We start from the raw sequence: 144,179 nt of genomic DNA on the forward strand, positions 1-144,179 counted from the left end.
CTGTGTTGAATATAACGGGGCCCTTGCATCCCATGCAGGACGTGGCCTCCTTTGTGCTCCCCACTATCCAGTGCCAGTCATCATCAGAAACGTTCCAGCAGATCATCACACCCACTTTGCCCTAATGGGGGCCAGGCCTTCTAGTGATACAAAGCGAAAAAGCGTAGTATAAAGAGTGAAAATTATCTTATGGCAGTCCACCCCACTTATAATAGCAAACCTAAACTAAATGGATGTGTCAGAAGCAAGCAGCTCCATTCTAGTTAGAGCCCTATTAATTATGTGACATCATAAGGTAACTGGTAACATTTGTGCTGTGCCTTTTTTCTGTAACTAATTTACGCAAAAATCATGATAAATGACCTGGATATATAGCATTCCTTTTCTTCCCACTTGGTGGCTTTGAATGTGGAAATTACATTTCCAGATATTTGGAAGCATTTAATGAAAACCACTTTTCTACTTGATATTTTAAATTGTAAGTATAGTATACAAACAGTTTTTCCTAATGTTTCCTAATGTTTGTAGATGTAGTCTTTTTGAGACGCTGCACAGGTTTGGGGCCCCAGGGGACTTCATTAAGCTCATAACTCGTCTTTATCATAACCCGGCAACTCAAGTCAAGTAATAGGGAATGGCTTTCTCTCTTCCCCATTTCTTATTCAGAGGGGCACTTGCCAGGGATGTCCTTTATCTCCATTGCTTTTTGCTCTGGCTTTAGAACACCTGGTGATTGCCCTTCGTGATTCCCCCCTTTATACAGGTATTTCAGTAGGTAAATTGGAGGTAAAATTGGCGGTTTTAGACGATGACATTATTTAGGTCTAATCCTCATTCTTTCATCCCAGTTATAGTATCAGTAATTGAAGCCTTTAGTATTTTTGCAGGATATAAAAGTTAATATCTGTAAATCGGAGTTGCTCCCTCTCTCTGGCGACACGTTTCAGTTCTGTCAGCATCCTACATTGTGTCCCGAAGGTTAATAACACCGAGGTCTTGCTAAAATACATACAATTAGCATTTAAATATCTTCACTCGGCAATCTTACAGGAAGTTCATCTTAGGGTGTTGCACAGGGCATATGTTTCTAAAGCTCAGAGATCGCATATGGTACCTGAGAAATTAGGCTGCTGTTCCATATGTAATCTGCAAGGTGCAACCTTTTTTCAGAATTTTTGGACCTGTGGGAAAATAACAACCTTATGCCAGAAGTTAGCTAATTTTATCAATCAGACATTCTCTCTACGTTTAATTAAGCACCCCTTGTCTTTTATTAAATTTTTCAGAATGGAATTTTGGCTCTAGGAAAGAAGAAATTATTCCAATTTTAATCCTTACTGTAACCCAGAAGGTGATTTTGAGGCACTTGGATAAAGTAGGTGAATTTTCCCAAAATGTAACCGACTCTCTACCGTGCCTCCAGCATGTGTTCACCCACTTGATGAAAAACCAGTGGATTGAAATAACATTTTTGTTTAGAGGCATCTGGACATTACCACCAAGCTGAACATGTTTGGCTGGCTACACTATAACAATCACCCCCACAGAGTGGGGTCTCCTTGTCATAATGCGATCCATGGGAGATATACTCTTTATTGGAGATGGTGCACACAGAGGGGTGTAACTGAACATAGACAAGCAGACTTCATGCTGTAGGGGTTTATTTATAGAGCATAAACCAATATACATATGAAGAAAATAATATATACACAACATAACATTCATAGAAGAAAGTCAGTGTTAATTGTAAAGAATGATAATGACACTGCTCACTTATTAGCTTCTATGTATTATTTGGATAATCTTTTCCACCAGCCAGCATAAGGGACTTGTAGTTATCACTCAAATGCCGACTGGAACATTTGTTGTCCTATTTTGATGTACGCCTCTCTCTCCTCATCATTCATAAAGGACACAAGCCCGGGGTTCTGGCTGACTTCACTGTAGACGTGGGCTTGGCCGCCAACCATGACCTCTGGATCCACAGCCTCTACTTCCTCCACCTGCTCTGCGCTAGTTAGAAGTTTCACCTGCGCTGGCTTAATGCGCCTCTTCTCCTCATCCGACTCGCTAGTATCACTATCTGAATCACTTTTGGCAACTTGAGTAGCCGCAGGACCAGACCCAGATTTCATTTCATGGATTAACAGTGTTCTGAACACTTCATTGTCAGCACTACTGTCCTTCTCATTGGCGTTTTCATCAACAGTTGCTGCATCATCAGGAGCTGTGGATAAAATAGGGACCAGTAAAGAATTATATATATTTTTTTTAATTAATTTTTTCAAACAATTCAGACCTTCTCAAAAAAAGAATTCCGCAGCTATGTTGCTAGGTCATAATAAATTCATAGATTCACTATTGGATCTCTCCACTGTGTAGGTGAAAGGTACACTGTAGATTCATGTACAGGTCAAGAATTGTAGGTAGAGTGTGCACAAAAATTCAACTGTTTACGTAATGGGGGAGCCTTGTCCCATATTTGCTTGCATTTGTGGATTGGTCTCTTATTTATAGACCATTAGATCCCCTAAATATTGATCCAAGATTAACAGAATTATTCTCTCAATAAAGTAAAAATAAGTGCACTAATGTTACAAAACATTCCAAGAAAGTTTGCTGCGATTCTTTAAAGGCTGGCACAGATGGGCACATTTGCTAATCTACACAAAAACGAAGATTCCACACCATTGATTACATCATATACCTGTAATATAAATGGATCACGGAATTCTGAAATTGTTTCATCATTTTCTTTTTTTTTTTTTTTTTTTTTTTCCTCCTTCCTACCACTTCAACATTCTAGAAATATCTACTTTGGTTTCTGTTCTACTGAAGTTATTTTGATCATTTTATGTTTGAATCATGATACTCACGGAAATGGTCAGCCACGTCTTCTTGTTGGGCTTCATATACCGTACTAGCCTTCATCCAGACAGGCTGCTCCTTCCCTTTCTTTTCTTTTATCTTTTTCAGTTCCAATTCATGGACATTAATGGTGACATTTTGCACATACATATTGCCCCCGGATGAGTTTTTGTTAGCCCACTTTCCGAAGTTTCCTAGATGATCCACAACGGACGAGCCTGCCTGCTGTTCACAGCTAAAGTAAATAGTCTTGAATTATGATAGAGACAGGGTTTAGCATTCAGGAATGAGATATTATTTATAACAGAGGGACTGATTCAGAGGTGGACAGTAATGCCGCAGCTGGTGGCATTCGTACAGAGAAGCCCACCAGCTGCAAATCAAATCTGCCACTTGGCATAATGAGTGGCACCATTGGACGAACATCGGTCACACCATCGGACATTATAGCTGCCCTATGGTTGTTCAGAATGTCTGTCGGAACATGGCCCCTGGAGACAGTGCAACTGCGAAAAAAGAAGCGCCATGCCCGAGTCTGACTAGCCACCCCCGTTACCATCCAGAACACCCACTAAAATGGTCTATCTGCATCCAAATTTGTTTAGTGTCCCCCAGCGGTAACCATCGGGACACATGCAGACTGAAACATATGCCACTTGTGACTGAAATCAACACTGCTCCACCTCTGAATGAAGCCTAATATTAATAGAGATATCCATAAAATATATTATTATCTTGCAAGGTAACTTCTAAAAGATAGTTGAGCAATACTTGTGCACTCATGTACAGCTGGGCTCGAAGATAATTATCGCCTTTTGTCCCCAACGGTGCAAAGTTCTTACGCATCCTTTGCCACGCCACCTGAGATGCCTTCTGCGCTTACAACCACATGCACTTAGGGAGGGGGAACAAAGGAAGTGTAAGCGCTGGCAGAGTACAGTAAGGGCACGTTTGCTCAAAATGTGTCTGACAAAGATGCATGTGCGGCAGTCAGGAAGCGAATCACTTGCGGATGGTGAACCCCTTGTTGTAAAATGTGAACTGATCAGGGAATGCTCCCGAATCCCTCCCACTTATTTATCAACAGTTTCTTATATAGCACAGCAAATTCCATTGCGCTTTATGTTATGTGTCTGCTGAGATCTAATCACAATATTATAGTGATATTGGCAGCTATTCCACATCAAGCATATCCCCATTTCAACTTTTCTTTTTTTTGTTTTGCACTTACAACAACTTTGACACAAATTATGTGGAACTCACAGGAGCCTCATTCACCTGCAGAATACAAATGTAGCTGTGACCTCCAACTACTACATGGGTCTAGTGTTGCGTTTTTTGTTTTTTTTGTGCCTACTGAAAACACTTTTGCATTCATAGGAGACTTTCTACATGTTGGGCCTAGAATGCCTCGGATTTGTACTAGGCAGGCCATATTGGGATTTCAGCAGTCATAGTACAGGAGCACATGAAACAGAACTAGACATTCCGGACAAGTATGAAGAAGGGTATACAATCGGGAAGCCGGCTGTCATTATACCGACAGCCGGCTTCCCGACCATCACATCCCGGCGAGGGTGAAATGACCGGCATCTAGATGTAGATGCCACTCATTTCACCAATGAAGGGATGCCGGGCGCCGCGAGTGGACAGCCATTCGGAGGGTTAGGTTTAGGGCTCCCGGGGGGGCTTAGGGTTAGGCATCCCCCAGGAGGTTAGGGTTAGTAGACCCCCCCCCCTGGTGACTTAGGTTTAGGCAGTGGGGAGGGGGGATTAGGGTTAGGCACCCCTAAGGGAGTGTTAGGGTTAGGGGGGTAGGTTAGGTTAGTTCATACTTACCTGGGGACGATCGGGATTTCCAGTGCTGTCGGCCTGACGCTGCCGGGAATCGAACTGCCGGCCATGCGGCCAGCAGTATTACATACCGATTCCTGAAGAAGACTTACATAGCCTCATACTATGTCATGTCTGGTACATGTTTTGATATGTTAAACGGTTTTACACCATGGGAGCACAGCTTCCACTATTTTCTTCTCGGTTACATAACCAGCAAAGCTAAAGGACGTTCTGTTTTATCTATATCTATTGAATAGGAGAGTCTTAAGGTATCAGGGGTAGTTCAGTGCTGATTACATTATACCTCAAACAGTGCATACTAGTCAGAGCATGTCAAGAACATAAAACATTAGCTATTATATCACCATTTTCAGCACAAATATTTTTCCCGGCTGCTCTTCTCAAAGCAGTGTCATTTGTACTGAATGTTTGATTATGAGAGGTTTCTACTTACTTTTATTTCTGGACCCAGACACTTTACATCTCTCCTGTATTGCCCAGGCACTAATTACACTTCAACTGCACTACTTAAATTACTAAATGGGCTCACCCACCTCATGTTACCCACAGTGGGACCCCTTCCTCTGTACTGTTGAGTTTGCCAGCTGAATTTGTAGTAACTAAGTGGAATATGCTCCTACTGCCTGCTCAGATTTATACCACCAACTTATTACACAGCAATGTGATGTGCAAGAATACTGTGGGCGAGATGTACTAAGCCTAGGAGAGTGATAAAGTGCATGGAGATAAAGTACCAACCAATCAGCTCCTGATTGATTTTTCAAACACAGGGTCTATTTACTAAGCCTTGGATGGAGATAAAGTGAACGGAGATAAAGTACCAGCCAATCAGCTCCTAACTTGCATGCCACAGGCTGTGTTTGAAAAAATGACAGTTAGGAGCTGATTGGTTGGTAGTTTCTCGCTCTCTGCACTTTATCACTCCCCAAAGCTTAGTACATCTCCTGCTTTATTCATATTAGTTTTTCACTGGAGCTTAAAATCTAATTTACCTGCCCCACACACATACTGTACAATGAGTTTTGGACCAAGGAAGAAAACCAAGCGTACAGGGAGAATATACACACTCCATGCAAATAGCTCCCTGGGCAGACTGAAACACAAGGTCCCAGAACTGTGAGGAAGCAATGCTAACCACTATGATGAGAAAAGAGGCTCCAGCAGATGTACCCTACCAATGAGTACTGGAGGTGAGACAAGCCCATTTTTATAAAATGCTTCCTTAATAATGGAAATGTAGGGTAGGTTTCCTCGGTACTTACCTGCCTGCGAGCTCTGGAATATCTGTTGGCTGCGGCTCCAGCAGCTCGCTGGGAAGAACAATATCTTCTGTTTCTTGGAGCAGCATAAAAATCGGTTCGATCTGCTCATTGAATTTAGCAAGTAATGTCCTGGCATCTCTTTTGGGTAGTGATGCAAAGTCCTCCTCTACTTCCACATTGCAGTAGGTACAGCGGAAGAGTTCTGCCAAGGGGGCATGAAATACCAGATTAACCATTTCACTGACATTTTTATCTTTCAAAAACAAGTTGAAATTTTTTGATTTAATTAGGTCAAGAACATCTTTTAAAAAAAGTTGTATATATATTTTAGTGAAAAAAAAAACAACAATATGCATAGCGAGTGTCTAGCCCCCCCCCTATTGTTTATAAGTCCACAATGTAACTCTCCCTAGAGCCATAATTATGCCCATTAGAAAAGTGTCTACACATTGGAAGACCATTATACTACTGAGCAGCTGTCTTGTATGATATGGCCTCTAATATATGTAGTGTTGCAAATGTTATTAGTATACTTTTAGTATGTATCCCTCAAAAGCCACTAAACCTAAAACTACAAACTGCCTTATATTAACATTTATAAAGCTATAGATGTAAAAAATTCTCATACTTTGACAACCTAGAAATATTTGAAAGTCAATTTACATTTAAGGGTAAATTTACTAAAGTGAGAGTGGAGATGTTACCCATAGCAACCAGATTGTAGCTATTATCTTCTAGAACAGTGGTTCTCAAACTCGGTCCTCAGGACCCCACACAGTTCACTTTTTGCAGGTCACCCAGCAGGTGCACAGGTGTATTCATTACTCACTGACACATTTTAAAATATCTACAGGAACAGCTAACTATTTCAGTAGTAATTATGTGAGGAGACCTGCAAAACATGCACTGTTTGGGGTCCTGAGGACAGAGTTGAGAACCTGTGTTCTAGAAGGTACAACTTAAATGGTAAGTAGAATCTTATAGGTTGCTATGGGCAACATCTCCACTTCTAAAAACTCTCACTTTAGTAAATTTACCCCTTACTGTTCAGACGAGTGCAAATTATCGGTTTCCAATATGAAGAGTTAAAAAAAAAAAAATGAAGTGCCGAAATCTATCAGAAGTGTGGACGCACTAATCATATCAACAGGACAAAATAATAAGGGGCCTATGTATCAAGCTGGTTTTTACATAACATTATGCAGAAACTGCAGTTGTTGCATATTGTGCTGTAGCTACCGTATGTACTAATGGCACAATGCAGTTGATTTCTCAGAAAGTGCTAATTAGGACAAACAAATTGGAGCGCTCAGTCTAAAACAGCTGATGAGCCAAAACGTTTTATTTTATATCAATTAAAAAAAAAAAACCATATCTGCACCTATACTGCATCAAATTGCACTTAATTTACAATATGTGAAAATATCCCAATATGCAAAAAAAAAACCAACAACAATAGAATAATCATATTCCAGTCCATTAATATAATGTTAGTATCTTGAAGCATGGATTATGGATGTAAAAGCCATAATATATACAGTAGCCCATGCAGATTTTATAAAAATAAATCCAACTATAATTCCACTGTTCGGATATACAATATAATTCATGGTGAGGTTTAGACAATGTAACTAAACAACAGTCTAATGTATCCAAATAATCCACAAGGTAAATGTTGATATTAAGTGCTTACAGGAGATACTTTTGTATCATCTCTTACCGCATGTTGCCCATACTAGATAGGGAAGAGATAGATCCCCTTCCGTAGATGTACGATGACATCATCTGCCAGTGTCCAACGTCATTCCCTACCATCCAAGTGGGCATAGAGGGGGAATATCAGGGCCGTAACTAGGGTAGTGCAACCTGTGCCAGTGGCACAGGGCACGGGGCGTTGTTTGGGAATGTACATTTTTTGTTTATTATCATTCTCACTTGTAGATTCCTCTTAGTTTATCCCCAGCATCTCCTGGCCTCTCCTATCTCTTCCCTGGCCCTCCCCCATGAGGCCGTGACCCTTTTTTCGGGTATGTTATCTCCCTATTTAAAAAATAGGGAGGCAACAATGCTCTTTCTGGCACAAGGCACCAAAAAGTTTAGTTACAGCTCTGGGGAATATATTCATGTGGCGAGCGAAGCGAGCCAACGTGTCTGCAGCGTGGCGAGCGAAGCGTGCCCGCAAGGGGCCAACTTTCTTTTTTTCGTGGAAAGTGTGGGCAGAAACCTCCACTTCCGCCCTCACTCACGTCACTTCCAAGTACGCCTACTGAAGGGGTTTTATGCTCTTTCATATTAGATATAGGAGAGGAAAAAGCCGAATTGCAGTTCAGTGTAAAGCATAAATTCACTGATAGATGGGACCAGAGCCGTAACTAGACTTTTGGTGCCCTGCGCCAGAAAGAGCATTGGTGTCCCCCTCATTTTTCAAAGGGACATAATGCACTAAAAAAAGGGCCATGGCTTCATGGGGAAGGGCCAGGGAAGAGATAGGAAAGACCAGGAGATGCTGGGGATGAAATCAGAGGAAGCTACAAGTGAGAATGATAATAAACAGAAATTTGACAGGCCCAAACAGCGCCCCCTGACCTGTGGTGCCCTGTGCGATGGCACCGGCCGCACTACCCTAGCTACGGCCCTGGATGGGACTACCAGTATAACAGGCTATTCCATAGATCATGTATGACTGCAGCTCCAGGGAAATGGAAGCACTTCGTGGGGGAAAGGTGGATTAACGGCGTCCTGACCGCTGCATATGCAGCCTCCCCATTAACTGTAGTGCTCCTGCTTCCTATGCAGACCATAGGCCATCGGTCATCCCCTTTCAAAGTGCTAATCAGCACTGCAGATCACAGTCCCCATTATTATCAATGGCGACTAAGATCTGACCCCATGTACCAAACTCCAAAAAGCAAAGTTTTTCGGAGTTTGGCCGCGGTAGTTTATACCATCTTCAGATGGTGTAAACTGCGTTAAGCCTATGGAGGCTTAGGAGCAGGAGAAAGAACTTTAGATCTCTCTCTCACATGCGCAGTGTCAGCTTCCACAAGAGAAGTCTGTCACTTCTGTGAAAGACTTCTACAATTTGCCAGGGGTATATAACTCGCAGTGACAGCTGTTACCGCAACCACTGTCCCTGTGAGTTCCCCTCCTAAAAGTGAAAATATTCCCTGTGATACGGATACATAATAATCGCGGCAGTTCTGTTATTATTAGTACATAGACCCCCTAAGAGGCACAAATAAAAACTGAACACTGAAACGTAGATACTCTTCTGCCATTAATGAGAGTATACAGTATATCCTATACGTCCACATGTTGCTACTACAATAGAATACACATCTCAGAGTCTTTACAAAATGCAAACCTATAAATATGGGACATACCTGTAAAAGGGTCATATAGCTGATTCACCTCCAGGTCCGAGTAAGTGCTGAGACACCCAGGGCACTTAAATGAAGCTCTTATGGTGGACTCTCGCTCATCTGACTCGATCTTGCGGCGAACGTGATCCAGCTTATATTTGACTACATCTACAAGTACTTTATAGTTGATATAATAATAATTGTGTTTGGTGCTCTTCCCATTCAACCCAGTTTCAACACGCATGCGGCACTTAATGAATTTATCCGCCTTTAGGGTGTTGAGTATTGTTCTAAGCTGCCTCTTTTCATACTTGAGGAGCTGGGCAATGTCCTCCTCCTTCACACAAGGGTATCTAATGAGCACATCGAGGGCGAGCGAATGCTCCAGGCCATAGAAACCACGCACCATGTACTTGGCAAGTCGCTTCAGGGCAGCAGGCACTTCAGTCATCATGTCCTGATCACCCATTGTTGCAGGACGAAGACATCTACTGTCTACCGGCACAAAACAGAAGACACAAAGTCATGGTGCCGGTTTACAATGCGCACATAGGATCACCACAGAAAAATAGCCTTAGGCAAAAAAAAAAACAATGCAAAACACATTTCTTTACACGAGCTGTGACTTTTCAGATCCTAAATCTCAGCAATAAAACAGTATAAGGTCTGCTGTAAATCATTCCACAATTCCCTGCAGATTATTTTGTCAAAAGCCATGTTGTAAGCATCTGTAATAAACTCCAGAGTCTCAGCAGCATGTATGAGGATTTCAGGCCTTTGCATCATTCAGCTGAGAATGCCCTGTGTCATTGTGTCATCTAGTCAGCAATGCTAACTGGTGAGGTTCACACTTATTTGTACTGAGAGAAAACAAATTGGATTACCACTGGTGACCTAAGAAAATGATGGCAAATTATTCTGAAGAGTTATACAATTAGCAATAAGGTCATTTTCATTACACTGAACTCCATCGTAGTTGACATTATATCACACTCTCAAGTTAACATTCACTGCTTGTTAGATGTACAGTTATTTATATTTACAATATTTTACATGATAACCCCTGGACAGGTAGAATATTAATCTTCATCAGCGAATCCAGACTTCTTTTTACAGGATGACTGCACTGCAGTGTGCATGCGTGTGATCCGTGCATGTGCGCAAAACAGTGAGTGATGTGCGGTCAGGTGAGGCAGAGCCTTTCCTGACATACTTAGGTATAATCCACAGTTTTTACTATAAAAAAATTCTAAGAAAAAATGTAAGAAAACATTACAAATATCTTCTTTGTATTATTCGAATCATTTTCATAGTCAAAACTCTGGAGTAAAAACTGCAAGGCAGGTGAGGCGCTGCCTCCCCTGTCTACCGTTTCCGCACATCCATGATCAAAACACACCAAATTTCCAGCACTATATACTGCTGCATCTTTGTATAATGCCCACATGAACCCTCAGGTTTATATTTGTATGTGTAAATCAGGCTCTGATACTAGCCAGTGCCTCCCCAGCCATTTACCCCACCGCACGTCACTGGTGCAAAATAAAATCGGCTTCTAGGGACTGCATCAGCTGCAGCCCCTAGTAGCCAAATACGGCTGTCGTGCTAGCAGCAGAGATGCTTCACATTGAAAGCGCGCTCTGCTAATGGCAGTCCAGGCTGTGTCCATTCAACATGGACACCTTCACATGTAGGGGCATATTTATTAAACAGATCTTGGGGGAAATCCTCTGAAAACAGATGTTTTTTGGGGATACCTGCAAAATGTAAGTATCCCCTGGTTGTATTACAGGGGTTCCGCAGCATATGTTGGAGACATCTACTGATGTTACCATTTCAGAACGCAATCACAGCTGCCATAGGTTTCTATGGGGCTGCTATATTGTGAGGTTTACTAAGTTCCAAATGCGAAGCATTCCAGAGATTGGTCCCATTAGCAAACACCATTGTAAGATGGAATAAAGGCCCCCATACATCAGCAATTGATTGTGGCAATTCTGCAATTTGCAGATGATTGTATATAAAAATCTGCAATGTATGGGCTTCACAGATTGCAGATTTCAACTAAAAAGTGATTGGAATTGGTAAATCAGGTTGTAAAACATGTTGGATGTCACAGATGGATTGGGGCTGTATATTGCTAGTGTATGGACATGATCAGCAGATTTGCAGACCGTTACTAGTAAAATGATGGCCTTTCAGTATAGGCAGATCTGTGTTTGCTGAAAATGATCTGCAAATCACTGAAAAGATCTGTAATGTATGGGCGCAGATTGCTAGATTGGGAAATCCTAAAATCGGTCAACAAATCTTCAAATTGTTCAATTGTGGTTTTCAGATTGCTGATGTATGGGGGCCTTTAGCCATTGTAGCCTATATGCTACATATCCAGGGGCGGATTGGGCCACCGGGCATGTTCCCGCTGGGCCGGTCCCATATTCCTCTCTGCCGGGCCGGCTTACACTGCCAGTCTGGCCGGCTCACATCAGCCGGCTGTGCGCTGTCTTGCATTATTTGTGTTCCGCTATGGAACGCAAAGTGGAAGCTGTCGGCTCTCCGGACAGTAAGCACTTCCGGGTGCAAGAAAGAGGCGGCGGGGACAGCTATAGTGGTGGCCATGCGGCTGCGACACTAGCAGTAGTCGGAGTGGTGACTGACAGTGACTGCTAGATCCACCTGTCCGGAATAACCTCACCCCAGCGCCGGTAACTTTGTCTCTCTCTGGGAGGGGGAGTGATTGCAGCTGATAACACTAGTGGTGACACCTCCCACCTCAGTGCCTCACACCTCACCCCGGCACCTATTAATGCACCCACACTGCCTTTACCTGATTATATATATAGAGGTATAATATATATATTATGTATAAATGTATGTATAAATATGGAAATATATATATATATATGTGTGTGTGTGTGTGTGTGTGTGTGTCAATTGAAACCCATAAAGAAACTAAAAGGCTTCTCTGCACTTTTCTTCATAGTAATTACAGTGAAACATCACCTCTGCCTGTATGGCCCTGTCTCACTACTGTTCCATCTCTTCTCCCTGCAAATCACCTTGACACTCTCTTTTCCCACCTGCCCCCTCTTCTTCTTCCTCCACTCACTCTCCTCTACATCCACCTGTCAATGTCCCTCCTTTTCCTGTCTCCTCTATGGAATCGGTATGTTATACCACCGGACGTCAGCCTGGCAGATGAAATACCAACGCCGGAAGGCCGGCAGATGGATATCCCGACAGGATATGTATAAAGGCTATCCCTAACCCTCCCTTAAGGGTGCCTAACCCTAACCTCCCTCCCTAGTGCATGACCCTAACCCTCCCTCCCAGCACCCTAAACCTAACCCTCCGGGGGGAGTGCCTGACACTAACCCCCCCTTCCCCTAGCCTATCTCTCCCGGGGGTCACTTAACCACAAGTCCCCCCGGGAGACCCCAAACCTAACCCTCCCAGGCAATCCACTCCCGACGCCTGACTTACCTACGATCGGTATGCCGGGCGTCGGTATTTAGATGCCTATCATTAGTCCCATGCAGGGATTTTACTTTTGGGAAGCCGACAGTCGGCATTTCGACCGAAGGTTTCCTGACTACATACCTCCTCTATTATCCTCATCTTACCTCCCCCTTTCCCATCAATCCTATCTCTTCCCTGCCACATCTATTCCCCGTTTACATATCCGCCCTCCTCCCTTACACATTTTCTCCCCCCTACAAATCCCCTTCCTCCACCCCACACATGCTCCCTCCTCCCCACTACAAATCCACCCTCTTCCCCCCTACACATCCTCTCCCATACACATCTACCCTTCTCCCCCTACACATTCACCCTCCTCCCCCAATACATCTATCCACATCCCCGATACACATCTATCCTACACATCTACCCTCCTACACATCCAACCCCTTACAAATCTACCATCCCACACATCTACCCACCTCCCCCATACACATCTATCGTGCTTCCCCCTAAACTTTCTTGAGCTACTGGTGGCACTCCCTAGTCTGGAGGCTGGTCTCCAGAGGTTCCGCAAGTATCTGTTACAGCCCAGCAGGTGAGGTTACTCAGTCTTCTGTAGGGGACTGGGGGGAATCAATATTTGTTTGTAGGAGCAACCATTGAATCAATGTGTCTAATTTTTTCCTGTGCAATCCAATGTGTATGCGTTTTCCTGTGTAATGCAATGTGTATGCTTTTTGCCTGTGAGGGTTATTGTGTGTTTTTTTCCCTGTGGGGGCTATTGAGTGTTTTTTCCCTGTGGGGGCTATTGTGTTTTTTTTTTTCCTGTGCGGGCTACTGTGTGTGTATTTTTTTCCTGTGGGGGCCAATGTTTATTTTCCTGTCGGGGGGCCAATGTTTATTTTCCTGTCGGGGGGCCAATGTGTCTTATTTATTTTTTGTGGGGGCCATTATGTTTGTTTATTTTCCATTTAAGGCTAGTGTGTCTGTCTTTGTTTCTGTGAGGGTCAAAGTTTTTCTTCTTTCTGGTGCAATGTTTTTCGTCTTCGCGTGAGACTGAGTTGCACCATGTATGTATCCCTATGGTGTTTATACAGAGTTGTAGTACAGATTCAGAAGTGTAGTGTGTTAGAAATGTGTTGGGCATTCCTAGGTGGTTACAGAAGGTTGGCTAATTAGACGCAGCTGTAATGTAGTACATGGAGTAAAGGCCGCCATACATCAGAGATTGATTGTAGCAATTGTGCAATTTACAATCGATTGTGTATAAAAAGCTTTCCCTTTTTCAATCGATTGCAGATTGCAAAATTGCCACAGTCGATTGAAAAAGGGAAAGATTTTTATACACAATCGATTGCAAATTGCACGATTGCTGCAATCAATCTCTAATGTATGGGGGCCTTAACACAGACATTTTGCGGAAAGAGGTTGTGTACAGAGACGCTGACTCACTCGCATGGGAGGATAAACTCAGATGGATGATGTGCACCTAGCATAGCGCTGGTGAAAGTTTCGATGGTGGCGTTTAAAGACGCACAAAGCACAATTGCAGCATCTGCAGACACTGACAGTGGGCATCTCAGTCCTTGCATATTAGGACGAATGTATGAACAAGGGCGTTGTAGTGGCATTAGCATAAAGTCGCAGAAGCAATTGCAGCAAAAAAAGTTAGGAATCGCAACTGCGCCCAACTCGGCCCTATTAAGAGGGATCCCTCCCCGTCCTTGACAGACCCAACCCCCTTTAGGGCTGCTTCCATAAACTTCCCGGGCTGGTTTTCCATCCCAATCCGCCCCTGTACATATCGTAAATTTACTGGACCTGCACATGCGAAGAAGACTGCCCGAGGTCACACGTACACCCGGAAAGCACAAAATTTATTTTTGCCATAAGTAGTGGAGATAAGAAATTCTAAAATCCAAAAATGTGCCCCTGAGGAAGTAATCACCCCGATGACGGTGTACAGTATTTGAGCTGTGAAAGCTTGAATTGATTTGTTATATAGGTAAATATGAAAAGCACCAGATTTACAGGTTTGTTTTTGTTACTTACTTACAGTGTAGGGCTACTTATTTATTTAGTAATGCAAGAAATTTCCTTGGCTGCGATTACAAAGTCTGCTATTTATATCAAAGATAAAATGCACAAAGTATATCTAAAGAAACTGCCTGCAATTCCATGTTATTTCATGTACATTTAGTTCAGACTGGCTGATAATATTTATATACACACATACAGTATACTAGTATTTTGGACCCCTATTACTGCAGGTCGCTGGTTATCATGGCTGGCGTTGCAGGTTTTTCCCCCTCATCTCTGTCCATCGTTATCATCTCTATGCTGATGATACTCAAATCTACCTTTCCTCCCCTGATCTCTCCCCCTCTCTTCTGACTCGTATCTCCAACTGTCTCTCTGCTGTCTCTTCCTGGATGTCCCAGCGATTTCTTAAACTTAATATGTCTAAGACAGAGCTGATCATCTTCCCACCCTCCCACATCACCTCACTTCCCACTATTTCTTTATCAATTGATGGAATAACTATCTCATCTAGTCCCAAGGTGCGCTGTCTTGGAGTTATCCTGGACTCATGCCTCTCCTTCAAACCACATATCCAGAACCTTTCACAGTCCTGTCGTTTCCATCTCAAAAATATTTCTAAGATCAGACCCTATCTCACCCAGGATGCTACTAAAACCCTCAAACACTCACTGGTCATCTCCAGATTGGACTATTGTAACCTCCTCCTATCTGGCCTCCCCAAATCCCATCTCTCTCCTCTCCAGTCTATCCTTAATGCTGCTGCACAGCTTATCTTCCTCTCCAAGCGCTCTACATCTGCCTTCCCTCTCCTACAAGCTCTCCACTGGCTCCCCTTCCCTTTTAGAACCCAATTTAAGGTTCTCACGCTCGCTCACAAAGCTCTCACCCAATCTTCTCCCATATACATCTCTGATCTCATCTCCCTTCATGCTCCTCTCCGCCCTCTTCGCTCAACTAATGCACGCCGCCTTTCATGCCAGCTGATTACTTCCTCCCACTCCCGCCTCCAAGATTTTGCCCGCACTGCTCCCCACCTCTGGAACTCTCTCCCACTCCCCATCAGACTCTCCACCTGTTTTCAATCCTTCAAACGGGCTCTCAAGACCCACTACTTCATCAAAGCCTTCCAGCTATCATTCTAACTCCTTGCTACATGCTCCTTCGTCCCCATCTGTGTCAACCCAGTTTGTCTACCCCCACCTTTTTAGAATGTAAGCTCTCACGAGCAGGGCCATCTACCCTCTTGTGCTTCTCCTTACTATAGTGTCATCTACTTCTTACTCACCACTAGGGCACCTAACACTTGGCTGCTTATGCTCTGTTGCTTATCTGGGTGATATGGTCGCTAATGTAGCAATATATATTATCCATGTCCTGTATTGTATTGTTCTGTAAGTAACTTGTATACAATTTGTTTTTGTACTTTGTAAGGCGCTGCGGAACACTTGTGGCGCCATATAATAATAATAATAATCATCGCATCTTCCGCTCTCATTTTTAATTTCTGTCCCCCTCATCCCCATGTCTCCCTATATCTCATATCAATCTCTCTTATCTCCCCATCACTTCTGTCCCACTCTGACCCCCCCATCGCCATCTCTAATCTGCCCCCTCACCTACTCATCTTGTCATCTTTCATCTCTGTCCTCCTCACCCCCAACTCCGTTTTTCATCTCTATTCACAGCCCCCATCTGTCATTTCTATCCCCATCACCCCTTAACTGTTCCCCTCACCTCCTCATCTTGTCTCTCATCCCTGTCCCCCTCACCCCATCTGCCATCTCTGTCCAAATCATCCCCTACTATTGCTGTCTCCCTCACCCCCATCTCCCTGTCTTTTATCTCTGTCCCCCTCACCACCCATTTCTCTGACTCTCACCTCTGTCCCCCTCTCCTCCTAATCTCATCATCTTTCATCTCATCTCTGTCCTTCCTCACTTCCATCTCCATCTTTCATCTCTTTCCCCATCTCCCGAACTCTCATTTCTGTCCCCCTGTATCTCATCTCTATGCCCATCAGCACCAAATCTTTTGCCTTCACCTCCTCGTCTCATTGTCTCTCCTCTCTGTCCCACTCACGCCCATCTACCTGTCTTTCATCGCTGTCCCCTTACTTTCTCATCTTGTTTCTCATCTCTGTCCAATTTACTCCCCATCTCCCTGTCTTTCATCTATGTATCCCTTACTCCCAATCTCCATGTCTTTCAGCTCTGTCCCCTGGTGGTTTCTCATCTCTGTCTCCCTCACCCTTGCTCTCATCTCTGTATCTCCCAAATTCCCTCTCAATCCTACTCCCTCACACTCGCTGGGCAGTCCCAGAGAGGCCGCCATGTCTATATGTTTCCAACAAATACAATTATTCATATTATATCAACCATCTTACTCCAGTTTGATTATGTAGGTTTGGAGGGAGAGATTCTGTCTGTCCCGAATGCTCTGCCCTAGAGGGTATATTCTGGCATCTCCTCTGGTTCGATCAACAGGTTTCTGATTACTGGGATAGAGTAACAAAGGGATGTCTCTTCCACTTATGGATCCCATGATGTGTATTTGTGGTGTCTTAGATGACCATCAACTTCATAAGTCTCTCAAATGATATGTGCTTAATGCCCTGGCTTTGGCAAAGGTATGCATCACACCAACTTGGATGGCCCCTCGGGGTCCTGTCTTTAATGACTGAGTTATACTGGTAAATAGTCACACATGAGAAATATATATGTACCAGCCACAATATCCCATTAAATTTTGAGGCATCTGGGGCTCTTGGTTGGACTCCCCAAATAGTTTTGTTGTGCCTCCATATAGTTCATTTGCAAGCCCCCGTCCACCGCTGGTCCTCTAATACTGTTACCTAATAAGGCCCATTGGATATTCTGGTTCCTTAAAATACTCCTGTTTATATTTCTCGCTGAGCACCTTAATGGCCATTTCTTTATCTGCTGCCCATGTTTTCTCTCTGTTCACTTAATTACAACCGTTGCTTTTTCTCTTTGTCCTGTTCACACTGGGTTGGGTATGAGATCCCGGCTGTCGCTGTTCAGAATACCACCAGCGGCATCCTGACAACCAGAATCCCAACACCCATAAGAACGGCTGGTAAGTATTTTCCCTACCCCTACCCTAACCCTTCCTAGTGCCTAAACCTAAACTCCCCCCCTAGTGCTTTAACCTAACATCCCCATCCCCGCACCCTAATCCTAACCCTCCCTCCCCGGTGCCTAACACTAACCTCCTCCTGATACTTACCTTCGGGATGCTGATGGTCGGGATACTGGTCCCGGGATGCGACCTGTTGGGATTTCAGCACAGATATTTATACCGTCAGCATCCCACATGCCAGGATGCCGACTACATCCCGTTCACACTATTCAGTGCCCTCTCAGTGCCTTGCAACAGTAATTTGTTCATTGTTTCTTACTTTTTTTTTTAACGTATATATTCTCCGTTTATCTTTTTTAAAGCAAACTTCATTAAACACATTTATTTAAAAAAAAAAAAATTATATATATATGTATATATATATATATCCGCCGCAAAACGTATACTGAGTAATCTTCTTTGCAGTTCTGCGACTCTTAATACATAGGCCCCTATAGAATAGATATTGCTATGTTGTCAGTTAAAATCAGTGCTGTGGTAAATCCAGGCTACAGCCAAATCCTAACTGGTTTTGACAGCATATGGGTTTGTTCAAATAATACCCCTTTTCCACCTAAATTCCGGGTCTGACCCAGAGTTGGAACAAAGTTCCTATCCGGATCAGACCCGGAATTTTGCCGGCGCCGACTAGGGATATTCCCGAGTCAGAGTAGCTCACACCGCAGTCGGATCTGCATAGACCCGGCTTTTATGGAGTGAAAGTGGTCGCTTGGAGATGACATCATCTCCAAGCGCCACTGAAGCCGGACCAATTGGCCGGCTAGCAGCGCACTCCAGGTCATCGTGACCCGGAGTGCGCTGTTCTCACAGCAGGGTTTCACGGGCTACGCCCGTGTTAAACCCTGCTAGTTACCTGGGTTGGATTGCCGGGTCACTCGACCCGGCGATCCAACGCTCTCCCCTTTTACACCAGGGAGCTGCCCGGGTTAACCCTTCAAAAACCTGGGTTTTAGCTCCAGTGTAAAAGGGGTATAATTAGGAATTGGCCTTCCTGCACAAGTATCCTGATATTCTGTTATTGTGTACAGAACTAATCTCTTTCAGGAGCAATTATTAAAATGTAGATCTAGGCCGCTCCTTCTGTGTAATATGTAAGTTAGGGTCAGGGTGCAGTGCAGTTTAACAACAGAATCTTATGTGAAAAAGATTGAATGGATTCTATAGATTGTACTGTAAACTTGTGAGCAGGGTCCTCTCACCTTATCTATTATTAGTATTACCCAGTCTGTATTGTTCCCATTTTGTAAAGCACAGAATATACTGGCACTATATAAGTAAATGTTAATAAATAATCCCTAATAAAAGTAATGTAACACTCTAGTTCAGTCATTCTTGGATAGAACAGTTCCCCTGGCTGGGACTGACTTCTTATTTATGGCTATGCCTTGTGCACTATAAAATAATGATGTTCCTGTTAACCTAGGAGACTGCTTGTAATCAGCCCCACTCAGTAGTTCATGCTGAGTGGGGCTCACCTTGGTCTATTCATTGTTGGCAAGGAAGGGAGCAGTATGGGGTCAGCAAACCAAGGAGACAGTATAACCCAATATGCAATTCAACTTAGAAACTGACAGTTCCACTACTAACATACAAATATTGCACTTAATTAATATCATTCCTTTTTCAGATATTAACATTTCCAAAGCTAATGACAGGTTCTCTTTGAATATTTAAGTGTTTAACAATATAATTTCAGGTTTCAAAAGACATATAAAATCCACCTGCTGCAGGAATCAGATGGTAAGAGTTCAGATACAGGATATATTGTATATCTAACATCTGCAGTTATGCTTTTGTATGAAATACAGAAAAGTTACACAGCCTGTATTTTTATAATATATATCTAGAATGTATTTAGTGAGCTGGTACTGGCAATCTTAGCAAAGAGAGCATCATCTAATACATGCAAACACACTGACAAGTCATATAAACTTGCAGACAAAATATTGGCATATTCATTAATAATTGTCTACTAACCTATAGCATAAGCTGCTGCATTATTACCAAAACCCTATTATAAATGTTACTTACCTTATCCAATGCTTAGGCTGTGCACTATATGTTAGGAAGCTATAATAGGTTAGCCCCATCAATCACAATCACCACAGCACAGCCTGGCTGAATCTAATTAATGACACCACAAAAAGATCATTAAAAAGCCATAGATCACCTGTGATCTGTGTGTATCACATATTTAAGGGAAAGCTAGCATTTTGTTATAATGTTGTATAATATGAATACAATTGCATTTCTTTATTTACTGTTTTATAATGATGCTCCTCTATTATAGAATAAAATAATTTGTTTAGATCAGCTAAAATACTTCTTCTATTTTAAACTAAAATTACCAATTTCATATTTAACCAATACATTTTACTACAGGACATAGCTATACATAGCAGGGCTTTGCTGCTAGGTGCCTTCATCGCTAGATTGAAAACTGACAATCGCAATGATGATAGATTACACATTACAGTTCTAGTCCAGCCATGGCCAGATCCCTATAGGTGGGAACTTTTACCCTGAAGTAATTACTTGCACACAGTCTCAGGGGGAGGGTAACTTTACAACAATTCAATTACCTGTTGCAGTAAGACCATATTCACACTGCGTGCTGGCAGTATGGAGCAGACGTTCCCACCTACAGATGTGGCATGCTTCAGGCAACGAGTCACCAAGCCAAAAATCTTTCCACATTCACAGACTATGCGGAATGGCCTACAGAGTATTTTTTTCCAGGCTAACTTGCGCATTGCACTGTTTGTCTGAAGAGAACTTGCTGCATCTGTATTATTCTGCCTTGTACAATCGTGGCATACCTATACCTGTGTGATGTGTTTTCCTTTCCTCTGTTTAGCAAGTGAAATAAACTGCTGATATTTCTAGGTCGGAGAGTCTTATGGCCTGATTCAGAGTTGGGAATAACTATGTACCTGGACAAACCATGTTGCATTACAAGGGGTGCAAATACATAAAATTAATGTTTTCATGTATAGTAAATACTGGCTGCTTTTGCATGTAGCCCACAAATACTGAATAGCTTTATTTTTACACTGCAATTTAGATGTCAGTTTGGACACCTCCCTCCCAAATATAACTCTATGCGCATGTTACATCTGCCCCCCCTGCAGTGCAGCATGGTGTTACCAAGATGCACAGTTACTTGCTCTTTCTTACTCTATTCCCAAAGCTGAATCAGGCCCTTACTTACGTATAACGGCTTATTTGACACAAATGGGAGATCAGGCCCATTTCCTCCATACCATACGTGTTTCATTGCATGGTTTATCTGGAATAAACATGGCTTGTACAGCTATGACATGCAAATTAGAAAAAAATCTTGTATAACTTTGTTCATGGTCCCAATGGATGCACCAGAGATTGAGTACATGGGATGTAGGCATACTGGCGCTAGAATGTTCCCCCATTTCTTCCTGAGTGATACACATGTGGAGCCATTCTCTTATTTAGCAGTATTACACTTTTGCATTTTCTCTTGTTATTTTGTTTACATGATTGATACCATTGAAAATTAGTGGAAACAGTAATAACGCCACACGATAATTATATACGTTGTTGGGACAATCTAGAGCGCAAGTGAGAGAGTTTCTTTTTTTTAATTTATTTTACCATAGTCTCTCACAGCGACTACTCACAGTGTGATTGGGTCAGGGAGCATTTGTGGGAGGTAATGGGGAATGGCGGCATAGAACGTTGGGTGTGTCACAACCATTTCCGGGGCATGTCACAGCTAGCGTCTGTGATCCCATACGCAGTGACAGTGGCTCTGGCGTCTCAGTACATGCGGCTATTCTGCGCGACCTTAGGGCTACTCAGAAGTCTGATTATTGAAGGCTCTGCCACCGATGCTGCGTCTTTGTACTCAGATGCTTGGATTTGCAAAGCCGCAGGTGGGCGTCTCACTACATTCCTCAGTGTCTGCATCATTTGCATATTTTCACATGCTGCGTACAGGATTGCAGATTGCTCAGTGCTATAGTGTACATGGTTCATGGTGCTGGGAATTTGTTACTGAAACTGTCAAAAGAAAACCTTAAATGTTCTGACTGAGAAAACACTGGCTCTTTTACAATAAAGGGCCTGATTTGGAGATGTACACGATGCCAATATTTACGCAGATTGAGCGATCTTTAGTCATTGCGCATATGTGAAAGACGTACTGCGCACGCACAGCAATTGTTTTGCGATTACGCTCGTACAGAGGATTTACTCGCAAAGCAAGTGACAGGTAGTCAGAGTTTGGGAGAGGTAACAGGGGTGTGGCAAACGTGTCTCATCATTTCCCTGCCATTTCATGGGTATGCATAAATTAGCCACTGCTATCTCCTTCGCAGCATGAGAGGTTTCAGTGTCAGGAGAGCCGCAGTGTTTAAGGCAAGTCAGACGTGACTCAGAAGCTGCATGACTGCCCGATCTGCATTGATGTTACCGATGTTTACACTGTTGCATGTTGTTGGATGGATATGAGAAGGCAGCAATGGGCATCCCTATGCTCAGGGAAGCTTTAGAAGCAGGGATGTTTTAAGAGAGGAGGGGGCCCCGCATGCAGCCTCTGTTTGGGCTCCCTCCTCTCTGTCAGCACACTGAGCGCGGTAGATTCTGGCTTTATTGCATAATGCCAGAATCTACTGCGCAAGCTTGGGTCTCCGGGAAAATGGCACCCGTGCCTATTTTCCCGGGGACATCTTTTCTGTGCATATGCAGATCACCAAGAAAATGGGCGCCGCCATTTTCCCAGTGATTTTTTGCTGCTCTGCAGTGCTGATTCAGTGCTGCGGAGCAGCACATCGGATTCTGCGGAGAGGTAAGTATTGTTAACTATGTGTGCAGGGTGTGCGGTGTGGGCCCCACTGGACCCAGAGGCCTGTGTGCACCGCACACCTTGCACCCATTATAAAGACGCCTATGTTTGGAAGACATTAGCATCTTTCGCTATTGTGATCACCGAGATCGCAGTTGCGATCACATTAGCGTAAATCTCTGAATCAGGCCCAAAGAGCATTAATATAGGATATGTGGTTAAGATGTACCTGTGGTGTATTAGGCGCAACGGTATAGCTTTTCTATTTCCTTCGGAAAGACGGATGATTCTTACTACAAGTGTTCGTATTAAGCTACATTGTTACAGCATCTAGACATTGTCAATCTAGCAGAGATACAGGTTACTATTATATTGGACATGTCATTCGCAGGTTGCTAGTTATTGTGCAGGTTTTTATCTCTCTTTCTCTCTTACAACGCCTTCCCATCTCCCTCCCCACCACCCCCTATTCATAGAAACATAGAATTTGAAGGCAGATAAGAACCACTTGGCCCATCTAGTCTGCCCCATTTTTAAACATATTGTTACCTCAATCCTTCTTCTGAAGGATATCCTTATGTCTATCCCATGCATGTTCAAATTGCTCTACTGTCTTAGCCTCTACCACCTCTGATGTGAGGCTATTCCACTACCCTTTCTGTGAAGTAATTTTTTCTCAAATTTCCCATGGACTTACCACCCTCCAGCTTCAGAACATGTCCTCTTGTTCTAATACTTCTCTTTCTTTGAAAAATGTCTCCTTCCTTTACCTTGTTCAAACCCTTTATATATTTGAACAGTTCTATCATGTCTCCCCTTTCCCTCTCTTCCTATTCTGCACTGGATTTTCTCTCTCTCCTGGGACGCCTTCTCTCTGCCCTGGCACCTTGCCTCCTTTTGCTCTCCTTTTTGCCACGCCACCTTGTCCCCTCTCTCTCCTGGGACTGCTCCTGTCTCCTAGGACCCCTTCACTCTGCCCTTCATCTGTCCCTAGCAGCCATTGAGAGTACCTTTTCCTCGCTCTCCCCCTCCTTTGTGTCCTGGCACCTTCTCTTCTCTCTCAAGTGACCCCTCCTCTCTCCTGGGACCCCTAATCTCTGCCTTGGTATCTTGTCCATTCTCCATTCTAGAACCCCTCCTCTTTATCATGCCACCTAATGCCCTCATCTTTCACCTGGGACCCCCTCCTCTGCCCTGGCACATTCTTCTCTCTGCCCTGGAACCTTCTCCTCTCTCTCTCTCCTGGGACAGCTCATCTCTGCCCTCCTCCTATCCCTAGCAGCTACTGAGAGCAGCGAGAGGGGAGCTTCCACTCAGCTCTAGTCTGCAATTAAGATTATATTACAGATTAAATTTGATACTTCTGATTACATTGGAAGAAAGATCAGCCGATTAACATTCTGTATTTGAACAAATCTGCCATTCTAAAGCCACATACACACTACAATGCAGCATGGCATCGCTCATGATAACCCCCATATAGCCGACTGGGGTTATAGTAAACAACCAGCGGGAGCGCACATCGCTGGTCGTTTTTCAGATACTCACTAGCCAATATTTTGAATGGTTAAACTATTTAGTTACCTTTCAAACTATCGGCTAGTGTGTATGCGGCTTTAGATATCTGAATTAGCTCATGTGAGATCGTTTTACTGTATGTGAATTTGCAACATTATACCAATCTTTATAATTGATGCAGAATTTTGTTTTTGTGCTGCTCGTATTAATATTAGAACTGGACAGAAATCAGACATACAGTACTGACCAAGTATAGAAAGGCTTCAAATAAATCAAGACACAGTTTTAGATAAGTGCTGTGGGAAAAATATAACTGGTAAAACTAAATAAAGGTCTTGTATATTTTTTTTCACGTTGCTAGAGGGAGGGACATGACCATCTTATACATGCTATCACACTGCATAGTTATTACCGATATGATATAGAAAAAACAACGATATTCCGTAAATCTGTAAATGGGGCACTTAGGAGTCTCTTACAGGTTTAACACAAATGAGAGACAAGAATCAAGAAACTGAAAAGTTCTGGCCTTGTGCTGGTGCACAAATTATAAAATGTTATTAAGTTGGTTTAAATAGAATTTTACCATTGAACATCCTGAATACTAAGTGAAATACTGATAAAAGTGAAGTGATTGTGCCCAGAAAAACGTGAACTAAAGTGAATACAAAATTTAAAACAGGTTATTGGTCTCTTATGTAGTATATAAAATAGGTTCTCTATAGTAGAACGAAACGCGTTGATGCTCCTTACTCCCCTACATTCATTCTCACATGTGGATTTTCCAGAACAGTTGTCACCATTTACAGCCGCAGACTTCATTTCTTTACTATTGCTGAATTGTTTATTTTTCAACGGAAGGGAAGGGAGTACTCGGCTATTAAGAAATACCTGCCTCCCACAGCTGTGACCAGACCAGCTACTACAGGATTTCCCCAGCACTGTGATTACTCTGGGAGCAGCTGCTGGCGCTGCCCTGTTGAGCTTCACCTACTGAGCAGTAATACACAAAGCACATCCTCTGCCACTGCCTTAAGTCCCCAGACGTAGGGCATAGCGGTGAGTTACATCTAGCACTCAGATGTTTCAAGCTGGGAATATATTAATAAGTGACAAATATTCTTTTTAAACAGAACTATTATGCATCTTATTGAATGCTGAGACTTTCAAGTTGGGATTATCCCACGGATTTAATTTAGCATTTTCTAACATCTTATACTTTCTATTGAAAGGACTTATTTTTCTTGTGATCTATGTACTAAGAAAGTGGGAATTGCAGTTTTTTTAACATGCTTTTGATATAAATATATTTGATATTATACCTGCTGTAATAAATGCATTATTTTCTTGAGAGAAGCCATTTGTGTTTATTTGATAACAGGTATATTTTGGATTTCATACACTAAGCGCAGTCACATCAGTTTTGTTGTATAAAATAGGTTTTACTTTTCTTTCCTGCCACATATAAGTGTTAATATACGGATTCAGTATGATTTAGCGCTGGCCGCATGGCCGTCAGTTCAAATCCCGACAGCGGCATCCCGGCAGCAGTGAAAATCCCGATAGTCGAAAGGTAAGTATTGACTGACCTATTCTACCCTCTAACCCTCCCTTAGGGGTGCCTAACCCAAACCTCCCCCCACCCCCAAGTGCCTAAACCTAACCTCCCTTCCCCGCCGTCAGAACTATAGGTATAAGGAATATAGGGACAAGATAGAGGTGAATGAAGTACCAGAGGAAGCTGTACTGTGCTAGAGGGAGGGACATTACGGTACAATGCTGACTTCATCTTTCATACAGTAGCAAAATTACTTTTACTGCAGAACAAAATACATGGCCGCACATGTAATACAAATGCTGTTTTTTTTTTTCAATAATGAATTAAAAAAAGAAAATATCACCATTACAAATTTGGCCCAATACGGTTTATGTTCCCACAGTGAGTGAATGAGAAAAATATGCATATATTCACCTGTGTGCAGTGCAGTATGCACCTTGTGGTACACCCGCCAGAGATTCGTATCCCTGCATTCTTAATGCACAATTGCACAAACCCGTCACTAGGTGGAAGAGATATACCTGGAAACAGGAGTATTTACACTAATGTCCAACTATGTACACAGTGACTCGACCTCACTGACCTTTGCCTATGTGAGTACCCGTTAAACCTATTCAGCCATAAGTGTAGATGAAATGCCTGTACTTGGCGAGAACAGTTCCACAGAATGCGCAAGATACACATTGCAAACAGGCGCTAGATCAACTCAGCAGGTCCTAAGTGTTTTAAGTCTCTAGTGATGGCTTGGTAAACTTGCCCTTTCATCTGCTAGGAAAGCATGGTCTCCATGACTACCAGAGGCAGTAACACAAAGATGGATGCAGAGGCGCACACCTACCTTTGTAGCTCCTCAATATAATTACAGACTCAAATTAAGTGTTGCTCTAGTTTTCAGTCGATAAGCTTCTAGGGTACACTGCTTATTTGAAATAAATAATAATAAATAAATAATTTAGTGTAACAGTGACTAGGAAACATTTTCACCAGAACATACATACTTTATTTCATATCTATACCCTGGTTAGAACAAGATTAATCGCTCTGTATTTCTTGAAAAAACTCAAAAAATTCTGTATTATTTTTGTACATTAATATTTTTACACTCAGTTTTCTGCATTCAGATTGTACAAAATAACATTATTTAAAAAAATAAAGTTTTAGTAGGGGGACAATTATTAGAGAGAAACCCCCAAAGCTTCCATTAGTTAATTTTGATTAGAACAGAATCACAAGAGTAGCCTCCATCCAACACAAGCACTCCCACCAATGGGATTTCCTGTACTTCTGTGGGCTCTGGGATGTGGCCCGCTGCCTTCACACACATCCTCCTCACCAGGGTATGCAGGGATCTGGGCACTCCCGGAGGTAGGTCTCAAACTTGCCGCCAGAAACTGACATCATTGTTGTATATGTAGTAAGCTGTAGGTAATGCAACAAAGATAGAACGTTAGAGAACCTTATTTACTTTGTCTTTGGTGGAGATCTATGTATGTGTAGAATAGTATTACAGATATGAAGGCTCAGATACGAGTGCTTTCATATTACTTTGACCGGAACATTATTGCAGTAAGTCTTCTTACTGCACATAGAGTATACAGGTAATATTAATAAAGATCTCTATACACCATTAATTCTGACATCTTCACTAGTGTTCATTAGGAAGACTTATTATAAAGGATTAAATGCACCCACATTCTAAAGGTATTATAGATATTATAATTCCCTGAGAGATCTATAACCTGTATAAAATGTCCTCTGTGACTTATAAGTAGTAGGTGCATTATCCCAGATCATCTTGGAATGTGACATGTAACAATCCCCATATACTTTTAGGTGAGATCTATATAAAATTAATTAGTTTTACCTTATTAAGGACAGGTTTAGTTGAAAGTACATCATAGATTGTTGCAAATGAAATATTCTGTAAAGACAAGCGTATAATGGTACGTTATACATCAGAGAATGTTGCAAATGATATATTCTGTAAAGACAAGTGTATAATGGTACGTTATACATCAGAGAATGTTGCAAATGATATATTCTGTAAAGACAAGTGTATAATGGTACGTTATACATCAGAGAATGTTGCAAATGATATATTCTGTAAAGACAAGCGTATGATATGCTATAACCAGTATAAAGAAATTGTGAATGCTTATGTGTGTTTTAGCCATTATGTAACAATAGGGAGTATGTAACTTATAGTGTACTTTTCTCATTGCTGCAGAACTGTGCAATGGTACACAACACCATCTATGGTCGCCTCAGCAGATTAAACTCATCCAGATAACAAAGTATAAACATGGCAGGACTGGCTGTGTAAGAATATACAAAGCAGCAGAGTAAGAATGGGGACAATTTTATTGTCTTGGTTATTAAATAATATTTGTATCCACCCACTGCCAGGGGAAGCATTATCAATAGATACAAAGAGCGATCTGGTGCACTGTAGCATGGGGGCTATGTGCCAGTGATGCTGCCCCCTTACACACATGGATCTCTGGCCAATATGGGGGGAGCTTGGAGACTGCATTATCTTAAAGACGCATAAATTACCTTTTGGCTAATTCTGTTCATGCACTTCTTGGCTGGCGCTCTTCTGTTATCAATGGGCAGAGGCGGCTTCCAGTGGTCATAATTTGTTTCTAGGACATACCACTCACCCTTCTGAATGTCAAGCCTTAAATGCAAAAACAGATGTCAGTCTGTATATCGTATGCTACACATGTGGTTCTGAGGTAAGTAAATACTCACTCCCATGTATCGACACAGGACTTCCTGGCGCGTGTAATTACACAGGCCTCTCCGGACTTATTACCTCCCAGTATGAAATACGCTGGGGCAAGCATTTCTGTTTTTGATAGAAGATTTTTAGCTTCTTCATAACTGTGTGACACAAAAACACAAAACATGTCTCAGAAGCATCTCCTGACAGATCTGGGGTACACCAATGAGTAGTTTGGTTTGTTGGACCATCTGACCACAGAGTAACAAGGAAAGGCCCATCCAACCAGTATATCACAGCGTGGCATCGACAGAAGCAATACAGAAAGTGCCAAAAACAAGCTCAGTATGTAGGGAATGGGTATGGTCATCTGCCGGTTCATATCACGACAGATGAAGATGCCGACATGGGTGGTAAGTATACTAACCCTACCCCTCTTCCCCCTTTAACCCTCCCTTAGTGGTGTCTAACCCTAACCTCCCCCCAGTGGTGCCTAACCCCTATCCCCCCTTCCCGTACCCTAAACCTAACCCTCCCCAGGGGTGCCTAACCCTAACCTCCCCCCAGTGGTGCCTAACCCCTATCCCCCCTTCCCATACCCTAAACCTAACCCTTCCTTAGTGGTGTCTAACCCTAACCTCCCCCCAGTGGTGCCTAACCCACGACACTTGCATGTACAGCAGCTTCTTAAAGATACTCAAAGCAGAATCATTTCAAAGTGTAGCACTTAGGGTCTGATTCAGCAAGAAACGCACAGGAGAAAATGCACGCACTCGGCCGATGTTTTAGCTCTGCGTATACATTGCAGTGCGAGAACTAGCTATTGCGATGGGTACTGTGTGTGCAGAGGCAACGCAAACCCAGAGAAAAGGGATTGACAGGAAGTGCCATTTTGTGGGGGTGGATGGGCAAACGCAGGCGTGCCTGTGTGTTTGGACGGCGTTTTAGGGGCGTGCATAATTAAGCCATTGCGGTGAAAGACACAGCCTGAGGTCTAGTTGCACGCAGGAAGTGGCACACATCCTGCGTGGAGTCAGGTCAACCACTAATATGCTAATGTGTTTGATGGTTCTCGATGTTTCCGCTGTCTTGCGTGGTATAACAGAACACACGTTGAGGGAAGTGGGAAGGATTGAGTTTTGCTAGGAGTCTGCTTATTCTGCATGCGTATGCATTTATTAGCATATAATCGCAGGGAACAGGTGCGTGCATCTGCATCCGTGCTTTCCTTGCTGAATCCGGCCCTTAGTACAATGAACCAATGAGGAGTCCTAGGAGGAACTCAGGAGATGATATTCTAGATTAGGACATCAGTTTATATCTCATTGGAAAGGTGCCTGTTCAGTTAGAGAAGAAGTAGATTTATGCAACAACCTGCACTTAGTGAAGACATAACAGCTACATGCTTGGCTGAGGCAGATCCATATGTGCCCAGAAGTGGTTAGAATTAGCCAAGAGATATATTGGGTGCTATGAATGGGTTTATAAATTGATACAGAAAAATAAATGGGAGGACTTACCTGGTTGCATTCTCAAGTACACTTCTTGTGAGAAAGCTCATCCAAGCCCCATGTCTTCTTCCAATGATCCACTCAAATACCCCTGTAAATACAGACAGGGGAACATGTGCTAAAGTATTGTACAGTTACAGAGCGAGTAAGGAGTAAACCTATTATAGATTACTTAAATAGTGTCAACATATTCCACTGTACTTTATGTAGATGGGAGGAAAGAAAAGGAGACTGACTGAGACAATAAGGTATAGGGAATCCTTTCCAATCTACAGGAAGAAGGGACATAGGAGAAGCTTAGATATGAACAATAATTGTTTATAAGAGACAGTGTGTAAATGTAGCGTCTAAGCAATGACTCTGATGAAGATATGGAATAAGATTAGCTGTAGTAGTGTCGGTGATGAGGCTGCTGGGTGCCATCTCCTGTAGGTGGAGAACCATGCTTATAGGTAGGAGATGCTATTACACATGATTGGTGGATAGGATGATATGAGAAAGTGGCATCATCTTAAACAAAAAACTCTCCACAAACGGCTGATGTATACTGTAGGTGCAGGCTAAGGAGTATTGTCATAAACATCTGAATAGATAGGTTGTGGTAGCCGGCAGACTGATCTGGTCAGTTCTCCTGTGACGTGGTTATGAGATGATGGATGAGGTTGTGTGTACGACGAATATCTCACCGATATACCCGCCATCAAGGCTGAAACGCTCATTCATGGTCAGAGTCAGGACCCCCTAGAAAGAAAAGCAGAGATATATTTAGTATTGTATAAAACTAGTGATTCCCTCCCTACTCAGCGCAGTTTATATGCTTTGCCAGTATGGTTTGTTCAGCAGAACAGCAGCAGTGTTCAAGGTGGTGAATAATATCCAAACTGTCCAACTATAACAAAGTGAACCCTGAAGGAAACTGTACATAAATGACAACATATTGTTATATAGTCACATTTAAAATGTCAGATGTAAAGTCATACATGGTAACTGTTATTGGGAATGCTCTGTATCCGGACCATTCCGAGTGGTGGTGTGAGTACTAGGTGAGGGTCTCCCCACTGGATTGTGGAGATTGGAAATATACTGTACTACATGTTATATGAGGGCGACACCTCACGTTCATTAGACTCTAATAATCATTACAATGCAGTACCACAGGTAGTGACCGGTCTTGCCGATGTCACTTATAAGTCCAATTAAATATACACTACTAGTTAGCAGCTCGTGAAACTGACGAAACATTGTGCATCTGCGAAAAAGTTCAGGTTGAACGCTCAAACGGGACAATTTTCAGTCATTTCTGCTCAGGGGGGCTGCGAGTAGCAATGTCAGCAGCAGCGGCTGTGCGCGCCTTAACGGAGCAAGAATTGAACAGCACCTTCGGGCGCCATCTAGTGGCCGCCAGCGCGCAAAACTCTTGAATTCCTCCCATAGAGGTGAGGAGCAGTATAATATATATATATATACATATATACACACTAGGGATGTGCAGGCTCGTATAGGTTTGAGTTTGCACGTGGAGTTCGGATTTTTCCCTCCAAAAAAACGGAACTCAGAAAGAGGCAAAACGTCATCTTCAACGGACGAACATCATCATTCCTGGACAAAAGTCCAGGAATGATGATGTTCGTCCGTTGAAGATGACGTTTTGCCTCTTTCTGAGTTCCGTTTTTTTGGAGGGAAAAATCCGAACTCCACGTGCAAACTCGAACCTATCCGAGCCTGCACATCCCTAATACACACACATATTATATACACACACATATTATATACACACACATATTATACACACACACATACACACACACATACACATACACATACACATACACACACACACACACTGTATTTAGAAAGGGTTTTCATATAGTCATCCCACTGAGAAATATTTTGAATAGAACACCACTTCTCACCTCCTGGCTGGAAGAATCATGTTGCACATAGAAGAGGTATGGACCATGGAAAAGTACATACAGTATTGTGTTACATATGAATATAGAAACACAAAAAACTTACAGGTTTCATTCCTGTTAATATCCCAATGTATCCAGCAAAGCTCGTAGACATGAAAACAGTTTCATTATTTTTCTGGAATTTCACATTGACAACAAGTGGCCGGAGCAGCTCAGTGACCATCCAGGAATTGTTCTTCACATCCCAGCTGAGTTACAAGACAGGACAGAAGACAAAACAGAGTCTAACATGAAACACATATGGAGACCATGTTGTCATTTGGTTTACATGCCCTCCTTGTTTCCTGGTGACTTATACTGTACATGCAGCAAATGGGTGGTTGTGATCTTCTGTAACCACTGACCCAACGGTCTATGACAGCCAGGGCATCCAGTGCTGGGACTAGGGACCATATAGTGTGTATATCATTACAATCATTCCAATTCAACAACATGGAGCGGATTCAATAAGCCATGAGGAACTCATGTGCTACTAGAGGTTACCCAGGGCTAGATGACATGGCTCCTTATAGCTTACACCCCATAATGGTAAAAGCAGAAAAGAGCAAGATTTTCTCTCCTGTAAGTCCCATCATGGGTTACGTGAGCTAAAGCTATCCTGTGATTATTCATGTGATGAGGATTTATATGCATGGCCTTGGTAAATGCATGGGAGACCTGAATAATATACTCATCATGTTGCTCCTGTCCCTATAACTACTAAAACCTTTAGGATTTAGGTGACTGTGAGAACACAATGTGCAATGTTACTAGGAGTAGAATTCAGTAAGGGTATTTTTTTGTGATTTTGTCCAATTTTTCCTTATCAATAGACCATACAATTCACAGAACTATAACCCAATATAAATGAAAAGTTTATGCACATAGAAAAAAGCTAAATTGTTCCTGCCTTTAAAATGTGAACCATCTCCAATCGTGAAGGAGTTCAGCAACAAACGGAAAAAAAACATGCAATTTACTGAGCTCATCTATGCTAAAGTATAGTTACATGGGTAATTCAAACAGGATGGGTACGGGATGCCAGGGCTCGGAATTCTGACGCCGACATCCCGTCAGTGTTAGGATAACGACACCTGTCGGTCAGTATCCTAAACCTCCCCCGATCCCTACCCTAACCTCCCCCTCCCTGCACCCTAAACCTAACCTTCCCTCCCCCTTAGTGCCTAACCCTAACCCTCCCTCCAACCCCACTACTTACCTTCAGGATGCCAGCGCCAGGAATCTGGCATGTGTCGGGATTCCGGGACTGGTATTCTAAGCGCCGGGCATCCACTGTGAACGCATCCCATTCAAACTAGGTGCTATTGTGCATAAAAGCACACTGCACTGACATCAGCTGTTATGCAGATAGTCGCCAATTATTATTACAAGATAGCTCCAATTAATGCACTGAAAGAAGCAGATCCATGAAATGTCGACTAAATGTAGATGCCGACAGCGGGAAGCTCAGGGATTGCTTTTTTTATAGGTTTATACGGCCGTGATATGCAGTTTATGGCTTTCAATACAATAGTAGTACCCCTGACCTTCTCATATGTAAGATGGACATTAAAGAGAACACAGACTGTTCACCAAGGAGAACTTTGACAAATAGGCCTTTGCAAACTATACATTAAGCCTATTATGCAGTGTGTTCACTCTTCTATCAAGTGTTTATCAGCCGGTAAGGCAGCAGCAGGGACCGAAGCCACTTAGTTCTCAGCTGAACACACTATGTAAAGTGTGATAAAGCCCTTCAGCTGATTAGCCAGCCCCACATGGTTCTGTGTCTGTTGAAGGATTAAAAGCGATCAGTTATCCCAAACGAGAAATGTGTTCACTCACCCAAGGAATAATCCAAAATCCAGGTTTCTGGCATGCAGTAGTGCCCCTGTAAATATTAGAATACACGAATGATAAATACATAACTATTCAACACTCATTTGACCTTAGCTGCAAAACAAGCAAGTAAATATTACCGGCTGTATCCTCTGCCACGACCGATGTGCAGACAGTGAAAATCTCATAGAAAATGTTAAACAACATTACCTCCCCTGGAATAAAATGCAAATATAACCATTAGTAACAAACACTATTTTAACATCTGAAATGCTGAATTGTTTAATCTGCGTTTCCCACTCACGGATAAGTGCCATACGGGAGGATCAGAATGTCAAAGTCCTGGCTATAACTATTAGCTTTAGTGAAATTAGGAGCTACAAGTGTACAGCCATGGCCAAAAGCTTTGAGAATGACTCAAGTATTGGTTTTCACAAAGTTTGCTGCTTCAGTGTTTTTAGGCCTTTTTGTCAGACGTTACTATGGTATACTGAAGTACAATTACAAGCATTTCATAAGTGTCAAAGGCTTTTATTGACAATGACAAAGTTTATGCAAAGAGTCAACATTTGCAGTGTTGACCCTTCTTTTTTTTTTTTTTTTAAGACCTCTGCAATTTGCTCTGGCCTGCCATGAATCAACTTCTGGGCCACATACTGACTGATGGCCGCACATTCTTGCCTAATCAATGCTTGGAGTTTGTCAGAATTTGTGGGTTTTTGTTTGTTCACCCGTCTCTTGAGGATTTACCACAAGTTCTCGATGGGATTAAGGTCTGGGGAGTTTTCTGGCCATGGCCCCAAAATTTCGATGTTTTGTTCCCCGAGCCACTTAGTTATCACTTTTGCCTTATGGCAAGGTGCTCCATCATGCTGGAAAAGGCATGGTCACCAAACTGTTCTTGGATGGTTGGGAGAAGTTGCTCTTGGAGGATGTTTTGGTCTCATTCTTTATTCACGGCTGTGTTCTTAGGCACAATTGTGAGTGAGCCCCTCCCTTGGCTGAGAAGCAACCCCACACATGAATGGTCTCAGTATGCTTTACTGTTGGCATGAGGTCTTGAAAAAAAAAAAAAAAAAAGGGTCAACACTGCAAACATTGACTCTTTGCATAAATGTAATGTAATTGTCCATAAAAGCCTTTGACACTTATAAAATGCTTGTAATTGTACTTCAGTATACCATAGTAACATTTGACAAAAAGGCCTAAAAACACTGAAGCAGCAAACTTTGTAAAAACCAATACTTGTGTCCTTCTCAAAACTTTTGGCCATGGCTGTATTTCATAATATTGAAAATAAAAAGATTTAACATTGCTTTGTTTAAAGAATGGTTATCATAGTAGTCATGAACAGTGCCTAGCAAAAGTATTCACCCCCCTTGGTTTTTTACCCTTTTTGTTACTTTACAACATATAATTTATTTTTTTAATCTAAATTTTATGTGATGGATCTGCACAAAATCGTCTAATTTGGTGAAGTGAAATGAGAAAAATATATATAAAAAAGAATCTTTATAAATAAAATTCTGAGAATTGGCATGTGCATATGTAATCACCCCCATTGCTATGAAGCCCCTCAAAAGTTCTGGTGCAACCGATTACCTTCAGAAGTCACATAATTAGTGAAATGAAGTCCACCTGTGTGAAATATAAGTGTCACATGATCTGTCAGTATAAACACACCTTTTCTGAAAGGCCCCACAGGCTGCAACACCACTAAGCAAGAGGCATCACACCATGAAGACCAAGGAGCTCTCCAACAAGTCAGGGACAAAGTTGTTGAGAAGTACAATTCTGGGTTGGGTTATAAAAAAAATATCCAAATCTTTGATGATCCCCCGGAGCACCATCAAATCTATCATCATCAAATGGAAAGAACATGGTACCACAACAAACCTGCCAAGAGAGGGCCGCCCACCAAAACTCACAGACTGGGCAAGGAGGGCATTAATCAGAGAGGCATCACAGAGACCAAAGGTAACCCTGAAGGAGCCGTAGAGTTCCACAGCAGAGACTGGTGTATTTGTGCATGAGACCACAATAAGCCGTACATTCCATAGAGCTGGACTTTATGGAAGAGTGGCCAGAAAAAAGCCATTACTTAGTGCTAAAAATAAGAGGACACTATTTGAGTTTGCCAAAAGGCATGTGGGTGAATCCCCAAATGTATGAAGGAAGGTGCTCTGGTCAGATGAGACTAAAATTGAACTTTTCAGCCACCAAGGAAAACGTTGTGTCTAGCGCAAGCCCAACACATCCCATCACCCAAAGAACTCCATCCCCACAGTGAAACATGGTCTTGGCAGAATCATGCTGTGGGGATGTTTTTCAGCAGCAGGGACTGGGAAACTGATTCGAGTCGAGGGAAAGTTGGATGGTGCTAAATACAGGGATATTCTTGAGCAAAACCTGTTTCAGTCTGCCTGTGATTTGAGACTGGGACAGAGGTTCACCTTCCAGCAGGACAATGAACCGAAGCAATCTGCTAAAGCAACACTGGAGTGGTTTACAGGGAAACATTTAAATGTGTTGGAATGGCCTAGTCAAAGCCCAGATCTCAATCCAATTGAGAATCTGTGGTCAGACTTGAAGATTGCTGTTCACAAACGGAAACCATACAACATGAAGGAGCTGGAGCAGTTTTGCCTTGAGGAATGGGCAAAAATCCCAGGGGCAAGATGTGGCAAGCACATAGAGACTTATCCAAAGCGACTTGCAGCTGTAATTGCCGCAAAAGGTGGCTCGACAAAGTACTGACTTTAGGGGGGTGAATAGTTATGCACGCTGAAGTTTTTGGTTATGTTGTCCTAAATGTTGTTTGATTCACAATATAAAAAAAAAAAAAACACAACAACTTCACAGTTGTAGGCATGTTCTGTGAATGAAATGATGCACACCTTCAAACAATCCATTTTAATTCCAGGTTGTGAGGCAACAAAACATGAAAAATGCAAAGGGTGTGAATACTTTTGCAAGGCACTGTATATGTGATACAGTATTGGTCAAGTAACATTTACCTCTCAGAATGTACCATTTATGAGCACCGTAGTGCTGGCTAGCTGCATGTTATATGTATTTTACCAGAGCTGCACCATAGTGAACAGACCCAGGGTAATCAGACTTAAATTTCTCACAAAGATAATTTTGGCAGCACCATATCCATAAACGCATAGTTGATACAAAAACTGTTTTGTGCATATTATAATATATATTGTATAATACATTTATACATGCATTATATTGTGGGGAGTGTGTCACAGTGACAAGCCTCAGTCACTCGTACATATGACACACACCTTTTGCACATGCACAGATGCCCCACAAAAACAAACCTAAGAACGGTTCCTCTTCCACAGGCCAGCTATGTCACCCCAGCACCTGCATAGAGGCTGCACTGTAGCTCACTCACACAATACACAGCCTCACCTATGTCAGTGGTTCACAGGTTACACAGCCTCCCCCTGCCTATCGAGTTTCCTGCACTCCATGCTTAACAACCATTTAATATTTCACTCTGCAGTAATAATATATAAACATAATTAATATGAAATGTTCCCCATATATAGAGATCTGTATACAGTATATATTTGTCTACAGTTATTAATACCTGGCACAATGTTAATTTATGCAGGTACATCTGCCATTGTTAGTCAAAATATTACAGCCTTGCAAAAAGGTATCTAATTTGGGCGATATTATCAATACGATTGAGGCCTATGTAATGTATGTGCCTGATAGGGGTGACAATTATACCTAGTGGAATTCCAGATGCATCTGCGACTCCTTTCATTTCTTCACCAAATGGGGATGGAAGCTTTCCAATGAGGAAAGGCTGCAAAACAAACATATAGAAGCATGAGATGATCCCAGAGACTGAGCAGGGAAGACTGTCAGTATGATAGTCACTAGTGTGTCTATGTGATAATACATGCACTTTCCTTTCATTTACTATAAATTACAAATGATGGACTGCAGGTACTTTGGGGTATAGTTACTAAAGTGAGAATTTTTAGAAGTGGGGATGTTGCCCATAGCAACCAGATTCTATTTATCATTTGTCTAGTAGCTTCTAGAAGATAATAGCTGGAATCTGATTGGTTGCTATGGACAACATCTTCACTTCTAAAAACCTGCACCTTAGTAAATATACCCCTTTGTGTTTACTTTAGTCTTGGTAACTCAGTACTTCCGTTTTTCCCGCTTGCAGCATTGATATAGAATCAGTGCTTGTGTGGCAGCAACTGAAACTCTTAGCTTACTGCAATAAGCAAGTAGTAATCACAGCACAGAAGTCCTGAACTCCCCAGACGAAAAATAAAACTGAGAAACAAAGCGCTCATAAGACATTAGGTTACGACTTTCATTTTAAACAAGTATCAATTTAGCGAGAACATTGCTTAAGTACATAAACGAAGGTCACCTGATTTCTAGATAATGAATGTAATCTAATTACATTACTGTCATTAATACAGCATGGTTTTATAGGAGAAGCAAGTCATCCCGATGCCTCAAAACTCAGACGCAGCAGCAACAACTCTGTCATGTTAAACACTACTGAAATGTTATTATATCAAAAACAGTATGTACAATATTAATCTAGCTTAGATGTGCTTGTAGTTTATTAGCGGCTTCCAAAAGAAAACAAGAATGTTTATTTTCAGGTCAACATTACACATAGGATAATTGAAAAACAGAAGTATACAATTAGTAATTCTATACAGAATCCTCTACAGCAGCAAATTCGTGTAATTAAGAGTTATTACTTCCTAAGCCAAGGTGAGAATGGTATAAGCACCACCTGCAGATCTAATTTATAGGATGACAGAGAGTTACTAAACCTGCATATTGTATAAATAGTAACTCCCACTATAAAGGTTTTCATCCATACTGCACGGTCTGCATATAACACAGGTATATTTTACAAAAGTTGTCAGGATGTCCTATTGTTCCCCACAGTCATTAACAAAAGCAATTATAGTGTCCTCTCAATACCAAAATTGGCCACTTTGTTTGGTACACCTCTCTAGTACTGGGTAGGACCAACTCTTGCCCCCAGAACAGCCTAATTTATTCATGGTATGGATAGAACTAGTGCTGGATACATTGCTTAGAGATTCTGGTCTACATATCACGTAGCTGCTGCAGATTTATTCATGCTGCAAATCTCCCATTCCTCCACATCCCATAGGTGCTCTACTAGCTTGCGACCTGGTGACGGTGGAGGGCTCTGCAGTATGCTGAGCACATTGTTTAGTGTGTGGAACCAGTCTGAGATAAGGTGCGCTTTGGTGACATTGTGCATTATCTTGCTGGAATTATAATACCCAGGTAGGAATGTGGCATTTAAATGATGCTGAATTGGTAGTAAGGGTTCTAATGTGTGCCAAGAAAACCTTCCCCTCACTATTACACCACCTGCATCACCAGCCTGATCTACTGATACAGGGCAGGGTGGGTTTATGGGTTCAGGTTGTTCATGCTAATTTCTGTACTTACAGATGTGTCCACATACATTTATCCTCCGCTCGCACTGGCTAGTTTGCGCATGCGCAGTGTGAAAACAGCGGCCAGGTGCATGCATTCTCTCACTTGCGTTCCTTGCTGAATTAGGCCCTTTGTTATTTAATCCCTCACTCACATCTCAACAAGTGGACTACAAGCGGTATATCCATAATCATATGATATGCTTTTTCCCAATACTGTTGTCCCCTTCACTCAACTCCAAACGACCTATGGTCTCCCTTCTACTGACTACTATAAGTATATTCCAATTGCTTATTGGCTGTGAGATATATATGTTGCCTAATGCTATCAACCCAGCATTGTGTTTCAGCAAACCAGCCTCCTGCAAGGGGGAAATTACCTTTTAGTACTGATATATGCGACCTGTGATTTCTGCTTAATCTATTATCCAATTATCTTGGGAATCTGTTTACATTGTATTTTCCCCTCTCTACAATGATAACGTATTTAAACTAGGGATGTGCAGGCTCGGATAGGTTCGAGTTTGCACGTGGAGTTCGGATTTTTCCCTCCAAAAAAACGGAACTCAGAACGAGGCAAAACGTCATCTTACATGGACGAACATCATCATTCCTGGTCTTTTGTCCAGGAATGATGATGTTCGTCCATGTAAGATGACGTTTTGCCTCGTTCTGAGTTCCGTTTTTTTGGAGGGAAAAATCCGAACTCCACGTGCAAACTCGAACCTATCCGAGCCTGCACATCCCTAATTTAAACTCATTTCGGATTTCTAAAAGTACTAACCACGGTGAGATGTATGTCAGGTTGCTTCACAATTTGTACCTTACTCCGATTAAATTACATAAAATGCGCTCATCTTGCTCTAAATATTGCTGGAATCAATACTCTAAAGTAGACACTTTCGTATTTAGGCACTGCGCCGTTATTCATCCTTATTGGATTGAGGTTTTTTTTACTTATTGTCTAATGTTACCAATACTAGCATAACTCCAGATCTCGCTGTTACATTGGTACCCAGTTTCTATCCCTAAACACGACCATTATCTCAATTATGGAAATCCCCTAAGCCCTCCTACTTTATCTAAGGTCATTTCTGATATTCAGCTTCATTTTGAAATGGAAACATTTGAAGTCCCTAATTCACCTTTACCTTCCTCCCCTGTTATGAAATGATTCTAATGGCACCTTTATGTTACTGAGGGGGATGGAGTTAGTGCCCCACAAGAACATTTGTGCCTCTACTGTATCAGATCCATGGCCTTCTGAACCGCCATTGTAAGCGACCTGATCCGGGTCCTCCGATGCATTTATTTCCCTTTGCATTTTTTCATTTGTGTACCTGATGGTCTGTACTTTATCATGTATCCTATAGATTTGCACCTGTCCACCTGTCTTGTATTTACGAGTATTTATAGGTCTCTGAATGTCTGCTTCTTTTGTAATCCTCACCCTACTTTCACTTAAAAAGCTTTAATAAAAATATTGAAGAAAAAAAAAAAAAAGACATTTTTGCTCAAGAACTGCTGCTCAATGGATGTTTTGTTTTCTGCACCATTCTCTGTACATTCAAGGGACTGTTGTGCATGAAAATTATAGGCGATAAGCAGTTTCTATGAAAATCAAACTCCCTTATATCACATTTCTTCCACATTCTGGCATCTGGTTTGAACAACTGAACCTCTTTGCCCATGTCTGCATGCTTTTATGCACTTTATACATTCAGCTAGTGGTAAGCGTGATGGTTTGGGGTTTGTTATAGACAGGGATCACTGAGCTCTATGAGCAGATCCCCATGCCTAGAGGAGTTCTGCTTATACAGGTTAACTTGTATTTTCTAACACAAATTTAGTGAAGTCAAATACATGTACCATCCGTTTGGTAAATACACAGACACTAGGACAGGTGTGTCTAGCCTTTGGTAAAACACATAACTAATGCAATGTTTACCAAGTTTATGCTTTATTAATATAGGCATACTTCCCAACTGTCCTCCTTTTAAACTAAAAATCCCTAGTCCGGATTCTCTTCGTAATCAGATATAAATATCCGTATAGGTGATTGCATTCATTGGCTTCCATGAGGGTTAGCAAGTCTTATTCATTTTAAATAAAGATTAAACAAGCATTGTTGAACTTTCTGCAATGCACTATGGTGCACATTTCACAGCTAGGGCCGAATCCAATTAGACGTGAAAACGTTAAGTTTTCGCATGTGTAGACTTTTGCACCTTTCGCCCGAATGTGTCACTTCTCGCACAATCCTATTGCAAACGACGCGAATCGGCATTCTCCTGATATTCTGGTGTTAAGTGCGAAATGTGCAGATGAAAATGGGGAAAATTGCCTGTACCCCAAAAACAGACAAACACGGTAACAGTACAGAAGTCTGTTAGGGGACATAAGCAATAGGATTAGGTTTCTATATTTGTGTCAAATGGCTGTTATAGGTGTTTTTGTTTAACAGAGAATAAATTATAGAAAGCAATATTTTGTTTGGAAAAATAAATGGTTGTAGTTAAACTGGGGGGTACATAAAATGGGTGTAAATATATTTGTCATAAAAGTGCATTTTTTTAAAAATGTTAAATATACACTTGTCACTTACAGCCCCCAAAATACCTATCCCACTACTTAAAACCCCCAAAATGACATGTCATTATTGGCCAAATTAAGCCAATTAAAAAATTATTTTGGCCTGATAAGACATTAGGTGGTTGGGGGTGTCCAAGGGGTTCTGAACCAAGTCCCAACATTTTTTAGCCAAAAATAAGGGGATTTTGCTAAACTATTCACCTGCTCGGAGATGGTGTAAACTTTTCATGGCCTTTGCCTATGGGGAATTCACACCGGCAAAAAGTTGCGATTAACAAGATGGCACGACACGCATTTTTGGCGAAAGGTCCACAGAAGTGGAAACTTTTCACCCGTTTGCGGCTTTTCGCATCTAATTGGACACAGCCCGTAAGTGGGGGGCGTCGTATAACAGTGGTCATCATTGTTGCATCACAGCACTGTAATTATGGGTCAGATTCTGACCAGGGCCATTTTGGTGTAGAGTTTGGATGTTCTTACCATATTTGTGCGATTTCTTTCTACATTCTATACTGGTAAGTTAATTGCTTTTAACAAAATAAACCTAACTAGTGTGTGTGACTAAATAGTCTCTGTAAATCGCAGTGTAATATGCTCTCGAATAAAAAAAATAAAGACACCAACAACTTTAATTAATATAATCTCTGTTTCTTTCATTGAAAAAACAGGAACAATTGACTGGATTGCAATAGAGACAGGTTCACATATAATAGCATCTACTACACTTTCAATTGTTTCAGATTTAGGATTCATCAAAATTTATGTCCGGCTGTCCACACAAATGAAATAAAAGGCAGAAAACTATTGACGGGCCCTACAAGGGCCCGGCGATGTTACTCTGGTCTCCCAGCCTCCCACTAACAATAGAGGCAGCCTCTTTTGAGCACAGGCAATAGAGGTCAGACTGGGATATTGAAACACCTGCACCAAACTGCCGTATGCTTAGAAGAGACCACCGCTCTTTTGAACACAAGCATACATGCATTTGCTAACACAAATCTAAGGCCATTCGGACTGTTGGGAAGTTTAATATTTATTTACATTTAATTATGTAGCATCAGCATATTCAGCTGGAAGTTTATTAGGAGATAAGGAGGTGTTTTGGGCCTTGATTAAGAACAGTGTGCATGGAAGATTTATACAAAGGATAAGTGGAAATACAGGTGGTCTCCTCATATCCTTAGCACCCTGCAATGATTAATTTACACTTGCTCATAATACATTTATATATTAATGCTACTATGTGTTATAAACCGTAAACTTACCAGTTTTGTATCCACGATGTCAATAAGTTTTGGAAAAAAAGAAGTTGCCAGATCCTTAATTTGCTGAATAAGAAACATTAGCTATAAATTGGGGGAGAAATAAAAAAATCACATTACTGGACTATGAAGCATATCACACAATGGCTACTAATGTAATAATACAAGTTATAATGATGTGTTCAGATGTAAACCTGCTCTCAACCTGTAGACAATCACAGCCTTCAAATTCTTATTGTAGTCTCCATCTTCTGTGGTCACTGCTACTGTCACAAATGAGTTCACATGAGTGATGTCAGGCATACATAGCATGGTGGGGGATAGGGCGTCATTCATTAGCCCCCCGAGAATTAAGGATCAGCAGTAAGAGGTACTGACTAAATACACTGTGCTGGAGAGGGTGTATGTAGCCAGTCACTAGGGATAGGACAGGTTATACAATAAACCATTTTATTCTAGTTCTAGTTTGGACATAGAACAAGAGAAATAAAAACATAAAATTGGTCTAAAAGCTTTAATTTCTTTAAAATAAATCTACACTCACCGGTTCTTTCTTATCGCTTATTAACTTTTGCCACCTCTCACTGGGTGGTTGGTCCAGATCTACCATATACCATGGCACATTTCCTTTGAATCTATAAAAAAAGAATAATTATATTTGAAAGAAAATTATTTATATTTGTATATATATATATTTATATATATATATATATATATATATATATATATATATATATATAAAGTTTGTGAACGGCTCATATTTTTCTATATTTCTACCGAAAACTGAAATTACCGCATTCTAATTTCACCTTTAAAATATCGGCTAAGCCTAAAGGTTCACATACTTTAATGACTCACAGAAGTGCGATATTGGATCATTGCATGCACCAACTGGAGGTCCGACTGGGATTTCAACCCCCTAGTATGTCTTCAGGGATCCAAAAGGTACCACTCTGAAGTTTTCATCCAAATTATCTGATGTTGTTCAAATCCATCCAGTGGAAGGCCCAGAACAGGCTCCCTGGGTCAAAGTTCTGCCCAGCGCACTTTGCCATGAGGTCCACCCAGACCCCAACCAGTCCATTAGGCATCCCAGACCAAATGCCACCCCTCTGAAGTTTTCATCTAAAGGAAGGCCCAGAATCGTCTCTAAGTTCTGTCCAGAGTGCACCGACCCGGACCTTAACCCCCTAGTATGTCTTCTGGGATCCAATTTTCCACTCTGAAGTTTCATTCAAATCCATCCAGTGGAAGGCTCAAAAGAGGCTCCCAGGTCAAAGTGCATGCAGCCCATTACAACTATCCAGGAATCTGATCTATGTCCAGCAGGGTACATTACGGAAACCCCTGCTCATTTACCTAAGGTGACACTCACATTTTCAGACTGATGCTACTTGCTTCTTATGAAGCCTGTCCGCTATAGCTGCTTGGCCAATCATGATCCGAGAAAATTTTCTTCACCTATACTTCTCATTGGACACATATAGGGACTTATTTATGAATCTTTTTTTACTAAAATAATATGAAAACTGGTGTTTTCACATTATTTTAGGATCACTTAAATGTATCGGAGGGCTTTTGGGGCAGTTTTCTTAAAAATGCTCCAAACCCTTAAATTTGCATTATTTCAGTAGGCAGATCGCATTCCCATACCTGTAATGGGAAATGCAATCTATTTCAGATTTACCAAAATAAAGTGTAAAACAATACCGGGAGGGAGCCCTGTGATAACGCTATCTGGAGATGGCGTTAAGCAGGGTTTCCTCCAGTTTCACCTACTGTAGCTCAGCTTTCCTTGCCTGCTGACAGGGAGAGCAGAGCCCAGAGTAAGTTCTGTAATCAGACATGTGTGTCTGATAGACCACAGGTTGATCACAGTAAAAAAACAACACGCTTAGCTTCGTTCAGGTGATCTGTGAACCAGTCATCTGATCCGTAAACTGAGATGCTGTGAATACTTGGCAGCATTCTCAGGTTACTGCAGGGATCAGGTGACCAGATAACCGGATCACAGAGGAGCTCACCAATCACCTAAACAGAGGTAAGTGTAAGCTAAGCGGGGGGAGGGGGCAGGATAAGCACACACATGGGTTGTTGTCTTGCAAAAAATACCGTGAGGAGAGGAAGCGCATGGACACATCGATGCGAATTTGGCTGAATTTATCACACCCCATCCGCACCCGATATGCGGTTTGTGTTAAGTATGCCAGGGGCAGAATTAGCGGCGGTGCAGCCGATGCATTGCACCGGGGCCCGCTGTGGTGCAGGGGCCCATAGCCACTCCTGCACCGCCGCCAGACCCCCGGGCCCCACAAGTGTAGGGCAGACCCCAGTGACAGCGGTCTGCCCTACACAGTTTACAAACACACAGCTGCCAGCGGCGGCTGTGTGTTTGTAATAGCAGCTGATGAGAGTCAGACAGACTCTCATTGGCTGCTGCGTCGTCCACGGAGGGAGCCGGCTGGAGCTCACTCATGAGCTCCGTCTTCCGGCTCCCTCTGCAGCGGGTGATGGGAGAGACGTCGCGTCATGACGTCTCTCATATCCCATGGTGCAGAGCGAGAGCAGGCCGGGAGAAGCGTCCGGACAGCGGCGGTCGTCGGCAGGAGCGGGGATCAGGTAAGTTGTGTTTTTTTTGTTTGTTTGTGTAAGGGGGCACTTGCACAGCATAAGGGGAGGGGGTGCTACTATGGGGGCACTGGCACAGCATATAAGCTACTGGGGGCACTTTATAGAGTGGGGGGCGCGCTACTATGGCCAATGTATAGGGGGGGGCTGGCCACTACTTGGGGCACTGCATAGGGGGCACTGCACAGGGGGGATTACAACTGGGGGGACTACTACTGGGGACACTGCATAGGGTGGACCACTTCTGGGGGCACTGCATAGGGGGGGACCACTTCTGGGGGCACTGCATAGGGGGGGACCACATCATAGTCTTGCACCTGGGCCCACCAATGAAATATGCCCAATAAAGAGGTCAAGAACTGCACGTGACCTGAGAGTGACAGGTTGTACATGTTATCTCTAGAGTACCAGGAAATGTATTTATATAGTACACACATGTTCCATAGTGATTTACAGAGAATATTTGGCCCCAGTGGAGCTTGCTAATAATAACAATCACTTGCTTACTTCCTGAATAATGTTGTGACTTACGTAGGTCCAGAGGGAGGGTAAGAGCCACTTCTGCAATCCTCCGTATACTGAAACAAGACGACATTGCTGTTAGCATATCTCTGTCCCTATATTACTTTGTTTTCCTGGATTTCCTGACTGATAGTTCTATCTTAACAGCTCTGTTAACACTGGACACATTGTAACCTGGTTTTCATCCCTGACAAACTATAGTGTAAGAACTATTATTATTATTCCAAATGTGTTTCAATCTCACATATACTGCTGTAATACACTTCTCAGTCACCCTGGGCATAACATTATATAATAAATCAGTGTGTAATAGGAGGGGAGCTGTCACTGAGCAAAGGCCTGTAAGTTAGAGATTACACAAACACACAAAGCAGTGACAGCTATAGAACACAGTAGACTTTAGAGTACTGTACTCTATGTAATAGTCATTATGTCCGCCTGTCTCTAGGAGGCTGGAGCAACCTGTAACTTCTCAGCTACTATTCTCAGCACTCTTAAAGAGCATGCTGTGACTTGTAGTCCCGCCACAGCTGGAGATGTGCGGAAACGGGATCACAGTGACATTAGGGCACTAACCCCATACACTCACCGGGGGCACATCCTGTGCCAGGCTCAGCCCACACCCCGACAGTAGGAGAGCCCACACCACCAGCACCGGGAGCTGCATCACTCCCAACCCGTACTGACAGCAGCACCGGTACCGCACACACTATATATACACAGCTGTCACATGACCGCTCCTGGAGCGTACCACTACAGCTGCCGGAGGGGAGACCAGTAGCTGCTAACACTAATGGTCCTTAGTATCACATGCATATATCATTCCAGCAAACACCCCTAACATGCAATGGCGTTCACTGTGTGGTCTGACTGTCTGTCAGTGAGTGAGTGAGAGTGCATCACTGTGTCACAGGACACTGACTATGCACATCACGCTGTCTCAGATGAATGATCGAACATGTTTTGCAGAGAAAGCAGATTAAAGGGGAATTCCCTGATTTTAAAGAGGGAACACAGGATTTTCCTAAAAATCTTAAACTGGGCATACACTCTACAATTATATGTCAGATATCTGTCCAGTCTGGCTGGTTGGAATGGAAACCTGGTAATATATGGGAGCAAATGACAATCGTCCATATGGCCTTAAACACTGAAAAATGGACAAAAATGATTGTTAAAATTGGTTCAATTCATGTGATTTAACAAATTTGTCTGAATGGCCATTTTTGTCTGTTTTTCAGTGTTTGTGAGCAAATGGACGATCGTCATTTGCTCCCATACATTACCAGATTTTCATTGCAACCAGCCAGATTGGACAGGTCTGACAGATAATTGTATAGTGTATGCCCAGCTATGTCAGATATCTGACCAATCTGGCTGGTTGGGATGAAAACCTGGTAATGCATGGAAGCAAATGACAGTCGATCATATGGTCTTTATCACTGGAAAACGGACAAAAAAAACAATTGTTCAAATTGATTAAATTTGTGTGTTTTAACCAATTTGTCTGAACGACCATTTTTGTCTGTTTTCCAGTGTTTGTGAGCAAATGGTCAATTGTCATTGGCTCCCATACATTACCAGGTTTTCATTCCAGCCAGCCAGATTGGATAGATATCTGACAGATAATTGTATAGTGTATGCCCAGCATTAGTAATGATAGTGAGGTGAGGGGATATTGGGCTGTGCTTAAAAAGAATCTTTTGGTTAATATGAAATGAAAGTACCATTATCCTTAGTTACCCATAGTGCCTAGAACTCTCCAACCCTTCTGGCAGAAGTAATTGCCACCAGGACAACACTAGTTCAGTGTCTGTCATATCAGCAATAATTCCTGTATTGGTTCAAACAGAGCATTAAGCACTAGACTGAGAGGCCATGGGGTCACAATGGATCTAAAAGAGGGGAGAATTGTCATCACCTGCTATATGATGTATGATTGAATCTTGTGAAGTGAATTTAGGGCCTGATTCAGACCCACTCGCGAGCGGCTGTCCGCTCGCAAGTGGGTCGATGTTCTGGACTGAGCATGCGCACGACGGAGGGAGCTCCGTCGTGCGCATGCGCCAGACGCGACGAGCGAAGGAAAGTCCTTCGCTCGTTGTGTCCGATCAAAGGGGGCGTGCTGTCAATGTTGATTGACAGCACGCCCCCTTTGGTAGGCGTGCCGGGGGCGTGCCTCCCTGACGGGGGCGTTCCCACGGGAACGCCTCCCGTCAAAAGCCGGCCCACTGACATCACTAGTGATGTCAGTGGGAGTGATTTTGGCTCTGATAGAGCCAAAATCACTCCGGAGCTTGCGGTTGAAAACCTCAACCGCAGGCTCCGGCTCGCAGTTTCGATGGTCGCGATGGTCAAGACCATCGCGGCCATCAAACTGCACGCTCGTATAGCCTGTGGGTGGTCACCCACAGCTATACGAGCGTCCAGGAGGACGCTCCTTTTTCATGGAGGCCGGCCCTCATTCAGAGCGTGCGCTCTGCTCAGAGCGTACGGCTCTGAATGAGGGCCTTAGTCTCCAAGAAAACCATTCTGATTCAGAATTGCACACAATGTGTATGCAATTACACTTGTTTTGTGTCCATGGACCTAAATGCAGATATTACCTCTATGCCGAACTGCACCCATCTATGCCCCTTTCCAACCGCTTTGGAAGTAGCCATCATCATTGTCAGTGCGCACTTACACCAGCTCTATACCTGGCACAAGAGAGCTGTCCAGAAATGTACAGATCTCTGTGTACGCACAATTACATAGCCCACAATTCCGTCCACAAGACCACTACACTCCCTCACTCCACTTAGCCTAAGTGTGAATGCCCCGTCATTGCCAGCCAGTTACGCCTCTCTAACTGCAAATGGAGATGCAACGTAATATTCTGAAATAATTGCCTGTTGTTGCTCATAGTTGCGTATGCTCGGATGCAGTCTGTGCTAGAAATCACTAGAATCATCCACAAAATGGATTTCCGTGCAACTCTGTATCAGACCCGGAGTGTGGATAAGGGAAGACTTGTTACTGAGGGGATGTAGTCACCATCCTGACGCAGGCAATGCTTGGCTCCAGAATACTGATGACTGCAATCCTGACGGAAAGTATTAGGGTTAGTAAGTAGGGGGAGGATTATGCTGCGGGTGGGGAGGGTAAGGGTTAGGCTGCGGGAAAGGTGGGTTATGGGTAGAATATGTATGCATCAGGATTTCCACCATCGGGATTACACTGCCGGGATTCTGACCCAGACATTATTAGTGCCGGGATTGTGGGATTACGTCCATCTCGAAAAAATTAAGCATTTTTGGAATGTCAGCTTTAACTGATTAACACTATGCAATAAACTCTGAAGAACACCATAGAAGAGTTCCTTTTCCTTGCTTGTACGCATTGGGATTTCCACCATTGGGATTTCGACCACTGGCATTATCAGCGCTGGGATAGCGTACCCAACCCGTTACTGAGTCCATCTAGGAAAAATTAAGGATATTTGGAATGGCAGCCTATATTTTAGATCATGCAGTCCTCCAGCTGCTGTGGAACTACATATCCCAGCATGCCCTGCCACAGTTTCAGCATGCCCCAATAGCAATACTATGGCAGTGCATGCTGTGTAGTTCCGCTGCAGGCGGAGGGCCGCATGTTAGACACCCCTACCCCTGTTCTAGGTTGACACCATTGAATAAACTGTGAAAAACACCATAGAAGAGTTTCTCTTCTTAGCTTGCAAGAGTGTATTGGTTACTGACTCTGATGGTAGTTTATATCTGAACAGTTCCCGCTCAATGTCTGTGCCAATAAACTTAGTTGCTGAAAGGTTCACCCTACTGCAACAGATTTGATACTCCAGGAGAATTTCCCAAGCCACTGGGAACCATAGACACCATGGCTAAAATAGAAGAATTACTATAATATCTACTTTCTCTATATTAAACTTTTCAGCAGACGAGAGATGAGAGGAAATGGAAAGAGACAGAGACTAGTTCAAACTTCCATGGAATTGTCAGTGCATCCAATTCTTCTGTCCCTAGAATTTAAATTTGAATCTTGATATTTTAGCAATCCTTTTTATCAGCAACTGGAAGACTTTGTAATGTAGAGACCTTTCTCCTGTAACAAATTGACTGCCTAAATAATGATGCATTCACTTTCTTTCAGCCCCAGGTAAAAGTTTTGATATCTCCGACATCATACTGTAGCTGTGCTTCCAGACAGTGCTATGTATGTGTGTAAACTGTATGTGTGCTATGTATATGTATGTGCAGTGCCAGGTATGTGTGTACAATGTGTGTGTGTGCTGTGTATATGTATGTGCAGTGCTAGGTATGTGTGCACTGTGTGTGTGTGTGGTGTGCCATGTACAGTATGTGTGCTATGTATATGTATGTGCAGTGCTAGGTACAGTATATCTATATCTGTTTACTAACTGACAAAGGGGAGGGAGCCAGTCCCTTACTTGCCAGGGGCGCTCGGACCCCTAGATACACCCCTTCTTCCAGTACTCTGAGATATTTCCCTAGTACTTATTGAAACTGATGGACTTCTTGTATATTGCACTATACATGTCAGGAGATAAGCTCTCTTGCCTGTAGCACTGAAATATGTCATCACTATTAGCCCTTCTAGACTTTTTGGTAGTTCCAGATAGACTGATGTTGTACACTTGCCAATATTCTCTGTGCACTGGCTACAGAAAGATGTCTGAGGCGGAATTTCGGCAGCTCTTCCCATGTCATTGCAGAACATCCAGCTGTACAGTCCCCTTCTCTGCTAGTACTCAGCCCCAGGTGGATAGCACGGGCATTGGTGTGTCACAAATGTTGACCCCTCTATCACCAGGATGTCATCCAAGTATGGCTATATCTTGATCTCCTGTTTTCTTAATTCAACCACGGTCATCAGTACTTTTGAAAAGGTTCATGGAGACGTTTCATGGTTGAAATGCAGATAGGGGAATTGGAAGTGTTTTCCCATGATCCACACAAAGAAAAACTTCCTGTGCTAAACTGAAACTGGAAGATGTAAGGTAGCGTCTTAAACATCTGCTGTATGGATGATTGTCCCTTGTGCTAATGGCCTTAAAGGAAATTACTAATTATATACAAACTATCTGGAGTTGTCAGTCACCTCATGCCCAGGAAAGTCTGAAATTGACGCCTTATCCCTTCCAATGTGAAGTAATTGGAGAAATTGTTATTGTGTGACTAAAGCTTGTTGACTGTTCTGCGTAAATTCTAGCGCTGCTGAGTCTGACGAAGTCCTGAACTGCACAAAGATAGTTACTTTTGAGTATTGATGGAGCTCTATCTTGTATCCATTTTATATGATGTCTAAAACCTTTGGTCTTTGACAGAATGTAACCATTTGTCTGCATACTGCTCAATTCTGCTCCAGCTGATGCAAGTGAGGACTGACCCAGGCAATGATCAGTGTGGGGTCCTTTGGTTTTGCCCTTCACTCTTTGGGGAAGATGTATCAAGCCTTTGAGAGACATAATGTAGAGAAGTATCAAACTTAAAGAGGACAGGTGGAGACATACCTCTAGCAACCAATCAGCTTCTGTTATTTTATAGACTGTGCTAAATAAATGATAGAAGCTGATTGGGTACTATGGGAAACCTCCACATTATATCTCTCAAAGGTTTGATACATCTCCCGCTTAATCTTGACAGCTCAAAAAGGTTGTCTAGAGGTAGAAGGAACATTCTACCTATTGTATTTCCTTCCTGGTTTTTGGTTATTACATCTCTGAATGCTAACATTTGAAGTTGGGAATACTTAAAATGTGGTACATCTGCCCCTAATTACATTCTATGAAATAAATAAAAGCTGATTGTTCGCTATGGGTAATATCTCCTTCTACTCTCTCTAGGTTTGATACATATCCCCCTTGGTTGGACCTTTACTCCTGTGACAGTCTGATAGACTACCTTAGAGGATTTCACTATCATAGAATCTAGTTTCTCTCCAAATCAGAAAGTCCTTTCAAATGGAATGTTAGCAAATCTCTTTTCAGACTGCTACCCAATAACAGCTCTTCTGGCCATGATTGTTGATGTAATAGATATTTCTGAAGAAACAATGGTCTCTAAAGAATCATCACACAGAAATGCAATTCCTGTTTGTATAATATCCATACTTCTTAACAGGTATTGCCTGATTACCGTCTCCTCTATGTCCGTGTGGAGTATCTCTTTTAGATTTCTAGGCACTGAGTCGCTGATGATACCGGATTTAAATGTGGTTCCTCAAGAACTATGAAGTTTTGGGAAAGCACTTTGCATTTAGGGTCTATAAGAGGATCATCATCTGCAAGAATTGTAGTTCTAGCATATAGGCTGACCATGGCTTCATCTACTTAAGAAACACAATTCCATTCAGTCTCTTTTCATCATATAATTTCGCATTAGCCTGATGTTTGTCTAGCTGTTTTCATGCATAATGGAGTAAAGGGCAGATGTTTCAAGCTTTCTAAAGAGTGGTCATGTTATAGAATTTACTTGATAAATGCTGATTGGTTGCCATGGTAACCTCTACTTGTACACTGTCCACTCTTTAGGGGGTGGATTCATGTCCTCTAAATCCTTTACCACCTCATGTCATGGGAACATTCTGGTCTTGCAGCTGTGCTCTTCAAAAAAAAGATCTTTGTACTGATATGGATTTTGTTGTTTTAGTCATTCTCATGGCCTTATATATGTTTTTTTTTAGCAAAGATTCCACATTATCCAAATTACATTTTCTGTGTGTTCCTTCAATTTCTCCAGATTCATCACTAAGGGAGTCTTCCAATACCTGCAGTAATCCAGTACTGAATGAGAATATCCATCCTCTACATTTATACTTTAAAAAGATCTGTTCTTGTAATGGGACCCATACAGCTACGTTGGATTGCTCCAATTCCACATTCTGCCGCCTCAGGTCAGGGAAATCCAACATTGCTGGTGAGTCACGATTTTTAAACATGGTTTCTTCCCTAATCTGCCGACGGTTCGGTAGAACAGGGATTTGGGCCGTAGATGTATGGCTCGCACAACTTCATGTCTAACACATATCTTCCTTAGTAACATTTAATTCTGTTTCGCAAAAATATGTGGGTGGTTCAATAAGTAAAGTAACCAGACCTCTCGTTTGTAATGTTCTCTATTTCATTCTAATTTCCCACCAGGCCAGAGCAGGTAGACCACCGCTTCCCCTCGCAGCCATTAGACTGCGCCTCTTATCAGTCATACTGTCCCAACTTCAGTTGTAAGATGGCAGGGCAGATGGAACATGTTTAAACATTAAGTAGCATGATCAGATTTCTGCATCTAAAGGGCACACATCAGCAGAAGAAATTCATCGCCGGAAATAGGTTTGATGCTCTGCCTTTGATAACGGCAAGACAGACGTTCAAGATGATCAGCAATCCAGCCCGCTAAACACGTCCACCACAGATGTCGATTTGTGTTGCATTGAAGGTCTGATTCAGGAGGACAGGCGCTTTCATGTTATTGAAGAAACACCTGGGTGGAAGGCAATTCGCAACCGATGGTGAAGCTCAGCATGCCGTCATTCCCTTGGCTTCAGGCACTTGGCACGGATTTCCTCTATTAGGGATAGATGCCTTGGTGTACCATTGAAACAAATGGTTAGATAAGAATGGGGGCTATATGGAAAAAATAATCTGTACCAAGGCCATACTATTGATATGTAGATCTACTAGTTGAATAAATTTACGCATTGAGAGGTCCTTATTTATTGAATCACCCTCGTATATACTTGTTTAAATGTCTAAAACGATTATACATGGCTGTTTTTGTCTCTGTACAAAAAAAAAAAAAAAAGAAAGCATTTTCGAGTACAAAGTTTATTAAAATCTTTATAATACAGGGATGTCTATAAGTGTGGAAACACCCTGATAAAAAGGAAATGAGTAAGGAAATATTAATCCAGTGTCTACACATATGATATAGGAGTGGGGGAAAACTTTTGTCCTTGTCCTGCATTGTTTTGTATTACTATTAACTGTCTTTCTTGTGTGCTCATTTATGTACTGTGTAAGGCGCTGCGGAACCTTTGTGGCGCCATATTAAAAAAGGATAATAATAATAATAATACACACATCTACCTAATGAACAATAAATGATGACATACACAGTAATTATGTACAGGAGTTTATACAGATATTAACAACACTAAAATCAACACTTAATTTGGTGCAAGCTACTATTTTGTAAGTTATATATAATTAACTGATTGATCTGCCAACAAAATAGCAGCAGCAGATGCAGAAAATATGGTGTATTTTCTATATAGAGTATAAAGGAAATATTAAGATCTGCGCAGTCGCTCAATATATGGATAATTATATATCCAAAAAGAATCACAAAAGTGCAGCTATATCAAAATGTATCAAATGGAGCTATTTGTCCTAACTAGAAAAGGGGATTTTTGTCTTACCTGTAAAATCCTTTTTTCTGAATCCATGGAGGAAACTGGGACTCTCATGCTGCGCTAAGGAACCGATGCCCAAAGACTGCATCAGCCAAGGCGAAGGTGTCAAAGCTGTAAAATTTGATGAAGGTATGGGCAAAGGACCATAAGGCTTACAGAGTTGCTCCGCAGAGGCACCACGGTGCCTAAGAGGCCCCAACAGGCCTCATAGAATAAGCCCTGAGCAAGGCTGGAACCGGTTTCTTTGCCAACAGGTAGGCCTGCTGAATAGAGAGGCACAATCAATGAGCCAAGGTTTGTTTAGAGGCTGGCTGGCCAGCCTCGCCTGTGAGCATCATAAAGGATGAAGAGAGAGTCTGATTTGCGGAACTCCATGGTCCAATGGACATAAGTGCGAAGAGCCTGGATCACATCCAGCGTAAGTAGAGATGACCTAGAGTCAGTCGTTTTTTAAATATTTGAGGGAGGTGGGCAAATACCTCTTTTTTATACTGCTGCGATATAGTTTGATATACTACAGCCATGGCCAAAAGTTGAGAATGACACGTATTGGTTTTCACAAAGCTTGCTGCTTCAGTGTTTTTAGACCTTTTTGTCAGCTGTTATACTGAAGTAAAATTACAAGCATTTCATAAGTGTCAAAGGCTTTTATTGACAATTACATTAAGGTTATGCAGAGTCAATATTTGCAGTGTTGACCCTTCTTTTTCAAGACCTCTGCAATTCACCCTGGCATGCTGTCAATCAACTTCTGGGCCACATATTGACTGATGGCCGCCCATTCTTGCCTAATCAATGCTTGGAATTTGTCAGAATTTGTGGGTTTTTGTTTGTCCACCCACCTCTTGAGGATTGACCGCAAGTTCTCAATGGGATTAAGGTCTAGGAAGTTTCCTGGCCATGGAGCCAAAATTCCGATGTTTTGTTCTCCGAGCCACTTGGTTATCACTTTTGCCTTATGGCAAGGTGCTCCATCATGCTGGAAAATGCATTGTTAGTCACTAAACTGTTCTTGGATGGTTGGGAGAAGTTGCTCTTGGAGGATATTTTGGTACCATTCTTTATTCATGGCTGTGTTCTTAGGCAAAATTGTGAGTGAGCCCACTCCCTTGGCTGGGAAGCAACTCCACATATGAATGGTCTTAGGATGCTTTACTGTTGGCATGACACAGGACTGATGGCAGCGCTCACCTTTCCTTCTCCAGACAAGCGTTTTTCCAGATGCCCCAAACAATCTGAAAGGGGATTCATCAGAGAAATAACTTTACCCCAGTCCTTAGCAGTCCAATTTCTGTACCTTTTGCAGAATATCAGTTTGTCCCTAATGTTTTTCCTGTAGAGAAGTGGCTTCTTTGCTGCCCTTCTTGACACTAGACCATCCTGCAAAAGTCTTCGCCTCACTGTGCTTGAGGATGCACTCACACCTGCCTGCTGCCATTCCTGAGCAAGCTCTGCACTGGTGATGCCCCGATCCCGCAGCTGAATCAACTTTAGGAGACGGTCCTGGCGCTTGCTGGATGTTCTTGGGCACCCTGAAGCCTTCTTCACAACTATTGAACCTCTCTTCTTGATGATCCGATAAATGGTTGATTTAGGTGCAATCTTACTAGCAGCAATATCCTTGCCTGTAAAGCCCTTTGTGTGCAAATCAGTGATGACTGCACGTGTTTCCTTGCAGGTAACCATGGTTAACAGAGGATGAACAAATGATTTCAAGCTCCACCCTTCTTTTAAAGCTTCCATTCTGTTATTCTAACTCAATCAGCATGACAGTGATCTCCAGCCTTGTCCTCATTAACACTCTCACCTGTATTAACGAGAGACTCACTGACATGATGTCAGCTGGTCCTATTGTGGCAGGGCTGAAATGCAGTGGAAATGTTTTTGGGATTAAGGACCCGATTCAGATTCGCTCGCTAAGATGCATTTGCTCGTAGCTGCCGATGGTTCGATTGCATACGTATCGCAGTGCACATGCGCGAACCAGTGCGAGAGATCAGGAAGCGTGTTCGCTCACTGTGCATAGGTTGCCTAGCAGAGTGACTGACAGGAGAAGCTGTTTGTGGGTGGTGACGGGCTGGCCGCTAGAAACTGAGTGGAGTTGCGAACGCAGGCATGCATGAGCGTCTCAACGCAGTTTCAGAGGCGTCCATACTTTAGAGGCAGCGTCATAATACATATCACATGGCTGGATTTTACACTGAAGTGCTTGCACTGCTTGCGGTAGGGTCAACCACAAGCGCTGCGCTCGCATCCGATGGTACTCGATGTTACCAATGGCTGCATACACTTCCTGAAGATGACGTGCGCAAGTGGGCGTCTGCATATTCAGAGCGATCGCACGCAAAGACATAGTGGGTGTGCTTATGTTTTGCCGTGTGATTGCCTGCCTTGCTGAATTTGCATACACATCGAGTGAGCGGGTCTGAATCAGGTCCTAAGTTCATTGTCATGGCAAAGAGGGAATTTCCAATTAATTGCAATTCATCTGATCACTCTTCATGACATTCTGGAGTATATGCAAATTGCCATCATAAAAACTGAAGCAGCAGACTTTGTGAAAACCAATACTTGTGACATTCTTTAAAACTTTTGGCCATGGCTGTAGAGTCAGTAACGTCTGAAACTGAAAAGGATGGAACCATGATCTCCTGATTGATGTGGAAATGGGAGACTACCTTAAGGAGATAGTCTAGACGGGTACGAAGAACTGCACAGTCTGGATGGAAAACGAGATATGGTGCTCGATGGGATAACGCCCCCAAGTCCAAAACACGGCGTGATGAAGCAATAGCTAGCAAGAAAACGGTTTTCCATGTCAGCTAATGGAGATCAACTGAGTCTAACAGCTCAAATGGGGATTCCTGGAGAATATGTAACACCAAGGCCAAGAGCCATGGATGTACTGGAGGAACAAAGAGGGGCTGAATGTGGAGGACCACCTGCAAGAAAGTCTGAATCGCAGGGGAATTGGCCACACAGCGTTAAAATAACACGAGGGCAGACACCTGTACCTTTAGAAAAGCCAAGTGGAATTCCAGGTCTAGTCATATTTATAAGGAGTATAAAACCCTTGAAAGATGATATACAAGAGGATATTTACGCCGGGCAGAACACCATTGAAAAAAAGTCCGCCAGACACTATAATAGATCCGTACCGAGGAGGGCTTTCTGGCAGAGAGCATGGTCTGGATAACCAGATCAGAGAAATCTCTTGCTATGGACAGACTGTGCAAGTCTGCGTACCAGGACCCACACTAAGAGAGCAATTGGAGGATAAAAGGTAGACCAATTAAAAGGTCCACGGGACTGCTAGGGCATCTACCAAGAATGCCTCTGAGTCTCTGGTTCGGGAGCCGTACCGAGGCAGCTTGTTGTTGTGGCTGGAGGCCATCAAGTCGATGTACAGACAACTCCAGCGACGAACCAGCATCAGCAACACTTCGGGATGTAGGAATCACGCGCCTGAATGAACATCCTGCCTGCTGAGGAAGTCCGCCTACCAATTCTGGACTCCTGGGATACAGTCCTCAGACTAGACGGGAAAAAAACCATTCCACCCAATTGAGAATGCGGCTTACTTCTCTAATGACAGCCAGACTCTTGGTACTGTCCTGATGATTGATGTATGCGACCTTCGCTGCCCTGAGTTGGAGGAAGGGCCTGACTAAGAGCGCAGACAACCGCTCGAAACTCCAGTATATTTATCTGGAGGTCTGTCTCGTGAACGGACCACGGGCCCGGAAATGAGTGACATCCTGTGATTACACCACTGCTGCTTATATGGACATCCCTAGTCAGAAGGACTCACTCCTGTATAAGGAATGGCCGACCCTTGTTGCGGTGAGATGACTGGAGCCACCACGAGAAAGAGAGGCGCACCTACCTGGACAGTTGTTTGGGCTTTGAGATGTAGAGGAGAGCGGTTCCACCTCTGCAGATGTTCCAGTTGTAGAGGACTGGAATAGAATTGTGCATACTCCATCATGTCGAAGATGGAGACCATCTTGCCCAGAACCTGCATACACAAATGTATCGAGACTCTGCGCGGTTTGAGAAAGTTCTGGATTAGGGACTGAAGGGATTTTGCGGGTTTTTAGAAGTGGTGATGTTGCCCATAGCAACCAATCAGATTTTAGCTATTATCTTCTAGAAGGTGCTAGATGAATGTTAAGTAGAATCTGATTGGTTGCTATGGGCAACATTTGCAATTCTAAAAACCCGCACTTTAGTAAATATACCCCAAGGAGAGCACCCAGATGGAGCATGTTTTGAGATGGGGTCAGGCTGGACTTGCGCCAACTGATCAGCCAGCTGTATGACTGCAGTAAGTCCAGGGTAAGACTGATATGTTCCTGTGGAGTGTCCAAAGACTGGGCCAACAGAAGGAAGTCATCCAGGTATGGTAGAATCCGGACCCCTTTGAGGGAAGGGTGTGCTGCCATCACAGCCGTGACCTTTGTGAACACGCGAGGTGCTGTAGAGTCCAAAAGGCAAGGCCCGAAACTGACAGTGGTCTTTTTGGACTGTGAAGCGGAGGAATCGCTGATGATCCTCCTGGATAGGAATATGTAAGTAGGCATCCTGAATGTCCAAGGAGGCCATGAAATCATTTGGCTGCAGGGCCTGTATGATTTAAGGAAGTGATTCCACCCTAAACCTGGGGACCGTTAGAAATATTTTGAGCATCTGGACATTGAGGATGGGATGGAAGGAACCATCCAGCTTTTCAACGAGGAACAGATTTGAGTAAAAACCTGTACCTCTCTGGGGAGATGGGATAGGGACTATCAGGGAGATTTGATTTGCGAGCTTCTGAGTTTAGGCCTTCCTCCAGGGAATCCACCCATTTACCCAACGCTTTGGCTACCCAGGCCGAAGTAAGAGCTAGGCACACGGCAGCGCCGGAATTGGCATATATGGACTTTAGAAAATGTTCCATCATCCGGTCTCTGGGGTCCTTGGGAAAGGCCACATTAGGAATAGGAAGAGTGGTTGACTTAACCAACCGTGCGATGTGTGCATCCACATGGGGAGATTCCCACTTTCGATCATTAGGAGGAAGAGTTAGGAGGAGGACAACCGTTTGGACACCAAGAACTTCTTGTTAGGGAGTGACCAAGCCTCTGCCAAAAGATCCTCCAATTGAGCAAAGGAAGGAAAAACGAACTGGTCCTATTTCTTACATTTGAAGGGGATTACTAAAAACCTGGCATCATGACAGTGAGATTTAGGGGAAACAGGAGGTCCACTCTCCGTGCGCGCAGGCAGCTATGCGCAGAGAGGGGAGCCTCCGAGGCTGGTGATATAACAGCATCTTTGATAAGTATATCTCACCACCTTTACCAAAGCGTCAACATCGATCTGTGCCACGTGGTCCTCCTGAACAAGAGAGGACATCCGAAGTCTGGGACAATTTTTCCTCAAGGTCTGAGGAGTCTGACTGAGACTCGTATTCTGCATGTAAAGGCGTAGAATTCCCCTTTCTGGGAACTATGCGATTAACTGAAGGGTCTAGCAAGTGTTGTAAGGAACTAGAGACTGTAGCAGGCCCTGGACTGATTGGGACAGCCCTTGAACCCAAGCAGGCTCAGAGAGGAGATGTTGTGGAGTCCCCGAGAGTGGGTTGAGGTCCCCCCGATGACGGCTGCAGAAGGCTGAGGGGGCATGGAAGCTGCTAGTTCCCACATGGCATGCGACAGCACAGTTGCCCATGTCAGTTCTTGTGAGGGGGGGATTAACTCAGAAAGGGACTCATCCTGTACCTCCACAGAGCAACGTTCACAAAAGCCAGTGTGATTCAGGGCTGAACAAGAAAAAAATTATTATTTACAAGCTCTGCAAGTATAGGCACGCAGCACAGGAGTACCCCTCTCCTGGGAGGTCGTGGCAGAGGTCCCTTGGAAGACATAGCTTACCTGGAAAAACTGTAAAGGCACGCGAACACACATAAAGAAACTAAGTGTTGTGTGGTGGCAGGAGCACTGAACAGAGACACCACAAATAAATTAATAAGTGGTCTAGATTCAGTGCATCCGGAAAGTATTCACAGCGCTTCACTTTTTCCACATTTTGTTATGTTACAGCCTTATTCCAAAATGGAATAAATTAATTTTTGTCTTCAAAATTCTACACACAATACCCCATAATGACAAAGTGTACAGTTTTTTGGAGATTTTTGCAAAATTAATAATAAAAACAAAACAAAACTAAGAAATCACATGTACATAAGTATTCACAGCCTTTGCTCAATACTTTGTTGATGCATCTTTGGCAGCAATTACAGCCTCAAGTCTTTTTGAATAGGATGCCACAAGCTTGGCACACCTATCTTTGGGTAGTTTCGCTCATTCCTCTTTGAGCACCTCTCAAGCTCCATCAGGTTGGATGGGAAGCGTCGGTGCACAGCCATTTGCAAATCTCTGCAGAGATGTTCAATCGAATTTCACATCTGGGCTCTGGCTGGGCCACTCAAGGAAATTTACAGAATTGTCCTGAAGCCACTCCTTGAGGTCAAGAGCGCCCTGGAGCAGGTTTTCATCCAGGATGTCCCTGTACATTGCTGCATTAATATTTCCCTCTATCATGTCTAGTCTCCCAGTTCCTGCCGCTGAAAAACATCCCCACAGCATGATGCTGCCACCACCATGCTTCACTGTAGGGATGGTATTGGCCTGGTGATGAGTGGTGCCTGGTTTCCTCTAAACATAACGCCTGGCATTGACGCCAAAGAGTTCAATCTTTGTCTCTCATGGTCTGAGCCCTTCAGGTGCATTTTGGAAAACTCCAGGCGGGTTGCCATGTGCTTTTTACTACAGAGTGGCTTCCATCTGGCCACTCTACCATACAGGCTTGATTGGTGGATTGCGGCAAAGATGGTTGTCCTTCTGGAAGGTTCTCCTCTCTCCACAGAGGAATGCTGTAGCTCTGACATCAGGTTCTTGGTCACCTCCCCGAGTAGGCCCTTCTCCCCCGATCGCTCAGTTTATACTGCCGGCCAACTCTAGGAAGAGTCCTGGTGGTTCCGAACTTCTTCCATTTACGGATGATGGAGACCACTGTGCTCATTGGGACCTTCAAAGCAGATATTTTTCTGTACCCTTCCCCAGATTTGTGCCTTGAGACAATCCTGTCTCGGAGGTCTACAGACAATTTCTTTTGACTTCATGCTTGGTTTGTGCTCTGACATGCACTGTCAAGTGTGGGACCTTATATAGACAGGTATATGCCTTTCAAAATCATGTCAGATCAACTGAATTTACCACAGGTGGACTCCAATTAAGCTGTAGGAACATCTTAAGGATGAACAGTGGAAACAGGATGCACCTGAGCTCAAGTTTGAGCTTCATGGCAAAGGCTGTGAATGCTTATGTACATGTGATTTCTTCGTTTTTTTTTTTTTTTTTTAAACTAAATTTGCAAAAATCTCCAAAAAACTTCTTACACGTTGTCTTAATGGGGTATTGTGTGTAGAATTTTGTGGACAAAAATGAATTCATTCAATTTTGAAATAAGGCTGTAACACAACAAAATGTGGAAAAAGTGAAGTGCTGTGAATACTTTCCACATGCACTATATATGGAACACTAAGCCCCAAACACAGTGAAGTGACTACTTATAACAAATACAGTAAGAAGGCAAATAACCAACTTTCAGCTAAATAATGTATATCAATGGCATAACATGTGTACCTATAGGTGAAATGTATATCAGAATGTGTTGGTAAAAATACTAATGAGTATTAGACACTAAGGGGTAAATTTACTAAAGTGAGAGTTTTTAGAAGTGAGTTTTAAAAGTGATGTTGCCCATAGCAACCAATCAGATTCTACTTAACATTTACCAAGCACCTTCTAGAAGATAATAGCTAGAATCTGATTGGTTGCTATGGGCAACAACACTTAAAACTCACTTCTAAAAACTCTCACTTTAGTAAATTTACCCCTAATTCTGAAAAACAGTAATAACTGTGACTACATTAATTTACTAGCAAACTGCAAGTATATTGAAATGTATGAAAAATAATAAACTGTTAGGTTAACTATCAAACAGACAGACCCAGTATACTGTTCAAGTGCTGAAATTATATGTATATGTACTTCTGTGAAGATATATACATTTATAGAGATATTAGGTACAATATTCCCTGCAACAAGCACCAATAGGAGAGGAAGGGGATTACTAAAAACCTGGCACCACGACAGTGAGGTTTAGGGGAGACAGGAGGTCCACTCTCCGCGCAGGCAGGCTGTCTTGCACAGAGAGAGGAGCCTCCAGTGAGGAGCACATAACAGATACCAGCCAAAGGGGTGGGGGTGGAGAGAATAGGGAAAAGTTCCACCCCCATCTAGCCAACCACAGGGACCTGTAGCCTAATATGGCATCCCTGTTTGCATTTAGCGTCCCTGGTGGTCTAGAGTTAGCACAGAGAAGGCTGTACACCGCTGCCCGGACTACTGACGGCTGCCCCCCCCACCGACAAAAACAGCTAGAAGTTCCGGCTCCCCACAAGTAGGGAGCCGCTTACCTGTCCCCCCTGTCCAGGCCGCGGCTGCCCCCTTGTGCCCTGGAGTTGGCTGGCGACACTGACTAGGTAGTCAGTGAGCCAAAAAAACCTGGTGTCTGGGGATGCAGGTGGGGTATAGGGCCTGTGCTGCCGACAAAGTAGTTAACTCCTTGGTGCCCGGACTCCTGCAGCTCCCACTATACCCAGGGTCCACCATAGGATGAATGAACAATACATATAATAAAAAAATTCAATGGGTATATACATAAACTTAAAACATATAAAAGCAAACACACTATATTCAACTAGGAGCATTTTAAAGCAGCTGGATTATATAATTGGTTCTCCTATTATAGTCAATGATTCAATGCACCAGTATTTAAATTAAGCAGAATGCATTGTGTTCTCCATTAAAGAGAACACAGGAACTATATGGGCATTAGTTCCTGATGAGACAGCAGGCTGGAGCATCTATACCGGTGAAACATAAGAGCAAGAGCCAGCAAAGTTCTGCAAGATTGTCCGTATTTGGTCCGAACGGAGAACAAAGAGCATTCTGCTTAATCGTAATATTAGTGCACTGAATCAGTTATAAAAGGAGAAGCAATGATATAATCCTGCTGCTGAAAAATACTCGTGGTTGCTTTTATATATATTTTTTTTATTCTATGGATTCCCATTTCATGTTTTAATTACATGTATTTCTAGTTATAACAAATACTCCATTTAATAAATGTTAAGATATTCAACTGTACATTAGTCAGACTGTCCTGTGAAATGCTGCACACAACTTTTTATTAAAATCTTTTCTTTAATGCAATTTGAGCATAATTAAAATAAAAAAAAAAAGACAAGAAAACTATTTACAAAAACTAAAAAAAGTCAAATATGGACGTGTTTCAAAGCACATTTTCATTTGCAGTATCTGTCCGCTTTCAATTTTGATCTCCTGTAAGATACAAAAAAGGATATTACAAATTAATAAGGAAGATGGTAAAATATTTTATAAATTGTCCTACTTGCACAACCGGAGTCAATGCTCAGCCTGTTACCCTGATATCCTGGTCCAAAGCAAGGAATCAAGAGGAAGCAGTCACCAGCAGCAGCTACTCCCCACCTAGAAGAAAGCATTTCTATCTGCTGATGAAGTAGCCTGGTAGTGGCAGCGATTATTCTCCAAATACTGAGGGCACAACCGTGGTGCACAGCTGACACAGTCTGGGAATGTCTTGTGGCCAAGTAGCACCAGGAGGAGTAGTCAGTAATAGTAAGAGAACTCCCATGACAAATCTGTAAAGCCCTCAGCCTGACAGGGCAGCAGACTTCTGCTTCCCTCTTAGGCCAATTCTGACCGGACTTCTACAATTATTTAAATGTAAAATATTCACCATATATTAACATCTGTTTGCAAATTTACACGATCATTTCCTCCAGAATGGGAAAGAATTTTAATTAAGATATTTAAATGCTATGAACACAGAAACTAGTAGACTACTTAAAAGGTAAAAATATATACATTAATAAGACCAGAGAGTCACACAACCCATATAGGTGAAGTGCACTAGAGAGTGTGATCACACCAGCCCGAAGTCATATGACCAGTTACCAGTCAGAAATAGATCTTGTTGATTGGACAAACTAAACACAGCCCTTAATATTGTTAAATATGTTAGAGGTATCAGATAAAAATCGGGTCATATCACACTTATATCTGCCATTAAGTAAAACGTTGCACAGTATATTTCTTGGCTCTTGCAAACAGGAAAAAGGCACTTTTCAAAGTAAGGATGGAAAATGGCAAATTGCTGAATAATAAGGTATTTAAAAAGTGTATCAATTTGATAAAATGGTGATATGCTGCACAAACACTGTGAATGACTTAAAACCTGTTCTATGGTGGAAGGCTGATAACCACAATCTGCATAATGAGAATATTGGTCTGTGGAAAAGACAAAAGATACATAAAGCAGCTATAGCTAAATAGCCTGAAATTGAGAACATACAGAAAAAAAATATTGCAGCATAAAGTTATTTTAAAGTATTATTGCAATTTCAAGGGTCATATAAGGAAATAGACCAACCACTGTTTTTGCTTTGATAATAAAAAACCGCTACATTTCCAATAGTCAAACATGTCACTAGCCCCAATTTACCTGTCCAGAAGTGTTTCGTGAAAACTCCCTTCTTTCCTGGCTTTTTTAAGATCCTTGTGGTCTTCCTGGCTCACTTTCATCTTACGGTCCTGAAAACTTTGAAATTTCTTGCTGCAAAATGAATAACAATGAATATCAGGCACAGGAGAAGTCTTACAGGCGAGTAGGATGTGGAAGCTGAGGCAGGGAAGTATTGGCAAAGCAGAGAGAGAGATACTGAGCGAGAGGAGGTCTGAGTTGGGAGAAGGCGGGGGTATACTGAAGACTTAGCAGATGAGGGTGAAAAGTGTGAATTGAATTCTGCAGGGAACAAAAAGCCAGCATAGGGACCGGCATACAGCGGCATAACTAGGGTATTTGGAGCCAAGGGCAAGACGAAAAAGGCACTAGCACTCACTGCGGTCCGCACTACACTAACTGAATAGGGTGGACCTGTACTATGGCCGGCGGCGCCCCCGCGTTGCCCATGCCCTAGTTACGCCACTGCCGGCATATAGTGAGGCAGAAGCTGAGCGATAGAGGAAAGCCAGTCTTGAAGGGGCACAGAGAGATGGGTTAGGGGGGAAGCCAGACAAGAGGGGGTTGCAGTAGTTGAGGCGGGAAATAACAAGAAACTAGTAAGGAGCTGGAAGAGACAGCCTTGGAATAGAGATAGGGCTCAAGTGATATATGACTAACGAAGAGTGTTGTGTTGTTCAAAGTGAATGGGATGTGAGGAGACTAAAATAGGGGTGGGCAATAAGCAGCCCCATATCTGTTGAAGAACTACACATTTCAGCATGCCCTGCCACAGTTTTGCTATTTGGCCATGCTAAAACTGTTGCAAGGGATTTGTAGATCAACAACAGCTGCAGGGCTGCTTATTACCCACCCCTGCTCTAAAAAGGTGAGAAGATGATGAACTCAAGGTAGCATTCAGAGTTAGAGAACATTGATGAGACATAGCTAAACAACACAAAGCATAAAGAGAGAGCAGTTCATTAGGAGAGGCACAGTTCCATAGAAATATAGAATTTGACGGCAGATAAGAACCACTTGGCCCATCTTATTATGCCCTCTTTTTAATCTTTTGGTAACTAACCCTATTTGATCCTTAGTCCTTTGTAAGGATATTCTTGTGCCTATCTCACGCATGTTTAAATTGCCCTACTGTCTTAGCCTCTACCACCTCTGATGTGAGGCTATTCAATTTATCCAGTACCCTTTTTTTCCCTCTAATTTCTTTTGAACATACCTCCCTACAGTTTCATTGCATGTCCTTGTGTCCTAATACTTTCCCTCCTGTACCTTGTTAAACGTGATATGTGTGGGGTCCTGAGGATGAGTTTGAGAACCACGGCTATAGACCAGTGGTTCTCGAACCACACAGTTCTCACTCACACACACCTCCCCCCCGCTGATTACTTTAGTCACACAGTCAAAATATTCAATAAGATTTTATTGGCATGATCTCCCCCATAGTAGATCCATGCTGTTTGGGATCCTGCAAGTTTCTGGATTGGGCGTCATCAGCATGTAAGTGGTGCTGGAGACTTTACCAAGGGAGGAGGAGGAGGAGAGCAGGGGACCGATGCAGAACCTTAGATAACCCAACATGTAGATGCAAAGTATGAGCTTGAGGTAGAAACAAAGAAAGTGCAGCTGGAGTGATGGAAAGTGAATCAGGAGAGGAAAAAAAAAGCCACAAAAGATTTATAGAGTAAAGACGGTGCATAAATAAAGAGGAGACAGCAAGGTCCAGGAGGATGAGCATGGAGAAGTGACCCACAGACTTAGCAGGGAGAAGACTGATGGTAGTGTGGGCAGTTTGGTTGAGTAAAGCGGATGGAAAACTAAATAAGAGGAGACAACTTAGACAGGAATGTGCTTAAAGGACGGGGGGAGAGGGAGGATGCTGATGGAGATGGACAAAAAGAGGTGGGCAATGTGTAAACATTGGGGGAGAGAGAGCTGAGCGGACGAGAAAGGATCGGGTCACAATGGCAGGTAGGGGGATAAATACCAACAAGAGTATGAACCTCGTTTCTAGAAATATTACGCATCAAAAGTGAATTTTCAGCAAAGCCCCCAGAATATACAAGTTACAGCGCATACTCACACATAGTTCAATTCACAATGTTTAACATTGCCCCTATCTTCGTCAGGAATATCATCTTTTCTGTTCGATTCTCGTTCTGCACAGCATCGAATCTGCAATGAGGGAAAAATATTGTAAAAAACACCAGGGGCCAAATGTAATAGGGTGAGAGTTTAGAAAATGTGCGAGTTTAGTGCATGTTTTTAGACTCAAAAACTCTCACGATTTAAACTCTCATCCAGATGTTTTCCCATTTTGAAGATAAAACTCGACCAATGTGAGAGTTTACTGCTACTCTCACATTTTCTAAACTCTCACCCCATTATATTTGGCCCCAAGTTGCAAAATACTTCAGTTGTCTGAATTTTATATAATCCCTCATCCCATCTTTCATGCATGTTCTTTATTCTAGGTATATCCCACTGTGCTTAGTTAAGATTTTCTCTGTGTTTTCCCAATGCAAAATGTGTTTAGAGAATATGTTGTGAAAAATAAGTGGTGCATAGCCCTGAAAAAAGGAGAGTGTTATGGTAAAACTTACCCCTGTTAACTCACTTTCTTCAACGTCCATAGGGTCCACAGGGAGACAATGGGTGTAGGTGGTACTTGGAGGATAGAAACCAACAGCAAAACTTTTTTTTGTCCCAGGATCCTCCAGTCCTTCCCCCCCTATACCCTGCCCACAGCCTGAAGGCAACTCAGTTTTGTTAACAAGCCCAAGGCAAGAGCAGGTGAGGAGAGAAGGAAGACTGGTACACTGAAGAATCTCACACTCGCACAGAGAAGGAAACCCATAGAAGCCAAGTGCGTCAGGGCGGGTGCCTGTGGACCCTATGGACTTTGAAGAAAGTGTTAACAAGGGTAAGTTTTACCATAACCCTCCTTTTCTTCTTCAGGGTCCATAGGGCTCCACAGGGAGACAATGGGGATGTCCCAAAGCAGTTGTTCAAGGGCAGGTACGCTCCTGAGCAGAGAGGAGAACCAGGCATCCAAAGGAAGCATCCTAAGAGGCAATTGTATCAAAGGCATGGAACCTAAGAAAGGTGTAGACAGAAGACCAGGTGGCCGCCCTGCATAGTTGTTCGGCAAATGGAGGTTCCTGAAGTGCGTGGAGAACCACTGACAAATCCCACGGAGCCACAGGAGGGACAAAGGGAGGCTGTATACGGAGAACACCGTGCAGGAAGATGTGAACATCCGGAAGAGGAGCAATTCTGTGCTGGAACCAGATAGAGCAGAGACGTGCACTTTCAGAGAGGCCAGGCGAAGTCCGAGATCCAATACAGCTTGAAGAAAGGCAAGGATTCTAGAAACCCTTCTGGTAGCACACCACTGAAAATATGTATGCCACACCTGGTGATAAATCCGGGCAGAGGCCGGTTTAAGCGCTGTGAGCATGGTCTGGACCACATAGCTAGAAAACCCTTTAGACCTTAGGAGGGATGTCTCAAGAGCCAAGCCGTTCAAGACAGATGGGCCAGGTCCGGATGTAGACAGCGACTCTGAGACAACAGGTTCGGTTGTTGAGAAAGTTGAAGAGGGGTGTGTCTATGGAGAGACTTTTAAGATCGGACTACCAATGGCGTCTGGGCCAAGCCGTAGCTACCAACAGGACCATGCCCCCTTCTTGCTTGAACTTCCGAAGAACCCAAGGAAGAAGGGAGACTGGAGGGAAGAGGTACGCCAAATGAAAGGTCCACTTCACTGACAAAGTGTCCACAAAGGCTGCGTCGGGGTAACTTGTCCTGCCCCGTACACTGGAAGCTTGTGGTTGTGTGGTGAGGCCATGAGGTCCACATCCGGTAGACCCCATTTGTCCACCAGGAGCTGAAAGACTTCTGGATGTAGAGACCACTCCCCTGCATGCACGTCGTGGCGGTTGAGAAAATCCGCTTCCCTATTGGGAATCCCCGGGATGAACACTGCAGAAATGGCTGGGAGATGGTGTACAGTTCATGTGAGAATGCAGGAGTCTTCGGCCTGCTGGTCGACTGAGTGCCTCCCCGATGATTGAGGTGGGCCACTGCGGTGGTGTTGTCAAACTGTACTTGTACTGGCCTGCCCTGAAGAATATCCTGAGCCAGAGTGAGGGCTCTGTAGATGGCTCGGAGTTCCAGGACGTTGATTGGTAAGAAAGCCTCGACTGGAGTCCAGCATCCTTGGAAGGAGTGCTGGCTGGTTACTGTTCCCCATCCGCGGAGGCTTGCGTCCGTGGTGAGGAGTGACCACTCTGGGATCCAAAAGGGGCAACCCTTGTTTAAGTGGGGCGTCTGTAGCCACCAGGATAGGAACAGACGAACCTCCGGAGAGAGGCCTATTATATGGGATCTGAACAGATGGGGCAGCCCATTTCACCTGGAGAGGATCAGGTGTTGTAGGGGCCTGGAGTGGAACTGAGCGAACTCCACCATATTGAAGGTGGACACCATGGATCCCAAGGTCTGCATTGCAGAGTGAATTGACACTCGTTGACTGTGGAGTAACCTGCACATTCGGTGCTGTAGTGCAGAGATTTTGTCTGCGTTCAGGAAGATTCTCTGAGCCCGAGAGTCAAGGAAGGCTCCCAGATGCACCATTCTTTGAGAAGGGGTCAGGGAAGTCTTTTCCCAGTTGATCAGCCAGCTGTGCTTTTTGTAAAAAGGCAATGGTTACCTGTAGATTGTGGTGAAGAATCTCTGGAGAGTTTGCCAAGAGCAAAAGATCGTCCAAGTATGGGAGTAGTCTGATCCCACAACGACGAAAATAGGCTGCCATAACTGCCATGATCTTTGTAAAGACCCGTAGAAAGCCCAAAAAGGTAGTGCTTGAAATTGGTAATGTTGCTGTAGGACAGCAAACCGGAGATATTTCTGATGACAGGGCGCTATAGGTACATGTAGGTAAGAGTCCTGAATGTCCAGAGACACCATAAGGTTCAAACCTGAGGTAGAGGATAGGCCGATGAGACCTGTTGGGCTTCTGAACCAAGTAAAGGGTAGAGTAATAACCCGTCCCTCGCTGTGATGACAGGACCGGAATTATTACCCCAGAGAGTGGCAAGGACTGAATGGCCTTCTGGAGGCTGAAGGCTTGTCCTCAGATTTGGAAAGTGGACGTCTAGTAGCCCAGGCCTGTTTGGTCCTAGGCTTGGAGGCCTTTGTGGATGCCGACTGCCGTGGAAAGGACTGACCTTTAGCTTTTCCCTGGGGATGATGGATGACATCAGAGGCTTCGTAGTTGCAGAGGGCAAAAACGCCATCTTAGAAGCTGCCAAGGTAGTCACAATGTTGTCCAATTCTGGGCCAAACAGGATCTCCCCAGAGTAAGGCAGAGGACTCCAAAGCCTTTTTAGAGAGTCAGAGTCTGCTTTCCATGAGCGAAACCAAATGATACGGCAGGATACCACGGAAGTAGCAGATGCTTAGAATCCAAAGCCGCTACTCCTAAATAGGAGGCTGCGTCCCTAATGTGAGAGATGTTGGACAGCTGTTCCTGAGAAACATCAGAGGGAAATGTGTCTCCTAGGGCCTCTGCCAAACTCTCAATGGCTTTTGCCACCCAGACCGTAGCCATGTCAGGACGAGTAATAGCTCCTGTAAGAGAGTATATAGACTTCAGGCAAGCTTCAATCCTTTCGTAGTCTCCTTTAAGGAGGTTGCTGTATGGATAGGTAAAGTAGAGTTCTTAACCAGGCTTGTCACATGGGAATCTACTGCAGGGGGAAACTTCCCATTTAGTGCAATCAGTAGCTGGAAGAGGATAAAAAAAGAAATCAAGCGTTTAGGCAGCCGAAAATTTTATTTGGCATATTCCATGCTTCACACATATGATCAGATAGCTGATCAGAGTGAGAAAACTCTGACAAAACTACCTTTTGTCATTTAAAGAGTGGTTCTTTTGCATTAGGAGTACGTTCTACATCTTCTATTTGAAGAATTGATTTTACAGCTCTCACTAGTGCAGGTATATTCAATTTAGAGGGGGGCTCCTCCTTCCCCGAGGTGGAGTCAGAGTGAGAAAGGTCTGCGTCTCCTGCCTCCCCAGACAATAACTCAGAATCTGATACCTGGGTGGACTGGGAAGATAACACAGCACGCTTAGTAGTTTTACTAGGCAAGGGTCTCCTTTTGCAACATTTGTTGAAAGGCTGTAGAGGCAGCTGCCAGACTCTGCACTGAGACAGAAAGTACGGCTACCCACGGGGGAGGCAAAGGAGGCACTGGATTTGCAGGGAGTACCTGTTGTGGCTATCCCATAGGGGGAGCTACAACAGGTACTGCTGGGTGGTCCCCAATTTTTGCAAACACCTGTGAAAAAGAAGCCATGGGGGGTTCCTGAGGAGAGGCTGCAGGGGCCAATGGGCCAGGTGCCGTATAACAAGACGCACGTAGACCATCTTGAATGAGATCTTCTGAAGCTAAAAGCTGCTAAACAGGATTTACAGGAAACCAGAGTAGGAGCAGTAGCCTGCTTGTTACTCTTGCCTTTGCTAGACATAGCTGCAAGGATAGTATAGCACACAATCTGGCACAATGCAATGCGCAACACAGATATACAGTATGTGACAACCATCACAAATACAGGTAGATGTGAGGTACAGTGTACCCCCTATACCTCAGTATTCCAGGGTTAAAATGAAGGAAAGGGAATGGTATAAGCTGACAGTTCAGACAGCAGCGCTAGCACAAGTCACATACAATGTAACAGCAGTGGGCACTAAATTCAACTACACAGACCACAGTGGCTGGTAGGAAATAGCCCTGTACAACCTGGCTCCAAGTAGAGGTACACAGGGAGACTGGACCCAGCGTTCCCGGAGACGTGTGGCTGTTGCAGAAAATGGCCGCAGTGAGTCTCTGAGGGGGTGGAGGGGGAGGGAGGAGCAGCTCAGGGGCGGCAAGACTGCAGTGGAATGGCGCCCTGAGCTGTTGGAGGGGCCGCAGGGAGAGGACAGTCTCCCCTATGCTGACATGAACCACCGGGTCCCTGGCCTCAGCTGTCCCCTGCTCAAGTGGAAACCCACCTTACCTGTCCCCTTGAGTCCCGGCTGCATTCTGGGATCAGAGGTGCCCTGCTATCTAGGTTCCCTCGGAGCCCGGGCGAGAGTACGATGGCTGGAGTTGCAGTGCCGCGGAGGGGTGATGGAGCAGCAGTGCAGACATCCAGAGGACTGTATAGCACTGCTTGCTCTGTTATAGTAAAATAAAAATAAATCATAAAATAAAGCTTGGGCTGCTTAAAAGTAGCCCCACTGTATAACAGTGATCCAGCTCCTGCCGGACACCAAGGAAACAGAGTTGCCTTCAGCCTGTGGGTGAGGTATAGGGGGAAGGACCGGAACATCCGGAGACAGAAAAATGCTTTGCTGTTGGTGTCTGATCCTCCAAGTACCACCTACACCCATTGTCTCCCTGTGGAGCCCTATGGACCCTGAAGAAGAAATATTTTTATCAGTTTTAGAAGGGAGAACTAACATTAAGTGTCCTCCCCCACCTTTGGAAAACAATGTTTTTACGCAGTGCAGGTTGTTACGGTCTGCTGATGACAGGTGACCACCAGACAAGAACTACTTAGGGGGTGACATAATTTGAAAGAGGGGATTCCCATCCTTAAAATGTGTTTGCCATTTAGTTCATTAAAGCCAGAAAGGGGGAGATCACAATGACAAGACAATAACTTGTAAGGAGGCCCACACTTTGAAAGAGGGGACATACCGCTTTCAAACAAGGGTACCTCCAGCTGGGAGTTTTGCCTTCAGCATTTTTAATGTACCTGTTGAAGATGAGTTCTACTCGTCCTTAGCACTGAAGGGGTATATAACTTATATTTTAAGAGTAGTGATGTCACAAGTCAAATTACTAATGTTGAATGTGTTTCATAATGTTGTAACTATCAATGGAGGCAAAACACCTGGTTTTGAGAATCAGCTCAAAACAAGAAACTTTCTTAGCTCCAAAATGACGCTTGTTTATTATAAAGGAATAATATACACTTGCTGTAAAATTAAATATATATTAGACATTACTTTACAGTTCAGACACCTGTGGATTCGTACATATGTTTGGCACCTAGCTTAAATAAAATTGGCTGCAATAGAAGCCTAATATATCTCCATGGTAAGTTAGCACTACACTATATAGTACTTGTTTGTGAGTACTATGGGTAACAATACATCACCCACTAATGGATAGGTCTCTGTCTTAGTTGGATGAGCCAACCCTCTAAATGTGCCAGATATACTTTGGCTGCTAACTTTAGGACCTGTTCCAACATTTTGGACACATTTATCCACACGTGAATTAAAGTATACATATTTAGGGCTAGGACTGTTTGTATATTAATTTATAAATGTTAGTAATCCGAAGTCATTCAGCCTTGGGTATAAAATGTACCCTCCCGCACCCAGTCTTTATAGGAAAATTAAACTATGATAATACCTTTATCATTTCTCCTTCACCTGCAGTTTTATTTTGCGCTACCAAGTCACCTTCTTCATTACAGCTCACAAAGCAGCTGTTTGATGCCAGCAAAGCCATTTTCCCCTGAAAGGAATGAGAGACAGTTGTTACATTACACTGTGTAATTATAATACAAAAGTAGTGTACATACTTGTATAGAGAGCTGTGACAGAATTAATCAGCATTGATGACAATATTTCTCACTACGGTCACCATTATAGGACATGGTTCATTCATGCCAGGCTGAGAATGAGTAAACTGTACTTCAGGTTTCCAGACACACTGTATGAGCAGTGCCTGCGGCTTCTCAGCTCTGTGTGTGTTCTTTTCCAAGGAATTAACCGGTCAGACATTATGCGGCCCCCAATATATCCAGCAACTGTCGCATCACAGTCTGCCCTGTCTATTGTAGGCTGCCATAGAGGGCCAAATATAATATAGTCTGTCTGTTTTCAGCAATTTAGGGCGTTTTCAAAATAAAAAAACCATAAAAAATTAGCAGTTTTAAATCTTGCAGCTAAATTGTTGAAACAATGACACTTGTCGCAACTTGCAGGCTTGTATATTAGAATAGTCCCCCAGCTATAATGTGATTGCTATAGCTTATTAACTACAGACTCAAATTCCTTTGAGCACATTGGGGTGTGCAGCTGTAACGCTTCTTGTTTCGCCTCTTTACCGAGATCAAGCACTAACTATGAGAGGTATGAACAACTCATCGGCCGGCGCGGGGGAGCGATAACTCCCCCTCCGGCGATTCCTGAGTACACAGCGCATCAGTCTAGTGCTGATGCGCTGTGTCTTAGTCCCGGCCAGCTCCACTAAGCATGCGCGGGATCTCGCAAGTATCACAAACTGACCGTTCATACATAGCCCAGGCTATCGGCGCTGCTATCTTGTAGATAGCAGCGCCGATAGCGCCCCTGTCATTTACCGCCCCAATCATATATGGGGGAGAAGCAGCATCAGCGCACGTTACCCGCTTCATACATCTCCCCCATTAAGAAACAGTGCTTGTGAGACAGTGAGCACATAGAAAACATTCATACTATGATTCCACTGACACAAGAGTGTGTGCTCACAAACAGTGGTCGGGGAATACAGCAGCCCTGTGTGTCTGCATCTTTATTGCTAGAAAAGAAATAGGTAAAAAATTGATTTCACGTAGCAAATGAAAACTGCATATGTTCAGGGGAGAGAGTCACATACCACAGAAATATCTACGCATATAGGACACACACACACAGAACAGTAATCCAGAGATTATAAACAGTAACACCACTTGTTGTAAGGAAAGCAGAACTTACATTTTGAAACACAGGCTCCCACTGTTCTCTAGCTCCAATGGCATCTGCGCGACCTATGACCAGGCCATCTGAATTAATCCCCAAGTATTTCCCGTAACCAGACTTTAGTGCAACCCTAAAAAACAAATAAGATATATATCTATAATAGTAAAAAGTGTCTCTTTTTATATCAGACCTCACTGAACAGCACTCATAGGGTAATGGTGTAGGTGCCCACCACACTTTACACTGTACAATAACAATCCACTACACAGCAGCACTAAGGGGACATCTTAATAGATAACAAAGTAGTGCTTGAAGCGTGTATTTTAATCCGATGTTGCAGATTATATAGAATATTTCTCAAGGAGCTGTTTGTGATGTTGTAATAAATCACTATTTCGAGTACCCCGAGTGCCGAGACTCCATGCTAAGTATACACTTTATTTTGTGAGCACCGGGCCCATTTGCCTTATACCCGGGAGAGCCGGACCCATGGTGGAGAGAGATTATATATATATATATATACACACACACACACACACATACACTGAAGACTTCTTTGCATAAAGGGCCACATAAACTATGGTGCACTGTATTTCTATATGTTTATACAGCTTAATGCAGAGGTTCCCAAACGCGGTCCTCAAGGCTCCCCAACAGTTCAGGTACTAATTAAGCCACCTGTGCTTAACCATGGATCTCTCTAAAACCTGAACTGTTGGGGAGCCTTGAGGACTGCGTTTGGGAACCTCAGGCTTAATGCCCAATTGCCCCAATGTGCTTAGAAATAAAGGGTAGATAATTACCCTGAGAGCAAATGCCTATATAGTTGTGTCACATTTTCAAGCACAGAAAATAATTATGTCCTGGCTAAATTGCTAAATATCATTTCACAGAAACATATAGGGTAATGCATGGGTTTCCACTTACAACTTATTTTAAGACCATACTGTATTTAATAATATATACATATGAAAAGCACTTAATACATAAGTGCTGAATGCCTGTATAACAACGTACACAAGTCTATTACCTGGAATCTGATAGCTTGATGGCTGTGAATTGCTCTGGGGGAGCTGGACCATCATCATCTGGAAGGAAAAATTATTTGATTTTTAGCTCCAAAGTCATAGCTATATAGTCCATTATATTAAATAGGGTGTGTAATTCTGTAGATTTTTATTTCATGTATATTTCCCATAAAGCAGTGTGACATGACAGTACTTCCCACACTCTTCATAATAACTGAACAGGCAGACATTTACAAACAGTATTTAAAATATTTCTTAATAAATATTGCAAAATGCATCAGACTCTTCCTTAACGCAATGTTAAAAATTTGAATAGAGACAAAATAGTTTCCAAGTAGTGTTGCTTAAGTTGACAAAAGCAAACAAGGCTCGTAGTGGCACTTGCTATGGTAGATACATCCATAAAAACCATGCAATTTATTTTATGATTCTAAGTATTTCGGCTATTTGTTGGATACCTGGATTATACCCAGAATGCAATGTGAGGGCACCACTGCAGACAAAGGCCAGTCTATTTCCTTCAGCATTACATATGATCACACATACAGGCAGACAAGGATGTAGGGAAGAGCAGAAAGTCAGATCCATTCAATCTATTTACTAACCCTTGTGAGGAGCTCCTATAGTAAATAGACCAGTGTCTAGTGCGTGGATGTAAGCTCCTTTGTCCATTTCAATAGCTACAGTCCCTGAAATGTCACCAAAGCATTTGACTGTCCACCAATTTCCTAAAATACATAAACAAAGTATTAGAATGGAAAAGATCCCATTACATGAAGGAGGACCCATTTATACGTGATCCTGAACTGCAAGATCCACAAGAGACTTTAGTTATAGATGTGAATGGGTAAAGGCCATACAATGAACGCTATGTTAACACCCCAGCCACCCCAGACTTTTGGTCTTATAAATCAGTAACAAACCATGGACTTTTAGTATATTCACTAATAAGACTGAACACATAGGCAGACAGTGGCTACCCACTGAGCGCACTTTCTGAGGAACGTTTAATGAACAATCATTTACCATTGTTGAACCAATTTGTGAATATCAAGAGGTGTCAATTCTGAACTGTTCCGAATAAAGCAGCCAAACTATGCAGATGTGGACACAATATGCATTTTATTGTGCATAATACACTAAAGCAAATGATGGCATGTGGGGAGCATGCAATGCTATATTGTTTCTTTTATTGACCTTTTCTTATTCTAGACACGCCATTGATTATTTTACAATACTGTCTGTTAGAACATGTATGTATGTATGCATGTATGTATGTATACAATCTTTCCTCAGCACTGCAGCTAGACTTATCTTCCTGTTCCAACACTCCACATCTGCCTCCCCTCTCTGCCAATCCCATCACTGGCTCTCCTTCCCATACAGCAGAGGTTCCCAAACGCCGGCACCCTAACAGTCAGGTTTTAGAGATATCCATGGTTGAGCACAGGTGGTGAAATGAAATTGACTAAGGTACTAATTAAGTCACCAACCATGTATATCTCTAAAATCTGAACTGTTGGGGTGCCTTGAGGACAGCGTTTGGGAACCTCTGCCCTATAGAATCCTTTTCATACTGCTAATCATCATGTACAAGGCCTTCTCCAACTCCACAGCTCCCTACATCTCCAAACTAATTTCCTTACACACTCCCTCCCTCGGCCAACAACCGCCGCCTTACCTCCCCTCTGGTTACAATATTAGCGTTCCTGCTAGTCTGTTTCAGCAGGGCGCCGCACCCTTCCCTATTTCTAAATGGCAGAAAGCACCCTGCCCTCCTGCGTGGCGCCCCACTGAAACAGCCTGCGGGTTTTGTCCCCTCCCGCGGGTGGAGAAACCGGCAGTGCAGCGGTCACCGCCGGTGAATGCCATTCACAGTAACCGCAGCGCTTGGGGGCTGTCTGTAAGTGCCGGGCACGCCCCCAAGAGTGACGAAGAGGTGACGCGTCATAAAGACAAGCCTTTGCCTTGGTAATGCCCTCTTTTCGGGGGCGCGCAGAAGGGCCCTTTGTCTAGATCCGCTGCCAGACCTAGAGTGAACACTACATATCTGTCATTAAGCTGATGTAAGCGACCACCATACTTTTTGACTACATATCTCACGCCAGAATCCAAGATTGCTCCTGTGCTGCCCACCACCAATGGAACAATCTCCCTCATTCCAACAGACTATCCCCCAGCCTCTGTTCACCTCTTAACCATGTCAGTGTACCTCTTCTGTTTGTCTCCCTCTTCCCTTTAGTCTGCAAGCTCTTGCACATCAGCTACACTCTACCACTCTCCTCCTTGGGCTCTCTGCCCCTGGACTCCACTACTATAACCTAGATCAGTTTTATGCTCCCATGTCAATGGCTACAGGTTTCATCTTACGCTGAGTATTTTGAATGCACCCCTTGCATCAGTGGCTGTGTTGAGATTTGTAGTGCTAATTGTTACTTGTCCATTGCATTGTACTGTACTGTCTTATTGTTTTGCCATCAGTACGGCGCTGTGGGCCATGTTTGGCTCCCTATAAAGTTTAATAATACACGTCCCTTGCCAGGAAACAATTAGGCAGCGTTGCTCTAAAACCAATAGCAGACCACAGACCTACCAACAATATCCAGCTTATCTTCTTCAGATTCCTCTCGGGTTCTCTTTTTGCTTTTGTGTTTTTTCTTACTATAGAAAAAATATGAGATATGGTAAGAACTTACCCTTGTTATCTCTATTTCTACGAAGTCCATAGGGTTCCACAGGATACCTTGGGTATAGGTGATGACGTCAGTCCTCAGGCACCACAGAGTTAAAGTTTTCAGCCTCCCAGGATGCATCTGGGTCCCTCTCCTATACCCCGCCCCCGGGCCAAGGCACCTCAGTTACGTCACAAGCCATAGGCCGGAGGAGGAGAAGAAAGAGAGAGAGAGAAGAAGAAAAAAAAATCTGGACACTCACAAGAATCACATTCTCACCATAGGGAGACGGAAAAACCGGTGACCAGAATAAAGCCCATCTGCAGTACAGGTGCGCCAGGGCGGGAGTCCTGTGGAATGCTATGGACTTCGTAGAAATAGAGATAACAAGGGTAAGTTCTTACCATATCTCATATTTTCTACTTCAGGGTCCATAGGGTATCCACAGGATACCTTGGGGATGTCCCAAAGCAGTATCCTTTAAGGGTGGGGACGCTCCTGTGCTGAGAGGAGAATCTGCCGCCCGAAGGAAGCATCCTGAGAGGCAAAGATGTCAAAAGCGTAATACCTCACAAAGGTATTGACAGAAGACTACGTAGCAGCCTTGCAGATCTGAACTGCAGAGGCACCACGTCTAGCTGCAAACGAAGGACCCACAGACCTAGTGGAATGAGCCCTCACCAAGGAGGGAACTGGAAGACCTTCATGAAGATAAGCTTCTGAAATTGCCATACGAATCCAGCCTGCCAAAGTCTACTTTGAAGCAGGCCAACCCTTTTTACGGAAGCCATAGAGGACAAACAAGGCGTCCGACTTCCTAAAAGAAGAAGTGCGGTCAACATAAATTCTCAATGCCCGCACAACATCCCAAGTGGCGTCACCCACTGAAAGTCCAGGTGAATTGAAAGCCGGCACAACAATTTCTTCATTGATGTGAAAACTGGATACCACTTCGGGAAGGAATCCCAGACGAGTGCGAAGCACCGCCCTATTCCTATGAAAAATCAGAAAAGGGGGTCTACAAGAGAGAACCCCTAAATCCAAAATCCGTCTGGCCGAGGCAATGGCCAGAAGGAATATGGTTTCAGCTGTAAGCCATTTAAAGTCCACTGAGTCCAGTGGTTCAAACGGCGGTCCCTAGAGAACTCTCAGGACCACAGCCCAATTCCAAGGCGCCACCGGTGGAACAAAAGGTGGCTGAATGCGAAGAACACCTCGCATAAAGGTGTGCACATCAGAGAGCGCAGCAATCCTACGATGAAACCAGACTGACAGGGCAGACACCTGCACTTTCAGAGAAGCCAGGCGAAGCCCATGATCCAGTCCAGCCTGTAGGAAAGCCAACACCCTAGACAGGCGGAACTCCCTAAGGGAATACCCTCTAGGTCTACACCACCGGAAGAAAGTATGCCACACACGATGGTAGATTTTTGCCGAGGAAGGTTTACAAGCTTAGTATGGTTTGCACCACGGAGCTAGAAAAACCCTCTGGACCTTAGCATGACCGTTTCAACAGCCACACCGAGTCAGGTCCGGGTGAAGACAAGGATCCTATGACAGCAGATTCGGTCGTAATGGTAACCTCAGAGGAACGTCTACTGACAGACTCTGGAGGTCGGAGAACCAGGGCCGTCTGGGCCACTCGGAAGCTATCAACAGTAGCGTACCTCCTTCTTGATTTTAATTTCCGTAATACCCGCGGAAGAAGGGAAAATGGAGGGAAAAGGTAGGCAAACTGGAACGTCTACTAGACGGACAGGGCATACACCAGAGACGCCTTTTCGTCTCATGTTCGAGACCCGTACACCGGCAACTTGTTGTTGTGCCGGGACGCCATGAGGTCTATCTCTGGAAGGCCCCACTTGTCCTCCAGACTCCGAAAGACGTCCTGGTATAAAGACCACTCTCCCGGTTCCTCCTTGCTGGTTAAAATAGGCCACCGTGGTGGCGTTGTCCGACGGGGCCTGCACAGGGTGACCCTGGAGAACCGGCTGTGCCCGCTGGAGAGCTCTTGACACCGCATGGAGCTCCAAAATGTTTATAGGAAGCTCCGCTACCGCCCGAGTCCACCTGCCATGAAACAAGTGTGGACCCGTGACAGCTCCCCAGCACCGGAGACTGGCGTCCGTTGTTAACAGGACCCAGTTCGCCACCCAGAACGGGCGATCCTTGTTGAGGTGGGTCGTCTGCAAACACCAGGTTAGAGACAGGCGAACATCCGGAGTGAGCCCCATCGTCTGGGACTTGAGACACTGAGGCAATCCATTCCATCTGGACCGGATCAATAGCAGCAGAGGTTTGGAGTGAAATTGGGCGTACTCCACCATGTCGAATACCGACACCATTGAGCCCAATAACCTCTTTGCCAAGTGTATCGACACTCGACGACACTGCAGACAACTGCGCACCCTCAACTACAATTTCCTCCGTCACAAAGATCCACTGCTGCCTGGATTCCAATAAGGCCCCGAGGTGCAGGATCCTCTGAGACGGGGTGAGAGTGGACCTCTGCCAGTTTGTCAACCAGCCGTGACGTTGCAGTACCGCAATAGTCAGATCCAGATGGTGTAAAAGAAGCTCTGGAGACCCCGCTATCAACAGGAGGTCGTCCAGATAAGGCAACAGTCGGACTCCCTGCGTCCGCAGGAGAGCCGCCATGACCGCCATGAGCTTGGTGAATACCCGTGGAGCAGTCACCAGGCCAAAAGGCAGTGCCCGGAACTGGAAATGTTCGTTGCAGATTGCCAATCTGAGGAACTGCTGATGGCGCAAAAGAATAGGGACATGCAGGTAAGCGTCCTGGATGTCCAATGACACCATGTAGTCCCCAGGTTCCAGTGCCAGAATAATGGACCGCAGGGTCTCCATCCGAAACAGAGGCACCCTCAAGGACTTGCTGAGGGCCTTTAGGTTTAGTATTGAATGGTAAGACCCATTGGGTTTCTGCACCAAAAATAGAATGGAATAGAAACCCAGGCCCCTCTGGGAAATTGGAACATGCACTGCGACCAGCACCGGGTGAACTGAAGCAGGCGCCCCCCACTTTGGGGTCCCCCAAAAGGAGGCCTGGACCGTCAGGCCGCAGGTTTGTTAACTGACCTAGGAGCCGGACGTCTGGTACTCCAGACCTGTTTCTTGGGCTTGGACAATTTCTTGGCCCCAGCCTGCCGTGGAAAGGACTGTACTTTAGGCCTACCTTGGGCCCTGTGAGGCCAAAAGGACGACCCACCAGCACTAGAAGGAATCGTAGCAGACAGAAGACATGCAGATTTTGCTGCTGCCAACGTAACGACAATTTTGTCCAGATCTGGACCAAATAGTACCTGTCCAGACCTTCTAATCCCTTTTTGGAATCCGCGTCCGCTTTCCAAGAACGCAACCATAAGGTGCGACGAGCAGCCACGGCTGCAGAGGAGATCTTAGAGGTGAGCATACAAATATCTAAGGCCGCTTCATTAATGTAAGTGGCCGAGTAAAATAATTGACCGCAAACGGATAAGCCACGGCTAAGCGTCTCTGGGGCTGAAACCGTTTACCTGGATTTTTCCACGCCTCCTCTAAATGATCCACTAATTGATCAGAAAGAGGGAACACCGTAGCCTCACCCTTAATATCCTTAAAAAGGCATATACGAATGTGGCCACCAAAGGATCAATATCCTCAATAACTAAAGCCGAGCGGACCGCTCGAATAAGACCAGGGATATACACCTTGGAGTTAGCGTCCGGCTCTTTGGTACGGAGAGGTTCTTGGTCAGATAGATCCAGAATCTCCCCATGATCTGACGTCTCATCGTCATCCCCATAAGGAGCAGATAAAGACGCCACCGGCCGTTATGAGGCCGCAACACAGACTCCCCCTGTAAAACATCGGACAAATGCTGAACCGATGTAGTTACGAGTATTAACCCACGCAGGCTCCAGAGAAACCTGGGAAGGGACAGGGAGACTGTGGGGTACCATCAATTGTCTCGGGAACTCCCGCATGGGTGACGACACCACTGACTGCTGGGACAAACCCGTCTGGGTAAACGAAGGTGGCGGAGCTAGCTGGCCCACAAGGGTTGTAAGCGCCTTAGTGAAACAAGCCCAGGGAGGTTCCTGTACCGGGACCGTGACCATAATCGGCCGTGACAGTGCCAGGCACTGGGGGCATAACCCCTCCACGTTACCCTCCCCCTCCGCTATTGGTACCTTACATTTAGTACACATGAGCTGGAGAGGAAAATCAGTCTCAGACATGATGGCAAGTATGTGACACTCACACCTATACGTATTGGTATAGTGTGAATAACACCCTGCACACCGCGCACCGCAAGGGCTTTGAGCAGAGCAAGATCAGGGACAGTAATAAAGCTGACAGTAGAAAGTGAAAGTACAGACAGCAGGCTAGCAGTTCAGTCACATACAATGCAGAAGAAACAAATCCCTGCACTATTAGCGCTAGTTCTCAACTACTCAGACCCTCAGGCTGGTAGGACTCAGCGCTGCATACACTGACCTGTGACAAACAGAGGAGAGGTATGCTGGGGGACCCACACCGCAATGCCACCGCTCACAGGCTTCCAGCAGTGTTCACCATGCTTTAAAGATGGCCACCGAGGAGCAGAAGATGAAGGAGGCCGGCCTGGGGAGGACAGCTGACACACTGTGGCCAATCAGGCAGAGCAGAGAGGCTGTGTGCAGCAGGGGAGGCGCCGGCTGGGAGACAGGGAAAGCGCGCTCCCTTGGCATGCATTTAACCCCTGGGACGCCACAGCGCATGCTGCTCAGCAGCGGCCCGCTGTCCCAGGGGGTAGTGGAAGCGCAGGTTGGTCGCCTGGCTCCACGCTGCAGCCAGTCCCCAGGGAGCCCCCTGCCTGGGGACTCAGGACCATGTGACCAGCGGGGACCCACCACGGGACCCCGCTGCTTACCTGCATCCCCTTGGATCCGGCCATGGTCCAAAACATCTGGGGACACCGCTAGCCGTGACCCCAGATGTCTACCAGCATCCCCGGATCAGTACCGGCGTTCTGGTACCGGCGGAGTGTAGGTGAGACGGCATGGACGTCAGTACTGACTGTCCATGCTGTACTCCCAGATGTGCAGCCAGAGCTGCCTTTAAAAGAAACTTCAGGGGCTCTTCATAGCCCCCCTCTGCACAGTGCCTCCGACTCCGGCCAGGCACCGACGAAACTGAGATGCCTTGGCCCGGGGGAGGGGTATAGGAGAGGGACCCAGATGCATCCTGGGAGGCTGAAAACTTTAACTCTGTGGTGCCTGAGGACTGACGTCATCACCTATACCCAAGGTATCCTGTGGATACCCTATGGACCCTGAAGTAGAAAAATAACTTGGTTATATTACAGAGACACTTCTTTAACTACATTATAGTAAACATGTGAGTGGTTCTGTTTATATATACTATACAAAAACCTTCAAGCCATAGGATAAGTACACATACATGTATACACATATATGGGGTAGGGATAGAGTACTTACCTGCCCTGTCGGGATCTTCTCCCTACAGGCTGCCAGAATCGGGGTATGAACCGGCGGCTATTTACACCCATTCCATATTATTTATATCTTAGAGTGCCACAATACATAGAGATGTGCATGCAATACAATATTATACTGCAATACTTTACCGCAACCTCTCCCTCCTGTGGTTTCCCAATTGCTGGGGAACCACAAGTCCTAGAATGCCTTTTGACAGACATGGCATCCTGAAATTTTAGGTTCCACACAGCTGGAAAGCCACATCATCCAGGGAATCATTCCTGTTCTAGTATATGCCTTGGAGTTAAAGGCATATGTGAGGATTCACAACAGCACCATTAAATAACATTGTGAATTTATTATGTTTTTTATGCATCTCATCTGTAAAGCCTCAGTAGCTTTGGTACAGCATATGAGGCAGAAATAATAATTATAATCACATTTCTCACCTCTTGTCTTTCATCCCCTTCAGCACCAACTTAGTGGATTTTACTCGCGAATATTCAGCCATTCTGACACTGTAAAGACAGAGGAACCTGGAATGAGACAGACAGCGCACATGTATGGTAGATAGAAAATACTTAGCAACCACTTGTGCATATGTCCCTATTTTACAGGGACTGTCCCAGGGTTTAAACTGTGCCTATACTTTCAGGAAATGCTCCTAATTTTCCAAATACTGACCAAGGGTATAGTTACAAATGATTGCATTCTGTATATTGGATGCATTTCTCACTAGTCTCTGTGCCGGGTCATGGTGTGATGGGGTCAGTGAGGGGTAGGGGTGTAGTGCTGGGAGTAAGTGGGGTCAGTGAGTGAGGGGTGGGGGTGTAGTGCTGGGAGTAAGTGGGCGCAGTGAAAAGGATCATCTCTCAGACGCCGCAGCTGAAGGTGTGACAGGCAGCTAGGGTGTCTAAGCCGCTGGCAAAGCATGCTGGGTCTAGTAGTCCAACAACTCCTAAAGCACATACAATGCTCTACCTGTGTGTGCTTCCGGAGCCGCTGCTGCTGATTACATCACATGACACAAGTGCAGCAAACACTGGACGACAATGGCTGACGCTGGGAAACCCTGCTGTAGTCAGTGAGGGGCCAGCTATAACTTTTCCTGGGCAACGGACAATACGTTGCGCACCGGGCACAGCGCCACCTGGCGACCAAAATGTAATGCGCATTCGCAAGCTAGGTGGTTTTTACTAAGCAGCAGTTTATTCCTTGAGCTCAGCGCAGCCACTGGTTCCCGAAGCGGGGAGGAATGCGTGCCATTGCCTAGTACACATATCCTTCCCACTTTTCCTGGGGATATTGTGGAATTGTCATTTCTTCAGTACTAAGGGCCTGATTCAGCAAGGATCGCAAAAGCGATTACGCACGCCAGACGCGTTTCTAGAGAGGAGGGGGCCCGTGTGCAGTCTCCGATACGGGCCTCCTCCTCTTTCTCCGGCGGCCGGCAGTTCACTGAGCTGTGCGCGGCCAGCGCCGAAGTTATAGACTCTGGGTACTAGAGTGTGCCCAGAGTCTATAGAGTATGTGCAGGTCACCGGGAAAATGGCCGCACCCATTATAGATAGACCCCTGACGCACACAGTCTAATTGCGAAGATATGCTAATGATTGCAATCGTAATGCCACCACTGCCTAACATAAGGACGCCCAGTTTACCTTACATACATCCGTAATACTAAGCAAGACTGTGAAACCATCGGTAACATCGAGTACAATCGCAGCCTCATGTACACTTGCACAAGGTCTGACCTTACTCAGGAATTGCTAACATCGCACGCAGTGAGAGCCCAAGCCGTGTATGGCATCGCAGTGGATAATTTATGCAAGCCCTTGTAACGGCGTTCAAACGCACTGGCACGTCTGTGTCTCACCTCCCCCCCTCCCCCCATAACCACCCCCAAATGGTAATTCCGGTCAATCACTCTGCAATGGGTCTGCGTAGTCACTGCGATCACAGTCCAGATCGCAGTGGAGTCTTCGCGCAATGCGATGCATACTCATGCACAGAACACAACCATCGGCCGACCGTGCGTAATAGCAGTTGCGATCGGTAGTGAATCAGGCCCTCAGTTAATAGATTTTTGTATTATCCATGGTGACATGTTTTTTTTAAAAACTCCCGAATTTGTGTTTAAAAACGGATCAAATCGGGACCAACACGAATCTTTGTATATTTAACCCATTGATTCTTTGGGGGCGATTCAGTTGTTTTGCGCGCCCTCTGCTGGCTGTCTATATGAATAGGCAAACGACGGAGCAATTCAAATGGTGCTCCTTTTGGACGTATAAAGCCGCGGGGACACATTTCGTCTCGCAGCCTCCTGAGGTGTGAGAAGAAATGTGTGCTAAGAGCCTGATTCATTACGGATCACAACTGCGAATGCAATAGCGATTACGCATGCAGTTCAACTGTGATAGTATGCTAATCCATTGTGATCGCTATGCCGCTGCAGCACTACACAAGGACGCCCACTTTACCTTACTCGTGCACACAGGAAGTTGCCAAGATCCTGCGCGAGGTCTGGTCAGCAACTATTATGCAAATGTGGTTGATGGTTCTCGATTTTACCGATGGTTACGCTATCTTGCGTACTGATCAGGCTTTGAGTAAAGGGAGATGGGCGGCCTCCTGGTACAAATAAACAAGAAAAGATGGCAATCAGAGACCCCTATTTTAGTATTTACCAATGAAAGCAAATACCAGCAGAATTTTTAATTTAGTATCACTGTGGTACTAATTAAAAATTCACTGGTATTTACCAACACTAATGCTGCCAGTGACGGGGCACATGCACATGTTATGCACATGCGCGATGGTCCGCCTGCGCAGTGCCTGGAAGGTAATGGGGATCGCATTGCATTTGCCATCTAACAGATGTCGAGAGCGATGCTTGACAAACAGCAGTAATCTTAGATTACCGCTGTTAGTGAAATGCAGAAACGAGGACATAACCTATTTAGTGAGCGCTATGCTTCCTTGGTAAATGAGGCATACTTGCCTACTCTCCCGGGACTGTCGGGAGCCTCCTGAAAATCAAGTGCCGCTCCCGGCACCCTGCAAGAGTAGGCAAGTCCCCCGCATTGTCCACAGGCCCCCCGAGCCTGCACGTGAAAGTGGGCGGTTCGGTGGCGATGATTCCAGTGGTGCTGAATACGGCCATCGTAGCCCCCCCCATGCTTTGTAATGTCGCTAATATTGGCATTATAAAGCGGGGGCGGGATGATGCAATCGCGTGGACATGCCCCCACTCTGCCCACTTCAACCGCCCCCACCCTCTCTGTTGCACCGACCTGGTAGCCCCCTCCGGGAGTATGAAGTGGGGGCCAGAGACTTGTGTAGCGGTGAAAAAGTTGGTGCTTTTTATTCCATCATTTCAGAGGATGGACCTCTTTTCTCAAGGCAAGGAACACAACAATATATATAAGTGCAATAAACATATCTATAGTATATACCCATGTGTGTTGGATCTCGCACCACGCACCGCACTGTACCTCTCGGCTGTCCCAGCTTCCAGAGTTTAGCGTCTGATGCACAATCTGTGTGCGGCGCTCTCCCTGTGACGTAACCACTGGCCTCCCAGTTATACCATGCCCACATGATCGGGGGTATAGGCTGCGTTGTCATGACAATGTCAACAAGAATATAAATTACACTGTATACAATAAGTGTCATAATGACAACGCAGTCCTGTACCCCAATATATATATGGATATATTTAAATATATCTAGATAGATAGACAGTGTTCTACCCTATTCTTTATTTCTCAGGTGGTCTGCCTGGCCTAAATTGCCCTGCTGTCTGGCTTTGTTAGTATTATTCTGCCAAAGGTGATTCTGCACCAACGTTTAATATGTGAATGTTGGTGCAGTGCAAGTTATTGGCCACATCAAAGTGCCGGGTGGCATCAGACTGGAGGACAGAGCAGATCATTCCCCCTTTATTCTTCTTCTTTATTTACATGGTGCCACAAGGGTTCTGCAGCGCCTTACAAAGTTCATAAACAAATGAGCACACAAGAAAAACAGGAGGCTGATAAACACAGAGGGGGAGGCTGATGGACACAGAGAGGGAGGCTGAGGGACACAGGGCCTGATTCAGACCTGGACGCTATGCTGCGCTCGCTCGCATTGAGCAATTTTTCACAATCTGCGCATGCTTATGATTCGCAATGCGCGAACCAGTCATTGCGATGGGAAAGTGCTCGCCCGTAGCCCATAGTCGGGCCATTATTTTGAGTGACAGATAGTGCCGTTTGTGGGTGGTAACAGAGGAAGGTGCTTGTAAATGGGGGTGTGGATGTGTGAACGCAGGCATTCCCGACCGTCAGAACGGAGTTTAATGTGTGTGCATAATTAGCAAAGTAGCGTCATTACACACGTGACTGGGTTGTATTTTAGCCTGAACTGCTCGCAATGTTGTGGTGGGAAAAGGCTACCACAAGCGCTGCGAGCAGCTCCGATGGCTCTCGATGTTCACGCTTAATCTTACAACTGCCGGAGATTACGTGTGTTGCGAGTGGCAAAGGGGCATCTTTATACAGGTGCAAGCGCATAGTGCGGCTGCTTGCTATTACTTAGTGGGCGGCTTGACATGACGCAGTCTGAGCACATGATTTAAATAGCCGTCCCCTTTTAGCCAGCGAGCAGCCGCAAATATCGTCCGGGTCTGAATCAGGCGCACAGGTTGAGGAACAGGCTGAGGAACACAGAGGGGAGTCTTGTTGAACCACTGATGATTTGATGATGACATGGTTACATTTCTACACAAACAGGCATATTCTGCAGCATGTGATCTCCTACATGAATAGTGAATACTTGTCACATCTGAGGGTTGGAGTTAGTTGGAACAGGCGTGGGAGGCTGAAGTGGAGCCTAGGAAGACGTGATTGAATCTGGGTGGCTTGCGCCAGGACTTCCTCATGCAATGAGGGATAATAGGAGGCATTGGAACTGCTGGAGGTGATGAGCCCAAAGACGAGGACAGTAGGGAACAATTTTATTAGAGTGGAAATCGAATTGGAACTGAAGTGGTAGAATTGGGTAGGAACCAATGTAGTAGAATCTATGATATGGAATTGATGAAGCAGGATTGGATTGGAACCGATATTGTAGAATTGATGAAATATAATTGATGAAGCAGGATCGGATTGAAACCGATGTTGTAGAATCAATGAAATATAATCGATAATGTGGAATTGATGAAGCAGGATCGGATTGGAACCGATGTTTGAAGACAATCAGATGAACCGATGTTTGGAGACTATCAGGTTGGTACTGATATATTGAGACAGGTTGGAACTGAGGGCCCGATTCATACCCGTCACAAGGCTGCATTCGCACACAGCTGTCTGCAGTCAAAGTATGCAAATCCTGCGATCGCTAGCAAGATATTAGCACACCCACTATGTTTTGCCGTGCGATCGCAGTATGAAATTAGACTCCCACCAGCCTGACACAAGATGCCCACTTTCCCTTAGTAACATACGTCATCTCCAGGAAGTGTATTAAACAATTGGTAATATAGGCTGACATCGGACCCATATGCTTCACTTATGGCTGACCATACCCTACCGCAAGCACTGCTGTGTTTAATTTAGCCATGTGACGTGTATGCTGACGGTGCGTCTTAATTATGCACACCCCTGAAATGGCGTTCCAATGCACAGACACACCAAATTTTATACACGCTGCGCTCAGCAGAAAGCTGTATATATAGATACCTAAGTGACAATATTAATTGCTGTATATATGAGAAAACTATGAATTGTGTGTGTGTGAAACCAATTCACATGTCACTGTACTCAAATTATGACCACATGTATGATAGATGGAATACAGCTTCATTAATTAATCAGGAACATAAATTCATAGAGAGTTTACATCCCATTCCAGATTTTTATTACTTGCCAAAAATGCACAAGAACCCACTTAAACCCCCAGAAAGACCCATAATATCGGGCATAGGATCTCTCACTTCAAATTGGTCAGAATTGCTAGACACTCTATTACAACCATATGTCACTAAACAAACTGCTTATTTAAGAGACACAACACACATTCTCAATATTCTACAGGATATTCAGTGGGATGACCAATTATGGCTAGTAACCACAGACATTATATCTTTATATTCAGTAATCAATCATGAACAAGGGATCAATAGTATCAAATATAATTTAGAATAAGACAGCTCAATTACGGAAGTACAACGCCAATTCATTCTTGACCGTATCAATTTTATTTTCAAACATAACTATGTATGGTTTGACAATCAATTTTACATTCAAACTACAGGCACCGCAATGGGTACAAGATTTGCCCCAAGCTATGCCAACCTATTCATGGGTTGGTAGGAGGACCACCATATATGGTGTGACCACAGGCTTAGGGCAAATCTGGTACTCTGGAAAAGATACATTGATGATGTGTTTCTGATTTGGCGGGGAGAAGAAAGTACCCTAATGGATTTCATTACAACCATAAATAACAATTCTAATTATTTAAAATTCACTCCCAACTACAGCAAAAAACAGGTTGAATTTCTGGATTTAAACATTTATAAAATATAATACAATAAATACAAATACATTTAAAAATACAGTAGATGTGAACAGCTATATCCTGTCTACCTGCTGGCATCATCCAAACTGGTTACAAACAATTCCAAAAGGATAGTTCCTTAGATTAAGGAGAAATTGCTCAAAGATAGAAGACTTTAAAGCACAAGGACGAGGTCTTAGTACACAATTTATAGAGAAAAAATATGATAAGACTGTAGTAGAACAAGCACAAAAAGAGGCAGAGGATAGAAATAGAGACGGTCTTTTGAGGTTCAAAGAAACAGATAAAGATAAAGACAGACAAGAACTTCTATTTATTACACAATATTCCAAACAAGCTAAAGAATTAAAACACATTTTAAGGAGAAGATGGCCTATCCTCTTGGGTGATGAATCTTTAGCAGGATGTATACCACCGAGACCTGTAGTAGTCTACAGAAAAGCACCAGATTTGAGACAGAAGATAGTCCATAATCACATTCCCCCCAGATTAATGAAACAAACCACAATTGTTTTTTCTATTGTTGTGGCACCTGTCTAGGCTGTACTAATGCAAATACAAGGAGTACTAAACCTAACACCATATTCAAATCCAATACTACTGGAAAAATATACAAAATAAAGAATAGAATGACCCGTAATATCAAAGGGTTAACTTATATGTTAGAGTGCAACTGCCAGAAACAATACATAGGTAGAACCATAAGATCATTGAAAACATGTGTGAGTGAACACATTAGGAATATCAAGAGAGGAGTAGAAGAGCATAACTCTCGCACCATTTTAAGGTTCACCACAACAGTGACCCAAAATCTCTAAGATTTTTGGGGATAGAAGAAGTGACACCAAACTGGAGGGGGGAGGATTTCAATCATAAAATAAATGTAGCAGAACTTAAATGGATGTATGAACTAAAAACCTTCGCTCCACGGGGACATAATGTGGATAATGAAGTAAAGGTCATTATTTGCAAGAAATAAACAAGCACTTTGACACATATAACCAATAGAGTGGTGCAATTGGTTTATTCCCCCGAATTAATGCATTATGATTTCACTATAAGAATATGGTTTTAGTTCAATCATCATTACGGAGGACTATTATTTTCAACTCAATTTTCAACTTAATTTTACTTTAAAGTAATTTTAGTTTTTAATTTATGCCTTATTCTGCACCTCATGGTATTTATATGTATTCGACCATATATATGTTTACACATAATTTTTTCATGTCAGTCATTTATTAATTTATTGATTGGATTTCAATCCGTTTGTATGTGTAAGGTACTCTCAAACATAAGTTAATTTCCAAAACGGATTGATTGACAGACTCCATTCCCTATGATAACATAGGAACTAAACAACCAATCAGATTGAACCAATTTGCTGAACCCCTATCAACACAGAGATTCTCCCTCTATATATCCATGCAAGATCAGAAAAATGTCATATTATTCCTTGAAGAAGGCTTTACAGAAGCTGAAACGCGTTGGAGGACACTCAATACCTGCACATTTTATACCTGAAGGAATTGCTACTAAACATCCACTATGGGACTCTTTTCATCACAGCCGTGACCACATGATCACACCCAGAAGTCCAAGTCAAAAGCAGTTTCCAGGAGGACGCAAGCTGGCAAGGAGAAGGAACGGTAAGCTGACGGATCCAAGGAGGTAAGTGCATCTCGTATCGGACGGGAGTACGGCATCTGGTGAAAGCCACAACCACACATCCCCGCCGCATGCTTTGGCCTTCACTGCGAGGCGGGAGAGGACGATCGTCTGGTCACTCAGGCGCATGGCCGCTATCCGCCATCAGTGACAGCTAATTAGCCTGTGGGAGCCCAACCTCCTGTCAGCTTCCCCACCACACTCCTACTCCGGGAAGACAGATAATCACCATCACTACTAATCTACAGTACTTTCACATCATATATGACTAGCGGGACGCCGCCGTCATTATTTGTTCAAGACTAAATACCCTTAGTAGCACAATTCCAGTGACTTTAATTATTTATTTTTCTGTTCATTCATTTTTCTATTTTTCATTTTTCTATTTTCAATCCATTTAATATTTTCGTTATGATCTATAACTAGGTCAATATTTCTTTTTAATAAATGAAGGTGTATTCCATCTATCATACATGTGGTCATAATTTGAGTACAGTGACATGTGAATTGGTTTCACACACACACACACACACACACACACACACACACACACACACACACACACACACACACACACACACACACACACACACACACACACAATTCATAGTTTTCTCATATGTACAGCAATTAATATTGTCACTTAGGTATCTATATATACAGCTTTCTGCTGAGCGCAGTGCATATAAAATTTGGTGTGTTCATGGCGGTAGAGTCAGCTATCATACACAGCAGCTCGCAGATTGTTATAACCATCTATATTCAGTGTGCAGATACTTCCTACTACTCCTCAATGCACAGACACGCCTGCATTCGCACCACCACACCCCCGTTACCATCGACCACCCCCTGTCACCACCCAGAAACGGCACGTCCTGTCACTCATGCTTGTGGTGCGTCTGTATACTTGGGGCCCGATTCAGACCCGGTTGCAAGGCTGCGTTCGCATGCAGCTTGCTGATGATTGCAATTTGCACATACATACAAGACGCAATGCGCGTGCGTGAACCAGTCACTGCGATCGGGAAGTGTTCGCCATCAGTAGACAGACGAAAACAGAATGAAACAGCCTTCTAAAATATAAGATGAAGGACAACACAGAAGAAGCCAGAAAATTTAAAACAGCATTCCTTACTCAAGTTACAATAACTGGGCTAGACAGAGAGTCTTGTCACTGTCTATGAACATATGATTTTATTATCACATTCTGTTGAATATAACTTGAGCACTGTGCCTTATTAAAGTATTGTATGGTAATATTAAATATGTTCAGCTGTAGATTATCTACCATAGGCACCATACCTATAATGGTACATTGAGTTACTCTCCTAGAGTACAGATCCACCTACCTATTCATTATTATAGTGAAAACGAGACTAGTCTCACACCCAGACCTGCAGCCAGAGGAACACATCTCCCACCAAGTGAGCGCTAAGCCTTCTACCGATTTTCTGTCCAAGTAGCCCTTTCACCTCTTTAATGTGCTCTTCTTGGCATGCCTGCAAAAGTTTTCCACATATAAGACAATAATGAAGAACTTCTTCTGTTTGTGGTAAAGGCTGTGATCCGTCTTTGATCATTCAAAGCCCATTTTTTTTGTATTACAGTGTCTAATTTAATATAGCAGCACCAACTACAGGTATTCTGCTTTAGACCATATAATACCTTTGTAAGGAGTCAGAAGTCCCCTTTTTTGAAATTTTTTTCATTATAGTGCACTGGCGGCTCCATATATATTTTTTTCATAAGTTCACCATATAGGACAGCTGAATCAAAGTTTAGCAACATTTTGTAGGGCTTATATAGCCATAACTAGTGGTAAGGTACTGTATTTTGCCAACAGAGAACAAGTCTCACTGTAGTCAATTCCTGATTTCTGCAACCGAGTGGGCCTTTTAGCATGCAATGGTCCCATCTGCCTTCACTTTTCTGCAGAGCATCCATTTACTTTTGACTGCTGTGCAATGGCTTGGTCTTTAAACTATGATCAATGTGTTTTAGTCATCAAGTGACTGCATTTCCTTATCTATCGCTGACTTCCTCTCATTCCAATTGGATCTTGACTGTGCTATTTAAATATCCTGTGCCTCATTGAATACAATATTTGCAAATTCCTCATCATATCTCTTAGGTGGTCTGCCAATATTTGCTTTTGCAGAATATGTTTTCTGTGACTGAACTTTCATACTGGTAGCTTGTGGCTCAGATACATCTCCAGCTGCTGGCATGTTCAGTGACACATACTTGTTCCTCGTGTCACTTCCAGCTTTTCTACAACTTGTATTGTTTTCTTAAATATAACATCTCTAGATTTTGACAAGCATTTGGTACTTGGATTCCATAATCTGTAGCCTTTGCTTTCATGGCAATAGCCAAGGATGATGCACTTTACCGACTTTGAATCCAGCTTGCATCTTCTTTCCTTTGGTAAATGTATGTAAAACAATACTTGCAAAAGTTCTGAGATGTCTTACATTTGGTTTTTTCTTTGACCAACCCTCAATAGGTGTTATGTCCTTTACGGCAACTGTGGGAGTACAATTTTTTAACATAAACTGCTGTGTTCACAGCTTCCACCCAAAACTGTGTCTATGCATGTATCCTTTAGTATACATCTTGCTCTCTCCACCAGTGTATGGTTTACTCATCCACTTACACCAATTTGCTCAAGAGTATAGGCAATGGTCAATTGATGCTCTATTCCATATTTTCTCATGAAATATTCCACCTCTTTGTTTAGGCATTCTCCACCATTGTCAGATGTCAGTATCTTAACTGTGATTAGTTTGATTTTCTACAAGTCTTTTGTAAACTGCAATTTTCTTTGCTACTTCAGACTTTTCTCTTATGAAGTATACATGTGTCATCCTTGTGAAATCATCTATGAATGTCACAAAGTATCTGTATCCACTTACTGACTTTACTTCCATTGGACCACATACGTTTAAATTTACTATCTCAATTGGTTTTGTAGCTCTACTTGCTGATTTTGGAAATGGCTGATGACTTTGTTTCCCTAATATACAGCTCTCACATACAGGTTTCTCTATGTTAGTCACTGACATACAATTGCTGACATGGGCCTGTGGGTTCAGGGGGTCCCACACAGAACCGCACCCCCTGGACTCATTATAGATACATCTATTTATGTAGCATTGGACTTATAAGTCTTTTTTTTTTGCTTAAAGTACACACATCTACGTATGCATACAAAACAATCCTGTCCTTATGCAGATTTTGTAACATATGAGGCTTACAGCTATGGACGCTTAGAGAAGTTAGCCAGTGAGGAAAAATGCATGCAGGTGTAGACTGAGAACAGTAAGGTCATTTTCAAATGTGACCAAGGTAGACCTAGATCCAGATGCATATTGTACCTTATGATTGGCTAATTATTTCTGGACCCCTCTTGCTAAACGTACATTTATTTTGTGTCTGTAATTAATTGCATTTTACATGGTGACTGTAACTTGGTAATAATTTAATGTGACATTAGAATTCAAAAATGAACATGAAAGGTGCTAGCTCTCTGCTCTCGGTTTTATCACAATGTCATGTTGAGTCACCATTCTCATGTTGCTTGCTATGCGCTCTGGCACTGTCTCTGGCATATATTTGGGCACTAGGACCCGGGAGGTCCGACCTGGTGATATCATGGTGCATATGCAGCCTAGTGTACTCCACTTCTCCCAAGTGGTAGACCCTGATTACCACAGTTGTGACCAATTTGTACTGCTGTTACCACCATTGTATAACCGCTGTTGTTTTTACCAGTATCCTGGTTAAGGACATCTCAGTGGACCAACATCCACTTTCACATCTGCAGTCACCCTATTCAGGTCACTCCAAGGTTCCGCCAATAGGTCATATCAACAGGTTATGGGCCCAGACACCTAAGTATAAAGTAAACAGAAAGTTCCTGTATTTAAATCAACATACACAGAAAATGCACAGTGCAGATGCAAGCAAGAGAACTACAACACATCAACCTTCACTATGAAGATGCAGCTGAAGTAAGAAAAGCTGTGGAAGATCACAAGTAATCCAGGTGACAATCCGAATCCTGATGAAGTGAATAGAGCCATGGGGACCATAGGCCTAGCTGTTGGGCAGTATTACATAATTCATGGGAAGGTGTCAGCACATGAAAAGTTGATAGCCCTGCAAGCAGTGTATGAAGGCAAGGGTCTCATAAGAAGAATAAACATGTGGTGTACACTGTACAGTACAAAACTGAGTGCATAAAGAGACATGAATGAATACATTGACAAGATGTTATCCATATCTCAGCAACTGATATCTGTAGGATTCCAGGTGGATGAGGAGAAGGTTGTGATGGCAATGCTACGGAATCTGCCACCTGTATTGATTTCCTTGTGGTGACTTTAGAATCCTGCATGATTAAGCTATCAACAGACATTTTTCGGGCTAAACTGCTGCAATTCCAGCAATACATAACAGTTGAGACAAATGCTGAGAGCTCTGCTTTACTCACAAAGAATACTAGTTCCAAAAAGCCTAAGTACAATTGTTTCATATGTTACAAGGTAGGACATGAAGCATCTAAATGCAGACTGAAAGATTCTAGTGGCGCATAGAAGAAGCGTGATATAAGGAATGAGTTAGCTTTAAATATCACAGACATTCACAGAAAGGATTGCTGGTGCATAGACTCGGTGCAACAATGCATTTCAGTTGCAATCAAGAATGGTTTATATCACTGAGCCCATGTGATCCTATAACAGTCAGAGGGATTGATGATAAAGTCCTAACAGACACAAAAGTCTTGACAATGCACCTGAAAATAAAAGGTGAAACCACAGTCACGGACATCCACAATGTGTTATTTGTACCAGAAGTATCCCAGAAGACAAAGAATTCAAGTTCGCAGAGAACAAGTGTGTTGTGCAAAATAAAAGGACTGTGATAGCAACAGCAGCCCGGTGCCAGAAACTATATGTCCTAGACACAGAAGAGTTTTGTGGGATGTCAGCATTGGAGACATGTCTATGGAACAGGCAGCTAGGTCACCTGGGATATGATAACATCCAGAAACTCCTTGATGGAATGATGACAGAAATAGCCATGAGCAATATAGGGAGACCAAAATTTGAGATCTGTATAATGGGTTAGCAGACCTGCTGTCCCTTCTCAAAATCAGCAACCAGAGCTGAGGAACCATTAGCATTGGTGCATACAGAAGTGTGTGGCCTGCTGGAAGTATAATCAATAAGGGCCACCAATATTTCCTGATATTCATTTATGACACATGTATTCATCAAAGCCAAGAATGAAGTAGTGAACAAGATAGCAGACTACAAAAGTCTGGAGGAGACTTAAACAGGTCAAATATGTAAAGCTTTGAGATCTTACAATGGCAGAGAATGCGAAAATTAAAATGTAGCCATCTTCCTGAAGAAAAATGGCATTGAGCACCAGTTAACCATTGCATACGTGCTAGAGAAAAATGGTATCAGTGAGAGTGCAAACTGCACAATTGTGGAGGGAGCGCAGACTTTCTAAGTGACGCAGGCCTAGGTAAATGTTTTTGGCCATAAGCAGTGTCTACAGCAGTATATTTAAAGATTTGTGCACCCACAGTTGCTGTAAAAGGCATAACACTGCTGGAGGTGGAGTAAGCCAAATTTCAATCATCTCAGAGTTTTTGGATGCAAAGCTCATGCACACATTTCAAAAGAAGGGAGACCCAAGCTGGATCCTAAGTCAGTGGAATGTGTCATGCTTATATACAGCCAAGAAAACAAGGGATACAGACTGTGGTACATTACAAATAAAAAGCTTATAAAGTCCATGGATGTAGTATTCTGTGATACAGCACGACACAGCATGAAACTGGAACATGAATCAGAGCATACATTTGTTTAGTTGGATATACCAACAGCTGTAAGCATGTCTGAATAAGAGACTACCAGTGTGGATGATCAAGTTCTGTAAGGAACAATAAAGGAAAGCCCCCTACAATATATAATATAAATGAGAAGCAAAGCATACACACTTGCCTATATGTTGACTGCAGATTACACGGTGTGCAGTGGCCTATATTGTCAATGTCAACATTTTGATTATCGACATTTGGATATGGTCAAAATGTTGGCAGTCAAAATATAGGCATGTGTATATTTTCAATGCAGGTTAAACTACTGTACTGTATGTGCAGTTTACTATATTTTGAATGACATGGTCAAAATGTTGACATAAAATACAGTATACACATCTAGGTAAAATATGTGGATGTGGAATCTTACTGGTGGTCGATAGATTTATGAGGTGTCTCTCCAGCAGTGGATAGCCACAATTTAAGTAGAAGTTTTGTTAAAGACCTAATTTCCTTTTGACTGGACTCTGTGGCCCTGTCTAGATCAGCAAACAGGTAGCTAATCATTGAAAATGGTTATACTATGAAACCAGTCTGACAAGACACAATTATATGTGCGGTACACCCATTATATAGTACTATAAATCCTACATACAGTACTTAGCACATCAGTTCCTATGTTGTTATTTAATATGAATTTTTCTTTAGATTTAATGTTCTTTAAATTTTATAAGACTGTAGCACATCTACAGGCAAATACACATTAGAACTAGCATGATATATTAATCATCAGGACAAATGCAGTCAAGGCTGATTTATTTAATATTGAGTCACTGTAAATTATTTCTCTACATAGTCGTTGTAATGTGGCAAATATCTAATTGATTATGCTTGTCTGCATGGTTTTTATCACTGTGAAAATAGCAATAAAATAAATATATTAGCTATCTTAGCATCTGCTCAGTTTTTCTATCTACTTTGCTTGAAGCAATATTTACTCATCTAGGAATTGATTTCTTCACATGGATTAGTAATTTATTTTCTCATAGTGACAACGTTAGTAAAGATTAACTCCATTCTTTTATTGTTGTTTTTTTTCTCCACAACACAGGAAAGAGTTTTACTGCTAGATTGATCTTGAAGTTAGAGTCAGATTAAAATCCAAATGCAGCACTAAGCAAAATACAGGTATGGGCCATCTCGTATTGATATATATTTATAAAATGGTGTGATATATTGAGACAGATCTCACCAACAAGATTGGACACACTAGATCACATGACCGTGCCTTTTTTCCCAATGACAGCCCACCTAACTCCTGATCTACTTCCCACTGTTATCAAAACCTCATCACGAAGCCACAGCTGTATCACTCCACTGTAAACAATAACATCTCTCACAGAGGCACTGCTCACAGAACAGCAGCACATCACTGCCTCACTGACAGCAGCATATCACTGTCTCACTGAAATACACATTCCTGACAAAAAAAATCAACAAATGCCAAAATTACTACATAGCTCAAAGGACCTGACACAATCCTCACCAAAGATTGACTTGTACAATGATGATCTATTCAATGAACTTAAACAGGACTTACCTGAGCAGCCATTTCAGAATACAGCACAGCAAACAGTGAGTAGACATGCCAGTCTTGACCCTGTAGAAGCATTAAGCACTGCCTGCCTGTACAATTCAACATGTTTTCGTTGCAAAAGAAACCACTCTTAAAGTTACAGAAGTCATTAATGTTCAACTGTTTTATTCATTTACGCTGTTATTCAGCTAAATATTTATTCATTAAAATAATTTGAATTAAACAGCCTATTCTGTACTATTTTTTTAATCTCCTATTCTGTATCTGTTTCACCCTATATCATCTCCACGTAGAACTATTTTGTCACAACTTGGACCATTTTATAAAATAGATCTCCCACTCTTGGCTGTGCGGTCACGCTCTGATATGCACACGCCTTGGGGCAGTGTAAAGACCCCTGAATGAAGGGTTCTTCTGGAGGTAATTAAGTGCCGGCAGCACAAGCGAGGATATCTGTGGAGTCTGTAGTTATTTCTGAGTAGAACAGAAGCTGCCGGTGAGTGAGGGGAGCTGAATCTGTGCTTCTGCTTCAAGCTGTGTTTGCCAAGAAGGTCTGGGTCCAGGGGGTAAATTTACTAAGGTTCAATTTGGTATTCAGTTTTCTGAATCTATAAAATCAACTGAAATTGAATTGAAATCAAACTGCAAAATCCCTTAGCAAATACCTAATTTACTAATATTCTTTTTTGTATTCGATTTTGGTATATTATAAGAATGGATGTGATGTTTTAGCATGCTCATGTACAACTCAAACACCAAATCCCACTCAAAAATGAACTTCAAATCCCCAAATGAATAGACCTGCTTCAGGCTTTAATTTTTAGCATGAGCAGGTCTGATCGACACAGATGCATGCATACATCAGTGAGATACATGCATGTATATTTATGTAAAAAGATTGTTAAGTGTTAATTAAAAAAAAAAGAATGACATGGGGTCCCCCCCTAAAAGCACAACCAGAACCGGACTTTTAATAGCCTGTCCTGGTTGTGTGAATACAGGGGATAAAAGATATAGGGGTCCCCTGTATTTGGCGCAACCAGCACTGGGCTCTGAGCCAGTCCTAGTTGTGGAAATACAGGGTACAAAATGTGTAAGGTTCCCCTATAATTTCCATAACCAGCACCTGGCTATTTATAGCGGTGGAGTAATGCCACAGCCAGGGAAACCCTTTCACCGGGTCCCCCGGCCAAAGCATTACCCCTGACCACTAGTCAGCCAAGGCCAGGGATCCCTGGGGAGTAGGGGTCCCCCTGTCTCTAGGAAACCCCAGGCCTGGACTGATAGCTTGGGGCTATCCCCGGTATCCCTGGACGATGGGTGCCGGGTTGATTGTGAAAAATGTGTGTAAAAATAGAAGAGTAAATATTGTCTTTAACATAAAGACAAGGCACACACACCGTGACAGTATAAGTTTATTACACATATACTGTAAACACTCACACATACAATACCTGGACCGGTCCTCTTCTCCATGTAGGCATCCACCGTCTTCTGAAAATATAAAAACAAAAAGTCCCGACCCACTAACTCAGTACCGTCCTCTAAGGATGGTACCTGCCGAATGACAGCCTCAGCCGTGGCATTTCCCTTAGAAGTCTCGGGGCTGAGTGTTCATTGGCAGAGAGGTGAGCCTCCGCTTCTCTCAGCCAGAGAACTGCTCCCACCATTGACTTCAATGGTGAGAACCGCAAGGTTACTAAAGGTTAAGTTAGTTACTGAGCAGTAATAGATGAGATCGTGAATATATTGTAAAGTGTGTTACATTTGTTAAGTTAACTAACTGGAGAGTAACTTCCCTTCAGCTTTCATTACTAAACAAAACCTTCCTTAGGATTCATCGTCCGTAAAGCCAGTCTTGGATGGTATATACAGCATACATCAGCAAGTAGTGAATGAAACACTAAAAGAAACCCAGTTGTTACCTAAACTATAATACAATTTAGCCTTCACATAATAAAACAAGTGCACCACCAAAGCACGACCATACATATAGACAATGCAGCGGTTTATTCATACTGTCATTTGTAATTGGTTCATAACTTTAAGCTTAAGTACTTTTGCATGAATAAAATTGTGACATTTAAAGTATTGAGGGGTATTACCTATTCAGTTCAATTAGAGAGTGTTAGCAGTGTGGAGGTAGGGTTGGGCTCTTATTGGAAACAGACAACTGATAATGACTAGCTAGTTTGCTTTAGAGTCTTAGTAAAGTTTTGTACCATATGCAAATATTTTGTGGAAGGAAAGTATTATAATATGTGTTTGGTGTTTAACGCTAAATATTGTAATAAAAGTTACAACTATTTTATATAATATTTGCCATACATGAATGAGCATTCCTAGTAACTCTCAATCCAGTATAATAAAGCATATAATATTTTGTTTTGATACAATCCACGACCTGAGCTGACTAGCAGTCAGGGGTAATGCAGTGAAAGGGTTCCCATGGCTGTGACATTACCCCCTCCCCTCGCTAGAAAGAGTCCGGTGCTGATTATGGAAAATACAGGGGACCCCTACTCATTTTGTCCCCTGTATTTACACAACCAGGATCGCCTCAGCTGACCCTGTGCTGGTTTTTAAAATACAGTGGACCCCTATGCATTTCATCCCCTGTATTTTAAGTACCTGGACAGGCTCAGCATAGCCCAGTGCAGGTTCTTCAAATACAGGGGACCCTATGCATTTTCCCCCTGTATTTTAAGAACCAGGACAGGCTCTTCAGAGCCCAGGGCTGGTTATGCTTGTGGGGAGGGAATGCACATCATTTTTTTTTTTACAACACAGAAGTCTTCACAGATCTTCTGTATAACTCTGACCATTTAGTGCTAGTCACATTAAAAAGTCTGAGTTTTTATCGGAGAAAACTTCCCAGTAATCACATTATGTAATAGCCTCGCACTCACAAGTTCACAGGCTATTACATTTGGTGAGTTTTGAGACAAACTCGGACCTTTACATGTGCGAGAAGGTCCGAGTTTTGCTCATACAAAAAACTCACACCCTATTACATCTTGCCCCTTCCACAGGTCTTATCCACTTTCCTACAGCAAACCATGATGGATTGGATGGAACAACAAGCAAAGGACCTCAATGTACAAATTATTGGGTGGAAACAAGAGGGGCATTAACCATCTTTTTGGGAGTGAAGGCACCTTTCTCAAAAGATACTGCATAGTTGGACAAGGCTTGAGGTCCTGATGCCATTCTACAGTGGTGGGCCTACCTGGATCAAAAGTTCCAGTTAGTGTGGCAAGTAAGGGTGCCAGAGGAGGCAGCTCAGCCCCCGCTCACATCTATAATGCCCATCTTGAGTCTGTCAAAACATATCAATAGTTGCAGAGACAATACTTCTTTTTGGGGCTCCAGAGATGGTGAAACAAGTGTGCGAATGTGTTCTCGCCGTGGTCTAGTAAAGTCCCTGGAACTATATGCACCTGTCCAGACTATCCAGATGTGCAGAACCCTGGAGCACCTCATAGTGGACCATGTTTTGATTGGAGAGTTGGTTTCTGGACACCAGTTTACTTTTGGTAATGACTGATTACTTTACCAAGTTTACTGTGGTCACCCCCACTAGGGATTAGATGGCAGTATCTACTTCTACAGCCATCTTGGAGCTATTTATTTAGAAATATGGATGACTAGAGCAAATCCACTATTATCAAGAGGCCTGTTTCCAATAGAAGTTAATGCAAGCATGGTATGTACTCTGGAGGAGAAGAAAAAAGACATCACAATCAAGAAAGAAGATGCCGAGCACAATAGGACAATACTTCATGACTGTGGCAAAGCTGTGGAGTGAAGGCCAGAGAGGATTGCAGTGGATGTAAGCAAAACAGCTGTATGGAACTCCCCACCATGTTCTCTCTCAATGTACAGGGTAGGATGCCCTGGCCCACATATAAACTCAAGTGGTAAGCCCATGGAGGCAGACAGGTGATCACTAGGCCCATGGCTACACTTAGCATTCGGGCATTAGGCCCATGGCAACAATTAGGTTTGGGCACTAGGGGGGTCATTCAGACCCACTCGTGAGCGGCAGTACACTCGCAAGTGGGTCGATGTTCCCCACTGCGCATGTGTACGATGGAGGGAGCTCCGTCGTGCGCATGCACGAGACCAGGGGAGCGATGGACTTTCCATTGCTCCGGGTCTCGCACCAAAGGGGGCGTGCTGTCAATGTTGATTGACAGCACACCCCCTTTGGTGGGCGTGCCGGGAGCGTGCCTGCCAGACGGAGGCGTTCCCATGGGAACGCCTACCGTCTGAAGCCGGCCCCACTGACATCACTAGTGATGTCAGTGGGAGTGATTTTGGCTCTGATAGAGCCAAAATCACTCTAGGGCTTGTGGCAGGGAGACCCTACCGCAGGGTCTCTGTCGCAAGTCCGATGGTCGCGATTGTCAAGACCATCGCGACCATCTTTTCGGCCGCTCGCATATGCTGTGGGTGGTCACCCACAGCTATACGAGCGGCCAGGAGGCCGCTCCATTTTCATGGAGGAGGGCCCTGATTCAGAGCGAGCGCTCTGGTCAGAGCGTCTGGCTCTGAATCAGGCCCTAGGCCTGTTGCAACCAGTAAATCCAGGCACTATGCCCATTGTGCGTTTTCTCCCACAAGAGTATGGACGGCTTGCAGGCCCCTGCACAATAAAATTTGGTAGCAATATAATGTATTTTGCCACCAAAGCCACACCCCTGGTTTCCCACAACAGTTGCAGTTCAATACACAAAAGAGAGAGAAAGGGAACAGGGCATCAAGCCCTAGTATAAGAAAGGGCCAGCATTCTGTAGGAAGGGTAGAGGAAGCTAGACCTAGACTTGTACTATCATTGTGATTGTTATGTAATTGTGTGGAAAAAACAAAGAATGGAGAGTTCAGGTTTTTAGTGTACCATACCTGTAAGTTAGGATTGTTGTCTGTTTGTTTCATTAGGCCCATAGGTTTAGGGTTCTGTTTGTTCTTTTGTGGCATACGCTTAGGATAGAAAGAGACCCTGTGTGGTTGAGTCTTCTTACAGGGCGCTGTAAGAATCAACAAGTCAAGGTGACAAAGATAGTTTCATTGAGGATCACCATGTTTGTGTTGTTCCTTTTCTATCCTCTTATCTTTTGGGTGACAGTGGACTTTACACCCAGTGTAAGGTTGCAGTTTCCACTTAGTGCACAAGCACTTACAGGTGAAACTCAAGATCTGAGGCCAAAAGTGCAAGTGATGATCTTTCACTTTACCCCAAGAAAAGTTTCTCCCCTCTAGGTATTATATGTCACTCTAGGGGGATGGGGGATTGGAGCTTTTACTCATTTCCATATCCATACTTTCTACATCCGTGGGATTGCTGCACTGTGCTTCTGGGACAATCTGCAAGGGACTCTGTTCTGCACAAATAGTTGAGGTAAGCACATGCAAGAGTCCCCCTTGCACTATAAACACACATATAAATAATTGAAATAGTAAATCAAGAATATTAAAAAAATAATCAGAATCAAGTTGTGATCATTGGCCCCTTCGGGCTCCTCCATGTGTACCTGAGCCCCAAACAGATGTACCGTCTTAAACCCCCTGATGGTATTCCTCCCACTACTTTGTCTTTGCTTATTTTTAACATCATAGTTGTTGATATGGGCCAGACATATCTTCAGTTCTTGTTGGGTGCCATTCAATATGAAGACTATATCATCTACAATATATAGTGATTCCAGCAGATAACATTTTGAAGAAAGCAATTCCTGTTCAATATATGTTTCTTTTCCCCACTGTGACATAAAACGATGTGTGTGCAATGTTTGTCTCCATCACTGTACCTTTGTTTTGCCTACAGTAAGCCCTTTCATATGAAAAATAGTTATGAGACACAAAATGTATCTGATGCCTTGCATTATGAAAGTAATTTGTTTGTTTACATGTGTGACAAGAATCACATAGACCGGAGTAAAATCCAACAGAAGATTATTTCTCACCACAGGCAGATATACAGGTCAGTGCAGTGTTCACAGGCAAGATGTAACAGCAGGTTCACAGAATCTTCCATACAGCAACACAGTTCTTTTAGTGGACCCTCAGGTCCAGGATCCCTAACACTAGTCACCCCATGGCCTATAACCTGGGTGACTAATTCACCATCAGGATCATTGTGGATTTGTACTGACACAACTTTAATGACAGATAACAGGTGCTGCTAATTAGCCTTGCTTGTGGCTTACAACTGACCCCAGGAAAACCTGGACTGGATCTCATTACCATGCTGTTTATTGCTCCATCTCTGCACAAACCTGCTGCTCCACCTTAACTTTATGTGAAAGCATGCTGTCCCTGTCACACTCCTTCCCCCTCAGCTTCACCCACCCTGGTGAAGCTAAAACTTTTTCAGGCAAGCTCTCTGCGTCGCCCACCTCTATTTGCGTCATCTGTCCGGGAACACAATCCTCTACCACTTTCCAGAGCTCGCCTTGCACCCCCTCTTTCTCCCCTTGCTACACCATACGGTTGCTCGGAGGTTCGGGACCTACAAACCTACTAGAAAGGGCATCAGCATTGAGGTGCCATTTCCCTGGTCAATGCTGTAGCTCAAATTTCAATGGCTGTAAAGCCAAAAAACCAGCGTGTCACCCGGGCATTCACCTCTGTGTTTGTGTGCATCCACTGTAAGGGAGCATGATCTGCGACTAGCCAGAATTCTCACCACAACAGATAATATTTTAGCGTCTCTACTGCCCACTTAATCACAAAGCACTCCTGTTCCACAGTTGAGTACTTGCGATCCCTTGGCAGCAATTTCTGGCTAAAATAGAGTATAGGTTTCTCCTCCCCATCTACCTTCTGGGAAAGGATTGCCCCTAAGCCTGTCTCAGAGGCATCAGGCTGCAACACAAACTGAAGTCAGAAGCTTGCAAAACAGGCTCTACACACAAGGCTCGTCTTAAATCCTGCAAGCAGTCTCTGCTGGCCTAGACCATATTATCTGGTTTGGGGATTGTTTCTTAAGGCAGTCAGTGGAGCTGCCCTAGTGGCAAAATCATGTATAAATCTGCGGTAATAACCCACCAGACCAAGGATTGTTCTGAGTTGTGATTTACATTTGGGTTTAGGCCACGTGAGGACTGCTTCCACTTTACTGGGTTGAGGATTAACCAGCCCTCTGCCTACGATATATCCCAAGTAATTCGCCTCCACCATTCCAAAGGCACATTTCTCAGGGTTAGCGGTAAACCCATGTGCCCTTAAGGACTGTAACACTGCTGCTCCCCTTGGAAGGTGTGACTCCCAGTCAGAGCTAAAGATGATGATGTCTTCTAAATATGCAACTGAATACTCCCTGTGGGGCTGAAGCAACTTATCCATAGCCCTCTGGAAAGTTGCTGGAGCTCCATGCAAACCAAAAGGCAGCGTTTTGTACTGGAATAAGCCCTCTGGGGTGGAGAAGGCTGTTTTTGCTTTTGCAGCTTCAGTCAAAAGAATCTGCCAATACCCTTTTGTCAAATACTGGCTTTTTGCTAGATTCTCCACCAGCACGTCAACCCGGGCCATAGGGGAGGAATCAAACTGAAAAACTTTATTTAACTAGCGAAAGTCATTACAGTATCTTAAAGCCCCCAAAGGCTTAGGCACTAAAACAATGGGATTATTCCATTCACTGTTTGCCTCCTCTATGACCCCTAAGTGTAGCATCTCCTCTACCGCTACCTGTTTTGCTTCAGGTATGCGATAGGGTCTCTGCTTTATTATCACTCTGGGAGGAGTAACAATATCATGCTGTATCATTTGGGTCTTTCTCAGAATAGCAGAGAATACATATTAATTTTGTGCTACTAAGCTCTCCACTTCCTGATTTTGGCTAAGACTGAGGGTGACCTCAATGAGTACCTGACAGTCTGGAGTTTTCTATGCCACTAAAGAGGGCTGACTGGCACTTTCTTTCCAAGGTTTTAATAGATTTATATGGTAAATTTGTGCCTCTTTTCTTCTACCCTCCTGTCATACCCTGTAGTTTACAGGTCCCACTGACTCTATGATCTCATAAGAGCCTCACCATTGAGCATACAATTTGCTTTCAGTAGTAGGCACAAACAGGAGTACAGAAATGACAGGGAGGGGAACCAAAGGTGCCCGAAACCCTGGCCAGGGTGCTGTCTTCTGACCCACTGGACATTCCTGACAATATTTTGGAAGAATTTATTAATGTACTGAGAAAGGCTTGACACAATTTAATTTATTCCGGAAATTATAGGGCGTCTTGATATGTTGGGGGGGTTCTTCGTATTTTCGGTAGAAAATAAAACAGTTTTTTTTTGTGAGTCTTTTACAGTTATATCCAAATTCTTGTTCAATATACATCTGTTCAATATGTTCAAAAGGTAATTTATTTGTAATACATGGTGTAGTTTTTGGGGAGTTTATTGTAAATGGTATGATCTTGTAGGAGCGTTGAAGCATAATATAATAATAGTGGCATGGAGGTTTATGGAAAAAGTTCAAGATAGAACTAGAGACATCTGTACAGGGTATTTTTATGAAAAAAGACCCACCATTACTGGATGTGCACCAATAAAGGAGATATATCACTAGTCAAGTGGCCGAGTGGTTTAAAGAGATACATACTTGCTGACTGGCCAAGTGGCAATTCCGGGGGCAAAGTAGGGGCAGAGACAAATGACAAAATTGCCCCACCTCTTGCTGTGCAATGATGTACATTGCTGCATTGCACAGTGGGCGATTGGCGATGATGATGGGATTTTGCCGATAATTACACCAAACCACCCATTTCACTGGGAAGTGGGCAGGATGTAGGAGGGTGACCTGCTCTGGGAGTTTAAGGAGGTAATGTAGTGGTGAGGTACTTGCACACACGTCCAGTGGATGGAGCAACAAGCAAACAAACAATAACAAATTGCCAAACAGGACAATTATAATAATTCTAACTTATTATAATAAGTGCAGAGTTCATAAGTCGGAACCAAACACTCAGCAACAAAAATAGCTGAATAATAGAGGTGATCTGGACTGTACCAATGTTGAAAAAAAAAACAATAATAAAAAAAACATGCAGGCCCCCTTCTTGCAATAGGAGGTTGACTTGAAGTTGTTAGTGGTGTGGGCAATGAATATGTGAATTCTCGCACAGAGATAACTAAGGCAATGCTGATATGTGTTGGCCCTTCTAGGTACCCCTGGTCTGGGTTGTACCATATTTATAATCATATATATTATGCACACTTTCTGATAATGTTAATAATTTTTGTGTAACTTATACTAAAATAACTTATAAATAATGCCCCCTTATTTTCCTCTGATGACCATTGCTCTTTTTTTTCTCTTCAAAATGGGGGCATTATTTTTTTATTTTAAGGATATTCCGACAATAATTTTTTTTTTAGTTGCTCAACAATATGGGTTCAAGATTTTATTATATATTTTCAAGTGGGCACTTCTTTATTATTATTTTTTTAAGGGGCAATTCTTTATTAATAATTTTACTGTAAGGGCCACAATAGTTATGAATATTATTTTCAATGGCGATAATATATATGCATATTACTCCAGTGCCCACTGCTCCGTGGTAAATTGAGGAAGCTATGGGGAAAATACAGGGACCACAAAGGAGAAATCAGTGATTTCTCTGTGCATTAATAGAGTTCAGTCAAAAAGCCAGCAAAAAGGTTTATCATAAATAGACCCCACAATAATCATCTGCAGTTATTTGTACAAATATATGAATGGCTATCATGCAAAAAGAAACCTGATATTGTGAATGGTAGATATATGTAGAATTACTATACAAAAACATCTTTGTAGGTCACATGAAATCTCCTTTTCAGGAGTTTGGAACCTGGAAAGCTGTTATAAGTTTTGTTCTCAAGAATAATTACCTAGTCAGTGGGAGCTGTGCTTCAGAATAATTTTCAGAAGACTGCTCATTTTTACATGTCACAACAGCGAACAAGGAACTTCCATTATACCGATGATTTAAATTATTTTTAACTTTCTATTTATTTTGGTTTACAAAAGCACGACGGTGGCTATAACAAAATTGCTGCTTTCAGTGTGAAAAATTATTGTGTGTCTAAAAGCATTAAATGCAAACTCATCAGAGCTAATTGCATCCAATTGTTTCTCTACGGTTCATATACATTTCACATGCACAATAAAATGCATTGAAAGAATGCTGATTCATAGTCGTACAAGGTAGACTATTGTAAAACAGAACATATTGTACAATAATCCCCACAAATCTGTTCCCAGTAATCTCAGCCTGAGGGGAATCATATAACACCAAACTAAAACTACTCCTTAGAACAATAAATTAACAAACTGAAAATAAACACATAATAAAACAATCCTACTTTTCACCTTACTTGGTAACATTTTGCCATTGAATGTAAAATATAAAAAGTTTGACATAAACAGTATGTAAAGCAAATTTAGCATACAGTAAATAAAATATCAACAGTGGCATGTCTGGTAGGATGTAGTGCAGTATGTCGACATTTACACTGTCGACAATCATTAGGTTGACAAGAAAAATTTGACATGGTTGTAATGTCAACATTAAACATGTCAACAGGTTCATAATATTGACATTAATAATGTCAATACTCTTCATGTCGACACTGCTGTAATGTCTTTTTTGTGTATTTATTTCCCTAAACCAATCATAACCCTAACGCTAATGGAAATGGCGACACTAGGACAATTTCAACATTTTGCAAGTGTTGACATTAATGATGTTCACATTCTAACCCTGTTGACATCATCAATGTTTGCCTTCTGGTGTTGACATTGTGTATGTCGACATGTTGATGGGTGATATAGTGACTGTATACTGCCTGGTAATGGTAGCAATACATGTGACTGCTTTGGTATTTGTGATGATCTAGTCTAATCCCTCCTCTGTTGAGTTTTGTCTCATAGTTGTTAACTTGACGAAATAGACCTTAAGAGCCTATTTGGCAAAAATAACCCTTGTACTATCTGTGCAAAGGGTCCTACTTGTGTTTGTGTATTTATATGTAGTAGTCAAACTAATGAGCTATCCTATTCAACTGATTTTAGTATATATATATATGTGGTTTGCAAAGTGTTACTCATCAGATGCATTTTTTAGATCGAAACTCCAGGATTTATTATCTTACATTATGGGGGTTACAACCTCAAAGCACATACGACATGTGGTGGTTTGCAAATCCATCACCTGCATGAGGTTCAGGCTAAACCATGGATGTTAAACATTTGACTTTATTCATACTTGCCGACTTTTATGTATCCCCTTCCAGGAGATTCCGGGGTAGTAAATACCAGGTAAGAGGCGGGTGGCCTTGGTGCAGAGATTTGCGTCATCTTGGCCCAGTCCCCTGGTATACAATGCAGTGATTTTCTGCATGATGCCTTAGGGGGTGGGGCTGCAATGATACAATCTGCCACATATGGTGGGCATGTTCTGGCAAGATTTCGGTGTGACAGCTCACCAAAATTTGCGTATCTCCCAAAAGGGAAGTCTGGTTTTATTTTGTGATTATGTAGAGTTAAAGTTGAATATTTCTGTTTTGCTGAAAACTGAACAAACTTGGGGGTGCAGAGTCGAACAGAACAAAGTGCCAAACTGCATTAAAAATGTAATAAAAGGTTGGAAAGGGATAAACACATATTACATCCCTAGAGTCAGATGTCAGTCACCTTATTTTATTCATTGACTGACATCTGACTCAATGGATATATTTTTTGGTTATATTCTACATGTGTACATATTTATTAAGCACCTGTGTGTTTATCTCACCTTCTTTATTCATTGTCTAGATTTGAATGTGATGATATTCTTACAGGGTTAGGAGTTGCCATTAGGTTGCTCTGCGCAATTTATTGAGACCTACCATATCCATATTTGCATTTGCATAAAAAAAATCCCTTAAATACCTCAATTTAGCTGTATCTTTGTAAGCAGAGTTTTGTCCAATTTTTCATGTGTTTTGTAGCTACTGAATCAGTAGCTACAAGCTATATGTTATATAAGTTGTATTTTGTTTTTAACGTATACTATAACAACATCTAAGATACCAAAATGAACGTGTGCAATATAAAATATATTTAGAAATCTTACAGTGTATTGTTAAGTTATATTTTTGATGGTACATTGATAAAGAATTTATGCGTGAATTTGCAAACATTAGAACTATTGATCTGATATTGAAAATTGTTCTGCGTAACAAACTGCAAGAAATCAGCTCACCTCTAAAAACAACATATAATAATGTAATTAAGACAATAAGGTTATAATACTATAGAACATTAACTCCAAATGAATGCTTTCCATGTTTAGCAGTTATTAGTGTTTGTCTAATAGTTGTCTTCTTTGTTGTTGCTAACTAGTAGAATAATGATTGCCATCAAATATTAAAGTAAAGCCCCTAAACAGGATCTGTTTACCCATACATCCAGCCAAGTCTCCGAGCACATCTTATTATGAATATTTTGAAACTGTAAAGGGCTTCCATGCATAATTGCAGATCATTACTTGATAACAACTTTGGCTGCCAAACTCCCTATTAAAAAGAAAAAAAAAATCTTTACAAAATCCAACCAAATCTGTACCAAGCTAAGATGCGGTGTTTACGTCTGACATTTACTTTAGCCCAGTGATTTTCAGCCAGCGTTCCGGACACATTTCTGTATGGAAAGAGTTAATGACCGAAAGCGGAAAAATCTAAAAATAAATGTAAAAAGATCTGCATTTCAGATTATTTGTGAACTATATTTTATTGTAATTAAAACAACTTGGCAGCAATTCTCTTTGACTTTTTTAGTATTGTGCCAGGATGGAAAGTTGAAAGACTGCCCTCAATTTCAAGTACGTTGTGGGCACAAGTTGTGACCTGGGGTCTATTCATACAGCAGTGAAGAGACCTTTTTCACAAATCACTTCAGAAAATAGGACTTTTTACTGCTTCCTTGTATTCAAGAAGGGGTATGGAGAAATGTAAGCTTTGTGTAAAACAATACATGGTTATCAGTGTATGTTGTGTGAATATGTGTTACTTTGATTCGTAATATATTTAAAAATCTCATACTTACAAACTGTTCTGGATTGTTCGGGAGAATTTGGAATTTTGTGGGGCTCTCCTGGGCTCCTGACCGAGATGTATAATTTCCCAAGTGAAGTGGGCGGCTCTTTGGTTGGATGAAGTGATGGTGCCACATCCCACTGCACATTGGACATGAAAGCCCCTTCCAGGACTCCCCCAGAAGGGACCCATTAAAAATTGGCAAGTACGAATGAACTTTATTGCTAGACCCTTAATTATTAACTATGATTAGGACTTCATTGTTTCTTGTTTTTTTCATTATAGTCTTCTTCTTTCTCCATCCCAAATCCTTACCTTATACTCTTTTACTTATTTTGCAATAATTCAAACTCACGATGAGGCTAAATTACCAGGGAAAGTTGGCTGTAAGGAAGAGTAGGTGTCCAGGTTTTCCATTACAAAATGATAAAAGCCTGTACTATGATCCTATGAATCCTGCATATAACAAACCTTTATTAAGCTGTGATGTGAGTAATCCTACATCACTGCAACCTTGGAACTAAGGACCTGATTCAGACCCACTCTCTAGGATGCGTTCGCACGCAGCCAGCGGATTGTTTGCATTCTGTGCAGGGGCAGAACTATGGGAGGCAATGGAGGCACCTGTCGCTGGGCTCCAGCTCTGAAGGGGCACCTCCTCCATTGTCCACAACATATTCACCCCACTTAGGGCTGTAACTACGTACCCGGAGTGTACCATCATGGCCGCCCAATACATGGCACTCCTTCCCGGCACCTGAGAAGCCACCATACACTAGTGGAGAGCTCCATGTCAGACCATCAGCTGCCACCTTCGTCTATCTATAGCCTGTCTGCATGCAAATTGCTACATTACAGTGTCAGCGGCTGTGATGGGGGGGGGCAAATTATAACTTGCCTCTGGGCATCTGGGATAAATTTCCGTCACTGATTCTGTGCATGCGTACGCAGCGCAATGTGCGTGCATGAACCAGTGCAAGCGATCGAGAAGTGTACACCGCCCATGGTAAGTCCTGCAGAGTAAGTGACAGGAGAATCCGTTTGTGGGTGGTGACAGGGGCTTACCACTAGAAACGGGATGGTTGCATACACATCCATGGAGATGACGTGCGTAAGTGAGCGTCTTAAGACATGCTGGTGGGCGTCTGCATTCACAGAGCGATCACACGCCAAGACATAGTGGGTGTTCTATAGCCTTGCCGTGCGATCGCTTGCCATGACGCAATTTGCATACGCATCTAGCGTGTGAACGCATCTAGCGAGCGGGTCTGAATCAAGCCCTAAGGCCCAGATTTATCAACTAGTGATATTCTTGTTATCACTCGTCACTAATCGTAACTGTTGCTCCAACCAATCAGCTCCTGTCATTTTTCAAACACGTGACAGTTAGGAGCTGATTGGTTGGGCACCATTTCAGATTAGTAATGAGTGAATATCCCATGTTGTTAAATCATTTTCAAATGGGGATGGAAGGGATGTGCAAGCATATACACCTACTAGGAGGTATTTTGGACCTGCTTTGTAAACACTGATGATAATAATGAATTTGCATGAATTAGCATTATTTCACAAATATGCTGCCAATGTATCTTATGATATCTGCTGAAATACATTTACACCCATCTTGCTGCCATCTCTGCATCAACCACACTGTGAGGCAGGGTCAAGGATGCTACTAGGTAAGTGTGGCTGGGTGCCCAATCGCTGCCCAATATTGCGCCCGTGGCACCTGGATCCCAAATCCCTGTTCGCAAGGTATTGGCAGCAGCTACAACACTTGGGAGTCTATTTTATTTACTAAAGCTTGGATTGAGATAAAAGTCAACGGAGATAAAGTACCAGCCAAACAGCTCCTAACTGCCATGTCACAGGCTGTGATTGAAAAATGACAGTTAGAAGCTGGTTGGCTGCTACTTTATCTCCGTTCACTTTACCTCCATCCAAGGCTTAGTAAATTGACCCCTTGATCTACAGTAAAAGACTAGCTCTGTCTGATGTTATGTGACTGCTGCAATCACATGGTACACAGGGCCTGATTCAGCATGGAATGCAAAGGAGAGAACGCACGCACTCGTGCGCTGCGAGAATATGCTAATCAATGCATATGCATGGAGACAGCAGCACAAGATGCAGACGCCCAGGCCTATATTAAGCCGCCTATCTCCCTATACTCAAAGCCTGATCAGTACACAAGATAGCATAAACATCGGTAACATCGAGAACCATCGACCACATTTGCATAATAGTGGTTGACCAGACCTCGCGCAGGATTTTGGCAACTTCCTGTGTGCACGAGTAAGTTAAAGTCTCATCACTGCTTCCGTCGCCGCACTGGCCTAATTAAGGATGCCCCTAAAACGGTTTCCCAATGCACAGGCACGCCTGCGTTCGGCCGACCACCCCCCCATCACCACCCACAAACAGCACTTACTGTCAATCAATTTCGGAAGGGGTCTGCATGCACGCTGCGTGTAGTCTGCGTACGCTTACCTGATCGCACTGGCTAGTTTGCGCACGCACAGTGCGATGCATACGCATGAGCAGTACAAATACATCGGCCAAGTGTGTGCATTCTTTCCTTTGCGTTCCTTGCTGAATCAGGCCCACAGTGCAGAATGGGCTGTTGATTTCATAGTTGAAGCTTAGGGCGGGCTGCTGCTGCCATTTCTGCTGACAGGATTCAGTCGAGCTAAACTGAAAGCACTGCAAAACACTGAGGTAAAAATATACTGTAATGTGGGGACTAATCTGGTACACGAGCACATGTGTAATAAATGCTGATGTGCAGAGGAGCAAGTCTGACAAAAGTTTCTGGGCATGGGGAGCATATTAGAGAATAGTTGCTGGGCATGAGGGCAATGGCATTTCTATAATGGTCGCAGGGCCTTTGGGTCCAAGGGGCCCACACAGGAAAACCTGCTCCATTGTTCTTTAAAACTTACATATCTGGAGCCCCCTCATTGGCAGTGGCAGCTTTGCACAAATCACCATGAAAATGGCGTGGAAGCTATTTTACCAGTGATTTGTGCATGCACAGTACAAAAATCACTGGGAAAATGGCCGTAACACCATTTTTCCCGAGACCTGCACATGCGCAGCACACTCTAGCACAACGCCGGAGTCTAGTGTGTACACAGACTGCTAAATAGAAGGTGGCCCAGATGGAGCCTGAACATGGGCTGACTAATTTTTTAATATGCCCTTTGCATGGGGGCCATATTACATAATAGTTGTTGGACATGGGGACCGTATTAGAGAATTGTTGCTGGGCATAGTGAGGCATATTAGAGAATAGTTGCTGGCATACCTGTAGGGGGCATTTTAGAGAATAGTTCTTGGGCATGGGGAGCATATTAGGGAATATGTGCCGGGCATGGGGGCATGTTAGAGAATAGTTGTTGGGCATGGGGGCATGTTAGAGAAAAGTTGTTGGGCATGGGAAAACATTAGAGAAAAGTTGCTGGGCATGAGGGTCTTGTTTGAGTAAATTTGTAGGGAATGTTTGGAAAAAGCTGGTGAGCGTGGGAAAATTTGTGAGACATGGCCACTCCCTCCTTATAAAAAAAACTTAATGTCAAATACTACACATGGCGATGTTTTGTATCAGCCCAGCGAAAGGGGACCCGGGTCCCTGCCGGCAACTTGGACAACACCGGGCCCAGGTGCCCAACTCCCCCCTCTCGGCACTCCTGATAACTATTATCATCCACACCAATATGGGAGAGGAGGCGGGCATCAGTGTTCACCCAGGCCACTAAAATGTCTAGTCATTGTATGGCTCTGCAGTGAGGAATGTGATTATACTGCAGATTTGGAATACTTTATTGAATTTGGCACCCAATGTCTTATATTTCAAATAATTTTTTTTAGCAGTGTGACCGCACAGATTTCTTCAAACGTGTGTTATCATGGGAGAATCCATCCATTTTATTCTCTTTTTTAAATATTTGAACATTTTTATTACTTGACCAGCAAAAACCCTGTCCATATTGCTCACTTGCTTCATTGTTAACTTGGCATAGAAATTTATTAACAAATATATCCAGTATCTTTTGACTATTATAATGTTCTATGACATCCTACCATACAAACAGCAATATATAGCTGGCCCATTCACAATAGGTATTACTTTTAAAAAGCTTCCTAATTTGACTGACTGATCGGCCAACGATTATTTTAAGCATAGACATTCCTTAAATGTACAAAGCCGTAGCATCTAAAACATATGATCATAGTCATGCAACAAATGTCAAAAGTTATTTGACCTTACTTCTCTTTTCTTATTAGTGCAGACAGCAGACTGATACTGTCTGACTTGTCCCTTGTGCAGTGTAGAGAACTTCTCTCTTGCAAGGAATAATTTATCACCTCGCTTCCAATTTGTGTGACAGAACATGTCCTTTACTGGGATTTTTTTTAACAGTATCTTTACAAATGTTCTTTTGGTCTTCTTGGTAAATAGCTGTTTTCTAGCACAACAGATATGGTCCAGAATAGCTGTTTCACATTTACAATTAAGCATAATATAATCAATATATTGAAATTTATGTTTACACTCTGAAAGATCACATAAAATCAATATTTGTTGTAGGGTATTTTACATTACTGCGATCCTCTGAATGACTGCACAGATGCTGCCCTCTGCAAACAAGCCAATCAGTCCCTAGAGCTACAGCAGAAAGCCTAATGGTATTAACAGATTGATGTGTATTGATAACAGAGGGTTCTCGACACTGATAAATGCTATATGTATTGAAATAATTCCTTTGACCTTATTGTTGCTGAGACTCTTGTATTGTGTTTTGAGCAGAACACTATAAGCACGGAGACATGCTTGGATTAGAAATGAGCTCTCTTGCTGTGTTTGAAGTGCTTGGTCCTCTGGAGGCAGATTCAGTTTCTCCAATCCTGGCCTGGAAGAAGACTGTAAACAACAGTGAATCCAAATTAAAACAACTGTACGGAATTAAATCAGGTCCTATACTTTGCAGCACATTCATTTGCAAGTTAGTATCTCTCCTTGCCAGCTTAATTATGGAAAGTAAAAATTAGTAGCTTTAATTAGTTTGCTCACAGTAGTCACAGCCACCAGTTTGTTAAAGTAAACCATTATTTTTAACTATTTATATTTTGGAACATTTTTATTTTAATAAAAAATAAAAAATTGTAATTAAGGCTACATTGAAAAACGTATATTTGCACTCCCAAAATTTGTTTACAGCTTAACTGCTATGACAAGAAATCTAAATTCAATCTAGAAAATACTATTTTTGCTGTCACTTGCCAAGGATTGGTGAGACTGAGAAACGGAATCGATATGATTTACCGCCGGACCCATGCCCGGCGGTTGGTAACCCGGCAGCGGCATCCCTGCAGAGGAGGAAATCCCGATCGTCCTAAGGTAAGTATATACTAACCTATTTCTACCCCTTAACCCTAACCCTCCCTTAGGGGTGCCTAACCCTAACCTTCACCCCCCAGTGCCTAACCCTAATCCCCCCTCTAAGTGCCTAAACCTAACCCCCCTTCCCCGCCGCCTAAACCTAAGTCACCCGGGGGGTGCCTAACCCTAAACCTAACCCTCCCCCTTCCTGCTGCTATCTGCGCTCGGCGCCCGGCGTCCCTTCGACCGGGATGCCGGGTGTCGGGCTCCCAGAGTATGTTTGATAACAGGCGTCTGCATATAGACGCCTGTCTTTAGACCCTTGCCGGGATATGACAGTCGGGAAGCCGGTTGTCGGGATTAGGTCTGCCGGCTTCCCGACTGCATACCATGAGAAATACATAGTGCAATTTTGATAGCTTACTAATAGGGATGTGCGCCGACCCCCATGGTTTTGGTTTTGGATCTTTATCTCCTTCGTGTTTTGGATCTGGATTTTTTTTTGCCAAAACCACCCTTGCAGGTTTTTTGGATCTGCATTTTTAAAAAAAATTGATTAAAAATGCTAAAATCACATAATTTGGGCTTTGTTTCTGTTCCTACAGTATTATTAACCTCAATAACATTGATTTCCACTCATTCCATACCGATTCCTCACCAAACAATAATAGTCTAGCTACTAGCTACAGTAGCACACACACAATTTTGTGGAATGATAATTTTAAATTTTTCACAGAGGAAGAGCACCCCTGGATTGACAGAGCACCCCTGGACAACACAGCACCCCTTTATGTACTGCAGCCCTGGCCCCTTGATAGACAGGACAACACAGTAGCACCCTTTTATGTACTGCAGCCCCCCTTTATATACAACAGCCCCCCTTTATATACTGCAGCCCCAGCCTGACAAGTCTGCACCCTTGAACAACAGCAGCACAGACAGAGCACGTCTGTTCTGCACACTCTCTGTAGCCGGAGTGAAAAAGGCGCCGATCACCGGGACCTTTATAGAATCCAAAACCCGTGAGCATCCAACAGCGGGAGGATAACATTTTGCTTTGTTTTTGGATCCGAGTCAGGCATAAGTCATAGAGACATTGCTAACTCGTGCCAATGTATCCTAAATCAGCAGGACCATAAGAGTACAGCTTCGAAAGTGATCAACAACAGTTCCAGAGAAAGTGATAGTGGCTTAGAGGTTAAGTTCTGGTGCTTCTTAGGTCTTGTGTATATCAGTGGATTTGCCTGAGGAAGTGTTCAGGTGACTATGAAACGTGTACTGTAGCTTTGCCAAAGAGGAGATTTGCAATAACCCAGTAAGATCTCTGCATTCACCTCCCTATTTTACCTAGTATGATTTTTTTAATAATAATAATAATAATAATAATAATAATTATTATTTATATAAAAATTATTTGTGTCATTTGATTTGAGTCAGTTGTATTTTATATCAAGCATTTCCTATTCAGCATTATAGGCATGGGAAATGAAATTTGAATGTATTATTTCATTTATTTGTACAAATAAATTATTTACATTTTAAGAAATAGACCTTTCTGCATGAGACTCAGGGCTTGATTCAGCAAGGATCGCTATTCTGCCAATACGCACGCACTGCAGTTGCTAATATCAGCGGTGTTATGCAAATGTTTGCAGTCGCAATACCATCACATCCTAACATAAGGACGCCCACTTCCCCTTACACACATCCATATACTTGGGCAATATAGCGAAATAATCAGTAACATCGAGTAACATCGGACCCATACGCACAGTTAAGGCAGGTCAGACGTCACTCAGGAATTGCTAATTTCAGTACACGCTATGAGGCCTCAGGCTGTGTATGGTATTGCAGTGGATAATTTATGCACACCCCTGCAACGGCGTCCAAACGCACAAACACACCTGCGTTCAGCCAACCAACCCCCCGTCACCACCCACAAATGGCACTTCCTGTCAATCACTGTGCTCTGGATCTGCGGAACCTCTGCAAAGGCAGTACCCATCGCAATAGCTACACATGCAATAGCTACACATGCGCAGAGCTAAAACATCAGTTGAGTGCGTGCGTTCTCTCCTGTGCGTTCCTTGCTGAATCAGCAATTGATTAACCATTGTTTCACTTTAAGGATATAGTTATTCTAGCATAATAAATATCTTAGTTATTCCACTGGCATCATGTAAACACAACTGAGTCCAGTGCTCATAAATTTATAAGGAAAGGTGAGTACGATCACCGATGTAGAAAATATTTGAGGTGGCTTGATTAATGTTATAATGATAAAACACTGTAATGTCTAATCCTTTGCTGAGTGCCAGATAATCGTAACTGCTTAACTTCAGGATCTCTCCACTTCATTATAGCTGAACCAATCTCTGGTGGACAACAGTATATGAATGTCCAAAGCGTTAATCCAACAACTAATGGGTGAGTGCACTCAATACTTACCCAGACATTCATAGGAGTCAAACAATGTGTACTATATTTTTTTCTTTGACATGAACCTGGATAAACAAAAAAAGATTAATTGATGATACACACAAGTGCCAGAACATCGGGGGAGATTTATCAAAGCTTGGAGAGAGATAAAGTGGAGAGAGATAAAATACTAACCAATCAGCTTCTAACTCTCATTTTATAGGCTGTGCTTGAAAAATGTCAGGAGCTGATTGGTTAGTACTTTAGCTCTATCCACTTTATCTCCCTCTGAGCTTTGATAAATCTCCCCCATAAACTGCAAACCAAAGGCATAAGTCAGACATTGTCCAACCACACTAGTTTCTTCCAGGGGACCTGACCACTTGGCCAATGTGTTGCCATTTCCTATAACCATACTTGATATAGAACACTGTATAGGTCTCTGTAGAGGGCAGATGTACTAAACCTTGGAGAGTGATAAAGTGGAGAGTGATAAACTACCAAACAATCAGCTCCTAACTGTCACTTTTCAAACAGCCTGTAACATTTACAGTTATGAGCTGATTGGTTGATACTTTATCTCTCTCCACTTTATCCCTTTACAAGGCTTAGTACATCTCTCCCCTGTGGGAGATAGTCAAGGAATTGATTAACTTACACCAATCAAGTTGTAGGAACATCACTCAATTTTAGTGGTTTGTGACAGGAGTGATTTAATTGACATCAGCTCAAGTGAAATTAAGGTTACGTATGTAATACAATAGAAGTGATGTTAAGCTAATATCTGTACCATAAGACTTTAATATATTTATTATGGTTACATAACAAGTGGATGTACACTTACAGTATAATGCACAAGCATAAACATCTATAATGTGCTCTTTTTGAACTTGAAATGCATACATGTTCCATGGCATAGGGCACCGGAGGGCATGGGATACTATGGTGGCACCTGTCAATTTTCTGTTTATAATCATTCTCACTTTTAGCTTCCTCTTCTTTGATCCTTGGCATCTCCTGGCCACCCCTCTCTCCTCTGTGGCTGACTCTCCCTCCATGTGGCCACCCCCTAGGCACCTTCAATCACATCATCCTTTATTTAACGCACACATTGTAAAATACTATCATACCTGGGGCTCAAACCTGCTGCTGATATTTGCTGCATATACTGTACACTACAAGCAACACTCTTTGTATACCTTCAGCCGGTGATCTACACTGCTGGCTCCAGGCTTGTGCACGGCTGTTCTGGAGGACAAATTCTGCTGTTGGTGCAGCTTAACCAGCGCTCTCCTACATCTAGTGCTGGGTAGTTATACTGCATTATTATTGTGTATCGCCACTGCAGCCACTGGATACGCACTGTATTTGGCACCAACACCTGCACAAATCAGATTTGTCATGGCCCTTCCCCATGATGCCAAGCCCCTTTTTTGGACGTACACCTTTTGTCCCTAAAATGGGAGGGGGCACCAATGCTCTTTCTGCCCCAGTTCACACCAAAGTCTCGTTACGGCTCTGATGATATATACATTTATCTATTGACATTGTGTGTATGAAATGTAATTTGTAGTTGTATGGCAGTACGTACTCTCTGTGCCGCCTTATAAATAAATGATAATAATAATATCAATGATAACAAAATAAGACCCCTTACTATGTACTGTTCTATGTTAAACTAAAATAATAGCAATATACCTCCTTCGGGAGGGGGCAGCAAGGTGGAGGGTTGTGGCCTCGGCCACGCTACACAAAGCCATGATTCACAACACCGCAAAGAGGGGGTGGGGCTGTGATGACATGATTCAGTGTGAATCGCGCCAACAAGCTGCCTGGATTGGTCCACTTCACTCAGGAAGTTGGTGGCAAGCAGGCTGCCGCAGGCAGGTTGCAGTAGACATGTCAATTCTTCCGGGAGAGCCAACAGCAAGGGCGTAGCTACAGTAGGTGCAAGGTGTGAGGCTACTATTGGGCCCAGGCCCGGCCCTCCACCTGCAGCCAGTTACGCTGCACTACACTATGTGCACTACTAAGGGCCATATTCAATTAGGCTGCAAAAACCCGTTATTGTCATTTTCGCCGTTTTCACTTTTCCCTGTATTCAATTTCAAAGACTTTTCGCAGGTGTGAAAAGTCTTTGCCAAAAACCAGGGATAAGTTTTCACCATAGAATAGGTGGCGAAAAAAAGTGCAGAATTGGGGTTTTGGGATACAAATAAAAAAAAAGTACCCTGCACCCCTTGGACTGTCCCTTAAAGGTGTCCAAAAAATTTAAAAAGTTCAAAAGGACACCCCAAAGTTCTTTGGTTTTGGGGGCAAAAAAATAAAGTTGGGAGACAAACTTATAAACTAGCGAAATAGACTGTGGGGGGGGGGGTCCCCACGTATGCCCCAGGTGTTTTTTTGAATGCGGTTGGTTGCGGCAGGTGGATTTTTAACTAATTTTAAAAGTTCACTTTAGGGATTTTATGGGACTACTTATTTTTCCCAAAAAATGTTGCTAAATGCTATTCTTCACCACTTTGTCAAAGACGCATAAAATCACCTGTCGAGACCGTTTAAAGACCCCAAATACCTTTAGCAGGGCTTCTCGGGGGTACCCATAGTGATCCCCATGTTAGTGCATGTTTTGGGGGGGTGACAGACTGATCTCCCGAAAAATGACAGGACTTTTCGCTACTTACCTTTTCGCCGGGCCCCGTTTTCGCCGATTCCAAATTGAATACGGGGATACGCGGTGACGCGCGCGATAACTTTTCACCTGCAAAACCTCCGATGATGGCGAAAAGTCCAGCAACAGACTTTTCACCTGAAATTGAATATGGCCCTAAGAGCGGGTCTTGCACTCACCTCCTGAGCCCAGTGGGCGGCTCCTTCTTTATTTGCAGTGTGCTGCAGGCACATCTGCTGTCCTGGCTGGCTCCGTCTCTCCTCACTGTTGCTGGGAACATCAGTGAGGACTGGAGTGATGAATTCGTCCAAGACAGCAGATGTGCCTGCAGCACACTGCAAAGAAAGAAGAATCTGCCCACGGGGCTCAGGAGGTGAGTGCCTGCCCTGCACTCAGTAGTCCATGGCAGGAGGGGCCCGTGAAAATTTTGCTATGGAAACAGGGTTTCGGGAGTCCTATGGATGTACTGGGAGAGCAATTAAGTATCAGGTGAAATAAAATTCAGAATGATGTGGGGAAGTTAATTGAATAACTGTGCCCTATTACAGTTAAGGCACACATCCACTAGCAGACTGTGAAACGACTGCACGATTACAACATTCTAATCGTGCAGTCGTTTCACAGTCTGTGCTGTGCCTACACTGAACGATTAGTCATTCAGTGTAGGCACATCAATCATCCCCGAACATGGGCAATCTGTCCTTAGCGGGAGCACGCATTGCTGGTCTTTTCCGACATTAATGTGCACGATTTGTGCCCAATTACTGAGCGATTGCACGATTACGCTCAGTAATGTTGCATAGTGGATACGCGGCATTAAAATGTAAGCTCTAACATGAGCCGGGCCCTCCCTACCCTTTGTTTTCATATCTGCATTTATTTTGTCTGCCCTGTATATCCCTGTTTTATGTATGTCCTCTATTACCCAAAGCCTGGCACTACAGGGCACTGCTGCGCAGGCCCGGATTTCCCACAAGGCAACCTTGTCCCTCGCCTAGGGCCCCACGAGTCCCAAGGGGCCTGTGGATGGGCCCCTTTTGACTCGCAGGCCCTAGACGGGCCCCTTTTCCCCAAGAAATCTGGCCGGTCAAAATGCTCCCAGAGGAGCACTGTACGAGTACCGCATGACATCAAGATGTCACGAGGACCCGCTTATAGAGTCCCCCTGCGGCACCACTGTCTGAATTGTAACAGAGTGACTGTGCATAAGAGGGAGGACGAGGGTCACCGGATCCTCCGACCAGCCCCATCCAGCTCCAGCCCACCCCCAGCACAGTAGCCTCTGCCACTGACTGCCAGGCTTGCAGCTTGCCACCAGCAGCTCGCACCGATGGCACCCAGTGAGGAGCAGAGGGACAGGCCAAGGCAGAGTCTGGCTGAGTGAGACAGTGACCAAGGATCCAGATCTCAGGGAATCACAGCAGCCAGGCAGGTAGGGTCAAGTGCTGTGCTATTCTCAACTACTCTAATATAGATTGAATTATGTAGGATTTATTTTTATGGTAGATGGGGTCTGGGAAGTGGACAGGACTGCCTTATATTACAAGCATATAGTAATATACATTATGATGATCATGATATTATTAGTATTATTAGTACATCAATCCAGGATGATGCTATTTTCATGTTAGGTACTTGATATATACTATACTATAATGCAGTCCTGTCCACTCCCCGCCTACCATTACAAAAATAAATCCTATAGTGTACTTTAAAAAAAAAGGGAGGTGGTGTAATGGTGATGACTCATCCCCATCATTGTACTCAGCTGAGCACAGTCACACACAATACTGGGCATGGTCACACCACAACCCCCAGTGCAGATGCCACCTCGCAGCTACCTTCTAATCCTTAGCACTTCTCAGGCTTATGTGATGTATTTAATGGATAATGAGGAGTATAACCTTAGGGTATTAGGTTTACTTTGGGTTTTGGCATTAGGGATAAGGTATTAGGGTTGGTGTATCAGTTTGGGTTAGGGTATTAGGGTCAAGTTAGGTGTTTGAGTTGGGGTATTAGGGATGGTTTGGGGTAGGGTTTAGCTGTTAGGGTATTAGGGTTAGAGGTTATGGTTAGGGTCAGGTTAGAGTTTAGGGTTGAGTTAGGGTCAGGATTAGGGTAGAGATGCTTTGCATGAATCAGGAATGCAAATAAAGTGCTATAGATTGTTTGAGGTAGGGGGGCCCCACAATGGTATCTTGCCTAGGGCCCCATGAGGTCTAAATCCGGCTCTGCTGCTGCGCCTTACAAATCACTGATGATAATAATAATGATCATGAAAAAGGCATATTTAAGTAGATGATTATATTATTGGATTTGTATGGGTCTAAGAAGCTGAGAGAAATATATTTTATCTGTATAGACTTCTGTTTATTTTAAATGTTCACTGACACTAGCACATTTAGATGGTGATCTTATTACTAGAAAAAGATTTGGTTTCTATGCCAGACATATATTGTATAACAGAATCAATAGAGGAGTAATTATCACAGCAGTACTCAAAGCATTATTCAGCATATACAAGCATTTCATTATAAAGTAAAATGAAGAATTGATTTGTCTGTTATTTGCAATGCGGCATTACAATGGTCTGAAATGTTTTTGGAGTGTTGCTGTTCAGCACTGAATTGTGGATTACTGGGAGAAGCTTCTTCATACATGCCTACCCTCCCGGTTTTGGGGGAGGCTCCCAGTTTTTCGGATAACCCCCCGCATTCCCCCGGGTAGGCATATCTCCCGCATTCTGCCCACTTCCTAGTGAAGTGGGCAGAATGGGGAGAATTTCTGCGGCGATCGCGTGTCCCCGTGCAGGGGGTGGAGCTTAATGACGAGATTCTCCATGAATCATTTAGCCCCACCCCATATTTAAATTTAGGCCAATCGCGGCAATTTGCTGTGAAGGGGTGGGGCATAATCGCATGACCCATCAGGCCCCGCCCCCATCACAGCCCATCTGCTTTTCCTGCCCAGGCTTCTCCCGGGGAGGACAATGAAAAGGTAGGCAACTGTGTTCTGTATACTGCACTTTTTATTCTATTTGTTCTTACCAGTGTTTTTCTATAGGGAAAGACTGCATAATGCCATGTAGTGAACTATAATTAAACATATGGAGGTATATTTACTAAAGTGCGGGTGTTTAGAAGTGGAGATGTTGCCCATAGCAACCAATCACATTTTAGCTATTATCTTCTAGAAGGTGCTAGATAACTGTTAAGTAGAATCTGATTGGTTGCTATGGGCAATGTCTCCACTTCTAAAAACTCGAACTTTAGTAAATATACTCCATGGTTACAGTCATAAAGGCTTCCTTTGATTTTTACAGAGAAGTGAGCTTATAAGCTATATCCAATCATCACTATTAGGGGTGTGCACCGGCCACTTTTCGTGTTTTGTATTTTGGTTTTGGATCTGGATCTTTCTTCGTGTTTTCATTCTGGATTGGTTTTGCCAAACCACCCTTCCGGGTTTTGTGTTTTGGTTTTGGATCTGTATTTTTTTGGAATAAGCATAAAAACAGCTAAAATCACAGAATTATTATTTTTTTGTTCCTATGCTATTATTAACCTCAATAACATTAATTTCCACTAATTTCCAGTCTATTCTGAACACCTCACACCTCACAATATTGTCTTTAGGCCAAAAGGTTGCACCAAGGTAGCTGGATGACTATGCTAAGCGACACAAGTGGTCGGCACAAACATGTGGCCCATCTATGAGTGGCACTGCAGTGGCAGACAGGATGGCAGTTTGAAAAACTAGTCCCCAAAGAGTACATAATGCAAAGAAAAAAAAAAGGTGCAAGGTGGAATTGTCCTTGGTCTCTCCCGCCCACCCTTATGTTGTATAAACAGGATATACACACTTTAACAAACCAATAATTTCAGCGCCAGGGTCTGCCACACGACTGGGGCTGAAATGATTGGTTCGTTTGGGCCCCCACAAAACAAGCTGGCAATTAATCTGTCCCTGCACAAACTGGCTCTACAGAGGCAAGATGTTGTCCTCATCCTCATCCACCGATTCCTCACCCTCTTCGTGTTGTGTACATCCTCACAGAGTATTAATTCGTCCCCATTGGAATCCACCACCACAGGTCCCTCTGTACTTTCTGGAGGCTGGTCTTCCCGTAAAAATTGATCATTCATTTTGATGAGCATCATCTTCTCCACATTTTGTGGAAATAAACCTCCTACGCCTTTCGCTGAAAAGGTTCCCGGCTGCACTAAAAACTCTTTTGGAGTACACACTGGAGGGGGGGCAACTTAGATAAAATAGAGCCAGTTTGTACAGGGGCCTCAAAATTGCCTCTTTTTCCTGCCAGTACAGGTACGGACTGTCTGACATGCCTACTTGGTTGCTGTCACTGATGTAATCCTCCACCATTCTGTCAATGGTGACAGCATCATATGCAGTGACAGTAGACATGTCAGAAATTGTTGGCACGGTCTTCAGTCTGGACCAGATGTCCAAACTTAGTCCTGCCTGCCCTGCATCACCGCCAGTGGGTTGGTTAGGATAGCTAAGTTGTTTCCTGGCAGCCCCAGTTGAGGGAGAAAATGAAGAAGGAGCTGTTGTCATGTCACGTAACGCTTCAGCTGACAGTGTTTTCACCAGCAGGTCTTTGTACCTCTGCAGGCTTGTGTCCACCAGAAAGAGAGACACCACATAGGCTTTAAACCTAGGATCGAGCACGGTGGCCAAAATGTAGTGGTCTGATTCAACAGATTGACCACCCTCAAATCCTGGGAAGGCGAATGAAGGACTTCATCCACAAGTTCCATATACCGAGCGGAATCGCTCCATCTTAGCTCCTCCTTCACTTTCTCCTGGTGCTTCTGCAAAAGCCTGATGAGGGGAATGACCTGACTCAAGCTGGCAGTGGCTGAACTGACTTCACGTGTTGCAAGTTCGAAGGGCTGGAGAACCTTGTACAACATGGAAATCATTCTCCAGGTGCATACTTGAGTCAGGTGCATACCTCCTCCTTTGCCTATGTCATAGGTGGATGTATAGGCTTGAATGACCTTTTGCTGCTCCTCCATCCTCTGAAGCATATAGAGGGTTGAGTTCCACCGCGTTACAACCTCTTGCTTCAGGTGATGGCAGGGCAGGTTCAAGAGTGTTTGCTGGCGCTCCAGTCTTCGGCGTGCAGTAGCTGAATGGCAAAAGTGGCCCTAAATTTTTCGGTCCACCCAAAGCGTCTCCTGCACGCCTATGTCATTTTTCAAGAAATTCTGCACTACTAAATTTATTGTGTGAGCAAAACATGGGACATGCTGGAATTTGCCCAGATGTAATGCCCGCACAATATTGGTGGCGTTGTCAGATATCACAAATCCCCAGGAGAGTCTAAGTGGGTTAAGCCATTGGGTGATGATTTCCCTCAGTTTCTCTAAGAGGTTGCCGGTGGTGTGCCTCTTACTGAAACCAGTGATGCACAGCGTAGCCTGTCTTGGAACGAGCTGGCGTTTCTGAGATGCTGCTAATGGTGACGCTGCTGTTGTTGCTGCGTAAGGCAATACATCTACCCAGTGGGCTGTCACAGTCATATAGTCCTTAGTCTGCCCTGTTCCACTTATCCATTGTTAAGTGGACATTGGTTAAGTGGACATTGGGTACAACCGCATTTTTTAGGACACTGAGGACACTTTTTCTGACGTCTCTGTACATTCTCAGTATCGCCTGTCTAGTGAAGTGGAATCTAGACAGGATTTGGTACTGGGTACATACTACCTTCATCAATTGTCTAAATCCCACTGCACTAATGGCGGATACCAGAAGCACGTCTAACACCAACATAGCTGTCAAGGCCTCAGTTATCAGCTTTACAACAGGATGACTGCTGTTGTACTTCATCCTCCTTGCTAAGGACTGTTGGAGAGTCAATTGCTTAGTAAAAGAAGTAGTGGTGTTCCAACTTTCTCTCTGGGATGATGAATGACTCCCAGCAAGCAACAGCAGCAGCGGCAGCAGTAGGCGTAGCAATGCAGGATTCTCCAGAGGAATCCCGGATAGGAGAGTCAGTCATGCCAGTGACATGGCCTGCAGGACTACTTCCGATCCTGATTGAGGAGGAAATTGAGGAGGAGGGAGTTGACGGTGTGGTTTGCTGGTGCTTGGATACAAAAGGGATTTAGGTGTCCCTGGACTGCTTACGGTCTTAGCCACAGTTTCTGAACTTGACAGTAACTTTTTATGAATGCGCTGCAGGTGACGTATAAGGGAGGATGTTCCTAGGTGGTTAACGTCTGTACCCCTACTTATTACACCTTTACATACGCTACATATGGCAAGACAGTTGTTGTCCGGATTTGGATAGAAATGTCTGCCCAGGCATGACGATGGGCTTTTTCATCCCACAGATAACAACTGTTTCCCTTGGTGCTTGATTTAAACAAACCACATCACCATCAGAATCCTCCTCGTCAACTACATCCTCAGTGTCAGCTACACCAATATCCTCATCCTGTTGTACTTCAACAGTGACATCTTCAATTTGCCTATCAGCAACTGGACTGTGGGTGCTCCTTCCAGCACTTGCAGAGGGCGTGCAAATGGTGGAAGGAGCCACCTCTTCCCGTCCAGTGCTGGGAAGGTCAGGCATCGCAACCGCCGCCACACTTGGACTCTCCTTGAGGATTTGTGATATCTTCTTAGAATGCACAGTTCTTTGTTGTGCTTTTGCCAGCTTAAATCTTTTCATTTTTCTAGCGGGAGGAGGAGGGATTCCATTGTCATGTGAAGCTGAACCACTAGTCATGAACATAGGCCAGGACCTTAGCCGTTTCTTGCCACTCCGTGTCGTAAATGGCATACAGGCAAGTTTACGTTTCTCCTCAGACGATTTAAATTGATTTTTGGGGGTAATTTTCCTGAACTCTGGCTTTTTGGATTCTACATGCCCTCTACTATGACATTGGGCATCGGCCTTGGCAGACGATGTTGATTGCATTTCATCGTCTATGTCATGACTAGTTGCAGCAGCTTCAGCACTAGGAGGAAGTGGTTCTTGATCTTTCCCTATTTTATCCTCCAAATTTTTGTCCTCCATTATTTTCATGGAGTGCATTATTTTTATGGAGTGAATAACCTCTGTAAAAATTATTTGGATGAAGAGCAGCGTATACCACACAGGACATTCCCTGTAAAAATTATTTGGATGAAGGGCAGTGTACACCACACAGGACAGCCCCTGTAAAATTTATTTGGATGAAGGGCAGCGTACACCACACAGGGCAGCCCCTGTAAAAATTATTTGGATGAAGGGCAGTAACACCACACAGGACAGCCCCTGTAAAAATTATTTGGATGAAGGGCAGCGTACACCACACAGGGCAGCCCCTGTAAAAATTATTTGGATGAAGGGCAGCGTACACCACACAGGACAGCCCCTGTAAAAATTATTTGGATGAAGGGCAGTAACACCACACAGGACAGCCCCTGTAAAAATTATTTGGATGAAGGGCAGCGTACACCACACAGGGCAGCCCCTGTAAAAATTATTTGGATGAAGGGCAGCGTACACCACACACGACAGCCCCTGTAAAAATTATTTGGATGAAGGGCAGCATACACCACACCACACCACACAGGGCAGCCCCTGTAAAAATTATTTGGATGAAGAGAAGCTTACACTACACAGGGCAGCCCATGTAAAAAAAATATTTAGATGAAGCGCAGAGTACCCATAACACCACACAGGGCAGTCCCTTTAAAAATTATTTGGACTCAGCACCACTGGACTAGAATGGACTGATACAGCAGAGCAGGTCACCCCCAGACTGATACAGCAGCACAGCACAACTGGACTGGACTGATACAGCAGAGCAGGTCACTCCCAGCCCAGACTGATACAGCAGCACAGCACCACTGGACTGGACTGATACAGCAGAGCAGGTTGATACAGCAGAGCCACTTTCCCACAGACACTACACTACACTAGTACACTACAAGTCCTCTCACTACACTCTCCAGGACTGGAGTGAAGATGGTGGGGCGGGAGGCGCGAAATGTGCAAAGCCCGGGTCTCGCGAGAATCCGACACCAAGATGATGACATTTTGCCTCGTTCCGGGAGCCGAGTCTGGTGGGAAAACCCGAGCCGGACTCGGTTCCAGGCTCGGATCAGGTGGGCTCGGGGGAGTTCGGATTTCGAAAATCCTAACCCACTCATCCCTAATCACTATATTAGAATCTGATTTAGCCAAAGAGTCACAGAAGTATTCCTGCGTTATAATTTATATCTTTTATTGATATGGTGCCAAAAGGTCGACAAGCACAATGTCGTCATTCATAATGTTGACACCTCACTGTTGACAGTTATGATATTGACATTTTTAAAATATCAACAGTCTTTAAGTTGACATTGTCAGAATAGGGGTTAAGGGTGATAGGGTTAAGCAGTGGGAGGAAGAGTTAGGTACTAAAGAGTAAGGGTTAGGGATAGGAATAGGAGAGAATTACTTACCGGTGGAACACAGCTTTGATCTGGGAATCACATGACAGTCGGGACCTGGTAACCTCGATTGAGGTGCATGTGGTGCTGTTGTTGTGGGAGGGAGATGATGGTATAAGTGGGGGAAGGAAAAGCATCTGAGGAAAGAGGACCCTGCTCGTGAGAGCTTACAATCTAAGGCCTATATATAGCCCCAAAGGCCCTGTACAGACACATTTCTCACTCTTTGGGGTGTCTAGCACCTGTCGCATGCACCAGCACTGAAAACAGGTTCCCTCTAACCTATTTTTCATTCACTATTCTTGTCAGGTTGCCATCCTACCATTATCTTTACACTGTGTTGAATGCTTGCCAGATAACAAGAATCTATAATAATTTTGAGATACTGGTAAAATAGACCTATTTACGTTATACAGTTTAGGCATTGGGTAGTTTGGAGCTCTATGTTAATGGGAAAGAGGAATAAACAGCAGCTAAAACTTCCAAAAATGCTAGAAAGGGGCCTGTCTTTAGGGCTGCCATCTTGGTGCTCGTATACACTATCAGTGCCGTAGCAGACCATACTGAACCTTTGGGTGGCCCTGCAGAATGTCACAAAGAGGGGACCAGGTCAGGAAACTGAGAGCTGGTTGCAGGATGCCAAAGAGCCTAAGAGCCACCCAGGATGCCCTGGGTGGCTCTTAGGTGGGCTTTCAGGCACACTGCTAGCCAAATGCAGGTGTCCACAGGGCAGCGAATGTTCTACCCCCTCTGCCTTGCGTCCTGTGCAGCGACTTCACTTGCACACCCCTACTTGTGGCCCTGTACACTATCTTCATATATAAAAGCTTAGACCAGAAGTTTGGCTTCACACACCTTAAGCTGGTTTATGTGTTACCTTGCCCTCTTTTTCTCTGTTATTATAGGTAATGTGGAACCTTTTCTTAGGTGAAAAAAAGTCCTAAGATTTAAGAATGTGAAATAAAATTAATTAAATCCCTTCTACACTAATCCACCTATAGATAACGCCGCCAAGAGATCTGTAGGGCCTAGTACTAGGAGATATGGCCACACCGTATTAGGCACATGGATATGCCACCTCTGGGTCTGATACAGAGATGGACCCTATTCCAATGTTCCTGCAGGTGAGCAATGTCCTGCAGGTGAGCAATGCATGTGTGAAATGTCCAGAAATCCCATACTGCGCACGTTTGAAACCAAGTGATGGAGATTAGGAGGTGACCTAAAGTGATCGCAAAAAGGGACCGTTTCATGGGCAAGTTAGGTAGTGTCACAGGCGTGTCAGGGAATGCTGCTATGTTCTCAGTTGCAAATCCAATGCTTCAGAGGTCATGCATAGTTGGTTTTGAGGAGAGTAGCCAGGCTACCCCAAATGTTGATGGTGCGACCGATGTTTCAGCGATGTTGGAGTGTTTACAATCTCCCTCACAAACGCGCAGACCACTCGGCCTGAAACACTTGTAGACTCCAACACACCATGTATGGAGCACAGAAAGAAATCTGAGATGATCATTTCCATATTCCTGCAGCCGCTATTGCCAGAGTGGTTGCGACCGCGGCTGCATTACCAACCTTATCTCAATCAGGCCCTATGCTTGTAGACTTTTACTTACAGTAATATTCAAGTATACAGAATATTGATACATCGTTTCACTACCTGTAATTAAATCAGATGGCTATGCGCCTGATTCAGAGCCATGCGCTAATGCAAACGTATTTGCGAATTTTGCCGCTTAGCAATTGCTAAAATATGCTAATGCATCAACTGGCAGAGTTTGTATTGAGACGCCCCTTGGAGCCCACGCAGCTGCCTGCAACTGCACGCAACTGCGTACAACATCGGAACACAGGAAAACATCGACTCCACCAGTGAGTCTATGGTCACTCAAAATGGCCGCAGTAACTGAGACCCTGGAGCTTTGTTCTCTGCATGCGCAATCGCAAACACTGGCTACAACACACCCAGGAAATGATCCTGACACGCCTGCATTTTGGCGTGAACTCCCCGTAAAACCCCACAAAACGGTCTCTTCCTGTCAATCAATTGCAAGTGAATCTGCACAGCAAGCGCGATCGCAATTCATTCGCAGTGCGGCTGTGACACATGCGCAGAGCACCGTTAATCGCTCAACTGTGTGAATATCGAAATAGCATTCAACTCTGAATCAGGCCCATAGAGATGTTTGTACAGTATATGTACATTGTGCATAAATTCCAAGTACAGCAGGTACTGGAATCTTCCCTTCCCTTTCTTGTACTCCTGTTTGTTCCAACAAAGGAATAGTTTCCATTTCAACAGAGAAATGCCTTTTCAATTATTTAATGCTTCTTCCACTTTAAAAAAGAAAAAAGAGTAGTTGCATAAAATAAATGGCATTGTTTATGTGACAACAAAGGGATGCCAAGGCATGTGTTACACCGCTCACAGTAGTCACTACAAAGTTGCATATAATGTGCCATTAATTCTGTTCCAAATCTCCTGCCAGAGGAACACAGGTAATGACTGTTCCACATTTGTGCCAGATTATTTGTGCAGACGCCAAATGCCGAAGACATACAGACCACACGGGCATTTTAAAACAGCAGAATGAGCATAATTAGACTTTTGAACTAACATAACAAGTATAATTAGCACAACCTCACCTCTTTAGATTGTATCTATTTTATATATCTCAGTGTGAGATTCTTTTTTCATGCGGGTCTATTTTGGGCTACAGTAGCTGTAAAAGCAACAGGAGAGTGAGGATTGTGTTGCTATGTAACATAAAATGTGAAATGTTCCGAGTTATATGACCTTCCCGCAGTCCAAAAACATGGATTTTAGTCTTGTAAATAATAATTATAGTATATGTATAGATGTATTTTATTGTCATTGCAGCATTAATAACTAATAGGGACCAGGAAAAATACTTTTTTATTTAGGTAGGGGGAGAGAGGACTGAATTGTAATGTTTAACACTAAAGCAGTATACATGTAACTGACAACAGCTGTCAGCCTTTTACAGCTTTCCAGAAGCCCCATGTGCCAGGATTAATAATACAGTAGTGAGAGGGTTAATGCATACCTCCCAACATGACCCTCTAAAGGAGGGACACAATGCTCTGGTCCTGGACTTCCCTGGTAATTTATGATTGGTGGTGGCTCCAGGGGTGGGGCTGTAGCACAGTCCAAAATTCAAATAGAGGAGTCACACCAACTGCCAGTGAATCCCAGCCATTGTGCATTGTGCGAAATGACAGTTGGTGTGGCTCCCCTATTTGAATTGTGAACTGCGCTTCAGCCCCACCTCTTACCAGGGAAGTCCAGGACCAGAGCATTGTGTCCCTCCTGGAGAGGGTCATGTTGGGAGGTATGCTAATGTAGGAGTGTCCATTGTGCGGTTGGCTGTGGGGTGATTTGAAGGTCTCCATGGCAACCAAAGAGGCAATGACAGGGACAGTTGGTTGGGCTGAGGTGAAGGACTGGAAGGGTAGATTCACATCAGCTCCAATACATCTGGTGAGGGGAAAGAGTGAGTGTCAATTGAGATGATCAACGCGTGGAGAGAGTACTTTTCTGGTCAGCACCAGCAGTGCACTCATTGGGTGGAATTCAATTGATTCCTGCCCCCATCGCGCCCGACGGAACTATTCAATTCTTGCTCCTGTCGGGCACGATCAGCTGCCAGCGCTACATTTCAGCTCGCAGCCCCTGGGGGATGAGAGCTGAAATGTGCGAAAAGTTACATGTTTGGGCGCCCAAACATCACTTTTCGCGATCGCGCCCAGCACTTTGGTTGGGATTAGTTGCTTTACGCGACTAAACCCGACCACTTTGAGCGCGATCAGCACGAAAATCTGGAACAATTGCATAGCGGCCCGCAATCTCCTGTCACTTTAGACGGGAGATGCGGGCCGCGAAAACAATTGAATTCCGCCCATTGTGTCAGTGTAGGAGCCAGCACCTCGACCGAGAATCGTCAGAGCTAAAGCCGCATACACACTTAACGATATCGCTCATGGAGCATATCGTTAAGTGTTTTCTCTGAAATGCCGGGCTCAAAGTCGGGAATGACATAGGGCATACACACAGAACGATCGTTCAGTGACGGCACCTTCCCTCATCCCTGAACATGCACAACCTGACGATATCGCCAGGTTGTCCTGCAAGTTCAGGTGATGAAAGACATTGTTAACGATTCGCAGGAGTGCGCATCGTTAACGATATCATGCATACACACTGGACGATATTGAACGCTATGAACAATATCATAATCGTCCATATCGTTCAATTTATCGTCTAGTGTGTAGTATGAGCCATAAGGCTGAGGAGAAGCGCAAAGGAGCAGTTTACCTGAGGGTGAGGTCTAGAGGGGAGTGACAGAGGAGGCATGTGACGGCCTGAGGTGGCACTGAGAGACTATATAAGGTCCCCCCTCTCCTGAGCACCCCAGGCCTGGGCTGGAGCCCTGGGCTCTGCCCTGCACCCCTGGCCTGCACCCTGCATCCCTGGCCGGTGGGTGCAGGGGTAATAGTGATAATAATAAATGTATACTATTGTTTTTCACAGTGGAGCTACAAGTATCAGCGCCCCTGCCCTTTTGTCACTTATTGGTAATACAAGTTCTAGCAGGTGGCTGGCACCGGAACCCCCAATGTAAAGAAATAGTAAAAAAAAACACAGGACACACACACACACTGTAGAAAGTAAAAGTTTATACACACACACACTATACTCACCTTGTCCACGGTGCTCGGTCCCCTTGTCCTGTAGAAATCCCCGATTGTCCCTAAAAAAAAAAATACTCACCTACCTCTTCTGCAGTAGAGTCCCGGCCATAAAAAAACAAAATAAACCGAGTCACCTGGGCTATTTCAGACACTGAAGAGATGTTTCCACATATATCTCTTCCCCAGCAAGTGACGGAATCCACAAGGGTTCCGTCTCGTAGCGTCTTTAGATGCACCATCAAAACTTGCCCCAGCCCTATTGCAGGTTTCTCTGTCTGACTATGGTGTGTCTGGCATACTGTGTGAGCGACTGTACATCAGCGACAAGAACAAGTCTGCTTAGGCATCCCCTTGTTACCTCCCAGGAATGCTCACTAAAATCCACATTCCCTGCGTCCAAATCTGTTCTGCATTTCTGTGTGGTAACAATTGGGACGCATGACACATGCACAGTACTTAAAACATTGGCCAACTGCCCTCATATTGGCATAGCATGTGACTCTATATCAGGCGCAATGTACGCACAAAGCCACTGTTGTGATCCAGACACATGGAATCATAAATAACTTGGAAAAATGTTTTGTGTTCCTGGGCAGTGACTGGGAGGTGGCTAAACTGACATACGTCCATCTTATGGGAATGTTATGTGCATGTTTGTATACTCAGATGTCAATTGTTCACTCTGGAGGCCATACTCAAATGGAAAATCTGCACCTGACATGGCTGGTGCAAGTTTCGATGGTGCAAGTTTTGATGGTGCGACTAAAGATGCATCAGGTGCTCATAGTGCTCAGAGTGGGCATCTCAGTCATGCATTGCACACATTGCACAGTCATACACACGGATGTACACCAGGGAAGGACTTCATAGCAACTTTTGCATAAAGTCACAAACAGCGACCGCCAAAAGATGCAGCCGCAGCCACCTCTGAATTAGACCTGATTTGTCAAACCGGTTTGAGAATCGATGTACAGCTGGTAAGATCATCTCTATTTTTCTGCCATTGAGTAAATTGTTGAACTTTTCCAAAGCAGTAACGGTAAAAATATTGTAGTAGTTAGTCTCTTTTGAATAATATAACATTTACTGTAATATACTATGATTGCAGACACACTGAGGGTCTGATTCAGCAGTGCACTGCTGAACGCAGATTCCTGATGTTTGGGAATCTGCACAGGTGCCAGACCCATTCTGCACATGTGCAGAACGGGTCTGCGAGGCTGCACGCAAACTAGCAGCAGACTGTCAGTGATTGACAGTCTGCTGCCATTTGTGGGCGGGGAGGGGGCGGCGATGCCCTCCCTTTCCTGAAACAGAGGCGTGACGCTGCCGTTGCGGGGGGAGGGAAGAAGCCAGGATCTCCGTCAGCTGACGGAGATTTCCTGGCCTCTTCCCTAAACTGTGGCGGCAGGCTGTGGGACCCCAGGGGTCACCGCAGCCTGCCAATGACGCAGATTAACCGATGCTGCGTTGAACAACGCAGTTTGGTTAAGTAATGCACAGGGGGCGTGAATTGCAAAGCTGCCTGCGTGCATGCATCATATATCTATAGCTTTGCAATTATGATCCTTACAGAATCAGGCCCTGAGAGTGTAAGGGAGTATCGTATTTGTTAGTAACAAGTTAGATAATATAATATAAAGAATTTCATGAATCATTTAATTTTGTATTTCTCACCAGACAGCCAGACAGGTGCCACATTGCCAAACAGCTACACAGAGAATGAAAGATCTAAGACAGAAAACTGCACGGCTGAATGCTGCAAAAGATACACGGGTCTATTTATCCCTTTTGCAGTGATAACAAAGATTCTCTATAACAGTGTCACAGTGACAGAAAATCTATTTTTGCCGCAAGTGGTATTAAGCTGCCCAGCAATACTGTCTGGCAGTGGTAAGAGAACTTTTAAGGCCTGAATCAGAGGTGGAAGCTGCTCCGCCCTTGTCTCTGTTGCTGGAGTCGCAGATGTGTGAATTAGCCGGCGTTTGAATGAGCAAGCCCACTGAAAGCATCTCAGCATGCTATAACACTGCCAGTGATTCTTGACACTGCACCATGTTTCTCTGGACATCCAGGGGTTCGTAAAATGTACTCTTTTTTGCAACGTTCCTATTGGTGGTCTTCCATGAAAAAAGATGTCCAAGAGTTTATACGTTCTTGTTCTAAGTGTGTACAACATAAGTCCTCCCGGCAGTCTCCAGTTGGTCCTCTTCATCCACTACCCATTCCCACCCAACCATTGACCCCTCTTTCCATGGATTTTATTACAGATCTTCCTGAGTGTAGGGGGTGTAGATTTATTTGGGTAGTGGTGGATCATTTTACCAAGATGTCTCATTTTTGTTCTTTGGCTCGAATTCATCAGCCCCCAAATTAGCACAAATATTTATCAAAGAGATATTTCGTCTTCATGGACGAGATAGTGTCTGATCAGAGTGTCCAGTTTGTTGCTCGGTTTTGGAGGGCTTTATGTTCATCATTGCAAATTAAATTACAGTTTTCTTCTGCTTATCATCCTCAGTCAAATGGACAAACTGAAAGAGTGAACCAGGAGTTGGAGACCTTCTTAAGAATGTATATTTCTTCCTCCCAAGATGATTGGATGGATTTTTTGCCTTGGGCTGAGTTTGCTCATAACTTTCATTATTCGTCTAATACAGGTGTAACTCCTTTTTTTGCTAATACTGGTCGACATCCTCGAGTTCCTGAGCTTCAGTCAATTCCTACTGTGGACGTCCCAGCAGCTAAAGCTACCCTCCAACATTTTTCTGGAATTTGGACCCAGGTACATAAGTGTCTTAGGAAAGCCTCTCACAATTATAAAACCTTTGCTGATAGAAAATGTTCGGCTGTTCCTAAGTATTCTGTTTGGGGATCGTGTCTGGTTGTCTACTAGAAATCTTCGACTTAAAGTACCTACCATGAAGTTTTCTCCCCGGTATATTGGTCCTTTTCATATTATAAAAATTATCAACCCAGTGGCATGTAAGTTACAGTTACCTCCAACAATGCATGTACCTAACTCCTTTCATGTCTCCTTGTTTAGACCATTGATTCTTAATCGATTTTATGACAGCTTATGTACCTCCCATAACAACTGCTCGAGGTGTGGAGTTTGAGATCGATAAGATTCTGGATTCACATAAGCATCAAAATCAATTGCAATTTCTTGTAGACTGGAAGGGTTATGGCCCAGAGGAGAGATCTTGGATTAAAGTCTCTGATGGCCATGCTCCTAAGTTGATACGTAACTTTCATGCTAAATTCCCTTTAAAACCTGGTGGGTGTTCGGAGACCACCCAAAAAGGGGGGGGTACTGTCAGGATTGTGACTATTTCAGTACATAAAGATAGACTACTTTTGCCAATGATCCATTGTGGTCATTGGAGGAGCTATCCTGCTTGCTGGCATGCTTCTCATTCAGGGAATAGAGTGTTAAAGTGATCATCTGTTTCCCAGGTGTCGTCAGGTTGTGGGATTCCTAGATTGCTCATTATTTCAAACCTGATTCCATTTGGGTCACATGTTCTGAAACTTCCTATGGATCACAGACCTCTAGTATAAAGCCTGTTACTAACTGTGTCTCAGTGTCTGTGCAACATTGCTTTCAGGTCTTTTCTTGGACTCCTGCCAGATCCCCGCTGTGCCTGTGGATTGCTGTGGACTTTGTTGTATTCCAGATGAACTTCTGATGTCAGTCACCTGCTGCACTACAGGGCCCAGCATTCCTATTGCCTAAGTATTGCTGATTGCTCCATCACTGCAGTTTCACCATTTTGCTGCACTATTTACTTTGCCTGTTGTCTTTCCGTTCCTGTTTATATTGAACTCATCCTTGTTACAGTTGTTAAGTGCACTGTTACAGTGTCATCACTGCATTACGGGGCTCAACCCCGCTCTGAACCCTAGCCACACTATAGGGCCCAACCCTGCTACAATCTTCTCCGTATCACAGGGCTCAACCCCGCTACAATCTTCTCCACATCACGGGGCTCAACTCCGTAACAATCTCCTCCACATTCCGGGGCTCAACCCTGCTACAATCTTCTCTGCATCACGGGGCTCAACCGTGATGATACAATCTTCTTTCCATCCCGTGAGCTCAACCCCGCTACAATCTTCTCCACATCACGGGGCTCAACCCCGCTACAATCTTTTCCACTTTGCCTGTTGTCTTTCCGTTCCTGTTTATATTGAACTCATCCTTGTTACAGTTGTTAAGTGCACTGTTACAGTGTCATCACTGCATTACGGGGCTCAACCCCGCTCCGAACCCTAGCCACACTATAGGGCCCAACCCCGCTACAATCTTTTCCGTATCACATAGCTCAACCCCGCTACAATCCTCTCTGCATCACGAGGCTCAACCCCGCTCTGAACTCCAGCCATGCCGCAGGGCTCAACCCTGTCCTGGAATCTCATTGTCTTACAGGGCTTAACCCTGCTCCGACTTCACTTCTCCACAAGGCTCAAGTTTGCTTCATCTCTCACTGCACCGCAAGGCTCGGTCCTGTCCCGGAACTATATTATTCTGCAGGGCCTGCTCTGCTCCGGATTTCCATTACTACAGGGTTCTACCCTGGCAAAGGTCCTTAATGCCATCCTGAGGTGTTAGCCTCATTCTGGACTCGGGGTTCCCTACCACGTTAGTTCTTATATGCTAAAGACTGCTTATATATATTTGGGGATTCTCTCCTATACATATTATTGCATATGTGAACCTCTGTGCTGTTTGAGACTTTATTTGAGACCTTGCTGTTTATAATTCTTATGTGAATAAATTCTATTTTACTTTTATCCTGTGCTACTGAGTTTCATGGAGAGGTCATTCCTAAGACCACCCCAGTTTATTGTGTCTAGTAGGCCTGCCTCCCTCCAGGAGTCTCAAGTGTCAGCAGCCATGACACATGGTCATACGGAGAATCTGCACCTTATATATGGCTAGTGCAAGTTTCGATGGTGCGACTGATGGCGGAAATGCACCACCACAAGATGCTACTAGTGGGCATCTTAGTTTAGAAGAAATTGGCTGCAGCATTAGCATAAGACACAGACATGACAAAAGATGCAGCCATGGCCGCATCTGCATGTGACTCAGAATTAGCCCCATAATGTCCTCCATGCTGTGGAATTACACAACATGTTTAAGTAGAACATTTATGGGACTTCAAAACTCCAACGACTCTGTGCTTACCCCCTCATGCCAAAATGGTTTACACCTTACCATGTTCCTCCAAGCTGTTGCCCGTCTATATTCTACAGAAATGCCATAGCACAAGCATAAATGGCATATTTCAAGAAGTATCCAGTCACATGATCAACATTTACCAAGTCGACATTCATAGTGTCGATACTAGAATGTCTGGTTCAACATGTTGACAGGCACAAGATGGTCATCCTCAGAATGTAAACATGTTGACAATGCCGACATCTGAAATATTGCCATGTGAAATGTTGACATTCTCAGAATGCCGACGGTTAGAGTTAGGCACTGCTGGTAGGGTTAGGTATAAGCTGTGTGGGCAGGTTAGAGTTAGGCTGTGTAGGAAGGTTGGAGGTCAGGGATAGGCACTGCTGGGAGGGTTAGGGATACGGCAGGTATATTACCGTAATGACGGTACATCAGATCACTCTGCTGGAAGCCTGGAACAGACAGTCACATGACCACCAGGACCTGGAAGAAGACTCTGGAGACGCTGCTGCTGCCGGGACCAGGTAAGTAACTGCTGTGCCACCAGGGATGTTAGGTCTACATTTTATCATGTATCATGTAAATCCTATGTGTGAGTGTGAACGCAATTCAACCGCTGTGCGTGTGCAGTGAGGCTTACATGCATGCGCAATGGCTAACTCTATCTGCATAAATATAAGCATTTGCATCCGGATCGGAATCAGGCCCTAAGGCACACCATCGGCTGCACCCATTGTTCACACCATCGAACATTGCACAAACTCTATGGAGGCGCATATTATCTGTCTAAACATGGACGCCAGTGTCAGTGCAATATGCGGTAAAAGACGCAATCACTGACAGCAACATACCCGTGTCGCATGGAGTTCTATCTATTTACCGGAGGAATTCATCATTCCTCCTCTCCATCAGTATCTATTCCGAAAAGCTGTTATTTTTGCGATGACAGCTTTTCGGGAAATAGATACTTTTCCCTATGTACTCTAACTTACCGCAGCTGTAATCAGTGCTGCGCACGTGCCGTTACATTCACAAAATCGGTGCATGCCCTGCACTGCCTACAGCTGCGGTAACTATGTGTCCCCACCAACCCCCTTCCCGCTCCCCCCACCGCCTCCCCCCCGTCCCCCACCAACCTGGCCACTGCACCCTCCTCTGGCTCTGGCTGCTGCAGTGCTCTGACACTGCGTTCTCCCGGCAAAACTTTACTGTGTTCTGCCGGGAGAACACAGTGTCAGACCTGCCACCGGAGCCAGAGGAGGAACCAGGGAGCGCTGGAGGTAGCGGAGGAGGACCAGCCCACACTGACAGCAGGTAAGTGTATCCTCACAGTGGCTATAGTAACACCATCAAATTCCGAAAATACATTATTTTCGAAATTTGATGAATACCATAATTTCCATATCCCCATACTAATGTATTGGGAGTGTGGAAATTAACGCAGGCAGACTTATCCATGAGATATCAGTGATATGTCCTGTGTTAAGTGTCTTCATGAATACTAAAATAACGGTAATTAAGGAAAATGTCCTTAAAACCGTTATTTTAGTGTTGATGAATAGGCCCCTGTATTCATTCATTATGTGGCTCCTGGCTGTAACCATCAGGGCGCATGCGTAGTGCGGTTTGGACGCCTGCGCAGACCAAAACATCAGCTGCTTGCGTGCGCCATTGATACTGCGTGCACCTCTGAATCAGGCCCGCCCTGCATAGATGAAATAAATCCAGCCAAGGAATCTTTGTGCTGAAACATTACATAAACCACAAAGCGAGGAAACTGTCTCTGCAAAATCTGCTTCAATGCTGGAACAAACAAATCTATACAGCAATAAAAACAGAGCTTTCAGTGTACATTAAAGGAGGTGATCCAGGGTCAAAAGCCGGAGCAGTACACATGGAAATGCAAATCAAAATACAGTTTTAATGCATATTATTTATCACATTAGAATGACAAAAGCTTATTATTTACACTTGTACATGATTTACCATTACACATAAAACATGAACGTGGGAGTGTTTAGCCTTTATTACTAGTGTACATGATTTAAAAATTAACATGTTTAAAAAACACAGATATTATGCATACAAGAAAGCGCCTCTAGAGGTTGTATTTTAATAAGAGTATT

General features: G+C 43.5%; 3 protein-coding genes across 11 annotated transcripts; all 3 read right to left on the reverse strand.

The window, feature by feature from the left end:
* Positions 1 to 1,658: 1,658 nt before the first annotated feature.
* Positions 1,659 to 20,910, reverse strand: LOC148517379 (general transcription factor IIE subunit 1-like). Of its 4 annotated transcripts, none has more exons than XM_088478807.1 (5): positions 20,839 to 20,910; positions 9,371 to 9,844; positions 5,988 to 6,189; positions 2,877 to 3,103; positions 1,659 to 2,227 (listed from the first exon to the last, which is right to left on the reverse strand). In XM_088478807.1, the coding sequence occupies exons 2-5, from the start codon at positions 9,816 to 9,818 to the stop codon at positions 1,839 to 1,841; spliced, it is 1,266 nt and encodes a 421-aa protein (XP_088334933.1). In that variant the 5' UTR covers positions 9,819 to 9,844; positions 20,839 to 20,910; the 3' UTR covers positions 1,659 to 1,838. The 4 variants fall into 4 exon arrangements, with proteins under 4 accessions (XP_088334933.1, XP_088334931.1, XP_088334932.1 ...); XM_088478805.1 differs by lacking the exon at positions 20,839 to 20,910 and adding an exon at positions 20,596 to 20,816; XM_088478806.1 differs by lacking the exon at positions 20,839 to 20,910 and adding an exon at positions 20,045 to 20,132.
* A 5,978-nt stretch (positions 20,911 to 26,888) lies between these two features.
* On the reverse strand, positions 26,889 to 47,146 carry ASAH1 (N-acylsphingosine amidohydrolase 1). The gene is made up of 14 exons (XM_088478767.1): positions 47,015 to 47,146; positions 46,435 to 46,481; positions 43,820 to 43,910; positions 43,279 to 43,359; positions 37,692 to 37,770; positions 34,079 to 34,153; positions 33,945 to 33,990; positions 32,164 to 32,308; positions 30,834 to 30,888; positions 30,157 to 30,238; positions 28,666 to 28,797; positions 28,468 to 28,591; positions 27,776 to 27,832; positions 26,889 to 27,330 (listed from the first exon to the last, which is right to left on the reverse strand). The coding sequence occupies exons 1-14, from the start codon at positions 47,090 to 47,092 to the stop codon at positions 27,241 to 27,243; spliced, it is 1,182 nt and encodes a 393-aa protein (XP_088334893.1). The 5' UTR covers positions 47,093 to 47,146; the 3' UTR covers positions 26,889 to 27,240.
* Positions 47,147 to 64,134: 16,988 nt separating this feature from the next.
* FRG1 (FSHD region gene 1) lies at positions 64,135 to 85,584 on the reverse strand. Of its 6 annotated transcripts, none has more exons than XM_088478812.1 (10): positions 85,482 to 85,584; positions 84,950 to 85,018; positions 78,939 to 79,006; positions 76,951 to 77,073; positions 76,348 to 76,405; positions 75,333 to 75,447; positions 74,005 to 74,109; positions 67,610 to 67,701; positions 65,512 to 65,622; positions 64,135 to 64,307 (listed from the first exon to the last, which is right to left on the reverse strand). In XM_088478812.1, the coding sequence occupies exons 2-10, from the start codon at positions 85,009 to 85,011 to the stop codon at positions 64,271 to 64,273; spliced, it is 771 nt and encodes a 256-aa protein (XP_088334938.1). In that variant the 5' UTR covers positions 85,012 to 85,018; positions 85,482 to 85,584; the 3' UTR covers positions 64,135 to 64,270. The 6 variants fall into 6 exon arrangements, with proteins under 6 accessions (XP_088334938.1, XP_088334935.1, XP_088334939.1 ...); XM_088478809.1 differs by having other exon boundaries at positions 84,950 to 85,036; positions 85,482 to 85,582; XM_088478813.1 differs by having other exon boundaries at positions 85,472 to 85,580.
* Between the last annotated feature and the right edge of the window lie 58,595 nt (positions 85,585 to 144,179).

The sequence above is a fragment of the Taudactylus pleione genome, unplaced genomic scaffold (genome assembly GCF_031769625.1).
Source record: "Taudactylus pleione unplaced genomic scaffold, aTauple2 ptg000218l, whole genome shotgun sequence".
NCBI lineage: Eukaryota > Metazoa > Chordata > Amphibia > Anura > Myobatrachidae > Taudactylus > Taudactylus pleione.

Bases quoted from the DNA above. Each gene is read 5' to 3' on its own strand.
- LOC148517379 (XM_088478805.1), bottom strand. From the start codon at position 20,710: ATGTGGAAAGATTTTTGGCTTGGTGACTCGTTGCCTGAAGCATGCCAC. The intron at 6,190-9,370 runs GTATGTCCCATA...CCCCCTTGGCAG, and splicing joins GCTATATGACCCTTTTACAG to AACTCTTCCGCTGTACCTAC. The intron at 2,228-2,876 runs GTGAGTATCATG...TTTTATCCACAG, and splicing joins AGACGTGGCTGACCATTTCC to CTCCTGATGATGCAGCAACT.
- ASAH1 (XM_088478767.1), bottom strand. From the start codon at position 47,092: ATGCAGCTCCCGGTGCTGGTGGTGTGGGCTCTCCTACTGTCGGGGTGT. The intron at 37,771-43,278 runs GTAAGTTTACGG...TTTGTTTTGCAG, and splicing joins ACATCGTGGATACAAAACTG to CCTTTCCTCATTGGAAAGCT. The intron at 30,239-30,833 runs GTGAGATATTCG...CTGTATTTACAG, and splicing joins CCTTGATGGCGGGTATATCG to GGGTATTTGAGTGGATCATT.
- FRG1 (XM_088478812.1), bottom strand. From the start codon at position 85,011: ATGGCTGAATATTCGCGAGTAAAATCCACTAAGTTGGTGCTGAAGGGG. The intron at 67,702-74,004 runs GTATTATCATAG...CCCTCATTGCAG, and splicing joins GTGAAGGAGAAATGATAAAG to ATTCGATGCTGTGCAGAACG. The intron at 64,308-65,511 runs GTAAATTGGGGC...TGTATCTTACAG, and splicing joins CACGAAACACTTCTGGACAG to GAGATCAAAATTGAAAGCGG.